At 36.1% G+C, this 116,998-nt stretch overlaps 2 protein-coding genes across 6 annotated transcripts in view; both read right to left on the reverse strand.

Moving 5' to 3' along the window:
* Positions 1–7,826: 7,826 nt before the first annotated feature.
* Positions 7,827–84,565, reverse strand: LOC133549072 (DNA (cytosine-5)-methyltransferase 3A-like). Its single transcript, XM_061894172.1, has 23 exons — positions 84,404–84,565; positions 82,219–82,379; positions 70,606–70,704; positions 64,304–64,580; positions 60,313–60,413; positions 55,957–56,103; positions 43,224–43,499; positions 42,965–43,123; positions 41,927–42,034; positions 41,705–41,861; positions 41,491–41,637; positions 39,780–39,824; positions 39,624–39,703; positions 34,828–34,940; positions 31,273–31,456; positions 31,119–31,203; positions 27,251–27,396; positions 27,084–27,174; positions 23,272–23,420; positions 20,836–20,921; positions 19,316–19,385; positions 18,048–18,166; positions 7,827–13,956 (listed from the first exon to the last, which is right to left on the reverse strand). Exons 2-23 carry the CDS (start codon positions 82,258–82,260, stop codon positions 13,812–13,814), a joined length of 2,826 nt encoding a protein of 941 aa, XP_061750156.1. The 5' UTR covers positions 82,261–82,379; positions 84,404–84,565; the 3' UTR covers positions 7,827–13,811.
* A 5,070-nt stretch (positions 84,566–89,635) lies between these two features.
* The window catches only part of dtnbb (dystrobrevin, beta b), a 65,109-nt gene continuing 37,746 nt past the window's right edge, over positions 89,636–116,998 (reverse strand). For 2 of the 5 annotated variants that reach the window (XM_061894175.1, XM_061894173.1), the window contains exons 11-19: positions 115,388–115,478; positions 115,194–115,282; positions 113,121–113,234; positions 108,081–108,177; positions 104,914–104,934; positions 104,676–104,835; positions 104,515–104,604; positions 102,106–102,159; positions 89,636–98,877 (exon numbers count right to left, since the gene is read on the reverse strand). In XM_061894175.1, coding sequence (XP_061750159.1) covers positions 98,852–98,877; positions 102,106–102,159; positions 104,515–104,604; positions 104,676–104,835; positions 104,914–104,934; positions 108,081–108,177; positions 113,121–113,234; positions 115,194–115,282; positions 115,388–115,478 — 742 coding nt within the window. In that variant the 3' untranslated portion in view covers positions 89,636–98,851. The remainder of the gene's footprint in view (positions 98,878–102,105; positions 102,160–104,514; positions 104,605–104,675; positions 104,836–104,913; positions 104,935–108,080; positions 108,178–113,120; positions 113,235–115,193; positions 115,283–115,387; positions 115,479–116,998) is intronic. The other 3 variants (XM_061894174.1, XM_061894177.1, XM_061894176.1) reach the window with 3 other exon arrangements.

The following is a 116,998-nucleotide window of genomic DNA, read 5'->3' on the forward strand; positions in this document are numbered from 1 at the left end:
ACACAGTCGCGAGAGTCCAGTCCAAAGCGGGTCCAACTCAGCAGCGAGAGTCCCGTTCACAGCGGAGCCAGCAGGAAACCATCCCAAGCGGAGGCGGATCAGCAGCGCAGAGATGTCGAGGCGGATCAGCAGCGCAGAGATGTCCCCAGCCGATACACAGGCAAGCAGTACATGGCCACCGGATCGGACCGGACCCCCTCCACAGGGGAGAGTGGGACATAGAAGAAAAAGAAAAGAAACAGCAGATCAACTGGTCTAAAAAGGGAGTCTATTTAAAGGCTACAGTATACAAATGAGTTTTAAGGTGAGACTTAAATGCTTCTACTGAGGTGGCATCTCGAACTGTTACCGGGAGGGCATTCCAGAGTACTGGAGCCCGAACGGAAAACGCTCTATAGCCCGCAGACTTTTTTTGGGCTTTGGGAATCACTAACAAGCCGGAATCCTTTGAACGCAGATTTCTTGCCGGGACATATGGTACAATACAATCGGCAAGATAGGATGGAGCTAGACCGTGTAGTATTTTATACGTAAGTAGTAAAACCTTAAAGTCACATCTTAAGTGCACAGGAAGCCAGTGCAGGTGAGCCAGTACAGGCGTAATGTGATCAAACTTTCTTGTTCTTGTCAAAAGTCTAGCAGCCGCATTTTGTACCAACTGTAATCTTTTAATGCTAGACATGGGGAGACCCGAAAATAATACGTTACAGTAGTCGAGGCGAGACGTAACAAACGCATGGATAATGATCTCAGCGTCCTTAGTGGACAGAATGGAGCGAATTTTAGCGATATTACGGAGATGAAAGAAGGCCGTTTTAGTAACGCTTTTAATGTGTGCCTCAAAGGAGAGAGTTGGGTCGAAGATAATACCCAGATTCTTTACCGTGTCGCCTTGTTTAATTGTTTGGTTGTCAAATGTTAGAGTTGTATTATTAAATAGAGTTCGGTGTCTAGCAGGACCGATAATCAGCATTTCCGTTTTTTTGGCATTGAGTTGCAAAAAGTTAGCGGACATCCATTGTTTAATTTCATTAAGACACGCCTCCAGCTGACTACAATCCGGCGTGTTGGTCAGCTTTAGGGGCATGTAGAGTTGGTTAGGGCATGTAGAGTTGGGTGTCATCAGCATAACAGTGAAAGCTAACACCGTATTTGCGTATGATGTCACCTAGCGGCAGCATGTAGATGCTGAAGAGTGCAGGGCCAAGGACCGAACCCTGGGGAACTCCACACGTTACCTTAACGTAGTCCGAGGTCACATTGTTATGGGAGACACACTGCATCCTATCAGTAAGATAAGAGTTAAACCAAGACAGGGCTAAGTCTGACATACCAATTCGTGTTTTGATACGTTCTAATAAAATATTATGATCGACGGTATCGAAAGCAGCGCTAAGATCGAGGAGCAGCAACATAGATGACGCATCAGAATCCATCGTTAGCAATAGATCATTAGTCATTTTTGCGAGGGCTGTCTCCGTCGAGTGATTTGCCCTGAAACCGGATTGAAAGGTTTCACATAGATTGTTAGACGCTAAGTGTTCATTTAACTGCTCCGCAACAATTTTTTCGAGGATTTTTGAAATAAAGGGAAGGTGAGACACCGGTCGGTAGTTTACCATGAGGTCAGGATCGAGGTTAGGTCTTTTAAGAAGAGGATGAATAACCGCTTTTTTGAATGCTAGGGGAACAGTGCCCGAGGAAAGTGATAAGTTTATAATATTTAGCACTGATGGACCTAATAATACAAAGAGCTCCTTGATCAGTTTCCCAGGAAGAGGGTCAAGTAAACATGTTGTTTGTTTTATTCCATTTACACGTTGTAACAATTCCTCTAATGTTATTTCCTCAAAACGAGAGAAACTATTTTGGAGGGCAGTATCCGCCGTATATACAATCGTGTCAGTGTTAATAGAACCCCGTTGTAGCTGGGACGCATTGTCTTTAATCTCCTTTCTAATGACTTCAATTTTCTTACTAAAGAATTGCATAAAGTCATCAGCTGAGTGGGTGGAGCTACTGGAAGGAGTCCCTTGTTGGGTAAGCGATGCTACCGTACTAAACAAAAATTTAGGATCGTTTTTATTACGGTGGATGAGATTTGAGTAATAATTAGCTTTAGCTAAGGTAAGCATGCGTTTATAAGTTATTAAACCATCACTAAATGCTTGATGGTGCACCTCAAGTTTAGTCGTGCGCCATTTGCGTTCCAGCTTTCTGCATAATAATTTCTGAGCTCTAGTTTCTTCTGTAAACCACGGGGTGCGCTTTTTTGGAGCCTTTTTTAACTTTAGCGGTGCTATGTTATCAATGGTTTCGCGCAGGGCGTCGTTAAAGTTGTTAGTGAGGTTATCAATAGAGCCCACATACTTTGGGAATGGTGCCATTACCGAGGGCAGTAGGTCAGCAAGAGTTGTCGTTGTGGCCGTATTAATGTTGCGGCTGCTATAGCAGTTATTATTATTATTAGTTTGACGAACATGCGTCTGAACCTCGAATTTTATAAGGTAATGATCGGACAATACTTTAGTATACGGGAGTATCGTAACTTTGGAAGCGGTGATACCCCTGACAAGCACTAGGTCTATCGTATTACCGTTGCGATGCGTGGGTTCATTTATTATTTGTGTGAGACCACAGCTATCAATTATAGTCTGGAGCGCTACGCACGGTGGGTCCGATGGGGTATTCATATGGATATTAAAGTCCCCCATTATGATTATATTATCGGCGTGTGTCACTAGATCAGCAACGAACTCTGAGAATTCATTGATAAAGTCCGAACAGGGCCCTGGGGGGCGGTAGATAACAGCCAGGTGTAGAGGCAGCGGTGTGACAGACCTCATAGTAAGCACCTCAAACGATTTATATTTATTATTTATGTTAGGACTAAGGTTAAAGTTTTCGTTGTATATTAGTGCGACCCCCCCACCCCTTTTAAGCGGACGGGCAATATGCGCATGTGTAAAGTTAGGAGGACATGCCTCATTTAGCGCAAAAAAGTCGTTTGGTTTAAGCCAGGTTTCACTGAGACCGATGACGTTAAGATTGTTGTCTCTGATAATATCATTAACTAACAACGTTTTGGGAGACAATGATCTTATGTTTAAAAAACCTATATTATAGGTAGTGGGCTGTTTTAGGGAATTTTTGATCAAATTATCCGTAGTAGCAATATTAATAATGTTGTGTTTATTATGCCCAGTGCATTCAGTATAATTACGACCATATCTAGGAATTGATACGACAGGAATGTTCCGATTGTTTGTTTGTTGCTTTGATAAACTGCACACATCATGGTTAGCCACCTCAGTAACGGGGATTTTCCGATTGTTTGTTTGTTGCTTTGATAAACTGCACGCATCATAGTTAGCCACCTCAGTAAAACACATGTCCAACTCTGAAACACTCAAAGCAGAAAAAACTTGTTCTAATTTAACTGACTCCTTACCCAGACCAGTAGTCTCGCATTTTCCATCTAAATCCGTCTTCGGGATGGAGGAAAGTGGTGTTCTGTGGGGATTAGCCTTCTGCTTTGTTTTTAGCCCCGCTCGACATCCGCGTTTCCGATCACACCGCTGGCGTCTGCTCCGTAGACGGCCCCCGCTGCCACTAGACTCCCCTGCTTCACAGGCCGCTGGACGTAGCCGCCGACGAATCCCCATGCTAGTTAGCATGTTTAGCACGCCCGCGTCTATCAGTCCAAAACGGCCCAATATGTCCATATCCAGAAGTGAAATAAATAAATAAATAAATAAATAAATAAATTCATTTATTTTTTTTACATTACTTCTTATAACTTTCAGAAAGAAAATTTTAGAGGAAAAATACAACCTTAAAAATGATTTTAGGATTTTTAAACACATATACCTTTTTAATCTTTTAAATTCCTTCCTCTTCTTTCCTGACAATTTAAATCAATGTTCAAGTCAATTTATTGTTTTTATTGTAAAGAATAATAAATACATTTTAATTTAATTCTTCATTTTAGCTTCTGTTTTTTCGACGAAGAATATTTGTGAAATATTTCTTCAAACTTATTATGATTAGAAATAAAATAAAAATTATTCTGGCAAATTTAGAATATCTTGAGAATCAAATTTAAATCTTATTTCAAAGTCTTTTGAATTTCTTTTAAAAATGTTGTTCTGGAAAACTCTAGAAAAAATAATGATTTTTCTTTGTTAGAAATATAGCTTGGTCCATTTTGTTATATATTCTAACAAAGTGCAGATTGGATTTTAACCTATTTAAAATATGTCATCAAAATTCTAAAATTCATCTTAATCAGGAAAAATTACTAATGATGTTCCATAAATTATTTTTTAATTTTTTCAAAAAGATTCGAATTAGCTAGTTTTTCTCTTCTTTTTTTCGGTTGAAATTTGAATTTTAAAGAGTCGAAATTGAAGATAAACTATGTTTCAAAATTTAACTTTCATTTTTTTCCTGTTTTCTCCTCTTTTAAACCATTCAATTAAGTGTTTTTTTCATCATTTATTCTCTACAAAAAACCTTCCGTAAATGGAAAAAAAAATGTACCACGGAATGACAGACAGAAATACCCTTTTTTTTTAATATATACAGTATATGGATGTATTAATTAAAGGTAAATTGAGCAAATTGGCTATTTCTGGCAATTTATTGAAGTGTGTATCAAACTGGTAGCCCTTCGCATTAATCAGTACCCAAGAAGTAGTGAAGTGAAGTGAATTATGTTTATATAGCGCTTTTCTCTAGTGACTCAAAGCGCTTTACATAGTGAAACCCAATATCTAAGTAACATTTAAACCAGTGTGGGTGGCACTGGGAGTAGGTGGGTAAAGTGTCTTGCCCAAGGACACAACGGCAGTGACTAGGATGGCGGAGGCGGGAATCGAACCTGCAACCCTCAAGTTGCTGGCACGGCCACTCTACCCACAGAGCTATACCGCCCCACAGAATAGGTATTTTGCAATTTATTCCAAAGCTTTGGAGAGACCAACCTAAAAAAAAAAAACACATTCAATTCGGATCGCCCAGTTGATCTGAAAACACTACGGAAGTCTTGTCTTTTTCAATATGTCCCCCTCCCACACACCTCCCGGAACGAATCCACATATCTGTTCTTCCCCTAAGCCTGGGATAGGGAGAGATAAGAAGGGAGTTATGGTTATTCCTCACATTCCAAGCTCAAGGTAGTCTACAGTGTACCATCCGTCATGAGATAAAGAAAAGATAAAAAGAGTACAAGATGGAACACTAACTATTTCAAATATGACTAAAGAAAATAAATAACTTTTAATACATCTATCTCCGTCAGTGTTAAAATGTCTTTGGCAATATAGTGTATTTAGATTAAAAAAAAATGCTATATAAAAACTAAAGAACAAAGAGACAAAACGCAAGTTAGCACAAAAACCAGACATTTATTCAAGTGTTCTCCAGCACAAGTACACCAAAAAGCAGTTGTAGTCGAGAGGGTGACGCTACATTTGCTGTAAGAACGGTTTTAATAGGAAATAAAAACAAAAACAAACACTCGGAAGTCTTTGCCCTTCTTTGACCAGTGACAGGAATAAAAAAAATAAATGTGTGGAATAAGAAGCAATCATGACTACAGTGACAATGTTTCCACTAATAAGCACCAGACAGCAACCGTCTAAACTAAAAACTACTGAGGAAACATTTTTATTTCAAGTACAAAGTTGAAATGCCCCCCCCCCCCCCTCCTCCCCCCATAAAAAAAGCGCGGAGCACCGTCATTTTTCGTGTAAATGTGAAGTGAATTATATTTATATAGCGCCTTTCTCAAGTGACTCAAAGCGCTTTACATAGTGACACCCGATATCTAAGTTACATTTAAACCAGTGTGGGTGGCACTGGGAGCAGGTGGGTAAAGTGTCTTGCCCAAGGACACAACGGCAGTAACTAGGATGGTAGAAGCGGGAATCGAACCTGCAACCCTCACGTTGCTGGCACGGCCACTCTACCCACCGAGCTATGCAGCCCCACAAAATAGGTATTTTGCAATTTATTCCAAAGCTTTGGAGAGACCAACCGAAAAAAAAACAAAAAAAAAACACATTCAATTCGCATCGCCCAGTTGATCTGAAAACAGATCCAAAAGAAAAAGTAGGCAGAAGTGGCTTCCGGCAAAGTAACCTGTCGGGTGAAGGATTATTACATTTGTACACTTGCGTTCACAATACAACACGCAGAGGAAAAAAAAAAAAAAAAGGTCACTTAAGAAGTCATAACCACGTGAAAAAAGTTTTGAAATTGATAAGTCGTTTTAAAGGGAACAAAATTTGTATTTGATGATAGAAGATGCATTAAGCTATTCAAATCATATATATATATATATATACATATATACATATGTATATATATATATGTATACATACATGTATACACATATATACAAACATATGTATACATCAGGGGTCACCAACGCGGTGCCCGTAAGGACCTGATGAGTCACCCGCTGGCCTGTTCTAAAAATAGCTCAAATAGCAGCACTTACCAGTGAGCTGCCTCTATTTTTTAAATTGTATTTATTTACTAGCAAGCTGGTCTCGCTTTGCTCGACATTTTTAATTCTAAGAGAGACAAAATTCAAATAGAATTTGAAAATCCAAGAAAATATTTGAAAAACTTGGTCTTCACTTGTTTAAGTAAAATCATTTATTTTTTTACTTTGCTTCTTAGAACTTTCAGAAAGACAATTTTAGAGAAAAAATACAACCTTAAATATGGTTTTAAGATTTTTAAACACATATACCTTTTTACCTTTTAAATTCCTTCCTCTTCTTTCCTGACAATTTAAATCAATAATCAAGTATTTTTTTTATTTGTAAAGAATAATAAAAACAATTAATTTAATTCTTCATTTTAGCTTCTGTTTTTTCAACGAAGAATATTTGTGAAATATTTCTTTAAACTCATTATGATTAAAATTCCCCCCCAAAATATTCTGGCAAATCTAGAAAATCTTTAGAATCAAATTTAAATCTTATTTCAAAGTCTTTTGAATTTCTTTTAAAAAAAAAATTCTGGAAAATCTAGAATAAATAATGATTTGTCTTTGTCAGAAATATAGCTTGGTCCAATTTGTTATATATTCTAACAAAGTGCAGATTGGATTTTAACCTATTTGAAACATGTCATCAAAATTCTAAAATTAATCTTAATCAGGAAAAATTACTAATGATGTTCCATGAATTATTTTAATTTTTTCAAAATGATTCAAATTAGCTAGTTTTTCCTCTTCATTTTTTTCAGTTGAATTTTGAATTTTAAAGAGTCGAAATTCAAAATAAAATTTTAATTCTTTTCGTGTTTTCTCCTCTTTTAAACCGTTCAATTAAGTGGGTTTTTTTTTTTTTCATCATTTATTCTCTACAAAAAAACCTTCTGTAAAAGGGAAAAAAATGTATGTCGGAATGACAGACAGAAATACCCATTTTTTAATATATATAGATTTATTTATTAAAGGTAAATTGAGCAAATTGGCTATTTCTGGCCATTTATTGAAGTGTGTATCAAACTGGTAGCCCTTCGCATTAATCAGTACCCAAGAAGTAGCTATGGGTTCCAAAAAGGTTGCTGACCCCTGGTATACATATATATTTATAAATATATACGTATATATATATACGTATATATATATATATATATATATACACATATGTGTACATATGCATATATATGTGTATATATGTATATTTATACATATATACATATATAAATATATACATATATATGTATATATACACATACATATATATATATATATATATATATATATATATATATATATATATATATATATATATACACGCGGGCCGTAGTTTGGGGACCTCTGCTCCAGATCAATATGTCGAAAATAAATATAGTCTTTATTTCTATTTATTTATTTTATTTAATTTTTAATCCCGTTTGTCAAAAAACACACAAAATGTGCAATTTTTTTACCCCACAAATATTTCAAAGTGACAAACCGGAGCCTCAATAATTCATAACGACATTGACTTTAATTTATTGTTGTTGTTTTTTAGCAATGACAGCTTGAATAAAAATGCCATGCTTTGTGTTTTTAGTGAACATTGCAACTTTTTTTTCCCCTTATATTCGACCTGTTTGCTTTTTTTTTTTTTTAAATAGTATTTTTAGAATGTGTCATTAAATTTTTGGGATACCCTTGTTCTAGGGGAACTCTACTTTTAAAAAACATTTTAAAATATTGACTATATCGAATTGAAAAAAAATAAAAATAAAATAAGTAAATTTAAGAAAAATAATGAATCGATTTAGAATAAAATACATAATTTTGTGACAGCCCTACTCCCTGCTTCACAACTTCCACTTTATTCTTCCCACGAAGAAGAAAGGAGAAAAAAAAAAAAAGTTTTATTGAACGCATTTTATTATTGATATCGATTACGTGTCTATCGCGATATATGTTGATATCGTTTTATCGCCCGGTCTTCGACTGAAGTTGATCATTTTTTTTGTTTTTATGCCCTTTTTTGTTAAAAAACACACAAAATATGCAATATTTTCCCCACAAATATTTCATAGTAATTCATAACGACATTGACTTTAATTAATTGTTTTTTGTTGTTGTTTTTTAGCAATGACAGCTTGAATAAAAATGCCATGCTTTGTGTTTTTAGTGAACATTGCAACTTTTTTTTCCTGTTACATGTCACCTTTTTTAAAAACTATTTTTAGAATGTGCTAATAAAAAATTAGCCGTGACTTGGCCCAAAAGGGACAGGCGGTAGAAAAATGGATGGATGGATAAAACTTTTACTGTGATTTTAATACATCTTTTATCATAAAAAGCAAGCTTGATTCCCTTTTTGTTGATGAAAATGATGACATTTTGTCAAAGAACAGTTCATGGTATACACACCTACGCAGTATTTTGTCAAAGTGTGTACATCCTTCTTTTTTCTCATACATATTTTTTTTTTTTTTACGGCAGTGTGACTTCGATAAGAGACAATACTGTAGAACTTGGAAATACAGTATGACCTTGCTCATTGGCTCCAGGTAAATATATTTCCACAAAGTAGTATTTGATCATCACAATCCAATATTTGTACAGCTAAAGCATAAAAAAAGTCATTTTAGCACCTTTTAAATATGAGTCAACAACACCCAGATAATCACCTTGACACTCCTCCAGTCCAACATAGTAAGGCTGACCCAATCCGTGGTCACCACACTGGTATGGTCTCATCTAGCACCATCGTATGGATATTTTTACTTCATTTTGCCATTTTATGTTTCGAAAATGCTTCATTTATATAAGTCAACAACACCCAAATATTCACTTTGACACTCCTCCAGTCCAACATAGTAAGGCTGACCCAATCCGTGGTCACCGCACTGGTATGGTCTCATCTAGCACCATCGTATGGACATTTTTACTTCATTTAGCCATTTTATGTTTCGAAAATGCTTAATTTATATGAGTCAACAACACCCAAATAATCACTTTGACACTCTTCCAGTCCAACATAGTAAGGCTGAGCCAATCCGTGGTCACCGCACCGGTATGGTCTCATCTAGCACCGTCGTATGGATATTTTTACTTCATTTAGCCATTTTATGTTTCGAAAATGCTTCATTTATATGAGTCAACAACACCCAAATAATCACTTTGACACTCCTCCAGTCCAACATAGTAAGGCTGAGCCAATCCGTGGTCACCACACCGGTATGGTCTCATCTAGCACCGTGGTATGGATATTTTTACTTCATTTTGCCATTTTATGTTTCGAAAATGCTTCATTTAGGACAAAAAATGTGAAGGATATGCTAAAAAAATAAACAAAACTGAGTCATATACTTGAGAGTAGTCAGTGTGCAGCTTGTAAAGCGACATCCACTGCCTAGCTAGCTGCCAACACAAGTCAGGATCGTTGTGTCTCGGTGGGGCTGCACGAGTGCCGCCGGCATTGGGTAAAGCTGCGGTTCACAGAGGCGACTTCCAACATGGCCGTCGTGTCGAGCGACATTACTATGGAAGTAAACGTCGATGTGATTTAGGGTAGTCCGTTTGCGGCTTGTTTGGAGAATGTGTCAACAACACCCGGCCGTCATTGTTAGGCTCACTGAGCGAGTGCTGCCGGCAACAGGTAGAGCTGCAGTTCACAGAGGCGACTTCCAACATGGCCGTCGTGTCGAGCGACAATACTATCGAAGTAAACTTTGATGTAGTTTAGGGGAGTCCGTTTGCGGCTTGTATGGAGAATGTGTCAACAACACCCGGCCGTCATTGTTAGGCTCGCTGGCCACATGAGCGAGTGGTTTAGGGTTAGAGGCTTAAACAAGTTGAAAAACTTATTCGGGTGTTACCGTTTAGTGGACAATTGTACGGAATATGTACTGTACTGTGCAATCTACTAATAAAAGTTTCAATCAATCAATCAAAAGCCCGAGTACTGCCGGCAATGGGGAGAGCTGCGGTTCACGGAGGCGACTTCCAACATGGCCGTTGTGTCAAGCGACAATACTATGGAAGTAAACTGATGTAATTTAGGGTAGTCCGTTTGCGGCTTGTATGGAGAATGTCTCAACAACACCCGGCCGTCATTGTTAGGCTCACTGGGCGAGTGCTGCCGGCATTGGGGAGAGCTGCGGTTCACGGAGGCGACTTCCAACATGGCCGTCGTGTCGAGAGACAATACTATCGAAGTAAACTTTGATGTAAGTTAGGGTAGTCTGTGTGTGGCTTGTATGGAGAATGTGTCAACAACACCCGGCCGTCATTGTTAGGCTCGCTGGCCACATGAGCGAGTGGTTTAGGGTTAGGGGCTTAAACAATTTGAAAAACTTATTCGGGTGTTACCGTTTAGTGAACATTTGTACGGAATATGTACTGTACTGTGCAATCTACTAATAAAAGTTTCAATCAATCAATCAAAAGCCCGAGTCCTGCCGGCAACGGGTAGAGCTGCGGTTCACGGAGGCGACTTCCAACATGGCCGTCTTGTCGAGTGACAATACTATGAAAGTAAACTTTGATGTACTTTAGGGTAGTCTGTGTGCGGCTTGTATAGAGAATGTGTCAACAACACCCGGCCTTCGTTATTAGCGCTGCCAATAACGCCGAAGCGGCGCATGAATTCACATGTACTGTGACGCTTTGGAAAACCCGACGTACGTTTTATTTTGGTATGACGTGTGGTGGGGTACTCACCACACATCCGGACCGATACGGTGGCAATTCTTGGTACTCGAGAATCGATACCGGTACTCAACCGTGCCAATTTTCAGTGTTTGTCAATAAATATTAATTGTTTCTCTATGGTATGTGTTGTCTGACGGGGGAAGTAGCTCTTTCCAGGAAGCTGAGTGTGTTATGTTGCGCCCTAAAAAGTGTTAACACTGTAAGTATTCCAGCTGTTTGATTGTGACATTCATCTTAGTTGTACCTTCCATTACCCGAATTTGGAAGTGGTAAAACCGCCATGTTAAATCGCTAATGCTAATCAGTAGCATGTCTATGGAAAATCCCATGTATATTAGCATCAAGCTAGCGTGTTCGATTGTAAAAGTAGAGCCTTACTTTACTTATGTTGGAGCGTTTTTTTGAGTCCATTTCAGTGTCAAATCCGAAATGCTAGATGGCAGTAGCGGTGTGTCAGTCTCTGCTGAATCTCGTCTTTTGTTGCGCCCCAGAAAGTGTTAACAACGTAAGTGTCACACTTATCACTCACCAGCTGTTTGACTGCGTAAGTTCGTCCAAGTTGTAGTTTTCATTAATTAACAAATGTGGACGTGTCGAAACAGCCATGTAAAATCGCTAATGCTAATCATTAGCATGTCTATGGCAAATCCCATGTATATTAGCATCGAGCTAGCGCGTTTTGAAACTTTACGTCCGAGTTTGTGGTAGTAAATTTTGTAGCCATTCCTGGCGGGAACGAGTAATTGCTATGACAACGGGTGAGGCGACAAATCTTTAGGGGGAGGAGTCAAAAACATGATTTTATACCTGTATACGTGTATGTATGTTTATATATATAAGACTTGTCGATAATCTACAAATAAAACAATCAAGTATCAATTAAAAAAGTGCTTGATAATGTTGATAAAACAGCACAAAAAGTGGCTATAAAAAGGTAGAACTTTGTGAAGCCGCCCACGTTCTTGAAACAGTAAAGGCCTGTTGCTAGCGTGCTAACGTCGACATGCTAACAGTTAGCGTACCTAACGTAGCACAGTAAATGTCACACACTGTCTTTAGCATGCCGACATCTAACTAACGTCGACATGCTAACAGCTAGCGTGCGTAACGTGAAACTGGAGAAGTCACACGCTGTCGTCGGCATGCTAACATTTAGCTAACGTCGACATGCTAACAGTCAGCGTGCGCAACGTGAAACGGTAAACTTCACACACAGTTCGCTGTAGTTCGCATGCTAACATTTAGCTAACAGTTAGCATATGTAACATAAAATTGTAAATGTCACACACAGTTACCTGTAGTTCGCATGCTAACATTTAGCTAACGTCGACATGCTAAGAGTCGGCGTGCGTAAGGTAAAACAGTAAATGTCACACAGAGTTAGCTGTAGTTAGCACGCTAACATTTAGCTAACAGTTAGCATATGTAACATAACATTTTAAATGTCACACACAGTTACCTGTAGTTAGCATGCTAACAGTTAGCGTGCGTAACATAAAACTGTAAATGTCACACACATCCAGCTGTAGTTAGCATACTAACATTTAGCTAATGTCGACATGCTAACAGTTGGCGTGCGTAACGTGAAATAGTAAATGTCACACACAGTTAGCTGTAGTTAGCATGCTAACATTTAGCTTACAGTTAGCATGCGTATCATAAAACTGGAAATGTCACACAGAAAGCGGTAGTTAGCACGCTAACATGTAGCTTACAGTTAGCATGCGTACCTTAAAACTGTACGTCACAGTTAGCTGTAGTTAGCATGCTAACATTTAGCTAACAGTTAGCATGCGTAACATAAAACTGTAAATGTCACACACAGTTAGCTGTAGTTAGCATGCTAACATTTAGCTAACAGTTAGCATGCGTAACATTTAACTAACAGTTAGCATGTGTAACATAAAACTGTAAATGTCACACACAGCTTGCTGTAGTTAGCATGCTAACATTTAGCTAACAGTTAGCATGCGCAACATAAAACTGTAAACGACCTGTCATTAGCACGCTAATGTCACACAGTCAGCACTTTCACATTTAGCTAACGTCGACAAGCTAACAGCGTAAAAGAGTAAATGTCACACACCCTTGTTAGCATGTTAACGTTTAGCTAACTTTTAGCATCTGTAACATAAAACAGTAAATGTCACACAGTTAGCACGCTCACATTTAACTAACGTGGACATGCTAACAGCGTAAAAGAGTAAATGTCACACACCCTTGTTAGCATGCTAACGTTCAGCTAACAGTTAGCATCCGTAACATAAAACAGTAAATGTCCCACAGTTAGCACGCTCACATTTAGCTAACCTGGAAATGCTAACAGCGTAAAAGAGTAAACGTCACACACCCTTGTTAGCATGCTAATAGTTAGCACGCTAACAGTTACACAAAAAGTCTTCAAGTGAGCGGTTCAAGAGCACCAGTGGGAATGTGGATGTCGTCATGGTTACAGTAAGTACTACATAGCACCGTGTTGTCAGCTCCACCTGTGTGCTAACAGTGAGCTAAGAGGTATTTGTGATCCGCTGTTGTGTGGCCTGTGACGCCGGCCAGCAGGACAAAGAAGGCAGAGGGTTGAGACAGAAGGAGAAGGACAGAAAGTAGAGTCCAAGTTGTGTTTGGCTCACTGGCAGCAGGAGAAGTAATCCTTGAGCGGGGCAAAGAGGTGTCGGATGACAGGAACACTCCAGGAGCGACCCAGCAGTCTCTGGCGGGCCAGCCGGCTCATGTTGGACACGTCGGTGTAGTGCACTGGGAAGCCAAACACTCTGCAGCCCACAAACACAACATTGACTAGTGCACTGGGAAGCCAAACACTCTGCAGCCCACAAACACAACATTGACCAGTGCACAGGGAAGCCAAACACAACATCCACTTACTCACACACTAACAGACTGGGAGCACCTAATGAGGATTCTAACATGGAATGTTAGCATGTAGCTCACATACTTATGCTAGTGTTGCTAACCTGACGCTAAAATGTATTGTTAGCATGTAGCTCACATAACTATGCTAGTGTTGCTAACCTGACGCTAAAATTTATTGTTAGCATGTAGCTCGCATACTTATGCTAGTGTTGCTAACCTGCCGCTAAAATTTATTGTTAACATGTAGCTCACATAGTTATGCTAGTGTTGCTAACCTTACCGAATGTCAAAATGTAATGTTAGCACTGACTCACATACTTATGCTAGTGTAGCTAACCTGACACTAAAATGTATTGTTAGCATGTAGTTCACTTACTTATGCTAGTGTTGGTAACCTGACGCTGAAATTCATTGTTAGCATGTAGCTCATATAGTTATGCTAATGTTGCTAACCTGTCGCTAAAATGTATTGTTAGGATGTAGCTCACATAGTTATGCTAGTGTTGCTCACCTTGCTTAATGTTAAAATGTATGGTTAGCATGTAGCTCACATAGATATACTAGTGTTTTAACCCAGCATGATGTTATAATGTAATGTTAGCATGTAGCTCACGTAGCTATGTTAGTGTTGCTAACCTGACGCTAACCCAGCATGATTTTAAAGTGTAAGCATGTGACTCACATAGTTATGCTATGTTGCTAAGCTGGCATAATGTTAAAATGCAATGTTAGCTTGTAGTGCACATAGTTATGCTAGTGTAGCTAACCTGACGCTAAAATTTTATGTTAGCATGTCACTCACATAGTTATGCTAGTGTTGCTAACCTTACCTAATGTTAAAATGTAATGTTAGCACTGACTCACATACTTATACTAGTGTTGCTAACCCAGCATGATGTTAAAGTGTAAGCATGTAGCTCACATAGCTATGCTATGTTGCTAACCTGACGCTAAAATTTTATGTTAGCATGTCACTCACATAGTTATGCTAGTGTTGCTAACCTTACCTAATGTTAAAATGTAATGTTAGCACTGACTCACATACTTATACTAGTGTTGCTAACCCAGCATGATGTTAAAGTGTAAGCATGTAGCTCACATGGCTATGCTATGTTGCTAACCTTGCCTAATGTTAAAGTGTATGGTTAGCATGTAGCGCACATAGTTATGCTATGTTGCTGAACTTGCATAATGTTAAAGTGGACCGTTAGCATGTAGCTCACATAGTTATGCTAGTGTGGCTAACATTACGTAATGTTAAAATGTAATGTTAGCACTGACTCACATACTTATGCTAGTGTTGCTAACCTGACGCTAAAACATATTGTTAGCATGTAGCTCACATAGTTATGCTAGTGTTGCTAAACTGATGTTAACATTTATTGTTAGCATGTAGCTCACATAGTTATGCTATGTTGCTGAACTTGCATAATGTTAAAGTGGACCGTTAGCATGTAGCTCACATAGTTATGCTAGTGTGGCTAACCTTACGTAATGTTAAAATGTAATGTTAGCACTGACTCACATACTTATGCTAGTGTTGCTAACCTGACGCTAAAACATATTGTTAGCATGTAGCTCACATAGTTATGCTAGTGTTGCTAAACTGATGTTAACATTTATTGTTAGCATGTAGCTCACATAGTTATGCTAGTGTTGCCAACCTGACGCTAAAATTTATTGTTAGCATTTGGCTCACATAGTTATGCTAGTGTTGCTAACCTGATGCTAAAATTTATTCTTAGCATGTAGCTCACATAGCTATGCTAGTGCCGCTGAGCTAGCATGATAGTAAAGTGTAAGGTTAGCATGTAGCACAAATAGTTTTGCTGGTGTTGGTAACCCGGCATGATGTTAAAGTGTAATGTTAGCATGTAGCTCACATAGTTCATTAGGGTTGCTAACCTTGCCTAATGCTAAAATGTAATATTAGCATGTAGCTCACATGGCTATGCTAATGTTGCTAAACCAGCATGATGTTAGACTGTCATGTTAGCATGTAGCTCACATAGTTATGCTAGTGTTGCTAACCTGACGCTAAAATGTATTGTTAGCATGTAGCTCACATAGTTATACTAGTGTTGGTAACCTGACACTAACATTTATTGTTAGCATGTAGCTCACATAGTTATGCTAGTGTTGCTAACCTGATGATAACATTTATTGTTAGCATGTAGCTCACATACTTATGCTACTGTTGCTAACCTGACGCTAAAATGTAATGTTAGCATGTAGCTCACATACTTATGCTAGTGTTGCTAACCTGACACTAAAATTTATTGTTAGCATGTAGCCAACATAGCTATGCTAGTGTTGCTAACCTGACGCTAAAATGTATTGTTAGCATGTAGCTCAAATACTTATGCTAGTGTTGCTAACCCAGCATGATGTTAAAGTGGAATGTTAGCATGTCACTCACATGGTTATGTTAGTGTTGTTAACCTGACGCTAAAATTCATTATTAGCATGTAGCTCACATAGTTATGCCAGTGTTGTGCTATGCTAGTGTTGGTAACCCAGCATAATGTTAAAGTGTAAGCATGTAGCGCGCGTAGTTATGCTATGTTGCTAAGCTTGCATAATGTTAAAGTGGAACGTTAGCATATAGCGCACGTAGTTATGCTAGTGTTGCTAACCTTACCTAATGTTAAAATGTAATGTTAGCACTGACTCACATACTTATGCTAGTGTAGCTAACCTGAAGCTAAAACATATTGTTAGCATGTAGCTCACATAGTTATGCTAGTGTTGCTAACCTTACCTAATGTTAAAATGTAATGTTAGCACTGACTCACATACTTATGCTAGTGTAGCTAACCTGACGCTAAAATTTATTGTTAGCATGTAGCTCACATACTTATGCTAGTGTTGCTAACCTGACGCTAAAATTGATTGTTAGCATGTAGCTCACATAGCTATGCTAGTGTTGCTGACCTGACGCTAAAATGTATTGTTAGCAAGTAGCTCACATAGCTATGCTAGTGTTGCTATCCTGACGCTAAAATGTATTGTTAGCAAGTAGCTCACATAGCTATGCTAGTGTTGCTAACCTGACGCTAAAATTCATTGTTAGCATGTAGCTCATATAGTTATGCTAGTGTTGCTAACCTGTGGCTAAAATTTATTGTTAGCAGATAGCTCACATACTTATGCTAGTGTTGCTAACCTGACACTAAAATTTATTGTTAGCATGTAGCTCACATAGCTATACTAGTGTTGCTAACCTAGCATGATGTTAAAATGTAATGTTAGCATGTAGCTCACATAGCTATGCTAGTGTTGCTAACCTTGTCTAATGTTAAAATGTAATGTTAGCATGTAGTTCAGATACCTATGTCAGTGTTGCTAACCTGACACTAAAATTCATTGTTAGCATGTGGCTCACGTTGCTATGCTATGTTGCTAAGCTTGTATAATGTTAAAGTGGAATGTTAGCATGTCGCTCATATAGTTATGCTAGTGCCGCTGAGCTAGCATGATAGTAACGTGTAATGTTAGCATGTAGCCCAGATAGCTGTGCTATGTTGCTAAGCTTGCATAATGTTAAAGTGGAATGTTAGCATGCAGCTCACATAGTTATACTGTTACTAACCTTGCCTAATGTTAAAATGTAATGTTAGCATGTAGCTCGCATAGCTATGCTATGTTGCTAACCTTGCCTAATGTTAAAATGTAATGTTAGCATGTCGCTCACATTGTTATGCTAGTGTTGTTAACCCAGCATGATGTTGAAATGTAATGTTAGCATGTAGCTCACATAGCTATGCTAGTGTTGCTAACCTGATGCTAAAGTTTCTTGTTAGCATGTCGCTCACATAGTTATGCTAGTGTTGCTAACCTTGCCTAATGTTGAAATGTAATGTTAGCATGTAGCTCACATAGTTATGCTAGTTTTCCTAACCCAGCATGATGTTAAAATGTAATGTTAGCCTGTAGCACGCGTAGCCATTCTACGTTGCTAACCCAGCAGATTGTACAAAAAAGGTGCTACCTCTCCATCTCGGTGCACCACAGGATGTCCTCCTTGTGGTTCATGAAGACGGGGAAGTGCTGGTCCTTTCCCTGCTTGACCGAGTTGGACCTGGTGGTGATGGTCCTCACTTTGTCGAACTGCCGCGGGACAGAAAAGTGTCATGAGACGTCCACGCTGAAAGTTACCTGCTCGGACGCTACCATGCTACCACACTACAATGCTACCATACTACCATGCTACCTGCTGGGACGCTACCATGCCACCATGCTACCTGCCCGGACGCTACCATGCTACCTGCTTGGACACTACCATGCTACTATGCTTCCATGCTACCTGCTCGGACTTTACCATGCTACCATACTACCTGCTCTGACGCTACCATGCTACCTGCTTGGACGTTACCATGCTACCACGCTACCATGCTACCTGCTCAGACGCTACCATGCTACCTGCTCGGAAGCTACCATGATACTACGCTACCATGCTACCACACTACCACGCTACCATGCTACCTGCTCAGACGCTACCATGCTACCATGCGACCTGCTCGGACGCTACCACACTACCACGGTACAATGCTACATGCTTTGACGCTACCATGCTATTATGCTACCATGCTACCTGCTCGGACGCTACCATGCTACCACACTACCATGCTACCTGCTCGGACGCTACCACGCTACCATGCTACCTGCTCGGACGCTACCACGCTACCATGCTACCTGCTCGGAAGCTACCATGCTACCTGCTCGGACGCTACCATGCTACCATGCTACCTGCTCAGACGCTACCACGCTATGATGCTACCACGCTACCATGCTACCTGCTTGGACGCTACCATGCTCCCATGCTACCTGCTCGGAAGCTACCATGATACTATGCTACCATGCTACCACACTACCACGATACCATGCTACCTGCTCGGACGCTACCATGCTACTATGCTACCTGCTTGGACGCTACCACACTACCACGCTATAATGCTACATGCTCGGATGCTACCATGCTATTATGCTACCATGCTACCACACTACCATACTACCAGCTCGGACGCTACCACGCTACCATGCTACCTGCTCGGTCGCTACCACGCTACCATTCTACCTGCTCGGAAGCTACCATGCTACCATGCTACCTGCTCGGACGCTACCACACTACCACGCTACAATGCTACCATGCTACATGCTCGGACGCTACCATGCTATTATGCTACCTGCTCGGACGCTACCATGCTACCACACTACCATGCTACCATGCTACCATGCCACCATGGGGCGGGCGCTCACCTTGGCAGTTCTCCCGTGCTCCAGACAGTCCTGCAAGTCCAACCTGTCGCCGCACGTGGCCGTCAGAGGCCTGGGGACACACAGCACCTCCATTTCACTCATTTTGGAAAAAGCTAAACATGTTAGCCCGTAGGCTACTAGGCGCTAGCAGCTACACCACAGCTAAGCACACAAGCTAGGCACATCCAGATAGCACATTTGTCAATATAAAATAATTACAGTTGCACAATACTTATACGTACAAAGTCTTCAGGGCAAAGTGTTAAAACCGCCATGTAAAATCGCTAATGCTAATCAGTAGCATTTCAATAGCAAAACCAATGTATGTTAGCATCAAGCTAGCGCATTTTTGTAAAAGTAGAGCCTTACTTTATTCATGTTGGAGCGTTTTTTTTAAGTCAATTTCAGTCTCAAGTCCAAGATGTTAGATAGCAGTAGTGGTGTGTCAGTCTCTGCCGAATCTAGTCTTTTGTTGCGCCCTAGGAAGTGTGAATACTATAAGTGTTGCACTTATTACACGGCAGCTGTTTGATTGCAACGTGCATCTTCATTGTAGTTTTTTATCGACACATTTGGACGTGTTAAAACCGCCATGTAAAATCGCTAATGCTAATCAGTAGCATTTCAATTGCAAAACCAATGTATATTAGCATCAAGCTAGCTCATTTTTTGTAAAAGTAGAGCCTTACTTTACTTTTATTGGAGCATTTTTTGGAGTCAATTTCAGTCTCAAGTACAAGGTGTTAGATGGCAGTGGTGGTGTGTCAGTCTCTGCCGAATATAGTCTTTTGTTGCGCCCTAGGAAGTGTTAATACTGTAAGTATTCCACTTATTACATGGTGAGGTCTCCTATTAGAAAGCATTTAGTAACAAACGTGCGCATTATTCAACTCACTGCATTATTGTGACCACTAGGTGTCACAATAATGCAAAAAAAAATTGTTTTGGTCTTACTTTGGCCCAAAATAGCACGGGAACGTTTTGAAAATGTCCACGTTCCAAAGAAGCCTCTTGGCAAAAATACTTCCGAGTTAGTTGAAAATTCTGGAGAAAAAAAATTGGCGCGGTTACAAAAACGCAGTGAAGACTTTGTCTTGGTGTATTTTCAACTTAAAGCACTTTCTGTTTAGCATTCTTATGTCGGCAGTTCAACAGTAAAAATGTTGGGAAAAGCAGCTTGGGCGACACCTGCAACTGCCACGACACATTCATTTAGCATCATTCAAATCTTACGATATAATAAAAAACAACCATGATAGTCTCGTTAAATGTCAACGTGGTAAATTTTAAGCATGAAATAATATAGAACAAACAACAAATGTAGAATCACACATTTTTACAATGGAGTTCAGGGTGCACATCGCCATACGTTTGACAGCCCTTTATCAGAGAGTAGTTGGTTGTAAGTAAACAAAACGATTTCACCAGCAACAACTTGACTAGACTTTTAACATTCGTCCACTGACTCAGCAAACTTGGCTAACTGGCAAAATGACAGAGCTAGCGTTAGCTTTACCCACCTGTTCATGCCGGGGAGGTTCCCCCAGAAGTAGCGAGCGCGGTGAGCGGCCGACACCTCCTTGGCGTCGATCATCACCGGGTTGCACTGGCCGGCACACAACAGAAAAAACACAGTAAGATGCTAGCTGGCATTTTTAACAAAATATTTGGAAGTCCGTGGCCACAAGGGGGCGTGAGTTGGTCACCGTCCAAAGTCATGTTCCAGGCAGGATTTCACAATTTTTTTTTTTTAGGGATTGTCCTTGCCTAAAAGGCAAACATTTTACAGAAATGTATGTAAAAAAAAAAAAAAAAATGACATACATTTTTTTCAACATGATTAGCTTGAGCATGCTAACGTTAACAGTTAGCATGTGTTAATTACCAAGTCATGTGACTATTATGATCTTTTTTTCTACATTTAAAACACTTCCTTGCGGTCGACAAATTGCCCGCTAACAGTTAGCCTGTGTCGAGCGACAACTTATATGATGACACTGAGGTGTTTGGCTGGGGAATTGGCTTAAAAAGTCAGCGCGCTAATGTTAACATGCTAGCATGCTAACGATGGATTCGAACCGATTCTCGCAATGTATTAGAGAAACTTTTTCGAAACGGTTTACAGGTTAGAAAAACTCCTTCTGGTCGTATGGAGATGGTCTAAATATATATATAAATATATATATACATATATATATATGTATATATATATACACACACATATATATATATGTATATATATATATATATATATACATGTATATATATATATACATATACATGTATATATATATATATATATATACATGTGTAAGTATATATATATATACATACATACACATATATATACACATACATATATACATACATGTATACATAAATATATATAATACATATAAACATACATACACACATATATACACATACATATATATATATATATATGTATATACTTTATATATATATAAATATACAGTATATACACATATATATAGATACATACATTTATGTACATATATATATGTACACATACATGTGTATATATACACATATATATACATACATATATACAGTATATACATGCATAATATATACATAAATATATATATAATACATATTTATACATACATACACATACATATATATACAGTATATACACACATATATAGATACATACATTTATATACATATATATATGTACACATACATGTATATATATACATACACATATATATACATATATACAGTATATACATACATATATATACATAAATATATATATATAATACATATATACATACATACATATATATACAGTCTATACACACATATAGATACATACATTTATATACATATATATACATCCATTTTCTACCGCTTATTCCCTTTTGGGGTCGCGGGGGGCGCTGGCGCCTATCTCAGCTACAATCGGGCGGAAGGCGGGGTACACCCTGGACAAGTCGCCACCTCATATACACAGTAAATACATATATATATACATACGTATAAATACATACATAAATACATATATATATAAAGTATATACATACCGTATATATACATATATATATATATATAAATATATATAATACATACATACAGTATATGTACACATATATATAGATATATATATAAACATACAAATATATATACATCCGTACATATAAACACACACACATACATACATACATATATATATATATATATATATATATATATATACATACATACATACCAATATATATATATTTTATTAATTAATCAATTTAGAATCGTGATGAAAAAAAAACACAATTCAAATGTGAATCGATTTCTTTGCGCACGCCTAAAGTTTAGCTCGGTCCTCCAGTGATAATGTTACCTCGGGTACTAAACTGTGCAGCCAATCAATCCCCACCGTGTACGGAGTGGGGACCCACAATTACCTGCGAGCTTGTCAGAAAGGGTACTAAAAACAAATAGTATTCGGTCACGGCATTAACCTGCAAGTCCGACCACGCACTTTTTCAAGAAAAATGGGCCGATACAGTACCGATCGGTACGTTCCTGACAAAAAAACAAAACACGTGGGACGTAGTTGACCCAACTTTCATGACGGACATTTGTAAACTGGTGACCGCGCTCATTTTTGTTGACCACCAGAAACAATCATCACACTTCAACATCTCTAACATCAATCAATAAATCTCAATTCTCTTTGTTTTGTTTTTATTCAGTGACTTTTCTCTCTATTTCTTTTCTTTTTTTCTCTCTCTGCTTGTGATGAAGGTACTTTTTCTTCTTTTCTCCTTTTTTTTTCTTTTAAAAAACATTTATTTTTTGAGGGGGAAAAGTGTCGGTTTCTCCGTACTTATATTATAATTTCCCTGTCAAATGAACTAATTATTATTATTATTATTAAAAAAAAAAAAAAGGAAGGCTTATCGGTCCAAGTAGAAAGAAACATGGGGTCTGACCTCCAGGAAGCGGGAAATGTCCCTCTTGTCACTGACGCCCATGGCCACCACGTTCTCAAAGAGCCAGAAGAAAGGTCGCTCTTCGCCCGTCTTGGGCCGAGCCTCGTGCAGCAGTCTGTAGAACTCGAAGAACAGGCGCCCGGTTCCCTCTGCGGGGGACCAGAAGGAGACCATCATGTAGACCAGGAGAGTCCAAAGTGGGGCCCAGGGGCTTTTTTTTTTTTAACAATTGTCCTTGTGGATCATTAAAGTTTGTCCAAGTGTAAAAAAAATATATGAAAATAAAATAAGTTAAATTCCCTTCAGGATGATTAAAGTTTGTCTAAGTGTAAAAAATAAAAATAAATAAAACCAAATAAAAATGTAATTCCCTTGTAGATCCCTAAAGTTTGTCTAAGTGTAAAAAAAAATAAAAATAAAATATTGTTTTAATTCCCTTGTGGATCATTAAAGTCTGTAAGTGTAAAAAAATTGAAATAAAATAAAATAAAATTAGAAAAAAAAAATGATTCCCTTGTGGATCATTAAAGTTTGTCTAAGTCTAAAAATATATATAAAAATAAAATAAATTAAATTCCATTGTGAATGTTTAAAGTTTGTCTAAGTGTAAAAAAATAAAAAATAAAATATAATAAAAATGTAATTCCCTTGTGGATCCCTAAAGTTTGTCTAAGTGTAAAAATGAAAATAAATAAAATAAAATAAAAATGTAATTCCCTTGTGGATCCCTAAAATTTGTCTAAGTGTAAAAAAAAAATTGTTTTAATTCCCTTGTGGATCATTAAAGTCTAAGTGTAAAAAAATAAAATAAAATAAAAAATAAAAAATTATTCCCTTGTGGATCATTAAAGAAGTTTGTCTAAGTGTAAAAAATAAAAATAAATAAAATAAAATAAAAATGTAATTCCCTTGTGGATCCCTAAAATTTGTCTAAGTGTAAAAAAAAAATTGTTTTAATTCCCTTGTGGATCATTAAAGTCTAAGTGTAAAAAAATAAAATAAAATAAAAAATAAAAAATTATTCCCTTGTGGATCATTAAAGAAGTTTGTCTAAGTGTAAAAAATAAAAATAAATAAAATAAAATAAAAATGTAATTCCCTTGTGGATCCCTAAAATTTATCTACGTGTAAAAAAAAAATGTTTTAATTCCCTTGTGGATCATTAAAGTCTAAGTGTAAAAAAATTAAATTAAAATAAAATAAAAAATAAAAAATTATTCCCCTGTGGATCATTAAAGAAGTTTGTCTAAGTGTAAAAAATAAAAATAAATAAAATAAAATAAAAATGTAATTCCCTTGTGGATCCCTAAAATTTATCTACGTGTAAAAAAAAAATGTTTTAATTCCCTTGTGGATCATTAAAGTCTAAGTGTAAAAAAATTAAAATAAAATAAAATAAAAAATAAAAAATTATTCCCCTGTGGATCATTAAAGAAGTTTGTCTAAGTGTAAAAAATAAAAATAAATAAAATAAAATAAAAACGGAATTCCCTTGTGGATCCCTAAAATTTGTCTAAGTGTAAAAAAAAAATAGTTTTAATTCCCTTGTGGATCATTAAAGTCTGTAAGTGTAAAAAACTTAAAATAAAATAAAATTAAATTAAAAAAAAAATTATTCCCTTGTGGATCATTAAAGTTTGTCTAAGTGTAAAAAAATATGTAAAAATAAAATCAATTAAATTCCCTTGTGAATGTTTAAAGTTTGTCTAAGTGTAAAAAATTTAATAAATAAATAAATAAAATATAATAAAAATATAATTCCCTTGTGGATCCCTAAAGTTTGTCTAAGTGTAAAAAAAAATAAATAAAAAATTGTTTTAATTTCTTTGTGGATCATTAAAGTTTGTAAGTGTAAAAAAATTTAAATAAAATTAAATTAAAAAAAATAATTCCCTTGTGGATCATTAAAGTTTGTCTAGGTGTAAAAAATATATAAAAATTAAATAAATTAAATTCCCTTGTGAATGTTTAAAGTTTGTCTAAGTGTAAAAAATAAAAATAAATAAAATAAAATAAAAATGTAATTCCCTTGTGGACCATTAAAGTCTGTAAGTGTAAAAAGATTTAAATAAAAAAAAAAAAAAAAGAAAGAAAGAAATAATTCCCTTGTGGATAATTAAAGTTTGTCTAAGTGTAAAAAAATATAATAGAAAAAATGTATTAAGTCCCTTGTGGATCATTTAAGTCTGTAAGTATAAAAAACAAATAAATAAAATTCCCTTGTGGATCATTAAAGTTTTTCTAAGTGTAGAAAAAGATAAAATAAAATACATTTAAATTCCCTTGTGGATCATTAAAGTTTGTTTAAGTGTATAAAAAGATAAAATAAAATACAATAAAATACATTTAAATTCCTTTGTGGATCATTAAAGTCTGTAAGTGAAAAAAAATAACACTAAAATAAAATAAAATAAAAAATAAATAAAATAAAATAAAAAATGTAATTCCCTTGTGGATCCCTAAAGTTTGTCTAGGTGTTAAAAAAAAAGTAATAAAAAAAATAATTGGTTTAATTCCCTTGTGGATCATTAAAGTATGTAAGTGTAAAAAAATAAAAATAAAATAAAAATAAAAATAATAATAATTCCCTTGTGGATCATTAAAGTTTGTCTAAATGTAGAAAAAAAAATAATGAAAAAATGTGTTAATTCCCTTGTGGATCATTTAAGTCTGTTAGTGTAAAAAATAAATAAATAAAATTCCCTTGTGGATCATTAAAGTTTGTCTAAGTGTAGAAAAAGATAAAATAAAATAAAATAAAATACATTTAAATTCCTTTGTGGATCATTAAAGTCTGTAAGTGAAAAAAAATAACACTAAAATAAAATAAAATAAAAAATAAATAAAATAAAATAAAAAATGTAATTCCCTTGTGGATCCCTAAAGTTTGTCTAGGTGTTAAAAAAAAAGTAATAAAAAAAATAATTGTTTTAATTCCCTTGTGGATCATTAAAGTATGTAAGTGTAAAAAAATAAAAATAAAATAAAAATAAAAATAATAATAATTCCCTTGTGGATCATTAAAGTTTGTCTAAATGTAGAAAAAAAAATAATGAAAAAATGTGTTAATTCCCTTGTGGATCATTTAAGTCTGTTAGTGTAAAAAATAAATAAATAAAATTCCCTTGTGGATCATTGAAGTTTGTCTAAGTGTAGAAAAAGATAAAATAAAATAAAATAAAAGACATTTAAATTCCCTTATGGATCATTAAAGTTGGTCTAAGTGTAGAAAAAGATTTAAAAATAAATTCAAATTCCCTTGTGGATCATTAAGGTCTGTAAGTGTAAAAAAATAACACTAAAATAAAATAAAAAATAAAGTCCCTTGTGGATCATTAAAGTTTGTCTAAGTCTAGTAAAAAAAAATTAAAAAAAATGAAAGTGTAATATTTGAAGTGAAGTAATTGGAGCCTTAAATATGTCAATAATTCATTATTATTTTTTTGAGAAAGTTTAGAATCGAATGGACTTTATTGTCATTATATTTGCAGATGATGAGATTAAGGACTCCAATTTAAGGTGCGGTAGCAGAAATAAATATGGAATAAAAAACCCCACATAAGTCGTAAAGATAAAAAAAATAGATTAAAAAAAGCCATTTATCAACAACACCCGGAAACGCTGCCGGCTTCTCTGGGCCCCGAGCTCATCTAAAATGGACTGACGCAAAGCGGGAAAGTGTTCCATGGTCTGACCAATCCACATTTCAAATTGTTTTTGGACCAACGTTATCATGGACGCCCCTGCTTATTTCAGCAAGACCATTTACACAAGTTGCCGACTTCACTGGTTTGTAGAAGGTTGAAACCCACCGTAAAGGCCTTTCCTGGCGGGGTTGACGATGGAGAGGTCATTGCAAGGACTTCCTCCGATCACCAGGTCAAAAGGACCCCACTCTTGTATCTGCAGGGGGTCAGAAGAGAACTGGTCTAAGGAAGACGGAGACTCTTTGGTCTTGCCCTCGGGGAAGTCCACTCACGTTTTTGCGTGTGACGGTCCTCACGTCGCCCACGTACATGATGCGGCCTTGATGGCGGACGATCCCCACCGTGATGGAGTCCTCGCACACCTCGGAGGCCACGTAGCGTCCCACCTCGATGCCCAGGTCTCGCAGCACCAGCAGCCCTAAGCCACGTCAGGGTCAGAGGTCAGGGACTACCACCACAATCATGTGGGGAAAAAAAATAATTTTCCACCGAGGGCCACAAAACGACAAATTGAAGGAAGCGGGGGCCCTTTTGGTCGTTTTCACCTTCAAAACCAGTTCAATGTGTAGATTGTTTTAAAATAACTGGAAAATAACATTTTGGTACGAAAATAGCTACAAAAAATGTTGTAGCATGCTAATGTTAGCATGCTAAAATGCTAGAAAATTTAATTTTGGTAGAAATTTTGTGTGACTGCTGAAGAGCCAATCCCAAACTGAAATGCTAACAGATAGCGTCAAGTAACAAAAAATATAGGCAAAATAGACTAACAGTACTTTGCTAACATGCTGTAAAATTGTTTTAAAAAATAGCCCCCAAAAAAAGCTAAAAAAAAAAAATTGCAAAAAATTTTTAGCATGCTAATGTTAGAAAATGTAATTTTGGTAGAAATGAGTAGATTGTTTTTAAATAACTGGAAAGTAACATTTTGGTACAAAAATAGCTAAAAAAAATGTAGCATGCTAATGTTAGCATGCTAAAATGCTCGAAAATTTAATTTTGGTAGAAATGTTGTGTGACTGCTGAAGAGCCAAAGCCGAACTGAAATGCTAACAGATAGCGTCAAGTAACAAAAAATATAAGCAAAATAGGCTAACAGTACTTTGCTAACATGCTGTAAAATTGGCTTAAAAAATAGCCACCCTAAAAAGCTAAAAAAAAAAAAATTGCTAAAAACATTTAGCATGCTAATGTTAGAAAATTTTATTTTGGTAGAAATGAGTAGATTGTTTTTAAATAACTGGAAAGTAACATTTTGGTACAAAAATAGCTTAAAAAATGTAGCATGCTAATGTTAGCATGCTAAAATGCTAGAAAATTTAATTTTGGTAGAAATGTTGTGTGACTGCTGAAGAGCCAAACCCGAACTGAAATGCTAACAGATAGAGTCAAGTAACAAAAAATATAAGCAAAATAGGCTAACGGTACTTTGCTTACATGCTGTAAAATTGGCTTAAAAAATAGCCACCCTAAAAAGCTAAAAAAAAAAAAATTGCTAAAAACATTTAGCATGCTAATGTTAGAAAATTTTATTTTGGTAGAAATGAGTAGATTGTTTTTAAATAACTGGAAAGTAACATTTTGGTACAAAAATAGCTTAAAAAATGTAGCATGCTAATGTTAGGATGCTAAAATGCTAGAAAATTTAATTTTGGTAGAAATGTTGTGTGACTGCTAAAGAGCCAAAGCCGAACCGAAATGCTAACAGATAGCAGGCTGGCCAGATAGCGTCAAGTAACAAAGAATATAAGCAAAGTAGGCTAACGGTACTTTGCTAACATGTTGTAAAATTGGCTTAAAAAAAAGCTACAAAAAAAAAAGTTGCAAAAAAAAAAAAAAAAAGGAGCATGCTAATGTTAGCATGCTTAAATGCTAGAATATAAAATTTTGATAGAAACTGCTGAAGAGCCAAAGCCGAACTGAAATGCTAACAGATAGCACACTGGCCAGATAGTGTCATGTAAAAATTATATTTAAGCAGAATAGGCTAACGGTCCTTTGCTAACATGCTGTCGAATTGGCTTGAAAAAATAGCCCCAAAAAAAGTTACAAAAAATAGCTACCAAAAAATGTAGCATACTGATGTTAGCATGCTTAAATGCTAGAATATAATATTTTGATAGAAACTTTGTGTGAATTCTGAAGAGCGAATGCCGAACTGAAATGCTAACAGTTAGCAGACTGGCCAGATAGCGTCAAGTAACAAAAAATATAAGCAAAATAGGCTAACGGTACTTTGCTAACATGCTGTCAAATTGGCTTAAAAATAGCCAAAAAATAGCTAAAATAAAATGTAGCATGGTAATGTTAGCATGCTGAAATGCTAGAAAATTTAATGTTGGTAGAAATTATGTGTGACTGCCGAAGAGCCAAAGCCGAACTGAAATGCTAACAGTTAGCAAGCTGGCCAGATGGCGTCAAGTAACAAAAAATATAAGCAAAATAGGCTAACGGTACTTTGCTAACATGCTGTCGAATTGGCTTAAAAAAAAGCCCCCCCTCCAAAAAGCTAAAAAAAATAGCTAAAAAAATGGGGCATGTAATGTTAGCATGCTTAAATGCTAGAATGAAATATTTTGATAGAAACTTTGTGTGAATGCTGAAGAGCCAAAGCCGAACTGAAATGCTAACAGTTAGCAGGCTGGCTAGATAGCGTCAAGTAACAAAAAATATAAGCAAAATAAGCTAACGGTACTTTGCTAACATGCTGTAAAATTGGCTTAAAAAAAGATACAAAAAAAATTGCAAAGAAAAAAAAGGAGCATGCTAATGTTAGCATGCTTAAATGCTAGAATATAAAATTTTGATAGAAACTGCTGAAGAGCCAAAGCCGAACTGAAATGCTAACAGATAGCACACTGGTCAGATAGTGTCATGTAAAAAGTATATTTAAGCAGAATAGGCTAACGGTACTTTGCTAACATGATGTAAAATTGGCTTTAAAAAAAGCTACCAAAATAAATTGCAAAAAAAAAAAGGAGCATGCTAATGTTAGCATGCTTAAATGCTAGAATATAAAATTTTGATAGAAACTGAAGAGCCAAAGCTGAACTGAAATGCTAACAGATAGCACACTGGCCAGATAGTGTCATGTAAAAATTATATTTAAGCAGAATAGGCTAACGGTACTCCTGCTAACATGCTATTGGCTTAAAAAATAGCCCCCCCAAAAAAGCTAAAAAAAATAGCTAAAAAAATGGGGCATGTAATGTTAGCATGCTTAAATGCTAGAATGAAATATTTTGATAGAAACTTTGTGTGAATGCTGAAGAGCCAAAGCCGAACTGAAATGCTAACAGTTAGCAGGCTGGCCAGATAGCGTCAAGTAACAAAGAATATAAGCAAAATAGGCTAACGGTACTTTGCTAACATGATGTAAAATTGGCTTAAAAAAAGCTACAAAAAAAATTGCAAAAAAAAAAGGAGCATGCTAATGTTAGCATACTTAAATGCTAGAATATAAAATTTTGATAGAAACTGCTGAAGAGCCAAAGCCGAACTGAAATGCTAACAGATAGCACACTGGTCAGATAGTGTCATGTAAAAAGTATATTTAAGCAGAATAGGCTAACGGTACTTTGCTAACATGATGTAAAATTGGCTTTAAAAAAAGCTACCAAAATAAATTGCAAAAAAAAAAAGGAGCATGCTAATGTTAGCATGCTTAAATGCTAGAATATAAAATTTTGATAGAAACTGAAGAGCCAAAGCTGAACTGAAATGCTAACAGATAGCACACTGGCCAGATAGTGTCATGTAAAAATTATATTTAAGCAGAATAGGCTAACGGTACTCCTGCTAACATGCTATTGGCTTAAAAAATAGCCCCCCCAAAAAATTATTATGCTAATGTTAGCTAGTGTGTGAATGTTGTCTGTCTGTCTGTTGGCCCTGCGATGAGGTGGCGAATTGTCCAGGGTGTACCCCGCCTTCCGCCCGATTGTAGCTGAGATAGGCGCCAGCGCCCCCCCGCGACCCCAAAAGGGAATAAGCGGTAGAAGATGGATGGATGGATGGATGTTAGCATGCTAAAACGCTAACTGTAACATGTGCCAAGTACCACATGACATCATTTTGAGGCGTGTGCCTGCTTGTCACCACAAGGGGGCGCCAGAAGCGGCCTTAAAAAAAAGAGCTCACCTGTGGCGATGCCGTCAAAAAGCGACAACACCCGGATGGGCTTCCTCTGCTCCACCACCACCGGGGCGTACAGCTTCGGCGACTCCTGAGAAGCGGCCACACGTCAGCAGGTGGGGAAAGCGGCGAGCGAGTGAGGACGACGGCGGCGACTCACAAAATTCTGGTCGTGGTTGTTGGCGAAGAAGTGCTGCAGGCGGCGGGGCCAGTCGGCGCGGCGCAGCAGCAGGCCGTACGCCCCCTGCTGGCCGCACATGAAGCAGTTCCAGGGGTCCTGGCTGATGGCGGCGTGGGCGGCCCCTTGGCCCACCAGCAGGTTGATGCACTCCACGCAGAAACACCTGCCACACGCCACTAAGTCACATGACTATTCTTCTCTTACACCCGGGACTAGACATCATCACAAATGACACATGCTGTACATTAATCCATCACAGGGCAGGATGGGTAATATGCAAAACACTTGGGCCACATTTTAGATTGGTTAGGGGGGTCGGAAGGGAAATACAAACCCTGTTTCCATATGAGTTGGGAAATTGTGTTAGATGTAAATATAAACGGAATACAATGATTTGCAAATCCTTTTCAACCCATATTCAGTTGAATATGCTACAAAGACAACATATTTGATGTTTTTTTTTTTTGTTTTTTTTTTTGCAAATAATAATTAACTTAGAATTTCATGGCCGCAACACCTGCCAAAGTAGTTGGGAAAGGGCATGTTCACCACTGTGTTACATCACCTTTTCTTTTAACAACACTCAATAAACGTTTGGGAACTGAGGAAACTAATTGTTGAAGCTTTGAAAGTGGAATTCTTTCCCATTCTTGTTTTACGTAAAGCTTCAGTCCTTCAACAGTCCGGGGTCGTATTTTACGCTTCATAATGCTTCATTTTCCATGGGAGACAGGTCTGGACTGCAGGCGGGCCAGGAAAGTACCCGCACTCTTTTATTACAAAGCCACGCTGTTGTAACACGTGGCTTGGTATTGTCTTGCTGAAATAAGCAGGGGCGTCCATGAAAAAGACAGCGCTTAGATGGCAGCATATTTTGTTCCAAAAGCTGTATGTACCTTTCAGCATTAATGGTGCCTTCACAGATGTGTAAGTTACTCATGCCTTGGGCACTAATGCACCCCCATACCATCACAGATGCTGGCTTTTCAACTTTGCGTCGATAACAGTCTGGATGGTTCGCTTCCCCTTTGGTCGAGATGACACGAGGTCAAATATTTCAAAAAATAATGTGAAATGTCGACTCGTCCGACCACAGAACACTTTTCCACTTTGCATCAGTCCATTTTAGGTGAGCTCGGACCCAGCCGAGCCGGCGGCGTTTCTGGATGTTGTTGATAAATGGCTTTGGCTTTGCATAGTAGAGTTTTAACTTGCACTTACAGATGTAGCGACCAACTGTAGTTACTGACGGTGGTTTTATGAAGTGTTCCTGAGCCCATGTGGTGATATCCTAATACACCCCCATACCATCACAGATGCTGGCTTTTGAACTTTGCGCCTATAACAATCCGAATGGTTATTTTCCTCTTTGTTCCGGAGGACACCACGTCCTCTTGTTTCCAAATATAATTTGAAATGTGGACTTGTCAGAACACTTTTCCACTTTGCATCAGTCCATCTTAGGTGAGCTCGGACCCAGCCAAGCCGGCGGCGTTTCTGGATGTTGTTGATAAATAGTAGTGGTCGAGTTTTAACTTGCACTTACAGATGTAGCGACCAACTGTAGTTACTGACGGTGGTTTTATGAAGTGTTCCTGAGCCCATGTGGTGATATCCTGTTCACACCCCCATACCATCACAGATGCTGGCTTTTCAACTTTGCGCCTATAACAATCCGAATGGTTATTTTCCTCTTTGTTCCGGAGGACACCACGTCCACAGTTTCCAAATATAATTTGAAATGTGGACTTGTCAGAACACTTTTCCACTTTGCATCAGTCCATCTTAGGTGAGCTCGGACCCAGCCAAGCCGGCGGCGTTTCTGGATGTTGTTGATAAATAGTAGTGGTCGAGTTTTAACTTGCACTTACAGATGTAGCGACCAACTGTAGTTACTGACGGTGGTTTTATGAAGTGTTCCTGAGCCCATGTGGTGATATCCTGTTCACACCCCCATACCATCACAGATGCTGGCTTTTCAACTTTGCGCCTATAACAATCCGAATGGTTATGTTCCTCATTGTTCCGGCGGACACCACGTCCCTATGTTTCCAAAATAATTTGAAATGTGGACTTGTCAGAACACTTTTCCACTTTGCATCAGTCCATCTTAGGTGAGCTCGGACCCAGCCAAGCCGGTGGCGTTTCTGGATGTTGTTGATAAATGGCTTTGGCTTTGCATAGCAGAGTCTTAACTTGCACTTACAGATGTAGCGACCAACTGTAGTTACTGACGGTGGTTTTATGAAGTGTTCCTGAGCCCATGTGGTGATATCCTTTTCACACCCCCATACCATCACAGATGCTGGCTTTTCAACTTTGCGCCTATAACAATCCGAATGGTTATTTTCCTCTTTGTTCCGGAGGACACCACGTCCTCTTGTTTCCAAATATAATTTGAAATGTGGACTTCTCAGAACACTTTTCCACTTTGCATCAGTCCATCTTAGGTGAGCTCGGACCTAGCCGAGCCGGCGGCGTTTCTGGATGTTGTTGATAAATGGCTTTGGCTTTGCATAGCAGAGTCTTAACTTGCACTTACAGATGTAGCGACCAACTGTAGTTACTGACGGTGGTTTTATGAAGTGTTCCTGAGCCCATGTGGTGATATCCTTTTCACACCCCCATACCATCACAGATGCTGGCTTTTCAACTTTGCGCCTATAACAATCCGAATGGTTATTTTCCTCTTTGTTCCGGAAGACACCACGTCCACAGTTTCCAAATATAATTTGAAATGTGGACTTGTCAGAACACTTTTCCACTTTGCATCAATCCATCTTAGGTGAGCCGGCGGCGTTTCTGGATGTTGTTGATAAATAGTAGTGGTCGAGTTTTAACTTGCACTTACAGATGTAGCGACCAACTGTAGTTACTGACAGTGGTTTTATGAAGTGTGCCTGAGCCCGAGTGGTGATATCCTTTACACACTGATGCGGGTTTTTGATGCAGTACCGCCTGAGGGATCAAAGGTCTGTGATCTAATCGCTTACGTGCAGTGATTTCTCCAGATTCTCTGAACTTTTTGATGATTTTACGGACCGTAGATGGTAAAAGCCCTAAATTCCTCGCAATAGCTCGTTGAGAAATGTTGTTCTAAAACTGTTCGACAATTTGCTAACAAAGTGGTGACCCTCGCCTCATCCTTGTTTGTGAAAGACTGAGCATTTTTTGGGAAGCTGTTTTTATACCCAATCATGGCACCCACCTGTTCCCAATTAGCCCGCCCACCTGTGGGATGTTCCAAATAAGTGTTTGATGAGCAGTCCTCACCTTTCTCAGTATTTATTGCCACCTTTCCCAACTTCTTTGTCACGTGTTGCTGGCATCAAATTCTATCAGTTTGAACATCAAATATGTTGTCTTTGTAGCATATTTAACTGAAAATCAATAAAAATCTCCAGTTTTACTTTACTTCTTCTTACTTTACTGTCAGATTAAACAGAGAAATAAAACACTTCAAATATGCAATCTAAAGCTAAATGTAATATTATATTTTTTAGGAGCCTTAGATAACAGTAAGGATGTTCTCACCGGCAGCAGTTGTTGTTCCCGCACATGAGCACCTCCCGCCCGCCGCAGCAGACGGTGCAGTAAGACTGGTAGCCGTCGTCGTCGTACTGGTAAGCGCACTCCAGGAAGCAGTTCTGCCACAGGAGGGACCGCCAACACTCACACAGAGCCACACACAAAACACACTACATTGCCAAAAGTATCCAAATGACGACAATCTCGTGTCCAAACCCGGTGTATCGAATCAAGCACTTAGGCGTGGAGACCGTTTCTAGAAACATCTGCGAAAAAAACGGGCCGCTTTCAGTGATTTCCAGCGTGGAACTGTCACGGGCTGCCCGCCTGTGCCACAAATCCAGTCCTGAAATTTCCTCGCTTCTAAATATCCCGACGTCAACTTTATTAGAAGAAAAGTGAAAAGTTTTGGGAACAACAGCAACCAAGTGACAGGCCATGTATAATGACAGAGAAGGGTCGGCGGATGCTTTCTGCACAGTCTGGGGTGTCAGAATAATTGTACCTAAGTTGCCATTAGTTCACGGCGAGAAGACAAAAGCTACCGAGAAGTAGGATGGTAAAACTCCACCGTGTAGGATGGGAAGCAACATGAAGGTGTTCTGTTTCTTTGATGTATTTGTAATCCACAGAAAGATATTGTCTTGACTCGAAATAAACAAAGCAGACCGGCACCTCTTCTTTGAACTGTTTCACGACCTAAAAAAATATTCCAAAGTCAACTTTATTATAAGAAAAGTGAAGAGTTTTGGGAACAACAGCAACCAAGTGGTAGGCCACGTAAACTGACAGAGAGGGGTCGGCGGATGCTTTCTGCACAGTTTGGGGTGTCAGAATAATTGAACCTAAGTTGCCATAAGTTCCCGGCGAGAAGACAAAAGCGGCCTTCGATCCTACGAAGAAGAAGGATGGTAAAACTCCACTGTGTAGGATGGGAAGCAACATGAAGGTGTTCTGTTTCTTTGATGTATTGTAATCCACAGAAAGATATCGTCTTGACTCGAGATATACAAAGCAGACCGGCACCTCTTATTCGAACTGTTTCACGACCTACAAAAATATTACAAAGTCAACTTTATTATAAGAAAAGTGAAGAGTTTTGGGAACAACAGCAACCAAGTGGTAGGCCACGTAAACTGGCAGAGAAGGGTCGGCGGATGCTTTCTGCACAGTCTGGGGTGTCAGAATAATTGTATCTAAGTTGCCATGAGTTCCCGGCGAGAAGACAAAAGCTACCAAGAAGAAGGATGGTAAAACTCCACCGTGTAGGATGGGAAGCAACATGAAGGTGTTCTGTTTCTTTGATGTATTGTAATCCACAGAAAGATATCGTCTTGACTCGAGATATACAAAGCAGACCGGCACCTCTTCTTCGAACTGTTTCCACGACTTCCTAAAATATTCCAAAGTCAACTTTATTATAAGAAAAGTGAAGAGTTTTGGGAACAACAGCAACCAAGTGGTACGCCACGTAAACTGACAGAGAGGGGTCGGCGGATGCTTTCTGCACAGTCTGGGGTGTCAGAATAATTGCATCTAAGTTGCCAGGAGTTCCCGGCGAGAAGACAAAAGCTACCAAGAAAAAGGATGGTAAAACTCCACCGTGTAGGATGGGAAGCAACATGAAGGTGTTGTGTTTCTTTGATGTATTGTAATCCACAGAAAGATATTGTCTTGACTCGAATTAAACAAAGCGGACCAGCACCTCTTCTTCGAACTGTTTCACGACCTACAAAAATATTCCAAAGTCAACTTTATTATAAGAAAAGTGAAGGGTTTTGGAAACAACAGCAACCAAGTGGTAGGCCACGTAAACTGACAGAGAAGGGTCGGCGGATGCTTTCTGCACAGTTTGGGGTGTCAGAATAATTGTACCTAAGTTGCCATAAGTTCCCGGCGAGAAGACAAAAGCGGCCTTCGATCCTACGAAGAAGAAGGATGGTAAAACTCCACCGTGTAGGATGGGAAGCAACATGAAGGTGTTCTGTTTCTTTGATGTATTGTAATCCACAGAAAGATATCGTCTTGACTCGAGATATACAAAGCAGACCGGCACCTCTTATTCGAACTGTTTCACGACCTACAAAAATATTCCAAAGTCAACTTTATTATAAGAAAAGTGAAGAGTTTTGGGAACAACAGCAACCAAGTGGTAGGCCGCGTAAACTGGCAGAGAAGGGTCGGCGGATGCTTTTTGCACAGTCTGGGGTGTCAGAATAATTGTATCTAAGTTGCCATGAGTTCCCGGCGAGAAGACAAAAGCTACCAAGAAGAAGGATGGTAAAACTCCACCGTGTAGGATGGGAAGCAACATGAAGGTGTTCTGTTTCTTTGATGTATTGTAATCCACACAAAGATATTGTCTTGACTCGGGATATACAAAGCAGACCGGCACCTCTTCTTCGAACTGTTTCACGACATCCTAAAATATTCCAAAGTCAACTTTATTATAGGAAAAGTGAAGAGTTTTGGGAACAACAGCAACCAAGTGGTAGGCCGCGTAAACTGACAGAGAGGGGTCGGCGGATGCTTTCTGCACAGTCAGTTGCTGCAGAACTCCAAACGTCATGTGACCTTCCGATTAGCCCACGTACAGTACGCAGAGAGCTTCGCGGAATGGGTTTCCATGGCCGTTCCGCTGGGTCCAAGCCATAAATCACCAAGTCCAATCCAAAGCATGGGATACAGTGGTGTAAAGCACGTCGCCACTGGACTCTAGAGCAGTGGAGACGCTTTTTTTGGACAGATGAGTCACGCTTTTCCATCTGGCAATCTGATGGACCAGTCTGGGGTGTCAGAATAATTGTATCTAAGTTGCCATGAGTTCCGGGCGAGAAGACAAAAGCTGTCTTTGGCCCTACCAAGAAATAGGATGGTAAAACTCCACTGTGTAGGATGGGAAGCAACATGAACAGACCGGGTTTGGAGGTTGCCAGGACTGAGTGTGAAATTTGACGGAGGAGGAATTATGGTGTGGGGTTGTTTGTCAGGAGTTGGGCTTTGAACGCTTTTTCCTCTGGTGACTCAAAGCGCTTTACATAGTGAAACCCAATATCTAATTGTTTACATTTAAACCAGGGAGCAGGTGGGTAAAAGTGTCTTGCCCAAGGACACAACGGCAGTGACTAGGATGGCCGAAGCGGGGGATCGAACCTGCAACTCTCAAGTTGCTGGCACGGCCGCTCTACCATCCGAGCTATACGTCGGGAACAGTTTGGAGCGGGGCCCCTTCCGCTTCCAAGCAAGGTCCATAAAGACGTGGATGACAGAGTCTGGCGTAGGGTGAACTTGACTGGCCTGCACAGAGTCCTGACCTCAAGACTTTTGGGATGAACTAAGAACGTAGACTGGGAGACTGCATCCACCCATACGCTTTTGGAAAAAACGGTGGAAAATTCCTATAAAACCAAGAACTATTTCTTGAGTACTGATTAATGCGAAGGGCTACCAGTTTGATAAACACTTCAATAAATTGCCAGAAATAGCCAATTTACTCAATTTACCTTTAATAAATAAATCTATATATTTAAAAAAAAATGGGTATTTCTCATTCTGTTGTACATTTTTTTCCTTTTCCGGAAGGTTTTTTGTAGAGAATAAATGATGAAAAAAACACTTAATTGAGGGGTTTAAAAGAGGAGAAAGCAGGGAAAAAAATTTAAATTTAATTTTTAAACATATATATATAGATATATCTATATATATATATATATATAGATATATCTATATATAGATTTATTTATTAAAGGTAAATTGAGCAAATTGGCTATTTCTGGCAATTTATTTAAGTGTGTATCAAACTGGTAGCCCTTCGCATTAATCAGTACCCAAGAAGTAGCTCTTGGTTTCAAAAAGGTTGCTGACCCCTGCTTTTTAAAATATTTTCTTGGATTTTCAAATTCTATTTGAGTTTTGTCTCTCTTAGAATTAAAAATGTCGAGCAAAGCGAGACCAGCTTGCTAGTAAATAAATACAATTTAAAAAATAGAGGCAGCTCACTGGTAAGTGCTGCTATTTGAGCTATTTTTTAGAACAGGCCAGCGGGCGACTCATCTGGTCCTTGCGGGCACCGCGTTGGTGACCCCTGGTATAAATGCACTCGTCAACCTTGTGGACAGCCTTCTCAGAAGACTTGAAGCTGTAATAAATGCAGAAGGTCATATTAAACCCTGCGGGTTAGGAATGGGATGGCACTTCAAGTCCGCTGCCCGGATCATGTCATATTCTGTTTTTGTTCTATCTTTGTATCGTATTCTGCTGGTATTTGACTTCCTTAGTTCCAGGTGGCACTTCCTGTTTTGTTCTGTTGCCATAGTCACGCATTAGTGTCACCTGCCTCTTGTTTTTGACGGGCACCTGCCTCGTCTTTACTGTCCTTATTTAAGCCTGCTTTTTCCGTTTACTCGTCCTCGCATCCTAGTTTCTGTTCCACACAAAAGGTGACGACGCTGATTCCCAACTCTGGTAAAAGACTGTTTTTGTTCTTCCTAGCTTCCGCGCTATGCTTCCTGTTTTTCTAGCTCCCATGCTAGCTCTTTTTTTCTTTTTTCTAACTCCCATGCTAGCTCTTTGTTTTGCCTGTTTATGCCTAGTGCAAGTTTTCTGTTTATAGTCTGTTCCTTAGTGTAAATAAATCTTCATTTCTTCCAAGTCCGGCTGCATATTTGAGAGAACGAACCCGCACCACGATGCCAGCTAACCGTCACACATAATACTTTTGGCAATGCAGCGTACCTTCTTTGACGCAAATATGGGCGGCGGTACTTTAAGCGACCACTAGATGGCGGCGAGGGATGGCTGACCTTGCAGTTCAGGCACATTCCTCCGGCAAAAAGCGGGTGTTGGATGCTGACGTGCAGACTTCCACAGGAGATGCAAACGTCTGCGTGGGGTGAGAATAATGGACGGCGGTTACGTCCCCGCACGTGGTGTGTCCTCCATGGAACCACGGGACTTACCCTCGATGTTGTGGACCTTCTGTCTCACGTCGTGAATGAGGCGCTCTGAAATAGAGGGAGTCGGCACAATTAGCATTTTAGCCATGCTAGCATTTTAATCAATTATTTGTAGGTACACACGTCAGAGTAAAATACTTTGGTATTTCCATCCATCCATTTTCTACCGCTTGTCCTTTTTGGGGTGCACCCTGGACAAGTCGTTTTTTAGTATTTGACGGTACAATTAGCATTTTTAGCATGCTAACATTAGCATGCTAGCATTTTTAGGTACACACCTCAGAGTAAAATACTTTGGTATTTCCATCCGTCCATTTTCTACCGCTTGTCCTTTTTGGGGTGCACCCTGGACAGGTATTTTAGTATTTGAGAGTAAAAGTGTGTGTGTGACAATCATGGTACTTTAACTTTTTAACTTTTAAAATTTGAATTTTAGCATGCTAACATTAGCATGTTAGTTTTGTTTTTGTTTTTAACTAATTTAGCAGCTATGCACCTCAGTTTCAAATATTTTGGTAGTCCACTAATGCTAACTCTAAGCATGCTATTGTTAGCATGTACTGTACTTCCATCCATCCATTTACTACCGCTTGTCCTTTATGGGGTGCACCCTGGACAAGTCGTTTTTTAGTATTTGACGGTACAATTAGAATTTTTAGCATGCTAACATTAGCATGCTAGCATTTTAAACAATTATTTTTAGGTAAACACCTCAGAGTAAAATATTTTGGTATTTCCATCCGTCCATTTTTCTACCGCTTGTCCTTTTTGGGGTGCACCCACCCTGGACAGGTATTTTAGTATTTGAGAGTAAAAGTGTGTGTGTGACAATCATGGTACTTTAACTTTTTAACTTTTAAAATTTGAATTTTAGCATGCTAAAATTAGCATGTTAGTTTTGTTTTTGTTTTTAACTAATTTAGCAGATATGCACCTCAGTTTCAAATATTTTGGTAGTCCACTAATGCTAACTCTAAGCATGCTATTGTTAGCATGTACTGTACTTCCATCCATCCATTTTTCTACCGCTTGTCCTTTATGGGGTGCACCCTGGACAAGTCGTATTTTAGTACTTGACAGTACAATTAGCATTTTAACATGCTAGTTTCATTTAGTTTTTAACTAATTTAGCAGATATGCACCTCAGTTTCAAATATTTTGGTAGTCCACTAATGCTAACTGTAAGCATGCTATTGTTAGCATGTACTGTACTTCCATCTATCCGTTTTCTACCGCTAGTCCTTTTTGGGGTGCACCCTGGACAAGTCGTATTTTAGTATTTGACAGTACAATTAGCATTTTAGCATGCTAACATAACCCTCAAGAAGAGATGCTTTAAGACATGGCTAACTAGCTTGTGGCTAACATCCATCCACAGTGTTTAGCTACTTCTGTAGCTAAAACTCTGTTGTCTGTCTATGTTGTGTGTCCAGTTTTAATAATAACTTTTTACAGGTTGTCCCTCATAATCTGTACAAAATAATAGGTATGAAAACGTCACTATGTGGAACGGCACACGTCAGCACACTAATGAGGAGTCATTGTTTGAGATTTTTTTGCTAAAATAAAGCTAATAATGCCATTTTTTTCTGGTCCCCTTTATTTCGAAAAGTACTAAAACATATGTAAACACATTTTGGCACCAGTACCGGTACTAAAATATTGTACCCAGGAGGTAATGGATCATCACATTTCCAGCATTTTCTGTGCTTACCTCGCGTCCTTTCGTCGACCACGTCCTTGTTCTTGGCTTTCTCCGGCGCGCTCTTGCGAGGCTTTTTAGCCGGCGGGGGCGTGTAGGCCGCCGCTTCAGGCTCCGCCCACATCCCCGTGTAGACCTCCTTGTACGGGTCACGCTCCTCTGAGGGTACGACCACGGTGGAAATCAGTGGAACCGTCACGTTCTTTACCTTCCGGCTTGTTCTTACCTTCCGGCGGCTCCAGACCTTTGGGTCCTGCGGGCTGGAATCCCGCCAAAGCCCAGGCGATCATCTCCTTGTTCAGGACCTCCGTCGACTTGGACGTCTCCGGGTCCTCGCCGTCGGGGCGCGCGGCGAACTTTTTGCCCGCTCGGCCGCCCGCCGCCTGCGAGGACATTTTAGCTGAGCCTGAAGGGTGTGCAGGTTTTGGTGGTGCGGGTCAGACCTCACCTGGAGAACCTCGGAGATGGCCTTCCTGTACATGGGCTGCTTGCTGTAGGTGGCCTGGTGGAAGGCAGTGTTGAAGGAACTGAAGGGCAAGAGTTTCTCAACGCAAACCTGCAAACACACAAGATATGTTATGTGCCTGTATCGCACATGATATCACACATAAGTAAACAAGCTGCAGGACTACTTGTATCGCACATGATATCCTACATACCACGTTTTAGGGCGCAACCAAAAGACAAGATCTAGCAAAGACTGAACAGACTCGCCAGCACGCCACGGACCGATCCCGATATCAATATGGGATCACTACGCAAGTTACAAAAACAAAGAGCAACTTACTGTCAGCAAGCGGTGTCTAACAGGACTTTTTTTTTTTACACACAACTTGACATTTCAGTCAAAGTGAGGACATTTTTTACACACAACTTGGCATTTCTGTCAAAGTGAGGACATTTTTTACACACAACTTAACATTTCGGTCAACGTGAGGACATTTTTTTACACACAACTTGACATTTCGGTCAAAGTGAGGACATTTCTTACACACAACTTGACATTTCGGTCAACGTGAGGACATTTTTTTACACACAACTTAACATTTCAGTCAAAGTGAGGACATTTTTTACACACAACTTGGCATTTCTGTCAAAGTGAGGACATTTTTTACACACAACTTAACATTTCGGTCAACGTGAGGACATTTTTTTACACACAACTTGACATTTTGGTCAACGTGAGGACATTTTTTTAGACATAACTTGACATTTCGGTCAAAGTGAGGACATTTCTTACACACAACTTGACATTTCGGTCAACGTGAGGACATCTTTTTTACACACTACTTGACATTTCGGTCAACGTGAGGACATTTTTTTACATACAACTTGATATTTCCGTCAACGTGAGGACCTCACGGTTCTAGGGGTCGTTAACAAATGTAGCCTTGTGGTTAAAACGTTATCTCGAAGGCAAATCCTCGTCTCAAGCCGACTTTCTTTCGGAGAACCCTGCTTTGACCAGAAGTAGGAAAACGCTCACCACTGAGAATTTCCCGTCCCCGAACCACATGACCCATCTGGTCCCCTCCACGGCTCTGCTGTGGCCCGTCATCAACCAGGACACGATGCGTCCCGGCCACCACGAGAACCCTCGCAGCTTCCCCCAGATCAGATCTCCGATGCCGAAACCCCGATCGTCCTGGGAATGAAACGTCAGCTAAGAACTGTACCTGGGAATCCAGGATCCTTCTACAAAAGAAGCCAAAGCCGAAGACCACATTCGGAGTTTGTCGCCTCACCTCGTACTCCGGTTCAGTGTCTCCGGACTTGGGGGACGTCTTGTCGCCACCTGTGTTGGAGGCGGGCCCAGGGGCAGTGGCTACAGTGGGGGAGGCGGGGTCAGTAGGCTGTTGCTGATGTTGTTGTGGTGACGGCTTCAGCCGAGGCGGACTGTGCGGGGATGGCGAACACGGACTTGGGGAGACTTCCCGTTTTTGCGTCTCGTCCTCCTCCTTCTCCTCCTCGGGGTCGTTTATCGAGTCCATCGCTGGCATCAGTTTGGCCTTTTTCTCTGCCTGCAACAAATCGAGGATGGGAATGTGTTACGCGGGATCAATACAGCTAATAAATGGGCAACCACTCACTGGGGCATCATCTAACTCTTCACTAATGTGGCTCTCCGCTGCCCCCTGTTGATTGAGAGTGTGGAAGGAGAACTGCAATATTCCGAAAAATATACCAAAGCAGGTCATTGAAAGCAGGCAATGGTTGGAGAGAAGCTTTTATTTTGAAAATACAGTATTAAAAATAATTATATGTATTACTTAGTGTTAGTATTGACTACCAGGAATTGCAGTTTTGGTATAGTCAACGCAGAAAAGCTAACAGTTAGCCACATAGCATCAAGTAACAATATATATGACTTTTGGATCTATACCTGCTAAATTGGAGGAAGAACGGAAAAAAAAGACCAAAGCTAACATGCTAATGTTAGCCTTCAAATGCTAGCGTGCTAATGGTAAACATGTTTGAAGTCGCAAAAATTGACTTTGAAGTGCGTCAGGTGAGCAATTCATAAATGAGCAGAAGCAACCTTGCATGCTAACTGCTAACGCTAGCGTGCTGGCACATCAGAAATGGGCAAAGAAAAGCTTGCATGCTATGTGCTAACGCTCGCATGCTAACATACTAATACCAACATACTAAGGGTGAACATGCTTGATATCAAGTATTTTACTCTATTAGCATGCTAACTGCTAACATGATAATGCCCACATGCTAAAGGTAAACATGCTTGAAATAAGACAATATTTGACTCTGAGGCGTGTTGGTGCAGAGTTAGCAAAAAAAAACTACCATGCTAAGTTAGCATGTGTTGTGAAGTAACGCAATAGCCACATGGCATCGGGTAGCAATATATACATATATATATATATATATATATATATATATATATATATATATATATATATATATATATATATATATATGACTTTTAGAAAAAAACTGAAAAGCTAGCATGCTAAAAGTAGCATTCAAATGCTAGCAGGCTAATGGTAAACGTGCGTGAAATAACAAAATATTTTACTCTGAGGCTCAGAATTAGCTAAAAAGCTACCATGCTAACTGTTACCATATATTGTGAAGTAACGAGTGTATCATCTATACACTTCAGAAATGAGCAAAGAAAAGCTTGCTTGCTAACTGCTAACGCCCACATGCTAAGGGTGAACACACTTGAAATTAAGTATTTGAACCTGTTTGTTTGCTGCTTGCTAACTGCTAACACTAGCAGTTAGCATAGTATTTGACTCTGATGTGAATAGCTGCAGAATTAGCCGAGAAGCTACAATGCTAACTTTTAGCATGTGTTCTGAATTAAAAAAAAGACTTGCATGCTCACTGTTAACGCTAGCATTCCAAAGGTAAACTTGCTTGAAAAAACAAAATATTAGAGTCTGAGACGCATAGGTGCGGAATTAGCTAAAAAGCTACCATGCTAAGTGTTAGCATGTATTGTGAAGAAGCAAAAATGTTTACTTACAAGTGTATCAGGTAGACACTTCATTAATGAGCAAAGAAAAGCTTGCATGCTAACTGCTAACGCTTGCACGCTAACATGCTAATAACCGCGTGCTAAGGGTGAACATGCTTGAAATTAAGTATTTGACCCTGTTCGTTTGCTGCTTGCTAACTGCTAACACTAGCATTCTGAAGGCAAACTTGCTTGAAATAACAAAATATTAGAGTCTGAGGCGAATAGGTGCAGAATTTGCTAAAAAGCTACCATGCTAAGTGTTAGCATGTATTGTGAAGAAACAAACATTTTTAGGTTCAAGTGCATCAGGTAGACACTTCATTAATGAGCAAAGAAAAGCTTGCATGCTAACTGCTAACATGCTAATAACCGCATGCTAAGGGTGAACATGCTTGAAATGAAGTATTTGACCCTGTTCGCTCGCTAACTGCTAACGCTAGTGTCAGAATAATTGTATCTAAGTTATCACAAAACTTTGTGTTGCCATGAGTTCCCGGCGAGAATGACAAAAGCTGTCTTTGATCCTACCAAGAAGGCTTGTAAAACTCCACTGTGTAGAATGGGGAGTTATGTTTCTTTGATGTATTATAATCAACAGCAAGATATTGTCTTGACCAAAGAACTACAAAGCAGAGAGGAATCATGTGAAAAAGTGCAATATATTTATCTGTACAGTAATCTATTTATTTATTTATGTATATATATTTATTTATTTTATATATATATATTTAGATATTATTTATATATATTTATTCAATTATATATGCACCTTATTGCTTTTTTTTTATCCTGCACTACCATGAGCTTATGTAACGAAATTTCGTTCTTATCCGTGCTGTAAAGTTCAAATTTGAATGACAATAAAAAGGAAGTCTAAGTCTAAGTCTAAGCAGGACCAGACTCCCCTCCAGACGACCTGTTCTTTGAACCGTTTTACGACCGTTTCTTTGAACTGTTTTGTAATCAAAGGCGACGGCTGTTTATGACCCCCGTCCCTTAGAAACATATGTTGCCATGTAAACGGGGAAAGTCCAAATAAAAGAGCAGGGGTACAATCTTTCGTCAGAGCGTGGTGAGACAGTACGAAAGGAGTACAGTCCAGATGTCTCAACCTCAATTGAGCCGAATTTCATTCTGTCTCTGTTTAATTCCTTGCTTCTTGTCTTGTTTAATAGACGTCATAAGTGTTTAAGTCTGACAGCTAGCATGTTAACATGATAATGCCTGCATGCTAACGGTAAACACGCTTGAAATAAGACAATGTTTGACTCTGAGGCGCATCGGTGCAGAATTAGCTGAAAAGCTACCATGCTAACTGTTAGCATGTGTTGTGAAGTGACATCATATTTGACCTTGAAGCGTATCAGGTGAAAGGGGGAGGGATTTAAGTAGAAACATGTGCTCTTCAACGCCAAAGTGCTTTATAAATATCCTTAAAAGGCCTCGGGTCGCACGTACTCTGACAACACTGCACTCTGTGTTCCTGCGCGCTCGCTTCCAGATGGCCGCTGAAGCCCATGTCCGAACGCCACGCACGAAAATATAGCATAAGTAGTTCAAAGTCAAGTGAAAGTATAGTTAAAATACAGTAAAAAATAAAGATAAAGTACAGAAAAAAAAGTGAAAGTCCAGAGGAAATGTAGTAAAAGTAGTTTGAGTGAAGTGAAAATATAGTTAAAGTACAGTAAAAGTACAATGAAAGTACAAAAAAAGATATAGTAAAAGTACTGTAAAAAAATATATAGTTAAAGTACAGAAAGAAAAGTGAAAGTCCAGCGTCAATGTTGTAAAAGTACAGTAAAAGTATCGTTAAAGGAAATATAGTAAAAGTAGTTTAAGTAAAGTGAAAGTATAGTAAAAGTACAATGAAAGTAAACAAAAAGATATAGTCAAAGTATAGTAAAAGTACAGTAAAAAATATAGTTAAAGTACCATGAAAGTATACAAAAAAAGTGAAAGTCCAGAGGAAATGTAGTAAAAGTAGTTTGAGAAAAGTGAAAGTATAGTTAAAGTACAGTAAAAGTATACAAAAAGATATAGTTAAAGTACTGCAAAAAAATATATAGTTAAAGTCCAGAAAGAAAAGTGAAAGTCCAGCGTAAATATTGTAAAAGTACAGTAAAAGTATCGTTAAAGTGCCGTAGAAGTATAGTAAAAGTACAGACAGAAAAGTGAAAGTCTAGAGGAAATATAGTAAAAGTAGTTTAAGTAAAGTGAAAGTATAGTTAAAGTACAGTAAAAGTATACAAAAAGATATAGTTAAAGTACTGTAAAAAAATATATAGTTAAAGTACAGAGAGAAAAGTGAAAGTCCAGCGTAAATATTGTAAAAGTACAGTAAAAGTATCGTTAAAGTGCCATAGAAGTACAGTAAAAGTACAGACAGAAAAGTGAAAGTTCAGAGGAAATATAGTAAAAGTAGTTTAAGTAAAGTGAAAGTATAGTTAAAGTACAGTAAAAGTACAACAAAAGTATACAAAAAGATATAGTGAAAGTATAGTAAAAGTACAGTAAAAAATATAGTTAAAGTACCGCAAAAGTATACAAAAAAAGTGAAAGTCCAGAGGAAATGTAGTAAAAGTAGTTTAAGTAAAGTGAAAGTATAGTTAAAGTACAGTAAAAGTACAATAAAAGTTTACAAAAAGATATAGTGAAAGTACTGTAAAAAAAAAAAAAGTCAACGTCCAGAAAGAAAAGTGAAAGTCCAGCGTAAATATTGTAAAAGTACAGTAAAAGTATCGTTAAAGTGTTGTAGAAGTATAGTAAAAGTACAGACAGAAAAGTGAAAATCCAGAGGAAATATAGTAAAAGTAGTTTAAGTAAAGTGAAAGTATAGTTAAAGTACAGTAAAAGTATACAAAAAGATATAGTAAAAGTACTGTAAAAAAAATATATAGTTAAAGTACAGAGAGAAAAGTGAAAGTCCAGCGTAAATATTGTAAAAGTACAGTAAAAGTATCGTTAAAGTGCCATAGAAGTACAGTAAAAGTACAGACAGAAAAGTGAAAGTTCAGAGGAAATATAGTAAAAGTAGTTTAAGTAAAGTGAAAGTATAGTTAAAGTACAGTAAAAGTACAACAAAAGTATACAAAAAGATATAGTGAAAGTATAGGAAAAGTATAGTAAAAAATATAGTTAAAGTACCGCGAAAGTATACAAAAACAGTGAAAGTCAAGAAGAAATTTAGTAAAAGTAGTTTAAGTAAAGTGAAAGTATAGTTAAAGTACAGTAAAAGTACAATAAAAGTATACAAAAATATATAGTGAAAGTACTGTAAAAAATATATATAGTTAAAGTACAGAAAGAAAAGTGAAAGTCCAGCGTGAATATTGTAAAAGTACAGTAAAAGTATCGTTAAAGTGCCATAGAAGTATAGTAAAAGTACAGACAGAAAAGTGAAAATCCAGAGGAAATATAGTAAAAGTAGTTTAAGTAAAGTGAAAGTATAGTTAAAGTACAGAAAAAGTACAATGAAAGTAAACAAAAAGATATAGTGAAAGTATAGTAAAAGTACAGTAAAAAATATAGTTAAAGTACCGCAAAAGTATACAAAAAAAGTGAAAGTCAAGAGGAAATGTAGTAAAAGTAGCTTAAGTAAAGTGAAAGTATAGTTAAAGGAGAGTAAAAGTACAATAAAAGTATACAAAAAGATATAATGAAAGTACTGTAAAAAAATATAAAGTACAGAAAGAAAAGGGAAAGTCCAGCGTGAATATTGTAAAAGTACAGTAAAAGTATCGTTACTAAAGTACCGTGGAAGTATAGTGAAAGTACAGAAAGAAACGTGAAATCCAGAGGAAATGTAGTAAAAGTACTTTAAGTAAAATGAAAGTATACCAAAAGATATAGTGAAAGTATAGTAAAAGTACATTAAAAAATACAGTTAAAGTATCACGAAAGTACAGAAAAAAAGTGAAAGTCCTGAGGAAATGTAGTAAAAGTAGTTGAAGTAAAATGAAAATATAGTTAAAGTACAGTGAAAGTAAACAAAAAGATGTAGTGAAAGTACTGTAAAAAAATATATATATAGTAAAAGTAAAGAAATAAAAGTAAAAGTCCAGCGTAAATATTGTAAAAGTACAGTAAAAGTATTGTTAAAGTACTGTGGAAGTATAGTGAAAGTACAGACAGAAAAGTGAAAGTCCAGAGGAAATATAGTAAAAGTAGTTTAAGTAAAGTGAAAGTATAATTAAAGTACAGTAAAAGTACAATGAAAGTATACAAAAAGATATAGTGAAAGTACTGTAAAAAAATATATAAAGTACAGAAAGAAAAGTGAAAGTCCAGCGTAAATGTTGTAAAATTACAGTAAAAGTATCGTTACTAAAGTACCGTGGAAGTATAGTAAAAGTACAGAAAGAAACGTGAAATCCAGAGGAAATGTAGTAAAAATGGTTTAAGTAAAATGAAAGTATACCAAAAGATATAGTGAAATTATAGTAAAAGTACATTAAAAAATATAGTTAAAGTACCACGAAAGTACAGAAAAAAACTGAAAGTCCAGAGGAAATGTAGTAAAAGTAGTTTAAGTAAAATGAAAATATATTTTAAGTACAGTGAAAGTATACAAAAAGATATAGTGAAAGTACTGTAAAAAATATATATAGTTAAAGTACAGAAATAAAAGTGAAAGTCCAGTGTAAATATTGTAAAAGTACAGTTAAAGTATAGGTAAAGTACGATGAAAATATCGTTAAAGTACCGTGAAAGTACAGAAAGAAAAGTGAAAGTCCAGAGGAAATATAGTAAAAGTAAAGTAAGAGTGTAGTTAAAGTACAGTAAAAGTATGGTGAAAGTAAACAAAAAGATATAGTGAAAGTACTGTAAAAATACAGTGAAACTATAGTAATTGTACAGTAGAAAAGCAAAAATATAGTAAAAGTATAGTCAAAGTAAAGCGAAAGAACAGCAAAAGTACAGTGAAAGTATAGTAAAAGTCAAGTGAACGTACACTGAAAATATATAAAAAATGGTGAAAGTACTGTAAAAGTAAAGTGAAAGTATAGTAAATGTACAGCACAACTATAATGAAAGCACAACAATTCAAAACGCTTGTAAAAGTATCGTAAAAATATAGCAAAAGTACAGTCAAATTATCATAAAAGTACAGTAAAAATATTGAAATGTACAAAGAAAATGCAGTGACAGTACTGTAAAAGTACACTGAAATTATAGTAATTGTACAGTACAACTATAGTTTAATCACTGTGAAAGTACAGGGAATGCATAGTAAAACTACAGTAAAAGTACAGTAGACGTATAGTAGACCTACAGTAAGACTATAGGAAAGGTACAGTAAATGTATAGTAGAACTACAGTAAAGGTACAGTCAATGTATATTAGAACTTTAGTAAAAGTACAGTAAATGTAAAGTAGAACTATCGTAAAAGTACAGTACATGTATAGTAGAACTAAAGTAAATGGTACAGTAAATGTAAATTAGAAATATAGTAAAAGTACAGTAAATGTAAAGTAGACTTATAGTAAAAGTACAGTAAATGTATAGTACAACTATAGTAAATGTGCTGTAAATGTACAGTAGAACTATAGTAAAAGTACAGTAAACATATAGTAGACATATAGTAAAAGTACAGTAAACATAGAGTGGAACTATAGTAAAAGTACAGTAAATGTATAGTGGACATATAGTAAAAGTACAGTAAATGTATAGTAGAACTATAGTAAAAGTACAGTAAACATATAGTAGACCAATAGTAAAAGTACACTAAACATATAGTGGCACTATAGTAAAAGTACAGTAAATGAATAGTATACCTATAGTAAAAGTACAGTAAATGTATAGTGGAACTATAGTAAAAGTACAGTAGACGTATAGTGGAACTATAGTAAAAGTACAGTAAATGTATAGTAGAACTATAGTAAAAGTACAGTAAACGTATAGTAAACCTATAGTAAAAGTACAGTAAATGTATAGTAGAACTATAGTACAGATACAGTAAATGTATAGTAGAACTATAGTAAAAGTGCAGAAAATGTATAGTAGAACTATAGTAAAAGTATAGTAAATGTATAGTAGAACTATAGTATAAGTACAGTAAACGTATAGTGGAATTATAGTAAAAGTACAGTAAATGTAAAGTAGATCTATAGTGAAAGTACAGTAAACGTATAGTAGACCTATAGTAAAGTACAGTAACTGTATAGTAGAACTATAGTAAAAGTGCAGTAAATGTATAGTAGAACTGTAGTAAAAGTGCAGTAAATGTACAGTGAAACTATAGTAAAAGTACAGTACAACTATAGTAAAAGTACAGTCAATGTACAGTAGAACTGTTGTAAAAGTACAGTACACATATAGAAGAACTATAGTAAAAGTACAATAAATGTATAGTAGAACGATAGCATAAGTACGGTAAACGTAGAGTGGAATTATATTAAAAGTACAGTAAATGTAAAGTAGAACTATTGTAAAAGTACAGTACACATATAGAAGAACTAAAGTAAAAGTACAGTAAATGTCTCGTAGAACTATAGCAAAAGTGCAGTAAATGTACAGTAAGACTATAGTAAAGGTACAGTAAATGTATAGTAGAACTATAGCAAAAGTACAATAAAAGTACAGTAAAAGTAGAGTGCTATAAGAAGCAGATATTTGTATTTGGATTGCTTCCCATTTGGAAATGTAAACCTCTTTTTTGGGGAAGGGGCCTCACTCTCTGTGTGTGTGTGTGTGTGTGTGTGTGTGTGTGTGTGTGTGTGTGTGTATGTGTGTGTGTGTGTGTGTGTGTGTGTGTGTGTGTGTGTGTGTGTGTGTGTGTGTGTGTGTGTGTGTGTGTGTGTGTGTGTGTGTGTGTGTGTGTGTGTGTGTGTGTGTGTGTGTGTGTGTGTGTGTGTGTGTGTGTGTGTGTGTGTGTGTGTGTGGAAAGACTGGCCTGCAGCGTTTAAAAAGGAGAGGGAGAGACTAGTAGACAATTTATGCAAGCGTGTACGTATATACATACATACATATATATATATATATATATATATATATATATATATATATATATATATATATATATACACACACCGTGTATATATATATATACACACACATACATATATACACATATACACATAGTGTATATATATATATACACACATATACATATGTACATACATATATGTATATATACACATATATATATATATACACACATATACATATGTACATACATATATGTATATATACACATATACACATATATACATATACACACATACCTACATATACATACATACATACATGTATATGTATGTATGTATGTATATATATATATATATATATATATATATATAGATATATATATATATATATATATATATATATATATATATATACATACATATATATACAATTCCATGTGGGAACAGTTTGGAGCGGGGCCCCTTCCTCTTCCAACATGACTGTGCACCAGTGGTCCATAAAGACATTGATGACAGAGTCTGGTGTAGGATTAACTTGACTGGCCTGCACAGAGTCCTGACCTGAACCCAATAGAACACCTTTGGGATGAAATAGGCCTTCAGTGTGTGACCTCACCAATGTACTTTTGGAAGAATGCTGGAACATTCTCACACAGCTATGCTAGTGTTGCTAACCTAGCATGATGTTCAATTGTAATGTTAGCATGTAGCTCACATCGTTATGCTAGCGTTGCTAACCTAGCATGATGTTCAATTGTAGTGTTAGCATGGAGCTCACATCGGTATGCTAGTGTTGTCAACTTAGCATAATATTGAAATATAACAATAGCATGTAGCTCAAATAGCTATGCTAGTGTTGCTAAACTGGCATGATGTTCGATTGTAATGTTAGCATGTAGCTCACATCGCTATGCTAGTGTTGCCAACTTAGCATGATATTGAAATATAACAATAGCATGTAGCTCAAATAGCTAAGCTAGTGTTGCTAAAATAGCATGATATTGAAATATAACAATAGCATGTAGCTCAAATAGCTATACTAGTGTTGCTAATCTAGCATGATGTTCAAATTTAATGTTAGCATGTGTAGCTCACATCGCGATGCTAGCATTGTCAACTTAGCATAATATTGAAATATAACAATAGCATGTAGCTCAAATAGCTATACTAGTGTTGCTAACCTAGCATGATGTTCAATTGTAATGTTAGTATGTAGCTCACATCGCTATGCTTGTGCTGCTAACCTGGCATGATGTTTAATCGTAATGTTAGCATGTAGCTCACATCGCTATGCTAGTGTTGCTAAAATAGCATGATATTTAAATATAACAATAGCATGTAGCTCAAATAGCTGTACTAGTGTTGCTAATCTAGCATGATGTTCAATCATAATGTTAGCATGTAGCTCACATCGCTATGCTCGTGTTGCCAACTTAGCCTGATATTGAAATATAACAATAGCATGTAGTTCAAATAGCTATACTAGTGTTGCCAACCTAGCATGATGTTTAATCGTAATGTTGGAATGTAGCTCACATCGCTGTGCTATTGTTGCTAACCTAGCAAGATGCTTAATTGTAATGTTAGCATGTAGCTCACATCGCTATGCCAGTCTTGCTAACTCAGAATGATATTAAAATATAAAAATAGCATGTAGCTCACATCGCTATGTTAGTGTTGCCAACTTAGCATGATGTTCAATTGTAATGTTAGCATGTCGCTCAGATCGCTATGCTAGCGTTGCTAACTTAGCATGATAATGAAATATAACAATAACATGTAGCTCACACCGCTACGCTAACGTGGCTAACATTTACCGCTCTCACGTGTGCTCAATTGAAGCGTTGGCACGGAAACTGTGTCCACGTATTTTTTTAAGTTTCCGGCACCTGTTGCGATTTAAATCCCCCCTTTTTTTTTTAAAGTCACACTTATCTAACGATTAATCGAAGCCACAAAATATTAATCGTCACAAGTCATCTACTTCCTGTCCCCGAGATCAAATACTGTTGCCAAAAGGATACGTGACCATATTTGGTCGATGAAGTGAAACAGGAAACACTTTAAAGCACGTATTAAAACCACAGTGGAAAAAAACTTTTTTTTTTTTTTTCTCAAACTCTTCCTCACTTGCTCACGTTGCCTTTGCCCCCACCGGCTCCCCCACCCCCGCCCCCGCTTCAAGCTGCAGATGGTGCACAAGAAGGTTTTCTAGAAAGCGCTGCAGTCGGCGTATTTCCCCCCAACCTTCTTGCTAAAATGCTACCTCGCTAAGTAGACGTGCAAAACAAAGACATGCGGCACACATACCCGAACACGCCTCATGATCCAGTGTGGAGGGAGGCTTTTTTTTTTTTTTTTTTTTTTTTTTTTTTAACAACGCCCCCCCCCCAACCCCATGAACCCCTCTCAAGGAAAAAAAAGAAAAAAAACCATTTCTTTGTCTGGGAATTCGGGGGTCAGGTGGTCGCCGAGCACATTCCTGGTTGGCTGCAGGCCAGGCCAGCACACTCCTTTCCATGATGGGGAGGGTTTTTGGGGGAGGGGGCTCCAGTGTTTATAAAAAAAAAAAAAAAAAAGTTTGAGTGAGAGAGATGTTTCCAGGAGAAAGTGCAAGATAATCCCACAGCAGGAAAAAGTGCAGCTACAAAATATCATTGCGTCCCTCAAAAAACAAAAACAAAACAAAAAAAAAGTTCTGCAAATTAAAAAAAAAAAAAAAAATTCTGCAAATAAAAAAAAAAAAAAAATGCCGGTAAAATATATGTAGTTTCTGAAGAAAAATAATAATAATAACAACAAAAAAAACTATTCACAAGTTTAAAAAAAACTATTTTCTTCAAATAAAAAAAAATATCCGGTAGAATAAATGTAGTTTCTGAAAAAAAAAAAATATAATAATAATAAAAAAATAAACAAAAAAAATATATGTATATATATAAAAAATATTTTAAGCAAATTAAAAAAAATGTTTTTTCTACAAATAAAAAAAAAAATTGCCGGTAAAATAAATGTAGTTTCTGAAAAATAATAATTATAATAAAAATTAAAAATAACTATTCAGAAGTTAAAAAAAAAAAGAAAAATTTAAGCAAATTAAAAAAAAAAAATTCTGAAAAAAAATAAAATAAAATAAAAATTGCCGGTAAAATAAATGTAGTTTCTGAAAATAATAATAATAATAATTAAAAAATTAAATTTCACAAGTAAAATAAATCTATATATATTTTAAGCAAATAAAACGTTTTCTGCAAACAAAAATTAAAAAATACCGGTAAAATAAATGTAGTTTCTGAAAAAAAAAAAAAAAAAACCTATTCACAAGTAAAAAAATAAACATTTTCTGTAAATAAAAAAATATTCATAAGGTAAAAAAAAATTTGAAAAATAATTCTGCAAATAAAAATACGTTTCGCTAGCAAAATTATTATGTTTTGTTACAAATGAAGCAAAATATTTGCAGGGAAAAGAAAACATTTTAATTTTGCTAATTAAAAAAAACAACTTGTAAGAAAAAAAGCACAATTTTCGGCAATAAAAAAAAATGTTTCGCCAATAAAACATTTTTTTTCTGCAAATTTAAAAAAAAACAAAGGTCAAGCAGTAGAAAACGGACGGATGGATGGATGGAATTTGCAGGTAAAACTATGATTATTATAAAAAAGATTTGCAAAAAAAATTTCTGCAAACAAAAAAAAATGTTTTGCCAGTAAAAAAAATGTTTTCTTTTGCAAATAAAAAAAAAAAAAAGAATAATTTGCAAATAAAAAAAATGTTTCGCACGTAAAATAATTGTTTTTGTTGCAAATTAAAAAAAGTACAAGTAAAATAACTAAATTTTGTAAATGAAAAAAACGATTTGCAAGTAAAAAGAAAAATTTTCTGCAAATAAAAAAAACCGATTTGCCGGTAAAAACCTTTTTTTCGCAAATATAAAAAAAAAAGATTTGCAACAATTGTCAGCACAAAAGCCAGAAGGCTGTTCGAGTGCCACCGTCATGTCGTATCAGATGATGACCTTCTGAGGCCCCGCCCCCTTGCGGCCGGAGTAGAGCAGTGGTACTCACCTCCATCTTCCACTTGGCCAGCCACTCCTCCCTGGTCCGCTTGCTAATGTAATAAGGGTCGCCAGCCTGGAAGGTGACTCTGGGCACGGGTCTCTGGCGAAGGCTGACTTCCCAGGCCACGCCCCCTCGCAGCCTCCCACGACCTCCCTGTTCAAGGCGTTCACAACAACAACACAAATTAGCGTCTTTGGTAGCTTTCTCTTTCAAACACAGCGTCGCCCTAGCAACCGTCTCCTTCTCCTCTATCTTCCATCATCATCATCATCACCGGGGAGCTTTCCTTCCTCACGCCAACGCCTCGCCGTGGCGTCCATTTTTCCTCTTTTCAGCTTCAGGAGCGTAAATACATAGTCGTGTGTTGCTCTTCTCGCTCAATCTGCACTTACAATCTTTGTTTCCGCTGAAACACAACCAACAACCGGCGAGCATCTCAGGCTTCACGTAACTCGACTCTTCCACTGGCGACCCCGCCCGCCCACTCATCAGGACACGCCCCTTCATCATTGATGACGTCACGCCCATTGATGACATCATGCCCGTTACTAACGTCACCCCCGTTCATGACGCCGTGCCCATTATTGACGTCATGCCCATAGATGACATCATGCCCGTTATTAACATCACGTTGTTATTGACGTCACGCCTGTTGATGACGTCATGCCCGTTATTGACGTCACACCCATGGATGACATCATGCCCGTTCCTAACGTCACGCCCGTTATTGACGTCATGCCCCTTATTAACGTCAACCCCCGTTCTTAACGCCAGGCCTATTATTGACGTCACGCCCGTTGATGACATCACCCCCGTTGATGACGTCGCGCCTGCTCTTGACGTCACGCCCGTTGATGACGTCACGCCCGTTGAAGACGTCAAGCCCGTTATTAACGTCAACCCCCGTTCTTAACGCCAGGCCTATTATTGACGTCACGCCCGTTGATGACGTCACCCCCGTTCATGACGTCGCGCCTGTTGTTGACGTCACGCCCGTTATTGACGTCACAGTCATTGGTGATGTCACGCCCGTTGATGACGTCATGCCCATTGATGACATCACGCCCGTTGTTGACGTCATGCCGTTATTGACGTCACTCTCATTGATGATCTCACGCCCATTGATGATGTCATGCCCGTTGTTGACGTCACGCCCGTTGAAGACGTCATGCCCGTTATTGACGTCACACTCATTGATGACGTCACGCCCGTTGAAGACGTCATGCCCGTTATTGACGTCACACTCATTGATGACGTCACGCCCGTTGAAGACGTCATGCCCGTTATTGACGTCACACTCATTGATGACGTCACGCCCGTTGAAGACGTCATGCCCGTTATTGACGTCACACCCATGGATGACATCATGCCCGTTCCTAACGTCATGCCCGTTATTGACGTCACACCCATGGATGACATCATGCCCGTTCCTAACGTCACGCCCGTTATTGACGTCACGCCCGTTGAAGACGTCATGCCCGTTATTAACGTCAACCCCCGTTCTTAACGCCAGGCCTATTATTGACGTCACGCCCGTTGATGACATCACCCCGTTGATGACGTCACCCCCGTTCATGACGTCGCGCCTGTTGTTGACGTCACACCCGTTATTGACGTCACAGTCATTGGTGATGTCACGCCCGTTGATGACGTCATGCCCATTGATGACATCACGCCCGTTGTTGACGTCATGCCCATTATTGACGTCACACTCATTGATGATATCATGCCCATTGATGACATCACGCCCGTTGTTGACGTCATGCCCATTATTGACGTCACACTCATTGATGATATCACGCCCATTGATGATGTCATGCCCGTTGTTGACGTCACGCCCGTTGAAGACGTCATGCCCGTTATTGACGTCACACTCATTGATGACGTCACGCCCGTCGAAGACGTCATGCCCGTTATTGACGTCACACTCATTGATGACATCACGCCCGTTGGTGACGTCATGCCCATTGATGACATCACGCCCGTTGTTGACGTCATGCCCATTATTGACGTCACACTCATTGATGATATCACGCCCATTGATGATGTCATGCCCGTTGTTGACGTCACGCCCGTTGAAGACGTCATGCCCGTTATTGACGTCACACTCATTGATGACATCACGCCCGTTGGTGACGTCATGCCCATTGATGACATCACGCCCGTTGTTGACGTCATGCCCATTATTGACGTCACACTCATTGATGACATCACGCCCGTTGGTGACGTCATGCCCATTGATGACATCACGCCCGTTGTTGACGTCATGCACATTATTGACGTCACACTCATTGATGATATCACGCCCATTGATGATGTCATGCCCGTTGTTGACGTCACGCCCGTTGAAGACGTCATGCCCGTTATTGACGTCACACTCATTGATGACGTCACGCCCGTTGAAGACGTCATGCCCGTTATTGACGTCACACTCATTGATGACATCACGCCCGTTGGTGACGTCATGCCCATTGATGACATCACCACCGTTCATGTCATCATGCCCGTTATTAACATCAACTCCCGTTCATAACGCCAGGCCCATTAATGACGTCATGCCCATTATTGACGTCACACCCATTGATGACATCACGCCCGCTATTGGTGTCACGCCCGTTGAAGACGTCATGAACGGGCATGATGTCACACTCATTGATGATGTCATCCCCGTTGATGACATTACCCGTGTTGATGATGTCACGCCCGTTGATGACGTCACCCACATTGATGACGTCACGCCCGTTGACGATGCCATGCCTTTTATTGACGTCACACCCATTGATGTTACGCCCGCTGATGACGTCACAGCTGTTGATGACATCACACTTGTTGATGACGTCATGCCCATCATTGACGTCACGCCCGTTGATGACGCCATCCCCGTTAAAAACATCACCCCCATTATTGATGTCACCACCGTTGATGACATCACGCCCATTGATGATGTCACGTCCGTTGATGACGTCATGCAGGTTGATGACATCACGCCCGTTATTGACGTCATGTTTTTGTAGTAGAACCATAAAAGACAGCTCGTGTCATGTAGAGGATCTTTGACATGTGTTTGTTTTTTGTTTTTTTTAATCCAACCATCATCCATCCATCCATTTTCTACCCCTAATCCCCTTCGGGGTCGCGGGGGCGCTTAAACGTAATCGTAAAAACAGTTCCGGTCAAATAGAGGATCTTTGACTTTTTTTTTCTTTTTTTTAAATAGAATCTTAAAAACAGTTCCTGGCATATAGAGAATATTTGACTCATGTTTTTGTAATGAAACCATAAAAGACAGCTCCTCTCACATCGAGGATCTTTGATCTGTGTTTTTGTAACGGAACCTTAAAAACAGTTCCTGTCATAAAAAGGATCTTTGACTCGTGTTCTTTTTAATGGAATCTTAAAAACAGCTCTTGTCATATACAGGATCTTTGACCCGTGTTTTTGTAGTGGAACCTTAAAAACAGCTCCTGTATATAGAGGATCTTTGACTTGTGTTTTGTGTAGTCGAACCTTTAAAACAGTTCCGGTCATTTAGAGGATCTTTGACTTTTTTTTTTTATAGAATCCTGAAAACTGTTCCTGTCATATAGAGGATCTTCGACTTGTGTTATTTTTAATGGAACCTTGAAAACAGTTTCTGACATATAGAGGATCTTTGACTCATGTTTTTGTAAGGAAACCATAAAAGACGGATTGTGTTGCATGTAGAGGATCTTTGACTCGTGTTTTTTTTTTTATCCATCCATTTTATACCGCTTTTCCCCTTCAGGGTCGCTTAAATGTAACTTTAAAAACAGTTCCGGTCATATAGAGGATCTTTGACTTTTTTTTTTTTTTTTCTCATGGAATCTTAAAAACTGTTCCTGTCATATAAAGGATCTTCAACTTTAAAAAAAAAAAAAAATTATGGAATCTTAAAAACTGTTCCTGTCGTATAGAGGATCTTCGACTTGTATGTTTTTTTTTTTTAATGGAACTTTGAAAACAGTTCCTGTCATATAGAGGATCTTTGACTCATGTTTTTGTAATGAAACCATAAAAGACAGATCCTGTCACATCGAGGATCTTTGACCTGTGTTTTTGTAACGGAACCTTAAAAACAGTTCCTGTCATAAAAAGTATCTTTGACTCGTGTTCTTTTTAATGGAACCTTAAAAACAGCTCTCGTCATACAGAGGATTTTTGACCCGTGTTTTTGTAGTCGAACCTTAAAAACAGCTGCTATATATAGAGGATCTTTGACTTGTGTTTTTGTAGTGGAACCTTAAAAACAGCTGCTGTATATAGAGAATATTTTACAATCCGGATGGCAAACGTCCCATGGAGAGGACGAGCAGGAAAGAGGAAGTCCTCACGCCGACTTACCTCCATTTTCATCTCTTCACTCCCGTCCTGGTCCTGGTCCTGGTCCTGGTCCTGGTCCTGGTCCTGGTGCTGGTGCTGGTGCTGGTCCGTGTGCTCCACATCTGGGGAGGAAACCTTCCTTTTAGTTTGGGAAAAAGTCAAACTTTGTCACCTGCAAGAGGTTTGTACATGCGGAGCTTTTCTTCCTGCCACTCACACACCTGGACACACTTGTCAAAAGTTGTTTGTTCTGCAATAGCTGAATAGTTAATAAATATGCTGACAGCTAGTATTTCAACATAGTATTATTATACTACTAAATACTACTATAGTATTATTATACTATTAAACACTGCTATTCTACTAAATACTATAGTATTATTATACTACTAAATACTACTATTCTACCAAATACTACTATAGTATTATTATACTACTAAATACTGCTATTCTACTAAATACTACTATAGTATTATTGTACTATTAAACACTGCTATTCTACTAAATACTACTATAGTATTATTATACTACTAAATACTACTATTCTACCAAATACTACTATAGTATTATTATACTACTAAATACTGCTATTCTACTAAATACTACTATAGTATTATTATACTACTAAATACTACTATTCTACCAAATACTACTATAGTATTATTATACTACTAAATACTGCTATTCTACTAAATACTACTATAGTATTATTATACTACTAAATACTACTATTCTACCAAATACTACCATAGTATTATTATACTACTAAATACTGCTATTCTACAAAATACTACTATAGTATTATTATACTACTAAATACTACTATTCTACTAAATACTACTATAGTATTATTATACTACTAAATACTGCTATTCTACTAAATACTACTATAGTATTATTATACTACTAAATACTGCTATTCTACTAAATACTATAGTATTATTATACTACTAAATACTACTATTCTACCAAATACTACTATAGTATTATTATACTACTAAATACTGCTATTCTACTAAATACTACTATAGTATTATTGTACTATTAAACACTGCTATTCTACTAAATACTACTATAGTATTATTATACTACTAAATACTACTATTCTACCAAATACTACTATAGTATTATTATACTACTAAATACTGCTATTCTACTAAATACTACTATAGTATTATTATACTACTAAATACTACTATTCTACCAAATACTACTATAGTATTATTATACTACTAAATACTGCTATTCTACTAAATACTACTATAGTATTATTATACTACTAAATACTACTATTCTACCAAATACTACTATAGTATTATTATACTACTAAATACTGCTATTCTACAAAATACTACTATAGTATTATTATACTACTAAATACTACTATTCTACTAAATACTACTATAGTATTATTATACTACTAAATACTGCTATTCTCCAAAATACTACTATAGTATTATTATACTATTAAACACTGCTATTGTACTAAATGTTACTATTGTATTATTATACTACTAAATACTGCTATTCTACTAAATACTACGATAGTATTATTATACTACTAAATACTGCTATTCTACTTAATACTACTATAGTATTATTATACTAATAAATACTACTATTCTACTAAATAATACTATAGTATTATTATACTACTAAATACTGCTATTCTACTAAATACTACTATAGTATTATTATACTACTAAATACTACTATTCTACCAAATACTACTATAGTATTATTATACTACTAAATACTGCTATTCTACTAAATACTACTATAGTATTATTATACTACTAAATACTACTATTCTACCAAATACTACTATAGTATTATTATACTACTAAATACTGCTATTCTACAAAATACTACTATAGTATTATTATACTACTAAATACTACTATTCTACTAAATACTACTATAGTATTATTATACTACTAAATACTGCTATTCTCCAAAATACTACTATAGTATTATTATACTATTAAACACTGCTATTGTACTAAATGTTACTATTGTATTATTATACTACTAAATACTGCTATTCTACTAAATACTACGATAGTATTATTATACTACTAAATACTGCTATTCTACTTAATACTACTATAGTATTATTATACTAATAAATACTACTATTCTACTAAATAATACTATAGTATTATTATACTACTAAATACTGCTATTCTACTAAATACTACTATAGTATTATTATACTATAAATACTGCGCTTCTACAAAATACTACTATAGTATTATTATACTATTAAATACTGCTTTTCTACTAAATACTACTATATTATTGTTATACTACTAAATACTACTATTCTACCAAATACTACTATAGTATTATTATACTACTAAATACTGCTATTCTACTAAATACTACTATAGTATTATTGTACTATTAAACACTGCTATTCTACTAAATACTACTATAGTATTATTATACTACTAAATACTACTATTCTACCAAATACTACTATAGTATTATTATACTACTAAATACTGCTATTCTACTAATTACTACTATAGTATTATTATACTACTAAATACTACTATTCTACCAAATACTACTATAGTATTATTATACTACTAAATACTGCTATTCTACAAAATACTACTATAGTATTATTATACTACTAAATACTACTATTCTACTAAATACTACTATAGTATTATTATACTACTAAATACTGCTATTCTCCAAAATACTACTATAGTATTATTATACTATTAAACACTGCTATTCTACTAAATGTTACTATTGTATTATTATACTACTAAATACTGCTATTCTACTAAATACAACGATAGTATTATTATACTACTAAATACTGCTTTTCTACTAAATACTACTATATTATTGTTATACTACTAAATACTGCTATTCTACTAAATACTACTATAGTATTATTATACTAATACTGCGCTTCTACAAAATACTACTATAGTATTATTATACTATTAAATACTGCTTTTCTACTAAATACTACTATAGTATTATTATACTATTAAACACTGCTATTCTACTAAATACTATAGTATTATTATACTACTAAATACTGCTATTCTACAAAATACTTCTATAGTATTATTATACTACTAAATACTGCTATTCTACTAAATACTACTATAGCATTACTATACTACTAAATACTATTATTCTACTAAATACTACTATAGTATTATTATACTACTAAATACTGCTTTTCTACTAAATACTACTATAGTATTGTCATACTACTAAACACTGCTATTTGACTAAATACTACTATAGTATTATTATACTGCTATTCTGATAAATATACTATAATACTACTATGGTACTAGTACACTACTAGACACAACTATTCTACCAAATATAAATATTTTACTACCACTAAATCATACTATTCTACTAATTACTACTATAGTACTACTATGCTACTAAAGACTACTATTCTAACCTGGATCCCTCAGGCGGTACAGCATCAAAAAGCGACATCAGTGCGTATAGGATATCACCACATGGGCTCAGGAACACTTCTGAAAACCACTATCAGCAACTACAGTCGGTCGCTACGTCTGTAAGTGCAAGTTAAAACTCTACCACTACTATTTATCAACAACACCCAGAAACGCCGCCGGGTTCGCCGGGGCCCGAGCTCATCTAAGATGGACTGATGCAAAGTGGAAAAGTGTTCTGTGGTCTGACCAGTCCAAATTTCAAATTATATTTGGAAACTGTGGATGTGGTGTCCTCCGGAACAAAGAGGAAAAGAACCATCCGGATTGTTCCAGGCGCAAAGTTCAAAAGCCAGCATGTGTGATGGTATGGGGGTGCATTAGTGCCCGAGGCATGGGTAACTTACACATCTGTGAAGGCACCATTAATGCTGAAAGGTACATACAGGTTTTGGAGCAACCTATGTTGCCATCCAAGCAACGTTATCATGGACGCCCCTGCTTATTTCAGCGAGACGATGCCATGCCAGGTGTTACAAGTGTGGGTCAAACTAAGAAGTACTTACATTTAGTCGGGCGCTCCAGTTTCCGTCTCCCTCGCTTCTTGTGCGGCGTCACCCGGTCGTCCTGCCGGAGTCTGTCCTCCCGAGAAGGACTCCGGGCCCGGGTCTGGTCCTCTGCTCGGCAGGAGGAGGAAGAGGAGGAGAGTGACGAAGACGACCAAGGCTCCCTGAGGACCCCGTTCTTCACTTCCGTCCAATCCGGCCCGTCTCTGTCGCCGTTGTAGGACGACGGCGCTGGCGGCCTGGCGCCCTCGTTGTTGAATGAAATGCAGCTTTCTACCTGCGGGTGGAGGCGGGACGGGTAAGCACTCTGGATGTGGATCTTCAGGGTCACACAACGTGGTATTTGAAATGTGTTAACTGTTAGCACGCTAGCATGTTCAGCTGCCACTCACCTCATTTTACTTGGTACTTGAAACATGCTAACTGCTCGCATACATTTGCATGCTAACTTTTTTTAGCTCATTTTGCAGTCGTACACCTTAGTAACATAACTTGATACTTGACAAATGATAACTGTTAGCATGCTAGCTTTTTCAGCAAATTTTGCAGCCGTTCACCTTAAGGTACTTGACACATGCTAAGTGTTAGCATGCTAACATTTGCATACCAGTTTTTTAGCTAATTTTATCGGCCGTTCACCTCAATGTACTCGACATGTGCTAACTGTTAGCAGGCTTACATTTGCATGCACATTTTTTAGTTAAATTTGAAGCCGCACACCTTAGTCATATAACCTGATACTTGACACATGCTAACTGTGAACATGCTAACATTAAAATGCTAGCTGTTTAAGCTAATTTTGCTGCCGTACATATACTAAATGTTAGCATGCTAACATTAACATATTTTACTGTTTCAGTTATTTTTTCACTCGTTCACCTCAGGGCACTTGACACATGCTAACTGCTAGCATAATAGCATTTGCATGCTAACTTTTTTAGCTAAATTTGCAACCTTTTACCTTAGTCATATAAATTGATATTTGACACATGCTAACTGTTAGCATGCTAACATTAAAATGCTACCTGTTTGAGCTGATTTTGCAGCTGTTCACCTCAGGGAACTTGACACATGCTAACTGCTAGCATAATGACATTTGAATGCCAACTTTTGTAGCTACATTTGCAGTCGTTTACCTTAGTCATATAACTTGATACTTGACAAATGATAAATGTTAGCATGCTAGCTGTTTTAGCTCAGTTTTCAGCCCTTCACCTCAGGGCACTTGACACATGCTAACTATTAGAATGCTAACATTTGCTTACTATAATTTTTTTTGCTAAATTTGCAGCCGTTTTACCTTGGTCTTATAACTTGCTGCTTGACAAAATGATAACTGTTAACATGCCAGCTGTTTCAGCTAATTTTGCAGCCGTTCACCTTAGGGCACTTGACACATGCTAACTGTTAGCAAGCTAACATTTTCTTGCTATATTTATTTTTTTTTAGCTAATTTTGCAGCCGTTTACCTTAGTATTTAACTTGATACTTGACAAAATTATAACTGTTAGCATGCTAGCTGTTTCAGCTAATTTTGCTGATATAACTTGATACTTGACCAATGCTCACTGTTAGCATGCTAACATTTGCTTGCTCTATTTATTTATTTTAGCTAATTTTGCAGCCGTTTACCTTAGTCATGTAACTGGATACTTGACAAAAGATAACTGTTAGCATGCTAGCTGTTTTAGCTAATTTTGCAGCCGTTCACCTCAAGGTACTTGACACATGCAAACTGTCAGCATGCTAACATTTGCATGCTAATTTTTTTAGCTAATTTTACAGCTGTTCACCTCAAGGTACTCGACACGTGCTAACATTTGCATGCACATTTTTTGGCCAATTTTGCAGCCGCACACCTTAGTCATTTAACCTGATACTTGAAACATGCTAACAGTTAGCATGATAACATTAAAATGTTAGCTGTTTCAGCTAATTTTGCAGCTGCACACCTTAGTCATATAACCTGATACTTGACACATGCTAACTGTTAGTATGCTAACATTAAAATGCTAGCTCTTTCAGCTAATTTTGCAACCTTACACATGCGAGCTGTTAGCATGCCAACATTAACATGCTAACTGTTTCAGCTAATTTTGCAGCCGTTCACCTCAGGGCACTTGACACATGCTAACTGCTAGTATACTAGAATTTGCATGCTAACTTTTTTTGCTAAAATTGCAGCCTTTTACCTTAGTCATATAACTTGATACTCGACACATGCTAACTGTTAGCATGCTAATATTAACATGTTAACTGTTTCAGCTAATTTTGCAGCCGTTCACCTCAGGGCACTTGACACATGCTAACTGCTAGCATAATAGCATTTGCATGTTAACTTTTTTAACTAAAATTGCAGCCTTTTACCTTAGTCACATAACTTGATACTCGACACATGCTAACTGTTAGCATGCTAATATTAACACGTTAACTGTTTCGGCTAATTTTGCAGCCGTTCACCTCAGGGCACTTTACACATGCTAACTGCTAGCATAATAGCATTTGCATGCTAACTTTTTTAGCTAAAATTGCAGCCTTTTACCTTAGTCATATAACTTGATACTCGACACATGCTAACTGTTAGCATGCTAATATTAACATGTTAACTGTTTCAGCTAATTTTGCAGCCGTTCACCTCAGGGCACTAGACACATGCTAACTGCTAGCATAATAGCATTTGCATGTTAACTTTTTTAACTAAAATTGCAGCCTTTTACCTTAGTCATATAACTTGATACTCGACACATGCTAACTGTTAGCATGCTAATATTAACACGTTAACTGTTTCAGGTAATTTTGCAGCCGTTCACCTCAGGGCACTTTACACATGCTAACTGCTAGCATAATAGCATTTGCATGCTAACTTTTTTAGCTAAAATTGCAGCCTTTTACCTTAGTCATATAACTTGATACTCGACACATGCTAACTGTTAGCATGCTAATATTAACATGTTAACTGTTTCAGCTAATTTTGCAGCCGTTCACCTCAGGGCACTTGACACATGCTAACTGCCCGCATGCTAATATTTGCTTGCTATATTTCTTTAGCTATTTTTGCAGTCGTACACCTTGGTCGTGTAGTCTAAGCAGAAGATTTTTGAGCTTCTATTGTTGCCCTTTTTTTGTTTGTTTTTACGACAGCACACAAACATGTCAGGAATGTTAGCTGCTTGAAAACACACACACATTTCAGTGTGTGTGTGTGTGCGATGACAGCCGCCACAACACAGACTGTCGTTGTTACGTATCGGGTCTTTAAATGAAGAAAAAAAAAGGGTGTCTAAAAATAGAAACATTTAGCGGGTCAACGGGGGCGGAAAGTGGAACATGTCTTGTCACTTTTTGTCTGCGGAAACACTTTGCTGGAAGACAGAAATGCTACATGCTAACATTACATTTTAACGTCATGCCAGGTTAGCAACATTAACATAGCTATGTGAGCTACATGCTAATGTTACATTTTAACATAGTGCTAAGCTAGCAACACTGGTATAGCTAAAAGTTGATTTTCAAGGCAAAAAATGATTTTCAAGGTAAAAGTTAATTTTCAAGGGAAAAAAAATATTTTCAAGGAAAAAAATATTTTCAAAGTAAAATTTGATTTTCAAGACTAAAAATTATTTGAAGGGAGAAAAAATATTTAAGGTAAAAGTTGATTTTCAAGGAAAAAAATATATTTTCAAGGTAAAAGTTGATTTTAAAGACAAAAAATTATTTTCAAGGTAAAAGTTGATTTCCATGGAAAACAATGATTTTCAAGGTAAAAGTTGACTTTCAAGACAAAAAATGATTTCTAAGGAAAAAATTTTTTCAAAGAAAAATTTGATTTTCAACACTAAAATTTTCAAGGAGAAAAAATATTTTCAAGGTAAAAGTTGGTTTTCAAGACAAAACATTATCTTCAAGGTAATGTTGATTTTCATGACAAAAAATAATTTTAATGACAAAAATGTATTTTAAAGGTAAAAGTTGATTTTCAAGGAAAACTAATATTTTCAAGGTAAAATTTTATTTTCAAGGAGAAAAATTGTTTTCAAGGTAAAAGTTGATTTCCAAGGGAAAAAAATTATTTTCAAGGTAAAATTTGATTTTCAAGACGAAAAATTGTTTTCAGGGACAAAAATTATTTTCAAGATAAAAGTAGATTTTCAAGGTAAAATTTGTTGATTTTCAAGAAAAAAAATGACTTTAATGACAAAAATTTATTTTCAAGGTAAAAGTTGATTTTCAAGGAAAACAAATATTTTCAAGGTAAAATTTGATTTTTAAGACTAAAAATGATTGTCAGGGAGAAAATGTATTTAAGGTAAAAGTTGATTTTCAAGACAAAAAAATATTTTCAAGGTAAAAGTTGCTTTTAAAGGAAAAAAAATTTTCTCAAGGTAAAATTTGATTTTCAAGACTAAAATTATTGTCAGGGAGAAAAAATATTTAAGGTAAAAGTTGATTTTAAAGACCAAAAATTATTTTCAAGGTAAAAGTTGATTTCCAAGGAAAACAATGATTTTCAAGGTAAAAGTTGATTTTCAAGGAAAAAAAACATTCTCAAGGTCATATTTGATTTTCAAGACTAAAAATGATTTTCAAGGTAAAAGTTGATTTTCAAGGCAAAAAAATATTTTCAAGGTAAAATTTGATTTTCAAGACTAAAAATTATTTTCAGGGACAAAAAATATTTTCAAGGTAAAGGTTGATGTTCAAGGTAAAATTTGTTGATTTTCAAGGGGAAAAAAATGATTTTCAAGGTAAAAGTTGATTTTCATGACAAAAAATAATTTTCAAGGTAAAAGTTGATTTTCATGACCAAAAATGATTTTCAAGGTAAAAGTTGATTTTCATGACAAAAAATTACTTAAATGACAAAAATTTATATTCAAGGTAAAAGTTGATTTTCAGGGAAAATGTTAATTTTCAAGGAAAAAAAAATATTTTTAAGATAAAATTAGATTTTCAAGACAACATTTTTATTTTCAAAGTAAAAGTTGATTCTCCCGAAAAAAATTATTTCCAAGGAAAAACATTTTTTCAAAGTAAAATTTGAGTTTCAAGACTAAAAATTATTTTCAGGGTCAAAAATTATTTTCAACGTTAAAGTTGATTTTGAAGGTAAAAGTTGTTGAATTTCAAGGAAAAAAATTATTTTCAAGGCAAAAGTTGTTGAATTTCAAGGAAAAAAATGATTTTCAAGGTAAAAGTTGATTTTCAAGAAAAAAAAATGATTTTCAATGTAAAAGTAGTTTTTAATGACAAAAAATTACATTAATGACAAAAATTTATTTTCAAGGTAAAAGTTGATTTTCAGGGAAAATGTTGATTTTCAAGACAAAAAATAATTTTCAAGGTAAAAGTTGATTCTCAAGAAAAAAAAATGATTTCCAAAGAAAAAATGATTTTCAAGGTAACATTTGATTTTCAAGACTAAAAATTATTTTCAGGGACAAAAATTATTTTCAACGTAAAAGTTGATTTTCGAGGTAAAAGTTGTTGAATTTCAAGGAAAAACATGATTTTCAAGGTAAAAGTTGATTTTTAAGACAAAACATGATTTTCAAGGTAAAACTTGATTTTAAGACAAAAAATGATTTTTAAGGTAAAAGTACATTTTCATGACAAAAAATTACTTTTATGACCAAAATTTATTTTCAATATAAAAGTTGATTTTCAGGGAAAATGTTGATTTTCAAGGGAAAAAAACATTTTCAAGGAAAAAGTTGATTTTCAAGACAAAAAATGATTTTCAAGGTAAAAGTTGATTCTCAAGACCAAAATGATTTTCAAGGTAAAAGTTAATTTTCATGATGAACATTTATTTTCAAGGTAAAAGTTAATTTTCATGACGAACATTTATTTTCAAGGTAAAAGTTGATTTTCAAGGCAAATGTTGATTTTCAAGGAAAAAAAATATTTTCAAGGTAGAAGTTGATTTTCAAGACAAAAAATTATTTTCAAGGTAAAAGTTGATTCTCAAGAAAAAAAAAGATTTCCAAAGAAAAAATGATTTTCAAGATAAAATTTGATTTTCAAGACTAAAAATTATTTTCAAGGAGAAAAAATATTTTCAAGGTAAAAGTTGATTTCCAAGTTAAAAATGATTTTCAAGGTAAAATTTGATTTTTAAGACTAAAAATAATTTTCAAGGAGAAAAAATATTTTCAAGGTAAAAGTTGATTTTCATGACAAAAATTGATTTTAATGACAAAAATGGATTTCCAAGGTAAAATTAGATTTTCAAGACAAAAAATAATTTTCAAGGTACAAGTAGATTTTTGGGAAAAAGTTGATTTTCAATAAAAAAAACTTACAGGAAGTTGCTTCCGCTTCCGTGCGAGCTTGGCGTGCGCAGACGCGGTGCAGTTCGCCTCATCCGTCATCAGGTCCAATTCCCGTACCGCGTTGTCTCGCTGCAGAGAAGGACAAACAGCACTTTTTGGAACAAAGTCCTTCTATATGTTTGTAGTCATTCGTTATTATTATTACAATGTCTTTTGCTGCCGGCGGCTCATTCTAAAAATACTATTATAAAAATTGAAAAAATAAAAACATGTCAAAATAAAGTTTTCCTTGGCAAAAAGGGCATTAAACAAACATAAAAAAATATTCAAAAATGATAATTGACGGATAGATCAGAAGTTGATCTCATATATAATAGTTGCAAGTAAAAAATATATTTAAAATTATGTATAACTTTAATTTTATTTTATCATTATTTACTATTTTTAATTAAAACCATAAAAATATGTCAAAAATAAAATTTTCTTTGGCAAAAAGGGCATAAAACAAACAACAAAATATTCAAAAATGATAATTGACGGATTGATTCGGAAGTTGATCTCATATACAAGAGTTGGAAGTTAAAAAAAAAAGTATAACTTTCATATTATTTTAATATTATTTAATATTTTTAATTAAAAACATAAAAATATGTAAAAACTAAGTTTTCTTTGGCAAAAAAGGTATAAAACAAACATAAAAAAATACTCAAAAATGATAATTGACGGATAAATCGGAAGTTGATCTCATATGTAAGAGCTGGAAGTAAAAAAATACTGTAGAACTTTTATTTTATTATTATTTGCTATTTTAAATTTTGGTGTTTTTCTTTGAAACTGTCATCGTTCAAAAGAGAAATATACTGTGTTCAATATTGTTTTGAATTATTTAAAATAAATAAATAAATTAAAAATAAATGAATATAGCTTATTTTTTTAAACTTCTATTAATGCGGCCATTTTCAATCCCCTATTTTATTGGGATTTTGTTTCAAACTGTCATTTCTTAAAAAATAATAATCAATCAAAATAAATGTTATTATGAATTATTCATCTATTTAAGGCTTCAATTACTTCACATCAAATATTCCACTTTAAAATATTTTATGGGGGAATATGTTGTATATTTGCCATAAAAGAAAATTAGTTTTATTTGACAAAATGCAAAAAACAAACAAAAAAACATGTATTACTTATTTGTAAAAAAAAAAAAAAAATCTTTGAGTGGGACTGTTTTTGAATTCTTTTTTAAATTTGTTACAAAAATAATATTGAATTAAAATCAATGTCATGAATTATTGACATTTCTCGGGCTCCAATTACTTCACATCAAATATTACACTTTGAAATATTTATCAAATTTTTTTTTACCATAAAAAAACCTGTTTTCTTTGACGAAAAATGCAAAAAAAAATAAAGTAATAATAATTTTAAAAAACCCATGTATGACTTATTTGTAAAACTTTATTGAGTGGGGCTCTTTTTGGACTTTTGAAAAAATTAGCCCAAAAATAATGTTGTCATGAATTATTGACATATCTCAGGCTCCAATTATTTCACATCAAATATTACACTTTGAAATATTTTTGAAGTATTTTTTGACATTAAAAAACTAAGTTTCATTTGACCACAAATGCAAAAAAAAAATAAAACAATTAGTGAAAATAAAAAAATAACATGTATGACTTATTTGTAAAACTTTTAAGAATGGGTCTCTTTTTATTTTTTATTTTTAAATTGCTAAAAAAAAAAAAAAATAATAAAAGTATTGACATATCTCGGGCTCCAATTATTTCACATCAAATATTACACTTTGAAATATTTTTGAAGTATTTTTTGCCATAAAAAAACTAAGTTTTATTTGACGACAAATGCAAAAAAATAAATAAAGCCATAAATAAATAAAAATACCATTTATGACTTATTGGTAAAACTTTATTGCATGGTGCTCTTTTTCATTTAAAAAAAAAAAATTGCTAAAAAAAAAAAAAAGGAATAACTGACATTTCTCGGGCTCCAATTATTTCACATCAAATATTATAATATAAATATTAAATTTTTTGGGGAGAATTGTTTTGCCATAAACAAACTATGTTTTATTTAACGGAAAAAAAAACAAGAAAAAAAAACATGAAGGACTTACTTGTAAAACATTTTTGAGTGGGGCTCTTTTTGGATTTTATTTTCAAAAGTGCTCAAAAAATAATTATGAACTAAAATCTATGTTGTCATGAATTATTGATATTTATCGGGCTCCAATTACTTCACATCAAATATCACACATTGAAATATTTTTCAAGCATTTTTTATACCATAAAAAAACAGCTTTTATTTAACGAAAAATGCAACAACAAAAAAATATATTTATACATATAAAATACCATGTATGACTTAATTGTAAAAAAAAATTGAGTGGGGCTCTTTTTGGATTTTTAAAAAATGTGCTCAAAAAAATTAAAATGAATTAAATCAATGCCATAAAAAAACTAATTTTCATTTGACGAAAAATGCACAAAAAACAAACAAACAAAAAAAAAACATGTATGACATATTTGTCAAACTTTTTTGAGTGGGAGCTCTTTTTGGATTTTTAAAAAATGTGCTCAAAAATAATAATGAATCAAAATCAATGTTTTTATGAATTATTGACATTTCTCTGGCTCCAATTATTTCACATCAAATATTACACTTTGAAATATTTTTCGGGTATTTTTTTATTTAAAAAAAAAAAAACTACTATGTTTTACCTGACGAAAAAAACAAAATATGAAAAAAATATTTAAAAAAATAAAAATAAAACATGCAAAACTTATTTGTAAAACTGTTTTGAGTGCGCCTCTTTTTGGATTTTTTTAAAAATGTGCTCAAAATATAATAATGAATGTTGTAATATTATGAACGTAATATTTCACATCAAATATTACACTTTGAAATATTTTTTAAGTATTTTTTTACCATAAAAAAACTGTTTTATTTGACGAAAAATGCAAATAAAAACAATATATTAAAAAAAAACATGTATGACTTAATTGTAAAACTATATTTCACATAAAATATTACATTTTCAAATGTTTTTGAAGTATTTTTTTTTACAATAAAGAAACTGTGTTTTATTTGATGAAAAATGCAAAGGAATAAAACAATTAAAAAAAAAAAAGAAACATGTATGACTTAATTGTAAAACTATATTTCACATAAAATATTACATTTTCAAATGTTTTTGAAGTATTTTTTTTACAATAAAGAAACTGTGTTTTATTTGATGAAAAATGCAAAGGAATAAAAAAATTAAAAAAAAAAAAGAAACATGTATGACTTAATTGTAAAACTATATTTCACATAAAATATTACATTTTCAAATGTTTTTGAAGTATTTTTTTTACAATAAAGAAAACTATGTTTTATTTGATGAAAAATGCAAAGGAATAAAAAATTAAAAAAAAAAAAGAAACATGTATGACTTATTTGTAAAACTTTTTTGAGTGGGGCTTTTTTTGGATTTTTTAAAAATGTGCTCAAAAATAATAATGAATCAAAATGAATGTTGTCATGACTTATTGACATTTCTCCGGCTAAAATTACTTCACATCAAATATTACACTTTGAAATATTTCTCAAGTTTTTTTTACCATAAAAAAACTAGGTTTTATTTCACGAAAAATGCAAAAAAAAAAATAAATAAATACCATATATGACTTATTTGTAAAACTTTTTAGAGTGGGGCTCTTTTTGGATTTTTTAAAAATGTGCTCAAAAATAATAATGAATGAAAATCAATGTCGTCATGACTTATTGACATTTCTACGGCTCCAATTACTTCATATCAATATTTTTCAAGTATTTTTTTTACCATAAAAAAGTAGGTTTTATTTAACGAAAAATGTAGAAAGAAAAAAAAAAAACCATATATGACTTATTTGTAAAAAAAAATTTGTGTGGGGCTCTTTTTGGATTTTTTAAAAATGTGCTCAAAAAAATTAAAATGAATTAAATCAATGCCATTAAAAACTACTTTTTATTTGACGAAAAATGCAAAAAAACAAACAAACAAACAAAACAAATAAAACATGTATGACTTATTTGTAAAACTTTTTTAAGTGGGGCTCTTATTGGATTTTTTAAAAATGTGCTCAAAAATAATAATGAATCAAAATCAATGTTGTCATGAATTATTGACATTTCTACGGCTCCACTTACTTCATATCAATATTTTTCAAGTATTTTTTTTACCATAAAAAACTAGGTTTTATTTAACGAAAAATGTAGGAAAAAAAATAATAATAAAATAAAATAACATATATGACTTATTTGTAAAAAAAATTTGAGTGGGGCTCTTTTTGGATTTTTTAAAAATGTGCTCAAAAAAATTAAAATTAATTAAATCAATGCCATTAAAAACTACTTTTTATTTGACGAAAAATGCAAAAAAACAAACAAACAAACAAAACAAATAAAACATGTATGACTTATTTGTAAAACTTTTTTAAGTGGGGCTCTTATTGGATTTTTTTAAAATGTGCTCAAAAATAATAATGAATCAAAATCAATGTTGTCATGAATTATTGACATTTCTCCGGCTCCAATTACTTCATATCAATATTTTTCAAGTATTTTTTTTTACCATAAAAAACTAGGTTTTATTTAACGAAAAATGTGGGGGGAAAAAAAAATACATATATGACTTATTTGTTAAAAAAATTTGTGTGGGGCTCTTTTTGGATTTTTAAAAAATGTGCTCAAAAAAATTAAAATGAATTAAATCAATGCCATTAAAAAACTACTTTTTATTTGACGAAAAATGCAAAAAAACAAATAATCAAACAAAACAAATAAAACATGTATGACTTATTTGTAAAACTTTTTTAAGTGGGGCTCTTTTTGGATTTTTTTAAAATGTGCTCAAAAATAATAATGAATCAAAATCAATGATGTCATGACTTATTGACATTTCTCCGGCTCCAATTACTTCATATCAACATTTTTCAAGTATTTTTTTTACCATAAAAAACTAGGTTTTATTTAACGAAAAATGCAACAAAAAAAAATACAAACAAAAAAAATACCATATATGACTTATTTGTAAAAAAAAAATTGTTTGGGGCTCTTTTTGGATTTTTAAAAAATGTGCTCAAAAAAATTAAAATTAATTAAATCAATGCCATTAAAAAACTACTTTTTATTTGACGAAAAATGCAAAAAAACAAACAAACAAACAAAACAAATAAAACATGTATGACTTATTTGTACAACTTTAGTGAGTCGGGCTCTTTTGGGATTTTTTAAAAATGTGCTCAAAAATAATAATGAATCAAAATCAATGTTGTCATGAATTATTGACAATTCTACGGCTCCAATTTTTTTTTTTTCAAGTATTTTTTTTCACCATAAAAAACTCGGTTTCATTTAACGAAAAATGTAAAAAAAAAATAAAAAATAAAAAATAAAACACTACATATGATTTATTTGTAAAAAAAAATTGAGTAGGGCAATTTTTGGATTTTTAAAAAATGTGCTTTAAAAAAAAAAAAAAATTAAATCAATGCCATAAAAAAACATACTTTTTATTTGACGAAAAATGCAAAAAAACAAAAAAAACATGTATGAGTTATTTGTAAAACTTTTTTGAGTATTCTGTTTTTATTTACCGTTTACACATCGTGCCAACTTGCATAGCGAGGCGATTCTACTTTTATATTCTTACATTCACTGTTAAAAAGGGGCCCTCTGACTGGCTTGTGGCCCTCAGTGAAAACAAGCTCCAGACCCCCGAACTACACATTTAAACCTTCAAAAGAAAATGCATATTTGACATATTTTTTTTACTATTTTTATGACTGAGCCCAAACCTGCGGGGCGCTCTTAAGGGGAAAAAAAAAAAAAAAAAATCAATAAAAAGTTGAAAAATTGTAATGGTTATGAAAATGAAGGATATAAAAATAGCCCCTGCATGCTCTGATTTTTTAGTGGAAAAAGTTAGGACACCCCTGCTGTAAATGCCTTCATCAGGACAGGTGTGCTGAAGAGTCTGCAACACCACATTTTTTACCCTTTAGGGGGTAAAGAAACCACCAGGCTGGGGTGAAGCCTACGTGTGTGTAAGTGTGTGTGTGTGTGTGTGTGTGTGTGTGTGCGTTTACCATTACCGTCGGAGTAGCTGCTTACTACGGCTGTTGCTAAGCAACAAGATGGGGGCCAGTGCTGTGTAATGGAAACGTGGAAGCAAAAGGACACAATTGCCTTACGCTTACTACTACACCCCCCCCCCCCCCACACACACACACACACCCACGCAGCCAACGCCCTCGCCATATACAGTATGTCACACCATCATCATCATCATCATCATCATCATCATCATCAAACATGGCGCCAGTGCCATCATGAAATATCGGCCATTCACAAAAGAGGCGATGGAGGTTATGGATTTAGACGTTTTCATTGATTTTATGTCAGATTATTTCTGTCAATCACTCGCTGGGAGAGAGCAGACCTGACAGCTGATGTCAGATGAACACAAAAACGTAACGTTTGTTGTCAAATAAACACAAAAACCTGACCATTGATGACAAATAAACACAGAAACATGACATTTAATGTCAAATAAACGCAAAAACATGATGTTTGTTGTCAAATAAACACAAAAACCTGAGATTTCATGTTAAATAATCACAAAAACTTGATGTTTGATGTCAAACAAATACACAAACCTGATATTTGTTGTCAAATAAACACAAAAACATGACAATTGATGTCAAATAAACACAAAAAACTGACATTTGTTGTCAAATAAACACAAAAACTTGACATCTGATGTCAAATAAACACAAAAACTGGATGTTTGATGTCAAATAAATACAAAAACCTGACATTTGTTGTCAAATAAACACAAAAAACTGAGATTTGATATCAAATATACACAAAAACTTGATGTTTTATGTTAAAGATACACAAAAATTTGATGTTTGGTGTCAAATAAACACAAAAACCTGAGATTTGATGTTAAATAAACACACAGACCTGACGTTTGTTGTCAAATAAAAACAAAAACCTGACGTTTGTTGTCAAATAAACACAAAAACCTGACAATTGATGACAAATAAACACAAAAACATGACATTTAATTTCAAATAAACACAAAAACCTGACGTTTGTTGTCAAATAAACACAAAAACCTGACATTAATTGTCAAATAAAAACAAACACCTGACAATTGATGTCGAATAAACACAAAAACCTGACAATTGATGACAAATAAACACAAAAACATGACATTTAATTTCAAATAAACACAAAAACCTGACATTTGATGTCAAATAAACACAAAAACCTGACAATTGATGTCGAATAAACACAAAAACCTGATATTTGTTGTCAAACAAATACACAAACCTGATATTTGTTGTCAAATTAACACAAAAACATGACAATTGATGTCAAATAAACACAAAAAACTGACATTTGTTGTCAAATAAACACAAAAACTTGACATCTGATGTCAAATAAACACAAAAACTGGATGTTTGATGTCAAATAAATACAAAAACCTGACATTTGTTGTCAAATAAACACAAAAAACTGAGATTTGATATCAAATATACACAAAAACTTGATGTTTTATGTTAAAGATACACAAAAATTTGATGTTTGATGTCAAATAAACACAAAAACCTGAGATTTGATGTTAAATAAACACACAGACCTGACGTTTGTTGTCAAATAAAAACAAAAACCTGACGTTTGTTGTCAAATAAACACAAAAACCTGACAATTGATGACAAATAAACACAAAAACATGACATTTAATTTCAAATAAACACAAAAACCTGACATTTGTTGTCAAATAAACACAAAAACCTGACATTAATTGTCAAATAAAAACAAACACCTGACAATTGATGTCGAATAAACACAAAAACCTGACAATTGATGACAAATAAACACAAAAACATGACATTTAATTTCAAATAAACACAAAAACCTGACATTTGATGTCAAATAAACACAAAAACCTGACAATTGATGTCGAATAAACACAAAAATCTGATATTTGTTGTCAAATAAACACAAAAACCTGACATTAATTGTCAATTAAAAACAAAAACCTGACCTTTGATGTCAAAAAAACACAAACACCTGATATTTGTTGTCAAACACAAAAACTTGATGTTTTATGTTAAATATACACAAAAACCTGACATTTGTTCTTAAATAAACATAAAAACCAGACATTTGTTTTAAAATAAACACAAAAACCTGACGTTTGATGTTAAATAAACACAAAAACCTGATGTTTGTTGTCAAATAAACCCATAAAACTGACATTAGTTGTCAAATAAACACAGAAACCTGACAATTGATGACGAATAAACACAAAAACCTGACATTTGTTGTCAAATAAACACACAAACCTGACAATTGATGTCAAAAAAACACACAAACCTGACATTTGTTGTCAAATAAACACACAAACCTGACGTTTGATGTCAAATAAATACAAAAACCTGGGATTTGTTGTCAAACAAATACACAAACCTGATATTTGTTGTCAAATAAACACAAAAACATGACAATTGATGTCAAATAAACACAAAAACCTGACATTTGTTGTCAAATAAACACAAAAACTTGACATCAGATATCAAATAAACACAAAAACTGGACTTTTGATGTCAAATAATTACACAAACCTGATATTTGTTGTCAAATAAACACAAAAACCTGACATTTGTTGTCAAATAAACACAATAACTTGACATCTGATGTCAAATAAACACAAAAACTGGATGTTTGATGTCAAATAATTACACAAACCTGATATTTGTTGTCAAATAAACACAAAAACCTGACATTTGTTGTCAAATAAACACAAAAACTTGATGTTTGATGTCAAATAAACATACAAACTTGACAATTGATGTAAAAAAAAAACACAAAAACCTGACAATTGATGACAAATAAACACAAAAACATGACATTTGTTGTTAATTAAACACAAAAACTTGATGTTTGATGTCAAATAAACACAAAAACCTGACAATTGATGTCAAATAAACACAAAAACCTGACAATTTATGTCAAATAAACACCAAAACCTAGGATTTGATGTTTGTGGAGAGAATGAACACGTTCAGTGGAAGGCTCAGACTCCCTAAATACAACACGCAACGACACAGGAGGTCCTTCATAGCGACAGCCATCAGACTGTATGATGCATATGTTCCTTGACTGCACTTAAATGTAGAATATATGTAGAATATATTTATACTATTCATATACTATAAATTATATGAATATTATATGTTATATATTAGTTATTATTATTATTGTCTATTGTGCGCTAACTGTGGTGCTGAATTCCCCCCAGGGATCAATAAAGTTCTAGTCTATTCTAAATAAACACAAAAACTTGATGTTTGATTCCAAATAAACACAAAAACCTGACATTTGATGTCAAATAAACACAAAAAATGAAATTTGATGTTAAATAAACACAAAAACTTGATGTTTAATGTCAATTAAAAACAAAAACATGACATTTGTTCTCAAATAAACACAAACACTTAATATTTGATGTTAAATAAACACACAAACCTGACATTTGTTGTCAAATAAACACAAAAACTTGATGTTTGATTTCAAATAAACACAAAAACCTGACATCTGATGTCAAATAAACACAAAAAATGAGATTTGATGTTAAATAAACACAAAAACTTGATGTTTGATGTCAATTAAAACAAAAACATGACATTTGTTCTCAAATAAACACAAAAACTTGATATTTGATGTCAAATAAACACACAAACCTGACATTTGATGTCAAATAAACACAAAAACCTGACATTTGATGTCAAATAAACACAAAAACCTGACATTTGATGTCAAATAAACACACAAACCTGACATTTGATGTCAAATAAACACACAAACCTGACGTTTGATGTCAAATAAACACAAAAACTTGATGTTTGATGTCAAATAAATACAAGAACCTGACATTTGTTGTCAAATAAACACAAAAACTTGATGTTTGATGTCAAACAAACACAAAAACCTGACATTTGTTGTCAAATAAACACAAAAACCTGACATTTGATGTCAAATAAAGACAAAAAAATGAGATTTGATGTCAAATAAACACAAAAACTTGACATTTGATGACAAATAAACACAAAAAACAGACATTTAATGACAAATAAACACACAAAGCTGATGTTTGATGTTAAATAAACACAAAAACCTGACATTTGATGTCAGCTGAACACAAAACCTGAAGTTTGTTGTCAAACACAAAAACTTGACGTTTGTTGTCAAATGAACACAAAAAGCTGCCATTTGATGTCAAATAAACACAAAAACCTGACATTAGTTGTCAAATAATCACAAAAACCTGACATTTTATGTTAAGTTAACACACAAAAACCTGACATTTGATGACAAATAAACACACAAACCTGACATTTGATGCCAAATGAACACAAAAACCTGAGATTTGATGTCAAATAAACACAAAAACCTGACAGTTGATGTTAAATAAACACAAAAACCTGAGATTTGATGTTAAATAAACACAAAAACTTGAGATTTGATGTTAAATAAACACAAAAACCTGACATTTGATGACAAATAAACACAAAAACCTGATGTTTAACATCAAATAAATACCGTTTAAATAAGCGTAATGTTTAAAAAAACAAAAAAATTAGATTAAAGCAAACTAATTGTCCAGTCTCGGGTTCTCTTACAAATAAAGAAGAATGATATTTGTCTGCGGTTAATTTTGTGATTACTATGAAAAAACTGTGATTAAATGTTTTATTTTGTTCATATATATAAAACAAATGTTTAATTTAAGTATGTTTATAATAAATGTATATTCTTTAGTTTTGATATTTTCTTTTTTTTGACTATATTTTTATATTTTGTTCACTTTTATATACTTCATATATTTTATATTTATATATACATCAATAAATGTTATATTTAAATACATTTATTTATATACATATTCTTTAATGCTAATATTTTTTCAAATTTTATATATTTATTGTGTTCATGTTTAAAAAATGTTTCTACATTTAAGTATATAGATTTCATTTATAATTCATAGTCTTTCATTTTTATATTTTTAAAAGGTTAATACATAATAGTATTTATTTCACTTCATAAACTGCGATTTATAATCCGAAAAATACGGTATATCCATTTTTTTATTTTTTATATATATATATATATATTGTTTTCCACTTCATATATAGTAATAATAATAATAATAATATATATATATTTTTTTTTTAATTTTTTTTTTTTTTTTTTAACATAATATTTTGGGGGATTTTCCTCAAATTCGGGGCACATCCAAACAATATTCAAATAAATACTTTTTTTTTTTAGAAATGAAAAAGCATGCGTAAAAATGCTACATTTCGACGTTAGCACACCTGCCTGCCAACTAAAAATGGAGTTCGGTGTTTGTGTCGCAGCTGATGTCGACTTAAAATCAGTCCAAACTTGCCACGTCGACAAATAATTATGACGAGTCAGCACGTTAGAAGTTGAAGTACTAGTTGGTTAGAAGTAGGAGTTTGTATCAAAGGTAATGTTAAAAAAAAAGGCAAAGTTGAAGAAAGATTTGAAGTTTCTTACCATTCTGCTTCCTGTGGTGTCGGGGACGGCGTTGGACAGCATGGCGATGGGGTGGGCGGGCCTTTGGGGTGATGATGATGATGATGATGATGATGTGTCACGTCGATGAAGATAAGAAGAGAAAAATAAATATTTAAAAATGAGATGATCCCTCTTTCATCCTGAAAAAAAAAAATGACAAAATTAGATATTTTTACAGTTCTGCTCTTCAACACTCAAGTCAGTGAACAGGCTTTGTAAAATAATAGATTTATAATGATAAAAAAAATAATTGATTACATTAATTATGATTGTTTTTTTATTAGATACATTTTTTGAAATTTTGTTTAGTAATTAAAAATTAATAAATAAATAAAAAGTATATATTCTCTCCTCTTAATAAACATGACCAAATTAGACATTTTTACAATCACTTCTATATATATATGACTTTGTAAAATACTAGATTTATAATTAATAAATTAAATTAATTAATACAAATTATTTTATTATTTTAATTATTTAAAAAAAATAATTATCAGTTAATAACTAATTAATTAAAAATCAAATAAAAATGAGATGGTCCTTCTAAAATAAAAAATGACCAAATTAAGTTGTTTTTTTTAATCACTTCAACATCTATCTGACTTTGTAAAATACTATTTTTGTAATTAATAAATTCAATTAATTATTACAATTTATTTTATTATTTTTAATTAGTTATCAATTAATATATAATTAATTAAAAATCAAGTTGAAGTGATGGTAATTTATATTTTTTAAATAATGTATTAAAAGTATACATTTAAAAAAACAATAATACAATAATAAGGCTAGCCCTTATTATTGTATTATTATTTTTTACATGTAAACTTTTAATACATTATTTAAAATATATATATAGGTAAGGCTAAAGTAATAAGGCTAAACCTTATATGGGTAAGGCTAAGGTAATAAAGCTAAACCTTGTTATTGTATTATTATTTTTTTAAATGTATACTTTTAATACATTATTTAAAAAAATATATATTACCATCACTTCAACTTGATTTTAATTAATTATATATTAATTGATAATTAATTTTAAAAAATACATTCATACATACATTTTTAATTAATTAATTTAAATGTTTTATTTAAATTTGGACAAAATTATACATTTTCACAATCACTTCAACATCCAAGTTGAAGTGACAGTGATATCCATCCATTTCCTACCGCTTATTCTCCTTGAGGTGGCGGGGGTGATAGTAATATTTATTTTTTAACTAATGTATTAAAAGTATACATTGTAAAAAAAACAATAATAAAATAAAGTAATATAATAATTAAAAGAAATACAATAGTATACATTTTTTTTAATTAATACATTCAAATGTTTTATTTAAATTTGGACAAAATCATACATTTTTTTACAATCACTTCAACATCCAACTTGGTTCACAGTTTATATTTATTTGTAAAATAATAGGATAATATCATGAAATTGACGAGTTGAATTAATTAATTATTATTGTTTCTTTTTTTTATTAAAATAAATTATTCTTAAAACATTTGTAAAACGATTTGTAATTATTCTAAATTATTTTACATATTTTATTTATTTTAAATATATATATATATATATATATAATTATTTTTTAATTTGTAAAACGATTTGTAAAATAAAGAAATGACAAAATTAGACTTTGAAAAAAAAAAAATATATATATATATATAAATCCTTGAGAAGTATGACGTCAGTCCTCGTGCATGTTTACGTCAAAAGCTACAACGCATTCAAAATGCATAGCAGGTGATGCGTTCACTTGCGCCGTGACGGTGGGGAAAAGCAGCTATTTCGTCCCCCGCAGGTGAATAATGGCAAAATGTCGGCATGTTAAGAATGCAATCATCGCTGTCAAGGTGACATGTGGCGAATAATCCGTCCTGCAGTAGGACCCTGAAGATCGATTATGGGAGCCAGAGAGGGTCTCCTCTTGGAGGCCGTGCTCGTCACGTTAGACGTCCCTTCATGGCGGTTCTTGCCCCCGCAACATGTCCGTGCTAACCCTCCTTTGCCACCTCCACCCTCCTTTGCCACCTCCACCCTCCCAGCGCCTCATTCGCTGCCCGGCTTCCGATCGCTCTTCCCCGGCCAGCATGCTCGCCCTCCCCCGCCTCCCTCCGCTTCCGTAGAAAAGGTGCGTGAGTGTGTGTTCCTTACCCGGCGTCCCTCCTCCCGAGTCCCGGACCTGACCCGTTCTCGCTCCGGTGTCGTCCACCCGGAGCCTCCGTCTTCCTCTCTAGTCTCGTCCCCGTCCTCCGCCTCCCCCTGGCCGGCCAGCGCTCCTCCAGATGCTCCGCTCTCTCCGCAGCGGGCCCTCACGCTGGCCTACCCGGGCGCCCCCGGGTCCTAAAGTCCGCCAAGTCGAGACTATCAATTAGGACACAATACAATCAATAACTAACTTCATTATCTTAGGAAATTATGATTTTTTTTTAGAAAAGTACATAAAGTCATTTAATTATTTCAAAGTGTATGTAATCATTTAATTAATTTCGTGATTAAAATTTCCTTTGTTATTTCAGAAGGTAAAATAAAGTCTATTGAAGGTAAATGTAGAGTAAAAGGTAAACAAAAGTAAAACGAGTCAAATAGAAGATAAAGAAAAAAGAAGGTAAATAGAAGGTAAAATATGGAAAAATGTTTGTTAGTAACATTCTGTCAACTATATGTCTACCTTCTATTTACCTTAAATTGACCTCCTTTTAGTATCTACCAACCCTCAATATTCCTGTTATTTACCCTTTTTTACATTCTATTAACCTGATTTTACATTCTATTTACTTTGAACTTACCTTCATTTACCTTCTATTCAGCCTCGTTTACTTTTTATGTACGTTGTTTTACCCTCTATTTACCTTCTTTTACCTTCTATTTAGTCTTGTTTACTTTTTATGTACGTTGTTTTACCCTCTATTTACCTTCCTTTACCTTCTATTTAGCTTCGTTTACTTTTTATTTACGTTGTTTTACCCTCTATTTACCTTCTATTTAGCTTTGTTTACTTTTTATTTACGTTGTTTTACCCTCTATTTACCTTCTATTTAGCCTTGTTTACTTTTTATGTAGTTGTTTTACCCTCTGTTTACCTTCCTTTACCTTCTACTTAGCCTTGTTTACTTTTTATGTACGTTGTTTTACCCTCTATTTACCTTCTTTACTTTCTATTTAGCTTCGTTTACTTTTTATTTACGTTGTTTTACCCTCTATTTACCTTCCATTTAGCCTTGTTTACTTTTTATGTACGTTGTTTTACCCTCTATTTACCTTCCTTTACCTTCTATTTAGCCTTGTTTACTTTTTATGTACGTTGTTTTACCCTCTATTTACCTTCCTTTACCTTCTATTTAGTCTTGTTTACTTTTTATGTACGTTGTTTTACCATCTATTTACCTTCCTTTACCTTCTATTTAGCCTTTTTTACTTTTTATTTATGTTGTTTTACCTTCTATTTACCTTCTTTACCTTCTATTTAGCCTTGTTTACTTTTTATGTAGTTGTTTTACCCTCTGTTTACCTTCCTTTACCTTCTATTTAGCCTTGTTTACTTTTTATGTACGTTGTTTTACCCTCTATTTACCTTCCTTTACCTTCTATTTAGTCTTGTTTACTTTTTATGTACGTTGTTTTACCATCTATTTACCTTCCTTTACCTTCTATTTAGCCTTTTTTACTTTTTATTTATGTTGTTTTACCTTCTATTTACCTTCTTTACCTTCTATTTAGCCTTGTTTACTTTTTATGTAGTTGTTTTACCCTCTGTTTACCTTCCTTTACCTTCTATTTAGCCTTGTTTACTTTTTATGTACGTTGTTTTACCCTCTATTTACCTTATTTACCTTCTATTTAGCCTTGTTTACTTTTTATGTACGTTGTTTTACCCTCTATTTACCTTCTTTACCTTCTATTTAGCCTTGTTTACTTTTTATGTAGTTGTTTTACCCTCTGTTTACCTTCCTTTACCTTCTATTTAGCCTTGTTTACTTTTTATGTACGTTGTTTTACCCTCTATTTACCTTATTTACCTTCTATTTAGCCTTGTTTACTTTTTATGTACGTTGTTTTACCCTCTATTTACCTTCTTTACCTTCTATTTAGCCTTGTTTACTTTTTATGTACGTTGTTTTACCCTCTATTTACCTTCCTTTACCTTCTATTTAGCTTCGTTTACTTTTTATTTATGTTGTTTTACCCTCTATTTACCTTCCTTTACCTTCTATTTAGCCTTGTTTACTTTTTATGTACGTTGTTTTACCCTCTATTTACCTTCCTTTACCTTCTATTTAGCCTTGTTTACTTTTTATTTACGTTGTTTTACCTTCAATTTACCCTGTATTTACCTTCTTTACTTTCTATTTAGCCTTGTTTACTTTTTATGTACGTTGTTTTACCCTCTACTTACCTTCCTTTACCTTCTATTTAGCCTTGTTTACTTTTTATTTACGTTGTTTTACCTTCAATTTACCCTCTATTTACCTTCTTTACTTTCTATATAGCTTTGTTTACTTTTTATTTATGTTGTTTTACCCTCTATTTACCTTCCTTTACCTTCTATTTAGCTTCGTTTACTTTTCATGTACGTTGTTTTACCCTCTATTTACTTTCCTTTACCTTCTATTTAGCTTTGTTTACTTTTTATTTACGTTGTTTTACCTTCTATTTACCCTTGTTTACTTTTTATTTACCTTCAATTTACCTCCCATTTGCCTTCCACTCATGCTCCTTTTATCTTGTTTACCTTCTAATTACCCTTCTTTACCCGTGTTTACTTTTTATTTACCTTCAATTTACCTTGTTACCTTTTTTTACCTTCCACTCATGTTCCTTTTAATTGATCTTGTTTAACTTGTATCTATCTCATTTGACCTTCTATTTACCTTGAATGTGCCCTCAATTGACCTTATTTTACATTCTAATAACTTTGTTTTACTTTATATTTAATTTGATTAACTTCTTTTACTTTCTATATACCTCATTGTACCTTATTTTACTTTGGTTGACCTTTTTTTTTACCTTCTATGTACTTCAAATTTACTCACTTGTTTACATCATTTTACCTTCTATTCACCTTCATTTACCTTCTAATTACCCTCGTTCACTTTTGATTTACCTTGTTTTACCTTCTATTTATCCCCGTTTACTTTATATTTACCTTCAGTTTACCTCGTTTTACCTTCAATTTACCTTCCACTCATGCTCCTTTCAATGTATCTTGTTTACCTTCTATTTACCTTCTATTTACCTTGAATGTGTCCTCAATTTACCTTATTTTACATTCTGATAACCTTGTTTAACGCTATATTTAACTTATTTATTGTTCCTATGTCCGTTTTCACAAAAAGCTGTGTTTAAATAAGTTATATCTACGAATGGTGACGTCATTGTTTACCAGAGCCAATACGATCATTTTAATGAGCCAGAAAATCATTTCTGAGATTCCAAACTAATACGATATTACTATGTCGCCCTCTAGTGTGCGGCCACGGGATAGCAGTGAGAGCGGGAAGATTAATACAATGAAAAACGTGGGAAAATGTTCAGTCTCAGGGTCAAACTGTCACATTTAGTGAGTACTACTTCACTTTAGTGTGTTTGCTGTCAAAAGAGGGTAAAAATAAAGTCATTATTGGCACTATTTGAACAAAAAAAAATCTTAGGGTATATGTCGCCCGCTGGCCTGTTCTAAAAATAGCTCAAATAGCAGCACTTACCAGTGAGCTGCCTCTATTTTTTAAAATTTGTATTTATTTACTAGCAAGCTGGTCTCGCTTTGCTCGACATTTTTAATTCTAAGAGAGACAAAACTCAAATAGAATTTGAAAATCCAAGAAAATATTTGAAAGACTTGGTCTTCACTTGTTTGAATAAATTCATTTATTTTTTTACTTTGCTTCTTATTGACTTTCAGAAAGAAAATTTTAAAGAAAAAAATACAACCTTAAAACTGATTTTAGGATTTTTAAACACATATACCTTTTTACCTTTTAAATTCCTTCCTCTTCTTTCCTGACAATTTAAATCAATGTTCAAGTCAATTTTTTTTTTGTTATAAAGATTAATAAATACATTTTAATTTAATTATTTCGACGAAGAATATTTGTGAAATATTTCTTCAAACTTATGATTAAAATTTAATAAAAATATTCTGTCAAATCTAGAAAATCTGTACAATCAAATTTAAGTCTTTTGAATTTCTTTTAAAAATTTTCTTCGGGAAAATCTAGAAGAAATAATGATTTGTCTTTGTTAGAAATATAACTTGGTCCAATTTGTTATATATTCTAACAAAATGCAGATTACATTTTAACCTATTTAAAACATGTCATCAAAATTCTAAAATTAAATCAGGAAAAATTACTAATGATGTTCCATAAATTCTTTTTTTTAATTTTTTCAAAAATATTCCAATCAGCTATAGTTTTTCTCTTCTTTTTTTTGGTTGAATTTCGAATTTTGAAGAGTCGAAATTGAAGATAAACTATGTTTCAAAATGTTATTTAAATTTTTTTCCTGTTTTCTTCTCTTTTAAACCGTTCTATTAAATGTTTTTTTCATAATTTATTCTCCACAAAAAACCTTCCGTAGTAGGAAAAAAAAATGTACCACAGAATGACAGACAGAAATACCCTTTTTTTATTTAAATATTTATCTGTTTCTATATATATTTATTGTGAGAAATCATTATGATGATCAGTGTTTCCACAAAGATAAATATCATCGATTATTAATAATAACAGTTAAAGGTGCCCTGGATCATCTGCCTGCCCCACGGACTTCCATGTTCTTTCGCTCTCACCAACATTTACCGTAAAACCATCCATTTAAATACTACACATAGTCTTACACCATACACACTCTTGGATCTAGTTCACACTCCATTTCCTTAGTTTATACTTATATTGTTTGATTATTATATACTGTATATGGTTAATATATATAATAAATCTATAGAGCTACACAATCCTCTAGTGTCTGTTGCCGTCATCTTCCTCAGTTAACCATAACAGTAGCGACCAACTGTAGTTACTGACAGTGGTTTTTCTGAAGTGTTCCTGAGCCCGTGTGGTGATATCCTTTACACACTGATGTCGCTTTTTTGATGCAGTACCGCCTGAGGGATCCAAGGTCCGTAATATCATTGCTTACATGCAGGGATTTCTCCAGATTCTCTGAACTTTAACCGCCATTGTTCAGTATTTGAAAATTCATTGTGAAAAATTTAATCGCAGAAAAATTCAGTATATAAAAATTTAGTGTGACCGAGCTTTTTTTTTTTTTATACGTAACCTTTTACCACACTAAATTTTTCTGCAAGGGTATTATTTTTATTTTTTTGGGGGGGTGGTTGCAAAAACAAAAAAACTTTCAATTTGTATTGTGTTGTATTTCTGTTAGCTTGTGTGTCAAAAAAATGTAATTGAAGAAATGTAAAAAAAAAAAAAGAATAAATTAAATAAATAAAAAATAAAAGACAGTATTTGAAGTCTTTTTTTGATATCTCTCATTTGATTTATTTACAAAAGACGACGGCTTGATCACATATAAGTATGCATCTGTTTTTAAAAACAACTCGAGAAACAAATCTATAGAGCTACACAATCCTCTAGTGTCTGTTGCCGTCACCTTCCTCAGTTAACCATAACAGTAGCGACCAACTGTAGTTACTGACAGTGGTTTTTCTGAAGTGTTCCTGAGCCCATGTGGTGATATCCTTTACACACTGATGTCGCTTTTTTGATGCAGTACCGCCTGAGGGATCCAAGGTCTGTAATACCATGGCTTACATGAAAGGATTGCTCCAGATTCTCTGAACTTTAATTGCCATTGATCAGTATTTGAAAATTCATTGTGAAAAATTTAATCGCAGAAAAATTCAGTATATAAAAATTTTGTGTGACCGAACTTTTTTTTTTTTTTTTTATATACATAAAATTTTACCACACTTAATTTTTCTGCAAGGATATATTTTTGGGGGGGGGAGAGGGGGGTGGTTGCAATACAAAAAAACTTTGTATTTCTGTTAGCTGGTGTGTCAAAAAAATGTAATTGAACAAATGTTGAAAAAATATATATATATATATTTTTTTAAAAGAACAAAGAGTATTTGAAGTCTTTTTTTGATATCTCTCATTTGATTTATTTACAAAAGACGGCGGCTTGATCACATAAAAGTATGCATCTGTTTTTAAAAACAACTTGAGAAACAAAATGTGTTTACCGAAAACATAAACATACAGAACACACACGCGCACACGCACACACACACACACGCACACACATATATATATAAATACTAATAAATAACATCAGGTGTTTACAAAATGAGTTAAAATTAAAAAGCCAACCTTAGCACAAGCACTTTTCTTTACCCAGCATTGTAAAAGAAAAAAATGTCGGTAGATTTTAACGGTAAAAAAAAAAATGGCTGTTTACTGTAATAATAACAGTGGTACCATTTTGCCGTTGTAAAAAAACAAAAAAACAACTACCATATATTTTACAGTAAAAAAAAACTGTCAGCTCAGTCACCTTACTTTGTACCGTAAAAATAACAGTGGTACTGTTTGTGCATTTACAGTAATTCAGCCTAAAAAAAATATTGTGACTGAGCTGCCAGTTCTTTACTGCAAAAACAACAGATTATTATTTTTTTTTTACAGTGTGTTTTAATTCAACTCTCTGCAGGGCGTAGCACAATTTATTTATTTTTTCTCGGTGAAACAAGCGACATTTGAGCGACGACGACGACACACGCTACTATAAAACACTGCGGACAATGCGGGGACGACACCGGCCGTGATCGTACGAGCGACTGCACAGTTTGGCACGAATGTAGAAAAGGCTCGCTTGAAAAAAATGAAGTCACGCAGAGGCCGGCCGCGTCATGGTTTTACAGCACTTTAAGGAAAAACGATCAAAATAAGTCATGACTCGTGCATTTTGTGGCGTTTGCCTCGACTAAAGGGAAGACAAGTCGCACCTGCTTTGTGTCGCGCGGACGTGTTGTGGCCGTAAAGAAATCAAAGAGACCGTGCAGGGCAAAGAAATTGCGAGTGGAAACGAAGCAACGAAATTGCGAGTGGAAACGAAGCAACGAAATTGCGAGTGGAAAGGAAGCAACGAAATTGCGAGTGGAAACGAAACAAAGAAATTGTGAGTGGAAACAAAGCGACGAAATTGTGAGTGGAAACAAAGCAAAGCAAAGATTGCGAGTGGAAACGAAGCAAATAAATTGCAAGTGTAAACAGAGCAGAGAAATTGCGAGTGGAAACAAAGCAAAAGAAATTGCGAGTGGAAACAAAGCCAAGAAATTGCAAGTGGTAACAAAAGCAAATAAATTGCGAGTGGAAACAAGAGCAAAGAAATGGCGAGTGGATACAAAGCAAATAAATTGTGAGGGCAAACAGAGCAAAGACATTTCCAAGTGGAAACATAGCCAAGAAATTGCGAGTGGAAACAAAGCAAAAGAAATTGCGAGTGGAAACATAGCCAAGAAATTAGAAGTGGAAACAAAGCAAATAAAATATGAGTGGAAACTAAGCAACAGAAAGATTGTGAGTGAAAACAAAGCAAAAAAAAGATTGCGAGTGGAAACAAAACAAAGAAATTGCAAGTGGAAACAAAGCAAAAGAAATTGCGAGTGGAAACAAAGCTAAGAAATTGCAAGTGGTAACAAAAGCAAAGAAATTGCGAGTGGAAACAAGAGCAAAGAAATGGCGAGTGGAAACAAGAGCAAAGAAATGGCGAGTGGAAACAAAGCAAATAAATTGTGAGGGAGAACAGAGCAAAGACATTTCCAATTGGAAACATAGCCACGAAATTAGAAGTGGAAACAAAGTAAATAAAATATGAGTGGAAACTAAGCAACGGAAAGATTGTGAGTGGAAACAAAGCAAAGAAAAGATTGCGAGTGGAAACAAAACAAAGAAATTGCGAGTGGAAACGAAGCAAAAGAAATTGCGAGTGGAAACAAAGCTAAGAAATTGCAAGTGGTAACAAAAGCAAAGAAATTGCGAGTGGAAACAAGAGCAAAGAAATGGCGAGTGGAAACAAAGCAAATAAATTGTGAGGGAAAACAGAGCAAAGACATTTCCAAGTGGAAACATAGCCAAGAAATTAGAAGTGGAAACAAAGTAAATAAAATATGAGTGGAAACTAAGCAACGGAAAGATTGTGAGTGGAAACAAAGCAAAGAAAAGATTGCGAGTGGAAACAAAACAAAGAAACTGCGGGTGGAAACAAAGCAAAGAAATTGCAAGTGGAAACGAAGCAAAGAAAATGCGAGTGGAAATGAAGCAAAGAAAATGCAAGTGGAAATGAAGCAAAGAAAATGCAAGTGGAAATGAAGCAAAGAAAATGCAAGTGGAAATGAAGCAAAAAAATTGCGAGTGGAAACAAAGCAAAGAAAAGATTGCGAGTGAAAACAAAACAAAGAAATTGCGAGTGGAAACAAAGCAAAGAAATTGCGAGTGGAAACAAAGCAAAGAAAATGCGAGTGGAAAAGAAGCAAAAAAATTGCGAGTGGAAATAAAGCAAATAAAATACGAGTGGAAACAAAGCAATGGAAAGATTGCGAGTGGAAACAGAGCAAAGAAAAGATTGCGAGTGGAAACAAAGCAAAGAAATTGCAAGTGGAAACGAAGCAAAGAAAATGCGAGTGGAAATGAAGCAAAGAAAATGCAAGTGGAAATGAAGCAAAAAAATTGCGAGTGAAAACAAAACAAAGAAATTGCGAGTGGAAACAAAGCAAAGAAATTGCGAGTGGAAACGAAGCAAAGAAATTGCGAGTGGAAAAAAAGCAAAACAATTGCGAGTGGAAATAAAGCAAATAAAATACGAGTGGAAACAAAGCGATGGAAAGATTGCAAGTGGAAACAGAGCAAGGAAAATATTGCGAGTGGAAACAAAACAAAGAAATTGCAAGTGGAAACAAAATAAAGAAAATGCGAGTGAAAACAAGACAAAGAAATTGCGAGTGGAAACAAAGCAAATAAATTACGAGTGGAAACAAAGCAAATAAATTACGAGTGGAAACAAAGCAAATGAAAAAGGAGTGGAAAAAAAAACAATAACATTGTTTAATTGCAAAAAATCATTATTTTTACTTGCAAATGATTTTGTTTATTGGCAAAACGTTGGGCGTTAAGTAGAAACACGTTTGTGGAGTTCGGGCAGTAATTTCACGCCATAGTACAGGTACTACTGTGTACTCGCGTTGTTGCGATGCTAACGTCCTAGCATGAAGATTTGTTTACTTGCAAAAAATTATTATTTTTACTTGCAAATTATTTAGTTTATAGTCAAAACGTTGAGCGTTAAGTAGAAACACGTTTGTGGAGTACGGGCAGTAATTTCACGCCATAGTACAGGTACTACTGTGTACTCGCGTTGTTGCGATGCTAACGTCATAGCATGGAGTTTTGGTTACTTGCAAAGAATAGTTTTTTTACTTGCAAACAGTTTTTGTATACTGGCAAATCATTGGACACGTTTGTGGAGTTTGGGCAGTCATTGCACTCCGTAGTACAGGTACTACTGCGAACTCGAGTTGTTGCGATGCTAACGTCCTAGCATGAAGTTTTTTTACTTGTAAAAAATCATTATTATATTTTGCAAATTATTTTGTTTACTGGCAAAACATTGGGCGTTAAGTAGAAACACGTTTGTGGAGTTCGGGCAGTAATTTCACGCCGTAGTACAGGTACTACTGTGTACTCGCGATGTTACGATGCTAACATCCTAGCATGAAGTTTTGTTCACTTGCAAAAAAAATCATAATTTTTATCTGCAAATTATTTTATTTACTGGCAAAACATTGGGCGTTAAGTAGAAACACGTTTGTGGAGTTCGGGCAGTAATTTCACGCCGTAGTACAGGTACTACTGTGTACTCGCGTTGTTGCGATGCTAACGTCCTAGCATGAAGTTTTGTTTACTTGCAAAAAATCATTATTTTTACTCGCAAATTATTTTGTTTACTGGCAAAACGTGGGGCGTTAAGTAGAAACACGTTTGTGGAGTACGGGCAGTAATTTCACGCCGTAATACAGGTACTACTGTGTACTCGCGTTGTTGCGATGCTAACGTCCTAGCATGGAGTTTTGTTTACTTGCAAAAAATCTGTATTTTTACTTGATAATTATTTTGTTTATTGGCAAAACGTTGGGCGTTAAGTAAAAACACGTTTGTGGAGTTAGGGCAGTAATTTCACGCCGTAGTACAGGTACTACTGTGTACTCGCGTTGTTACGATGCTAGCGTCCTAGCATGGAGTTTTGTTTACCTGCAAAAAAATCGTTTTTTTACTTGCAAATAATTTTTGTTTCCTGACAAATCGTTGGACACGTTTGTGGGGTTTGGGCAATCATTTCACGCCGTAGCACAGGTACTACTGTCTACTCGCGTTGTTGGGATGCTAACGTCCTAGCACGGAGTTTTGTTTACTTGCAAAAAATCATTTTTTTTATTTGCAAATTATTTTGTATACTGGCGAAAACGTTGGGCGTTAAGTAGAAACACGTTTGTGGAGTACGGGCAGTAATTTCACGCCGTAGTACAGGTACTACTGTGTACTCGCGTTGTTGCGATGCTAACGTCCTAGCATGGAGTTTTGGTTACTTGCAAAGAATAGTTTTTTTACTTGCCAACAGTTTTTGTATACTGGCAAATCGTTGGAGACGTTTGTGGAGTTTGGGCAATCATTTCACTCCGTAGTACAGGAACTACTGTCTACTCGCGTTGTTGCGATGCTAACGTCCTAGCATGAAGTTTTGTTTACTTGCAAAAACTCATTTATTTACTTGCAAATTATTTTGTTTACTGGCAAAACGTTGGGCGTTATGTAGAAACACGTTTGTGGAGTTCGGGCAGTAATTTCACGCCGTAGTACAGGTATTACTGTGTACTCGCGTTGTTGCGATGCTAGCGTCCTAGTATGGAGTTTTGTTTACTTGCAAAAAATCATATTTTTACTTGCAAATAATTTTTGTTTACTGGCAAATGGTTGGACACGTTTGTGGAGTTTGGGCAGTCATTGCACTGCGTAGTACAGGTACTATTGTGTACTCGCGTAGTTGCGATGCTAACGTCCTAGCATGGAGTTTTGTTTACTTGCAAAAAATCATTATTTTTACTTGCAAATTATTTTGTTTACTGTCAAAACGTTGGACGTTAAGTAGAAACATGTGTGGAGTTTGGGCAGTAATTTCACGCCGTAGTACAGGTACTACTGTGTACTCGCGATGTTACGATGCTAGCGTCCTAGCATGGAGTTTTGTTTACTTGCAAAAAAATCGTTTTTTTACTTGCAAATAATTTTTGTTTCCTGGCAAATCGTTGGACACGTTTGTGGAGTTTGGGCAATCATTTCACTCCGTAGTACAGGAACTACTGTCTACTCGCGTTGTTGCGATGCTAACGTCCTAACATGAAGTTTTGTTTATTTGCAAAAAATCATTATTTTGATTTGCAACATTTGTTTGTTTACTGGCAAAACGTTGGGCGTTAAGGAGAAACACGTTTGTGGAGTTCGGGCAGTAATTTCACGCCGTAGTACAGGTACTACTGTGTACTCGCGATGTTACGATGCTAGCGTCCTAGCATGGAGTTTTGTTTACTTGCAAAAAAATCGTTTTTTTACTTGCAAATAATTTTTGTTTCCTGGCAAATCGTTGGACACGTTTGTGGAGTTTGGGCAATCATTTCACTCCGTAGTACAGGAACTACTGTCTACTCGCGTTGTTGCGATGCTAACGTCCTAGCATGAAGTTTTGTTTATTTGCAAAAAATCATTATTTTGATTTGCAAAATTTGTTTGTTTACTGGCAAAACGTTGGGCGTTAAGGAGAAACACGTTTGTGGAGTTCGGGCAGTAATTTCACGCCGTAGTACAGGTACTACTGTGTACTCGCGTTGTTGCGATGCTAGCGTCCTAGCATGGAGTTTTGTTTACTTGCAAAAAAATCGTTTTTTTACTTGCAAATAATTTTTGTTTCCTGGCAAATCGTTGGACACGTTTGTGGAGTTTGGGCAATCATTTCACTCCGTAGTACAGGAACTACTGTCTACTCGCGTTGTTGCGATGCTAACGTCCTAGCATGGAGTTTTGTTTACTTGCAAAAAATTATTATTTTTACTTGCAAATTATTTAGTTTATAGTCAAAACGTAGGGCGTTAAGTAGAAACACGTTTGTGGAGTTCGGGCAGTAATTTCACGCCGTAGTACAGGTACTACTGTGTACTCGCGTTGTTGCGATGCTAACGTCCTAGCATGGAGTTTTGTTTACTTGCAAAAAATCAGTATTTTTACTTGATAATTATTTTGTTTATTGGCAAAACGTTGGGCGTTAAGTAGAAACACGTTTGTGGAGTTAGGGCAGTAATTTCACGCCGTAGTACAGGTACTACTGTGTACTCGCGATGTTACGATGCTAGCGTCCTAGCATGGAGTTTTGTTTACCTGCAAAAAAATCGTTTTTTTACTTGCAAATAATTTTTGTTTCCTGGCAAATCGTTGGACACGTTTGTGGGGTTTGGGCAATCATTTCACGCCGTAGTACAGGTACTACTGTCTACTCGCGTTGTTGGGATGCTAACGTCCTAGCACGGAGTTTTGTTTACTTGCAAAAAATCATTTTTTTTATTTGCAAATTATTTTGTATACTGGCGAAAACGTTGGGCGTTAATTAGAAACACGTTTGTGGAGTACGGGCAGTAATTTCACGCCGTAGTACAGGTACTACTGTGTACTCGCGTTGTTGCGATGCTAACGTCCTAGCATGGAGTTTTGGTTACTTGCAAAGAATAGTTTTTTTACTTGCAAACAGTTTTTGTATACTGGCAAATCGTTGGAGACGTTTGTGGAGTTTGGGCAATCATTTCACTCCATAGTACAGGAACTACTGTCTACTCGCGTTGTTGCGATGCTAACGTCCTAGCATGAAGTTTTGTTTACTTGCAAAAACTCATTTATTTACTTGCAAATTATTTTGTTTAATGGCAAAACGTTGGGCGTTATGTAGAAACACGTTTGTGGAGTTCGGGCAGTAATTTCACGCCGTAGTACAGGTACTACTGTGTACTCGCGTTGTTGCGATGCTAGCGTCCTAGTATGGAGTTTTGTTTACTTGCAAAAAATCATATTTTTACTTGCAAATAATTTTTGTTTACTGGCAAATGGTTGGACACGTTTGCGGAGTTTGGGCAGTCATTGCACTGCGTAGTACAGGTACTACTGTCTACTCGCGTAGTTGCGATGCTAACGTCCTAGCATGGAGTTTTGTTTACTTGCAAAAAATCATTATTTTTACTTGCAAATTATTTTGTTTACTGTCAAAACGTTGGACGTTAAGTAGAAACATGTGTGGAGTTTGGGCAGTAATTTCACGCCGTAGTACAGGTACTACTGTGTACTCGCGATGTTACGATGCTAACGTCCTAGCATGGAGTTTTGTTAACTTGCAAAAAAATCGTTTTTTTACTTGCAAATAATTTTTGTTTACTGGCAAATCGTTGGACACGTTTGTGGAGTTTGGGCAATAATTTCACTCCGTGGTACAGGTACTACTGTGTACTCGCGTTGTTGCGATGCTAACGTCCTAGCATGAAGTTTTGTTTATTTGCAAAAAATCATTATTTTGATTTGCAAAATTTGTTTGTTTACTGGCAAAACGTTGGGCGTTAAGGAGAAACACGTTTGTGGAGTTCGGGCAGTAATTTCACGCCGTAGTACAGGTACTACTGTGTACTCGCGATGTTACGATGCTAGCTTCCTAGCATGGAGTTTTGTTTACTTGCAAAAAAAATTGTTTTTTTACTTGCAAATAATTTTTGTCTCCTGGCAAATCGTTGGACACGTTTGTGGAGTTTGGGCAATCATTTCACTCCGTAGTACAGGAACTACTGTCTACTCGCGTTGTTGCGATGCTAACGTCCTAGCATGAAGTTTTGTTTACTTGTAAAAAATCATTTATTTACTTGAAAATTATTTTGTTTACTGGCATAACGTTGGGCGTTACGTAGAAACACGTTTGTGGAGTACGGGCAGTAATTTCACGCCGTAGTACAGGTACTACTGTGTACTCGAGTTGTTGCGATGCTAACGTCCTAGCATGGAGTTTTGTTTACTTGCAAAAAATCGTTTTGTACTTGTCGCTTATGCAAAGCTAGTCGTTCTCGGTGTTCCGTACTAGAGAGAACCGTTTAAAAAGCAGCATTTTTTTTTTCTTTCTTTTTCATTTCTAAACGCCGAAAATAAAATCGACACATTTGGAGATGGTAGCATATGCTACGTATGCTAACATTGTAAACACGTGTTCATAAAGTGTAGAGTAGTGATGGCCACACGTGAGCGTCATGCAAAGATGTGTGGGGGGTGGGTGGGCGGGGCTAATCTTGTGACAGGAGCCAAGTGCTGTTGGGGGCGTGGCCACGTGACGGCGGTGTTCTATGTACACAATTACGCCGGCTGCTACCCGCAACATTGTTTAGCATTTAGCCGAGATTACAGCATGCATAAGTCTACGAGCTAATGGTGGGTTCGTTGTTGTTGTTGTTGTTGTTACGGATCGTTCCTGATGGCTGGCCTGCAAGGATGGACTTGTCTTCTCCGCTCACTGCCTGTGTACTCGCATGGTGCCTGCAGAAACACAAGACGACACTGAAATAAGCAGGGGCGTCCATGATAAAGTTGTTTAAATGGCAATGTATTTTAAACCTGTATGTACCTTTCAGCATTGATGGTAAGTTACCCATGCCTTGGGAACTAACACCCCAGACCAGGGGTAGGGAACCTACGGCTCTCGAGCCAGATGTGGCTCTTTTGATGACTGCATCTGGCTCTAGGATAAATCTTAGCTGACGTTGCTCAATACGATAAGTAATTAATGTTAAAAGTGTTAAAAATAACCTTCAAAATATAAAACATTCTCCCGCATTTTAATCCATCTACCGCACCTGTTCAAGAAGCCACATTAATGGTCAAAATAATTGTATTTATCCTTGGTTAGCTTCAGAATAACAACGTTATTAAAAAGAATAGGAGATGCACGCATTTAGTTGTTGTAATCAGGGAAAGTCGAAATGAAAGAGAAGGCGTTGGATTCTCTTGTCAGAGCGTGGGGCGACACTGTACAAGGGTACAGGTCCACGGGTTTCTCCTCATTGAGCTAAATTGAATCCTGTCTCTGTTAAATTCCTTGCTTCTTGTCTGTTTAATAGATGTCATCAGTGTTCGAACCTGACAGTTGTATCGTAGGGCTTGTTCCTGACAGTGTGGCCATGGTTAAGTTTTTCCTGTCTTTGTTTCCTGTCAGCGCTCTTATTTGATCTGTTTCCTGTCTTTCTCCCTGAGCGCTGTTTCCCCTCAGCTGGCCACACCTGGTGTCAATCAGCCCGCTCATATTTTTTACCTGATTTGTCTTCCAGTCAGTGCTGGATTATAGTCGCTCCTACTGGTTGTTTGCCACCACTACCTGGTGTCAATCAGCCCGCTCACATTTTTACCTGATTTGTCTTCCAGTCAGTGCTGGATTATAGTCGCTCCTACCGGTTGTTTGTCACCACTACCTGTCAACGTCATTAATACTTCGTTGTAGCTGTGTCTACTTTTGTTCACTCTGCTCATGCCATAGTTCCTTCTTGTCACAGTAAGTGTTTTGTTCATAGCCTAGTTTGTTATCCGCCTTGTGCGCGCCGTTTGTTAGTACCCTTTCGTTTGTTCTTGTTTTAGTATTTAAATTAAATCATGTTTTCTTATTCAATGCCCGCCACCGTCTCTGCATCTTGGGGTTCGTCAACAAAACGTGACATTATTTAGTGTTAAAAATATTATACGGCTCTCACGGAAATACATTTTTAAAATATTTGGCTTTCATGGCTCTCTCAGCCAAAAAGGTTCCCGACCCCCGCCCCAGACGCAGACACTGGCTTTTCAACTTTTCGCCTAGAACAGGGGTCAGCAACCTTTTAGAAACCAAGAGCTACTTCTGGGGTACTGATTAATGCGAAGGGCTACCAGTTTGATACACACTTAAATAAATTGCCAGAAATAGCCAATTTGCTCAATTTACCTTTAACTCTATGTTATTATTAATAATTAATGGTATTTATCTTTGTGGAAACACTGATCATCTTAAAGATTTCTCACAATAAATATATATAAAAAAAGATAAATATTTTTTAAAAATGGGTATTTCTGTCTGTCATTCCGTGGTAAAAATTTTTTCCTTCTACGGAAGGTTTTTAGTGGAGAATAAATTATGAAAAAAATACTTAATTGAACGGTTTAAAAGAGGAGAAAACAGAAAAAAAATGACAATTAAATTTTGAAACATTGTTTATCTTCAATTTCGACTCTTTAAAATTCAAAATTCAACCGAAAAAAAGAAGAGGAAAAACTAGCTAATTTGACTATTTTTGATAATTTATGGAACATCATTAGTAATTTTTCCTGATTAAGATTAATTTTTTAATTTTGATGACGTGTTTTAAATAGGTTAAAATCCAATCTGCACTTTGTTAGAATATATAACAAATTGGACCAAGCTATATTTCTAACAAAGACAAATCATTATTTCTTCTTTATTTTCCGGAACAAAAATTCAAAAGACTTTGAAATCAGATTTAAATTTGATTCTACAGATTTTCTAGATTTGCCAAAATATTTTTTTTGAATTTTAATCATAATAAGTTTGAAGAAATATTTCACAAATATTCTCCGTCGAAAAAACAGAAGCTAAAATTAAGAATCAAATTAACATTTATTTACAATTTTTCACAATAAAAAAACTAATTTACTTGAACATTGATTTAAATTGTCAGGAAAGAAGAGGAAGGAATTTAAAAGGTAAAAAGGTATATGTGTTTAAAAATCTTAAAATCATTTTTAAGATTGTATTTTTTCTCTAAAATTGTCTTTCTGAAAGTTATAAGACGCAAAGTAAAAAAAATAAATGAATTTATTTAAACAAGTGAAGACCAAGTCTTTAAAATATTTTCTTGGATTTTCAAATTCTATTTGAGTTTTTTCTCTCTTAGAATTAAAAATGTCAAATAAAGCGAGACCAGCTTGCGAGTAAATAAATACAATTTAAAAAATAAAGGCAGCTCACTGGTAAGTGCTGCTATTTGAGCTATTTTTAGAACAGGCCAGCGGGCGACTCATCTGGTCCTTACGGGCGACCTGGTGACCCCTGACCTAGAACAATCCGGATGGTTGTTTTCCTCTATTGTTCGGGAGGACAGGACGTCGACGGTTTCCAAAAACAATTTGAAAATGCGGACTCGTCAGACCGCAGAACACTTTTTCCCACTTTACATCTGTGAGGCTTAGATGAGCTCGGGCCCAGTGAAGCCGGCGGCGTTTCCGGGTGTTGTTGATAAACGGCTGTGGTTTCGCTTAGTAGAGTTTTAACTTGCACTTGCAGAAGTAGCGACCAACTGTCGGTACTGAGAGTGGGTTTCTGAAGCGTTCCTGAGACCACGTGGTGATATCCTTTACACATGGATGTCGGGTTTTTTTGACGCGGTGCCGCCTGAGGGATCCAAGGTCACAGGCGTTCAATGTTGGTTTTCGGCCTTTCCAGGTTCTCTGAACCTTTTGTTGATATTACGGAGCGTAGATGGCGAAATCCCTAAATTCCTTGCAAAAGCTGGTTGATAAATGTTGTTCTTAAACAATTTTCTCAGGCATTTGTTGACAAAAGTGGTGAATCCCAGCTGCATTCGGGCAGCGGGTGGTTGATGTTTTGGTACCAGTCGGAAGGTAGGGTCCGAGCGCGTGTCGTCATGGCAACCACACCTCAGCTCTTTGTGCGTTCTTCAAGAAAGAAAGACTTCAGGGTGTGTTTGGAAGTCGACAACTCACCTCTCTCTCCGCCGTTCCTCATGTTGGTCTCCTCCTCGTCCATCCCGTCGTCCACTGCAAAAGACAACGTGGCGTTATTGCGTCATCCCGGCGGACCATGTGACTTCTCCTCGCGGGCCAAAAACAACCAGATTTTTAATAAATTTGTGGCGTTTTTTTTTTTTTTAACGAAAGTTGACATGTTTTCGAATCGGCTTCGGGATTGTGTTATCAGTTGTAAACGTTGCCTAAAAAAATAAAAAAAATAACAATGCCTTTGTATTGGGATACTGTATTGGTGTTTTACTTGTTTTATAGCACACAGACTTAGAAGCAGATGGCAGTCAAAGCACATACTCGTTGTTGAATGATTTTACCATATAATTCAGGATAGCCTACTATCAAAATGACTTTAAAAGCCTTATAAAAGTGTTACAATGAAGGCAACACATGATGTGTCTATAATAGCTTATTATCAAAATGACTTTAAAAGCCTTATATAAGTGTTAAAATGAAGGCAACACATGATGTAAGTGTCTATATTAGCTATATTAGCCTACTATCAAAATTACTTTACTGAACATGTACTGAAATAATTAAGTACATGTTAGAAAACTGCTGTGTTAATCACTCACAGATGTCATTTTGCTATTTTGATATTTTGCTGTAAAGAAGGTCAGTGAATAATTGTATATATTGTGGGCGCTCTGAAGTGGAAAAGGGGTAGGATTAAATAAGCTTTGCTTCTTCCTACTCCTTTTCGGACATGATGTATTGTGTATTGTGTGTTGTGTATTGCGAAATGATGAATTTAACTGATGTATAATGTTGTATGTATGTCATGTTCGAAATAAACTAAGAAAAGAAAGGAAAAAGAAAAGAAGTCTTATATAAGTGTTACAATGAAGACAACACATGATGTAAGTGTCTATATTAGCCTACTCTCAAAATGACTTTAAAAGTATTATATAAGTGTTATAATGAAGACAACACATGACGTAAGTGTCTATATTAGCTATATTAGCCTACTATCAAAATGACTTTAAAAGTCTTATATAAGTGTTATAATGAAGACAACACATGACGTAAGTGTCTATATTAGCAATAATAGCCTACTATCAAAATGACTTTAAAAACCATATATAAGTGTGATAATAAAGGCAACACATGATGTAAGTGTCTATTTTAGCTATATTAGCCTACTATTAAAATGACTTTAAAAGTCTTACATTATGTGTTGCCTTCATTATAACACTTATATAAGACTTTTAAAGTCATTTTAATAGTAGGCTAATATAGCTAAAATAGACACATCAATCAATCAATCAATGTTTATTTATATAGCCCTAAATCACAAATGTCTCAAAGGACTGTACAAACCATTACGACTACAACATCCTCGGAAGAACCCACAAAAGGGCAAGGAAAAAATCACACCCAGTGGGCAGGGAGAATTCACATCCAGTGGGACGCCAGCGACAATGCTGACTATGAGAAACCTTGGAGAGGACCTCAGATGTGGGCAACGTGAATGACTGCTCGCTGACTGCTCTTGTTGCAAAAAAGCTAAGTATTGTTCTATCTGTGTGCTTTTAACTGTTTTGCAGCTTTATTTACAACTTCTCGAACTTACATCATATGTTGCCTTTATTATCACACTTATATATGGCTTTTAAAGTCATTTTGATAGTAGGCTATTATTGCTAATATAAACACTTACTGCATGTGTTGTCTTCATTATAACACTTATATAAGACTTTTAAAGTCATTTTGATAGTAGGCTAATATAGACACTTATATCATGTGTTGCCTTCATTATAACATTTATATAAGACTTTTAAAGTCATTTTGATAGTAGGCTACTATTGCTAATATAAACACTTACTGCATGTGTTGTCTTCATTATAACATTTATATAATACTTTTAAAGTCATTTTGATAGTAGGCTAATATAGACACTTATATCATGTGTTGCCTTCATTATAACATTTATATAAGACTTTTAAAGTCATTTTTATAGTAGGCTATATTAGCTAATATGGAAACTTACATCATGTGTTGCCTTCAGTATAACACTTATTTAAGACTTTTAAAGACATTTTGATAGTAGGCTAATATAGACACTTACATCATGTGTTGTCTTCATTATAACACTTATATAAGACTTTTAAAGTCATTTTTATAGTAGGCTATATTAGCTAATATGGAAACTTACATCATGTGTTGCCTTCAGTATAACACTTATTTAAGACTTTTAAAGACATTTTGATAGTAGGCTAATATAGACACATCATGTGTTGTCCTCATTATGTCACTTATATAAGGCTTTCAAAGACATTTTGATAGTAGGCTAATATAACCATAGGTCATAAAAAACATCAAGAGTTATGGACACAAAACACTGGCACGGTGATGCAGTTCAAAGCCCACCTGAGTGCAGTTCTTTCACCAGCGACGACATGGTGTTGGTGATGGAGTCGGCGGCAACCAGGAGGTCGTTGCGCAGATTCCGAGGTACACCTGCGACGGCGAGAGCGTTCGTTTACCTTTCCAGCCCCGCCCACTACTATAAAAAATTTTTCTTTTTGTACCCTGAGCAAAGGCCTCCAGCACGTCGCCACCCACGCCCGCCAGGCAGTCCTGCGGCGTGTGAGTGGGGGTGGAGCCAGCCGAGGTGGAGCGTATGGGCATGGGCATGGAGCAGCCCGCCCCGTGGCTGGGGGATGAGTGCGGGGAGCCTCCGGACTGGGACTGTAACAAAGACGGCGGCAAGGTCAGAGGACAAAAAGGCCTACTTCCCGCCAATCAGGGTAAGTTTATAGAACTTACTCCCTGCTTCTGTTCCTCGTCCTGCCAGTCGGCCAAAGAAGAGCATCGTTAGCACACATATACGTAAAGTATGTTCCGGACTATAAGGCGCACTGCCGATGAGCGGTGTAGCGTGCAAGGACGAGAGTGGAAAAAGTGGCAACAACAATGGAAACAACAACAAGGCCGGAAATGTGTCCCGTGAAAAAGCATTCGACGGGAACTCTCTAATAACTTAAGTTCCTTGGGTGAATAATGTAAACTCACCACACCGGTAAGTTTTAGTGCTTTCATAGTGGGTTTACTGACAGATATAAGTAAGAACTTTACACTACTATATATTAGAAATGGCAACAGCGGAACATGAATGTCCCATAAGAAGATCGAGGAAAAAGAAGGCGCTTATCTACTACAAAGGCGGACGCGCGCAAATTTTCAGGACTTATACAGATCCTGGATACAGATCAGCAGGTACCGGAACGTAAGAAAAGTTGCTTTTGCATAATATCGTGAAACAAAACGCCAGATAACGTCTTACCTTATACACACACCATAATAATACTCCTATGTTTAATGTGCCTACAATCCATCAAGAGCGGTGTGGCTTCATAGCTTACCAAAGTCCTACTAAAATATTTTGACCGATTTTTGAGTGCCGTGTGTAATGTTCTATATTTTCAATGGAACATATAAAAATGTTGGTGTTGTTTACTTGAGTCATATTGCAGTCCACACGTGTCTCTTATGTTTGACTGCCATCTACTGGCCACACTTATCATTGCACCGTGTACCAAATAAAAGAGGTTTCGAGGTCGGTAAGCACAGCCAGAGTTTGATAGAGATGGAGAGAGATAGGTACAGAGAAAGAGAGGGGGAAAGAGCAAGGAAGCTAGACAGAAGGAGAGAGAAAAATCAGAGAATAAGACAGGAAGGGAGACAGAGAGCGGAAAAGAGAACATGAGAAAGAGCAAGCGCGAAAGAGAGAGAGGCAGACAGAGAAAGAGAGAGAGAGGTACAGAGAAAGAGAGGGAGAAAGAGGGGTAATTTTCTATATTTTCAATGGAACATATAAAAATGTTGGTGTCGTTTACTCGAGTCATGTTACAGTCCACACGTATCTCTTATGTTTGACTGCCATCTACCGGCCACACTTATCATTGCACCGTGTACCAAAAAAAAGAGGTTTTCGAGGTCGGTAAGCACAGCCAGAGTTAGAAAGAGATGGGGAGAGATAGATACAGAGAAAGAGAGGGAGAAAGAGCAAGGCAGCTAGACAGAAGGAGAGAGAAAAACAGAGAATAAGAAAGGGAGGGTGACAGAGAGCGGAAAAGAGAGCACGAAAAAGAGCAAACGCGAAAGAGAGAGAGGCAGACAGAGAAAGAGAGGTAAAGAGAAAGAGAGGTAATTTTCTATATTTTCAATGGAACATATAAAAATGTTGGTGTCGTTTACTCGAGTCATATTGCAGTCCACACGTATCTCTTATGTTTGACTGCCATCTACTGGCCACGCTTATCATTGCACCGTGTACCAAATAAAAGAGATTTTGAAGTCGGTAAGCACAGCCAGAGTTAGATAGAGATGGAGAAAGAGAGGTACAGAAAAGAGAGGGAGAAAGAGCGAGACGGCTAGACAGAAGGAGAGAGAAAAACAGAGAATAAGAAAGGGAGGGAGACAGAGAGCGGAAAAGAGAGCACGAAAAAGAGCAAACGCGAAAGAGAGAGAGGCAGACAGAGAAAGAGAGGTAAAGAGAAAGAGAGGTAATTTTCTATATTTTCAATGGAACGTATAAAAATGTTGGTGTCGATTACTCGAGTCATATTGCAGTCCACACGTATCTCTTATGTTTGACTGCCATCTACTGGCCACACTTATCATTGCACCGTGTACCAAATAAAAGAGATTTTGAGGTCGGTAAGCACAGCCAGAGTTAGATAGAGATGGAGAAAGAGAGGTACAGAAAAGAGAGGGAGAAAGAGCGAGACGGCTAGACAGAAGGAGAGAGAAAAACAGAGAATAAGAAAGGGAGGGAGACAGAGAGCGGAAAAGAGAGCACGAAAAAGAGCAAACGCGAAAGAGAGAGAGGCAGACAGAGAAAGAGAGGTAAAGAGAAAGAGAGGTAATTTTCTATATTTTCAATGGAACGTATAAAAATGTTGGTGTCGATTACTCGAGTCATATTGCAGTCCACACGTATCTCTTATGTTTGACTGCCATCTACTGGCCACACTTATCATTGCACCGTGTACCAAATAAAAGAGGTTTCGAGGTCGGTAAGCACAGCCAGAGTTTGATAGAGATGGAGAGAGATAGGTACAGAGAAAGAGAGGGCGAAAGAACGAGACAGCTAGACAGAAGGAGAGAGAAAAATCAGAGAATAAGAAAGGAAGGGAAACAGAGAGCGGAAACGAGAGCATGAGAAAGAGCAAACGCGAAAGAGAGAGAGGCAGACAGAGAAAGAGAGAGAGGTACAGAGAAAGAGAGGGAGAAAGAGAGAGAGAGAGGTACAGAGAAAGAGAGGGAGAAAGAGAGAGAAGTAATTTTCTATATTTTCAATGGAACATATAAAAATGTTGGTGTTGTTTACTTGAGTCATATTGCAGTCTACACGTACCTCTTATGTTAGACTGCCATCTACTGGCCACACTTATCATTGCCCCGTGTACCAAATAAAAGAGGTTTTGAGGTCGGTAAGCACAGCCAGAGTTTGATAGAGATGGAGAGAGATAGGTACAGAAAAGAGAGGGAGAAAGAGCGAGACAGCTAGACAGAAGGAGAGAGAAAAATCAGAGAATAAGAAAGGAAGGGAGACAGAGAGCGGAAAAGAGAGCATGAGAAAGAGCAAGCGCGAAAGATAGAGACAGACAGAGAAAGAAAGAGGTACAGAGAAAGAGAGGGAAGTAATTTTCTATATTTTCAATGGAACATAAAAAATGTTGGTGTCGTTTACTCGAGTCATATTGCAGTCTACACGTATCTCTTATGTTTGACTGCCATCTACTGGCCACACTTATCATTGCCCCGTGTACCAAATAAAAGAGGTTTCGAGGTCGGTAAGCACAACCAGAGTTATTCCATACATTGGGCGCACCGGGTTATAAGGCGCACCGTCGAGTTTTGAGAAAATTAAAAAGGATTTTAAGCGCGCCTTATAGTCCGGAAAATAACGGTATTTTAAATGTTGGTACCTTCAGCAGCCTCATGAGTCCTTCCAACTGCACCATCAGCTCCCGCCGGCTCTCCTGCAAGGCCGACATGCGACGCTCCAGCTCGTCCTTTCTATGTCTGAACCACACACACACACACACACACACACAGTTCAGACCTTCTGGGGACCTGAGAAAAACGCCTCCCTCTTTAGGACCACCCTTTCTAGATATATAAAGATTTGTATTGACAACATTAATAATATATACAGTATCTTCTATGCAAACATAAAAAAGCTTGCGGTGAAAAATGAGTTGGAATTTCACAAGAAAAACTTAGAATGTTGGCAGCATTATAATAGAAGTCGTAAAATTACTCAGCACAAGTCAACATTTTTCAAGCGAAACCGAACATTTGTGGAATGTTATGATAAAAGTTGGATTTTTACTGGATAACAGTCGCAATTTGCAAGAAAACCTTAAAATTTGGGCATGTTTATGAAAACAATCATAATTTTACTCGACAAAAGTCAAAATTGTGTAAGAGAACTTCAAAACGTTGGCAATACACTTAGACTTCCTTTTTATTGTCATTCCGATTTGAACTTTACAGCACAGATAAGAACAAAATTGCGTTACATAAGCTCATGGTAGTGCAGGATTAAAAAAAAGCAATAAGGTGCATATATAATTAAATAAATATATATAAATAATATATAAAATAAATAAATATATATAAACATATATGAATAAGGCCCTGCGATGAGGTGGCGACTTGTCCTGGGTGTACACCGCCTTCAGCCCGATTGTAGCAGAGATCGGCACCAGCGCCCCCCGCGACCCCAAAAGGGAATAAGCGGTAGAAAATGGATGGATGTATAAATAAATAAATAGATTACTGTACAGATAAATATATTGCACTTTTTCCACGTGTCCACGTTTATGGATGTATGTTATATTGTCTTTTTTATTCCAGCGAGCTAATCCATTTTGGGGGGAGTTGAGGGGATAATTGAATTATGATGCGTTCAAGTGTCTTACGGCCTGAGGGAAGAAGCTGCTTCGGAGGCTGCGGAGCCTCTTTCTAGAGTCCAGCAGTGAAAACAATCCTTTACAGTCCAATATAACAATAAAGGGAATTTTACTCAAAAAATGTCACTATTTTACAAGAACAACAAAAAAATGGGCCAAAGTGTGATAAAAGTCAGGATTGTATATGACAAATGTCACCATTTTTTAAGTTAAAAAGTTAAAGTACCAATGATTGTCACACACACGCTAGGTGTGGCGAAATTATTCTCTGCATTTGACCCCTTGGTCATCCTCTGGAGGTGAGGGGAGCAGTGAGCAGCAGCGGTGGCCACGCCCGGGAATAATTTTCGGTGATTTAACCCCCAATTCCAACCCCTGATGCTGAGTGCCAAGCAGGGATGCAATGGTTCCCATTTTTATAGTCTTTGGTATGACTCGGGCCGGGGTTTGAACTCACAACTTTTGCATTAAAAAGTAACAATTTTACGTAAAAATATTGCAATATCACAGAGAATTTGCTCCCGAATTTATAGGAACGAAATCGACACATTGTGAGAAAAAAAATGCTTTTAGTTAATTAGGGACCGATGTCCCTTTGGGACAGAGGACCCTATTGAATTTCTAAGGTTTTATTTTTTTTTCTTTATTATTCCGCCGACTCTTTGAGATGTATTTTGACCCCCTTAATATGTTTCAAAACTCACCAAATTTGACACACGCATCAGGATCTAATCACAAAACCAAACCCCAAAACTCAAAATTGCGCTCTAGTGCCCCCTAGGAAGAAAACACAGACAAAACTGTCCGTAACTTCCAGTAGCAATGTCGTCGAAACATGAAACAAAAAGCTCTATGTAGGTCTCAGTTAGACCTATACTTAATACACTCATACCTCCCAGCTAAAATCAAAGGGAAGTTTGCAATTCCCCCTTCAATACAAAAGTTGGCTAAAAGAAATTAGCTTTTTTTCAAAAAATATCTCCTCTGAGGCCGTTTGTCGTTTCCGCTTGTAATAAACACAAAAGACAGATTGAAGCCTTCTGATTAAAAGTTGATGAAAGAATTTCAATTACTACCCCGGTTTGGATTTTATGAGCCCGCAAAGTACCGGTGCGCTTTTCCAGTTGCGCTAATGTTGTCACAAGATGGCGGCTTCCTGCTCAGACAAAACTGCCTCTAACTTACAGTTGAAATGTCATGCTCACATGAAACAAAAACCTCAATGTAGGTCTCACTGAGACCTATATTTCATAGACTGACAACCTCCAGCTAAAATCAACAGGAGGTTTGTTATTCCCCCTTCCATACAAAAGCTCCACTCCGTTCACAATGCATTAGAGTCTCAAAATGGCGGCACCAAGCCACTTTACAACTGTTATTACTATGAGACTGTTGTATAACCCATGTGTAAACAACTTTTTCTCTGTGTAATAATAAATGGTAATAATAATAATAATAAATAATCCCTCCATCCATCTTCTACCGCTTATCCGGGCTTGGGTCACGGGGGCAGCAGCCAAAGCAGTCCCGTCCATCGGTGCTTGCAGCTTTAATTTTGGTTTGTGATTGGGTTTTAATCTGCATTATTTACTTGAAGTTATTACAGTATGTCTATATATACATATATATTTTATTTTTCTTAATATAAATTTTTGCCAAAGGGGGGAGCACTTCAAATTTTTTACACACACTTGTTATTTCATATGTTGACCAGAGGGGTCAACATATGGGTTGAGTTTTTCCTTGCCCTGATGTGGGATCTGAGGCGAGGATGTCGTTGTGACACTCGTGATTTAGGGCTATGTAAATAAACATTGATTGATTGGTGAGCGTGAATGTTGTCTGTCTATCTGTGTTGGCCCTGTGATGAGGTGGCGACTTGTCCAGGGTGTACACCGCCTTCCGCCCGATTGTAGCTGAGATAGGCGCCAGCGCCCCCCGCGACCCCAAAAGGGAATAAGCGGTAGAAAATGGATGGAAAATGGATAATTGGTGAGTGTGAATGTTGTCTGTCGATCTGTGTTGGCCCTGCGATGAGGTGGCGACTTGTCCAGGGTGTACGGCGCCTTCCGCCCGATTGTAGCTGAGATAGGCACCAGCGCCCCCCGTGACCCCAAAGGGAATAAGCGGTAGTAAATGGATGGAAAATGGATGATTGGTGAGTGTGAATGTTGTCTGTCTATCTGTGTTGGCCCTGCGATGAGGTGGCGACTTGTCCAGGGTGTACGGCGCCTTCCGCCCGATTGTAGCTGAGATAGGCACCAGCGCCCCCCGTGACCCCAAAGGGAATAAGCGGTAGAAAATGGATGGAAAATGGATGATTGGTGAGTGTGAATGTTGTCTGTTTATCTGTGTTGGCCCTGCGATGAGGTGGCGACTTGTCCAGGGTGTACCCCGCCTTCCGCCCGATTGTAGCTGAGATAGGCACCAGCGCCCCCCGTGACCCCAAAAGGGAATAAGCGGCAGAAAATGGGTGGGGGGGGGGGGGGGGGTGATTGGTGAGTGTGAATGTTGACTGTCTATCTGTGTTGGCCCTGTGATGAGGTGGCGACTTGTCCAGGGTGTATGGCGCCTTCCGCCCGATTGTAGCTGAGATAGGCGCCAGCGCCCCCCGCGACCCCAAAAGGGAATAAGCGGTAGAAAATGGATGGAAAATGGATGATTGGTGAGTGTGAATGTTGTCTGTCTCTCTGTGTTGGCCCTGCGATGAGGTGGCGACTTGTCCAGGGTGTACGGCGCCTTCCGCCCGATTGTAGCTGAGATAGGCACCAGCGCCCCCCGTGACCCCAAAAGGGAATAAGCGGTAGGAAATGGATGGAAAATGGATGATTGGTGAGTGTGAATGTTGTCTGTCTATCTGTGTTGGCCCTGCGATGAGGTGGCGACTTGTCCAGGGTGTACCCCGCCTTCCGCCCGATTGTAGCGGAGATAGGCGCCAGCGCCCCCCGTGACCCCAGAAGGGAATAAGCGGTAGGAAATGGATGGAAAATGGATGATTGGTGAGTGTGAATGTTGTCTGTCTATCTGTGTTGGCCCTGCGATGAGGTGGCGACTTGTCCAGGGTGTACCCCGCCTTCCGCCCGATTGTAGCTGAGATAGGCGCCAGCGCCCCCCACGACCCCAAAGGGAATAAGCGGTAGAAAATGGATGGATGGAGGATTGGTTGACAGTCAATTTGAAAAATCTGTCCTTTTCAGCAGTGGTCCCCAACATTTTTGTATCCGCGGACCGGTCAACGCTTAATAATTTGTCCCGCGGACCGGGGGGGCGGGATCCTTTTTCTTTTTTTTTTTCCTTTGTCATGAAAAAGGGACGTTTTTGTCATGAAAAAGGGAGGTTTTTGTGGTTGGTGCACTAATTGTAAGTGTATATTGTGTTTTTTATGTTGATTGGTGGGGCGGTATAGCTCGGTTGGTAGAGCGGCCGTGCCAGCAACTTGAGGGTTGCAGGTTCGATTCCCGCTTCCGCCATCCTAGTCACTGCCGTTGTGTCCTTGGGCAAGACACTTTACCCACCTGCTCCCAGTGCCACCCACACTGGTTTAAATGTAACTTGGATATTGGGTTTCACTATGTAAAGCGCTTTGAGTCACTAGAGAAAAGAGAAAAAAAGAGAAAAAAAAGAAAAAGTTTTAAAAAAAAAATCCAAAAACTTTTTTTTTTTTTTTTTTTTAAATAAAAATTAATAAAAAATTCTTCTGCGGCCCGGTACCAATCGGGCCACGGCCCGGTACCGGCCCGCTGCCCGGTGGTTGGGGACCACTGCTTTTCAGGACCACCCTCATTTTGACAGATGTCCCCACCAGGGGGTGCAAATGAGACATTCTCTAATAGATGCAATGTTATTGGGACCATGATTTATGTCCTCACTTGTTCACACCTCCTCATATGGAAGCTACTTTTCCTTCTTGGTGTCTCAAGAAGGGGTGGAAATACGAGCACACTTAAAAGGGTTCCACTGCATAAAAATGACAATATTCCAATAGCAGAATGCTGGAACAAGAAGTCATGAAGTGCTAAAAAAAAAAAAATAAAAAAAAAAAGGGGCTACCTCAGGAGCCGTAGCTCGGTGAGCAGCGTAGGGTTCTGCTGGGCCTTCTCCGGCGTGGGCTGGGAGGCCTGCTCGTGCTCCAGGCGCAGCCTCTGGATCTCCTGCAGGATCTCCCTGGGGAACAACCAGGCGTGTCGCTTCATGTAAATAAGCCTTTTCATCGTGACTAGCAACCAACCAATCATGGATGTTCTCATACCCAACCCACTTTTTCCGCAGGCGAGATACTTTTCAATTGACCAAGTGGAAGGGGATCTACCTCATTCATGTATGCAGTCGTGGTCAAAAGTGGACGTAAAGAACATGATGTCATGGCTGTCTTGAGTTTCAATCATTTCTACAACTCTTATTTTTTTGGTGATGTAGCGATTGGAGCACATACTTGTTGCTCACAAAAAACATTCATGAAGTTTGCTTCTTTTAGGAATGTATTATGGCTCTACTGAAAATGTGAGCAAAAGTATACATACAGCAATGTTAAAGGGGAACATTATCACAATTTCAAAAGGGTTAAAACAATAAAAATCCGTTCCCACCGGCTTGTTGTATTTTTTGAATTTTTTTTTCAAAATTTTACCGGTCCCGGAATATCCCTAAAAAAAGCTATAAAGTGCTTGATTTTCGCTATTTGCGATGCAACTATCCATTTCCCTGTGACGTCATACAGTGCTGCCAATGTAAACAAACAATGGGAATACCACAGCAAGATATAGCGACATTAGCTCGGATTCAGGCTCGGATTTCAGTGACTTAAGCGATTCAACAGATTACGCATGTATTGAAACGGATGGTTGGAGTATGAAAGTATTGAACAAGAAACTGAAGCTATTGAGCGAATAGCTATTGACGCTATTCATAGCCATAGCATGGCCGAATAGCTGCGTTAGCATCGCCGGTAAAATGTGCGGACCAAACGATCAGGACTTTCGCATCTTGTGACACTGGAGCAACTTAAATCCTTCGATTGGTAAGTGTTTGTTTCGCATTAAGTGTGGGTGGAAGTAAACGTAATATAGTTGCAAATGCATCTGCAGGTTATCCATACATCTCTGTTCCATGTCTGCTTTAGCACCGCCCGGTAAATAGCATGTTAGCATCGATTAGCGTAGCATGTTAGCATCGATTAGCTGGCAGTCAACATCAACAAAACTCACCTTTGTGATTTAGTTGACTTTATGCATCTGCTGGTTATCCATACATCTCTTTGCCATGTCTGCTTTAGCACCGCCGGTAAATAGCATGTTAGCGTCGATTAGCTGGCAGTCACGCCGCGACCAAATATGTCTGATTAGCACATAAGTCAACATCAACAAAACTCACCTTTGTGATTTCATTGAATTTATCGTTGCAAATGCATCTGCAGGTTATCCATACATCTCTAGCAACGCCGGTAAAATGTGGAGACACTCCGGCACATTCAATGGGGGTCTGGCGGCAGACACTTTCGCATCTTCAGGCCAGTGGTGCAACTTGAATCCCTCCCTGTTAGTGTTGTTACACCCTCCGACAACACACCGACGAGGCATGATGTCTCCAAAGTTCCAAAAAATAGTCGAAAAAACGGAAAATAACAGAGCTGAGGTGTTTGTAATGTGTTGAAAATGCGTCAAGGTATATATTGACGTTTACATAGGTCTGGTGATAATGTTCCCCTTTAAAGAAGCAGCTGCACTCCTTTCTGGGCGAGAGGCCTGTTCTTCAACATTATACATAGCTAGCTAACTTAGAGCAGCAGTCGGAGTGGAGCCTTACGCCGAAGCGGAGGACGTTACAATAATATCTAAACGACGGACATTTATCCATGAAAATATGGAGAAGCTGCTGGAAGGAGATAGCATAAAAGAGTAACTTATTACGTTACTACATGCAACTACTACATTGTATTGTATTGTACACGATATTATTAAGTAGCAACATTTAAAAAGGAATGTTATATATTAAAATGGTGATGTTTTTTTGAGGCCGAGCAACCATTGAAATGATTTAAATTCATTTCAGAACGCAAGTTTTTCGAAAGTACGAGCTGCGTCACGTAGTCCGTTTTATTTTTCTTCGAAAAGCGATGAATCGAACCTGTTTTTGTTCTCCAGCTCTGCAATCAGCTGCCTCTGCTGCTTGTTGGCATCGAAGTTGAAGCCCAAGTCCGAGGGAGGACATTGCTGCTGCACGGGGAAACGAGAAAATCAAGCAACATTCAAACTAGAGTCAGACCAGGTTTGACCAAAAGGAAAATCTCGTTGATCGTAAAAAGGCGACGGAGCACCCACCGTGGAGTTCCCCGCCTCGGCCGCCAGGCGTGCGGCGTAGCGGGCGATCAGGCGATGCTCCTCGTCCAGCCGGCTGGGACTCTCCAGGACGCTGCAGAGTTACAAACACACTTTGGCATCACTTGAAGACATCCTGATGGTCACATGAACACACACGCACGCCCGCCCGCACGCACGCACGGACGCACGCACGCCCGCCCGCACGCACGCACGGACGCAGGCACGCCCGCACGCACGGACGCACGCACGGACGCACGCCCGCCCGCCCGCCCGCCCGCACGCACGCACGGACGGACGCACGCACGCACGCACGCACACACTTGTATTTCGGACCTTCTTAGGACCACGAAAAATGCCTCCCTCTTTAGGCCCACCCTTTCTCGATATATTAAGATTAGTATTTACAACATTAATAATATATACATACTATGCAAATATAAAAGTTTGTTGTGAGAAATGAGTTGGAATTTCACAAGAAAAAGGTCAAAATTTCACAAGAAAAACCTACAATTTTGGCATTATTATAATAAAAGTCGTCATTTTACTCGACGCAAGTCAAAATTTTGCAAGAAAAACTGAACACTCGTCCAATATCATGATAAAAGTTGGAATTTTACTCAACAACAGTCGCAATTTTACCCCCCCAAAAAAAAGCTTACCATTTTGGCACTTTTTATGCAAAGAGTCAGAATTTTACTCGACAAAAGTCACAATTTTATAAGAAAACTTTAAAGTTTTGACTGTTTTATAATAATTATCGGAATTTTACTGGCCAAAGTCATAATTTTCCTCGAAATATTCAACATTTTATAAGAACCGAAAAAAAATGGCAATATTGTGAAAAATGTCAGAATTTTATACGACAAATGTCACCATTTTGCATTGAAAACTATTAATTTTACATTTAAAAAGTTTTATATACGTGCCTCCACTACGAGAGGGCCTTCTAATCCGTGACTCACTAGTCCAACAACAAGGCCTGTGAAAAACCGTCCGACCGTAACTCTCTAATAACTAAAGTTCCTTGGGTGAATAATGTAAACTCACCACACCGGTATGTTTTAGCGCTTTCATGGCGAGTTTACTGACAGATATAAGTAAGAACTTTACACTACTTTATATTAGAAATGGCAACAGTGGAGGATGAATATCACATAAGAAGATAGAGAAAAAGAAGATTATCCACCACGGACTACAAAGGCGGAAGCGCGCAAATTTTCAGGCTTTATGCAGATCCGGCTGGGACTCTCCAGGACGCTGCAGAGTTACAAACACACTTTGGCATCACTTGAAGGCATCCTGATGGTCACACGAACACACACACAGACACACACACACACACACACACTCTTGTATTTCGGACCTTCTTAGGACCACGAAAAATGCCTCCGTCTTTAGGCCCACCCTTTCTCGATATATTAAGATTAGTATTTACAACATTAATAATATATACGTACTATGCAAATATAAAAAAGTTTGTTGTGAAAAATGAGTTGGAATTTCACAAGAAAAAGGTCAAAATTTCACAAGAAAAACCTACAATTTTGGCATTATTATAATAAAAGTCGTCATTTTACTCAACGCAAGTCAAAATTTTGCAAGAAAAACTGA

The sequence above is a fragment of the Nerophis ophidion genome, linkage group LG03 (genome assembly GCF_033978795.1).
Source record: "Nerophis ophidion isolate RoL-2023_Sa linkage group LG03, RoL_Noph_v1.0, whole genome shotgun sequence".
NCBI lineage: Eukaryota > Metazoa > Chordata > Actinopteri > Syngnathiformes > Syngnathidae > Nerophis > Nerophis ophidion.

Excerpts from the sequence above, each read along its gene's own strand:
- LOC133549072 (XM_061894172.1), bottom strand. The coding sequence starts at position 82,260 with ATGCTGTCCAACGCCGTCCCCGACACCACAGGAAGCAGAATG. Across the intron at positions 43,124-43,223 it reads ACACTGAACCGGAGTACGAG|GACGATCGGGGTTTCGGCAT; the intron begins GTGAGGCGACAA and ends TTTCATTCCCAG. Across the intron at positions 13,957-18,047 it reads TGGTGCACCGAGATGGAGAG|AGTGTTTGGCTTCCCAGTGC; the intron begins GTAGCACCTTTT and ends TGTGGGCTGCAG.